Genomic DNA, 117,122 nt, shown 5'->3' with positions numbered 1-117,122 from the left:
CTCTTACCCTTACATTACTTACTCGATCAAACCACCTCACACCACAGATTGTCCTCAAACATCTCATTTCCAGCACATCCACCCTCCTGCGCACAACTCTATCCATAGCCCACGCCTCGCAACCATACAACATTGTTGGAACCACTATTCCTTCAAGCATACCCATTTTTGCTTTTCGAGATAATGTTCTTGACTTCCACACATTTTTCAAGGCTCCCAGGACTTTTGCCCCCTCCCCCACCCTATGATTCACTTCTGCTTCCATGGTTCCATCCACTGCCAGATCCACTCCCAGATATCTAAAACACTTTACTTCCTCCAGTTTTCCTCCATTCAAACTTACCTCCCAATTGACTTGACCCTCAACCCTACTGTACCTAATAACCTTGCTCTGATTCACATTTACTCTTAACTTTCTTCTTTCACACACTTTACCAAACTCAGTCACCAGCTTCTGCAGTTTCTCACATGAATCAGCCACCAGCGCTGTATCATCAGGAACCAACAACTGACTCACTTCCCAAGCTCTCTCATCCACAACAGACTTCATACTTGCCCCTCTTTCCAAAACTCTTGCATTCACCTCCCTAACAACCCCATCCATAAACAAATTAAACAACCATGAGACATCACACACCCCTGCCACAAACCTACATTCACTGAGAACCAATCACTTTCCTCTCTTCCTACATGTACACATGCCTTACATCCTCGATAAAAACTTTTCACTGCTTCTAACAACTTGCCTCCCACACCATATATTCTTAATACCTTCCACAGAGCATCTCTATCAACTCTATCATATGCCTTCTCCAGATCCATAAATGCTACATACAAATCCATTTGCTTTTCTAAGTATTTCTCACATACATTTTTCAAAGCAAACACCTGATCCACACATCCTCTACCACTTCTGAAACCACACTGCTCTTCCCCAATCTGATGCTCTGTACATGCCTTCACCCTCTCAATCAATACCCTCCCATATAATTTCCCAGGAATACTCAACAAACTTATACCTCTGTAATTTGAGCACTCACTCTTATCCCCTTTGCCTTTGTACAATGGCACTATGCAAGCATTCTGCCAATCCTCAGGCACCTCACCATGAGTCATACATACATTAAATAACCTTACCAACCAGTCAACAACAGAGTCACCCCCTTTTTTAATAGATTCCACTGCAATACCATCCGAACCTGCTGCCTTGCCGGCTTTCATCTTCCGCAAAGCTTTTACTACCTCTTCTCTGTTTACCATATATACCATATATATGGTATATATGGTAAAGTGTGTGAAAGAAGAAAGTTAAGAGTAAATGTGAATAAGAGCAAGGTTATTAGGTACACGCGCGCGTGGTAGCCCTAGGAAAAGACAACAAAGGACACATTCGTTCACACAGTCTCTAGCTGCCATGTATAATGCACGAAAACACAGCTCCCTCTCCACATCCAGGCTCCTCAAAACTTTCCATGGTTTACCCCGGACGCTTCACACACCCTGGTTCAATCCATTGATAGCACGTCGACCCCAGTGTACCACATCGTTCCAATTCACTCTATTCCTTGCATGCCTTTCACCCTCCTGTATATTGAGGCCCTGATCACTCAAAATCTTTTTCACTCCATCCTTCCACCTCCAATTTGGTTTCCCGCTTCTTGTTCCCTCTGCCTCTGACATATCCTCTTTGTCAATCTTTCCATGTGACCAAACCATTTCAACACACCCTCTTCTGCTCTCTCAACCACACTCTTTTTATTACCACACATCTCTCTTACCCTTTCATTACTTACTCGATCAAACACCTCACACCACATATTGTCCTCAAACATTTCATTTCCAACACATCCACCCTCCTCCGTATAACCCTATCTATACCCCATGCCTCACAACCATATAACAGTGTTGGAACCATTATTCCTTCAAACATACCCATTTTTGCTCTTAGAGATAATATTCTTTCCACATTCTTCAACACTCCTAGAACCCTCGCCCCCTCCCCCACCCTGTGATTCACTGCTGGTAAGTCCACTCCCAGATATCTAAAACACTTCATTTCCTCCAATTTTTCTCCGTTCAACCTTACACCCCAATTAACTTGTCCTTCAACCCTAATGAATCCTGCAGAACCTAATAACCCTGCTCTTATTCACATTTTTCTCAACTTTCTCCTTTCATACACTTCTCCAAACTCATTCACCAACTTCTGCAGTTTCTCACTTGAATCAGTCACCAGTGCTGTTTCATCAGCAAACGGCAACTGAGTCATTTCCCAGGCCCTCTTATCCTAAACAGCCTGCATACTCGCCTCTCTCCAAAACTCTTGCATTTAACTCCCTAACCAACCCACCCATTAACAAATTAAACCATGGAGACATCACACACCTCTGCCGCAGACCGACCTTCACTGAGAACCATTCACTATCCCCTCTTCCTACTCGTATACATGCCTGAGATCCTTGTTAAAAACTTTTTGCTGCTTGTAGCAGCTTACCTCCCACCCTATATATTCTTAAGACCTTCCACAAAGCACCTCTATCAACCCTATCGTATGACTTCTCCAGATCCATAAATGCCATAAACAAATCCATCTATTCTTTAAATATTTCTTGCCCACATTCTTCATAGCAAACACCTGATCCACACATCCTCTACCACTTCTGAAACCACACTGCTCCTCCCCAATCCGATGCTCTGTACATGCTAAAGGAAAAACGTTCCAGAAGGTTGTGTGGCGGTCAAGCAGATGACACCTTTAGGCCAACTTCAACCTTCAGTTCAGTTAGTTTGACCATCTGATGAAGTGTTCAGGAACCTTATTCCCATATAGCCCCATTTGGCTAAAAACCCAGCTGAGGATAATGCATCTACCGTGTAACTGTAGATTACAAAGTAAGTTTATTTTTTATTATCAATGTGTATCACTATCACGATTATGGGCTCCAGTATGTTGAGACATATTAATGGCAGTTAATTCTGTTTGTAGTGAGGAAGCATTGTCATTTACTTGACAGACTTTAGAAGGAAGAAGAGAGTAAATCGATGGGAGTAGCTGCAGAATTTCTGAAAGAAGACAGTAAAAAGATGTAGCAGCAGCAGAATTTCTTGATCCACAGAACCATCAATATAGTGAACCATAAAGTTTGTATGAGTGTTATGGTAAATGGTAGACACAGTTCATGATTTTAGATCTAAAGGATTTTAAAGAAATTCACCTGTGTGGCATGAATAATGGGTGGCAAGTCAGCAGCAGGAGAGGACAGGGTGAATCCAGGGGGTTAACCCTGGGACCAGGAGAACTGATCCTGCATCACGTAGGTCTGTGTAAATTTCCAGGGCCCTGAGACTGCTATCATCAGTTTGCCATTTGAAACTGGTCACCAAGTCTTGGGTGGCAAGTTCTTCACCACACTTTCACTTATCCCATTCCATAGCCTTTCTGTATGATGGTTGGCAAGATGGGCTGAGTTTTTCTCACATCATCATCAACTGCTATTTAAACCTTGTGTGTCCTCTACATATATTCATCTGGAATAATTTGGGTAAAGTACTTTGTCTGGAGATGTATTACATGAAAGATATTGCAAATGGTCTCTCCTTGCTCCTATGGTGTCAACCAATTTTGACACAAGCAAGACATATCCTAATCATGACCATCTTGGGAGAAGAGACTGTAGGTTGCAAAATGAATAAAGAAGTTAACAAGAGCTTCTCAGGTATTTCAATACCAGACTCTTGAAGGTACAAGATTATAAACATGGGGAAGACAATAATGTAGAGAATTCCACAGCTTTGCTGTTCAAAGATAGAAGGAGGTATTGTAACAGCCAGTCCTCGCATGAATGGTTTCCACTAAGAAACTATAGAAACAGCTGCTGCATGTGTGTCATGAGATCTGGCCTTGGTAGTAGGGGCACTTAAAGCTCACTAAAGTAATGCCCAAATTGATATCTGTAGAACATGGAGGTGGCAGCAACATTATGGCAGTTAGGGAGAGGTGAAGCATGTGGAATTAATGAGGTGGAAGGATTTTCATCCCACTCTGGTTAATAAAGAGATGAAGGCAGAGTCACTCCATATCTACAAGCAGTACTCTATTCTACGGTGAATGAAACCCTAGGTAAATAAGTGTTCTCAAGAAAAACAATTACAGCACAGATACAATACCCCCAACTCTTCATTAACAGATTTTATAATGTTTACTGTGTAAAGTTATCAGGTTAAAGTGAATTATAAACGTGGTTATGCCCTACATGTTAGTGTTATTTCAAAGATTAATTATGGTGTCCTAAATTTGAACAGGAGGATAAAATGATATGTAAAGAGAAATAGAGGTAGAAATTGCATTTCATCACTATGAAGTTTAACCAGATTACTAATTCAACATTCCAAGATACTGATAAGTTCTACTCAAGAGAAGAAATGTGTTTACCATGAGAAACAGAAGTATAGAGTGAGGAGGGGAAAAAAACAAGTTGAAGTATGCAGAATGGAAGAATCAGAATAAGAGTGATTAAGGTTAGATGTTGAAGCTAGATCATTTACTATGGAGAGAAGAAAGAGAATAGATCAGACCCTATTATTGATAGAATAAGAAGAAAAAGACTGATCAGGTCAGGAGAGAGGAGAAAAGGCTGGTTCACAAAAGTTACCAGAGATGCTTTTGGTTAAGGACCAGAACAAATTATCATGCTATCCAGCGAGCAGTATTCATCCTAGGGACACCCGATGACTCACACTTCCATGGTTCCATTCACTTACATGTTACTCCCAGATATCTAAAACACTTCACTTCCTCCATTTTTTTCTATTCAAACTCACACCCCAAATAACCTTTCTCTCAATCCTGCTAAAACTTATAAACCTTGCTTTTATTCACATTCACTCTCAACATTCTCCTTTCATGCACTCTTCTATAATCTGTGACCAACTTCAGCAGTATCTCACTTGAATCTCCTACCAGTGCTGTATCATCAGCAAACAACAACTGACTTGCTTCCCAAACCCTCTCATCCTCCAAAGCCTTCATACTCTCCCCTCTCTCCATGACTCACATTTGCCTTCCTCACCACTTCATCCATAGATAACTTAAATAATCATGGTAACATCACACACAAACCTGCCTCAGCCCAACCTTCACTTGAAACCATTTGCTCTCTTCTCTTCCTAATCATACACAAGCCTTACACTCCTAATGAAAGCTTCTCACTGCTTCAAGCAACTTTCCTCACATACCATATATTCTTAAGACCTTCCCCAAAGCACCTTTATCAACTCATCACATGCCTTCTACAGATCCATAAATGCCACATACAAATCCATCTGTTTTACTAAGTATTTCTCATACAGTCTTTAAAGAAAATGCCTGATCCACACATCCTTTACCACTTCTGAAACCACATGTGCTCCTCACAATCTAATACTCTATATATGTTGTCACCCTCTCAATCAATGCCCTCCCATACAACTTAAGATGTATACAAAAAAATTATACCTCTGTAACAGTTTGAACACTCACCTTTATCCACTTTGCCTTTATACAATAGCACTATAGTATACATGCTTACTGGCACCTCACCATGATCCATACATACACTAAAAATCCTTACCAAAAAATCAACAACACAGTCACCCCCTTTCTTAGTACATTCAACTGCAATACCATCCACAACAGCTGCCTTGCTGTGTTTCATCTTATGCAAGGCTTTCACTGCCTCTTCTCTCATCACCAAACTACTCTCTGACTCTTTCACTTTGCATATCATCCCCAACAAAACACTCTACATCCGTCACTCTATCATCAAACATTTAACAGTCCTCCAAAATACTCAATACATATCCTCCTGACTTCATCACTACCTGTTATGACTCACTTTTGCCCCTTCACCAAAGTTCCAATGTGTTCTCTTGTCTTTTGCACACTAATTATCTCCTTCCAAAACATCCTATTCTCCCTAAATTTTACTGATACTCTCACAACCCAACTCTAATTTGCCCTCTCTTTTATCCCTTGCACCTTGCTCTTAACCTCCTACTGCTTTCTCTTATAGATCTCCCTATCAACTGTAATCCTTCCTTGTAAGTAGCAACCTAACGCCTCTCTTTTCTCTCACTAGCATCCACTCACTACCCTTTCTAATCTACCCAACTTCCACCTTTTGCATGCCACATGCATCTCTTGCGCATGCCATCACTGCTTCCCTAAATATCTCCCTTTCCTCACCAACTCTCCTTGCTTCATTTACTCTCACCTTTTGCCATTCGACACAGTCTCTCTTGGTATTTCTTCACACAAGACTTTTCCTTTTCTAGCTCACTTACTCTCATCACTCTTTACTTCCTGACATTGTTTCCTCCATTTAGAAAATCCCTACAAATCTTCACCTTCACCTCCACAATACAGTGATCAGACATCCCTCTCAAGACATTTACATCCAAAAGTCTCTCTTTAACATGCTACCTATCAATTAACATTTTTTTTTTTTTTTTGCCGCTGTCTCCCGCGTTTGCGAGGTAGCGCAAGGAAACAGACAAAAGAAATGGCCCAACCCACCCCCATACACATGTATATACATACGTCCACACACGCAAATATACATACCTACACAGCTTTCCATGGTTTACCCCAGACGCTTCACATGCCTTGATTCAATCCACTGACAGCACGTCAACCCCGGTATACCACATCGCTCCAATTCACTCTATTCCTTGCCCTCCTTTCACCCTCCTGCATGTTTAGGCCCCGATCACACAAAATCTTTTTCACTCCATCTTTCCACCTCCAATTTGGTCTCCCTCTTCTCCTCGTTCCCTCCACCTCCGACACATATATCCTCTTGGTCAATCTTTCCTCACTCATTCTCTCCATGTGCCCAAACCATTTCAAAACATCCTCCTCTGCTCTCTCAACCACGCTCTTTTTATTTCCACACATCCCTCTTACCCTCACGTTACTTACTCGATCAAACCACCTCACACCACACATTGTCCTCAAACATCTCATTTCCAGCACATCCATCCTCCTGCGCACAACTCTATCCATAGCCCACGCCTCGCAACCATACAACATTGTTGGAACCACTATTCCTTCAAACATACCCATTTTTGCTTTCCGAGATAATGTTCTCGACTTCCACACATTCTTCAAGGCTCCCAGAATTTTCGCTCCCTCCCCCACCCTATGATCCACTTCCGCTTCCATGGTTCCATCCGCTGCCAGATCCACTCCCAGATATCTAAAACACTTCACTTCCTCCAGTTTTTCTCCATTCAAACTCACCTCCCAATTGACTTGACCCTCAACCCTACTGTACCTAATAACCTTGCTCTTATTCACATTTACTCTTAACTTTCTTCTCTCACACACTTTACCAAACTCAGTCACCAGCTTCTGCAGTTTCTCACATGAATCAGCCACCAGCGCTGTATCATCAGCGAACAACAACTGACTCACTTCCCAAGCTCTCTCATCCCCAACAGACTTCATACTTGCCCCTCTTTCCAAAACTCTTGCATTCACCTCCCTAACAACCCCATCCATAAACAAATTAAACAACCATGGAGACATGTAATCCAATAATGCCTGCTGGACATCTCTCCTATTCATGCAAAAATACTTGTGTATATCCCTCTTTTCAAACCAGATATTTTCAATTACGTCCTTTTTTAGTACAAAACTCCACAAGCTGTTCACCATTTCCATTCACAACACTGAATACTGGATGTGCCTCAATTATAGCCTCAGCTGCCACATTACTTACCTTTGCATTTAAATCACCCATCATTAATACCTGACCTCACATATCAAAGGTGCTGACACACTCACTCAGCTGCTTCCAAAACAATTGCCTTTCATGATCTCTCCTCTGATGACAAAGTGCATATGCACTAATAACCACCCATCTTTTGCTATCCACTTGCAGTTTTACACACATCAGTCTACAATTTACTTCCTTACACATGCCATACACCAACCTTGCTAAAAACTTCCTTGATTCTAGCAGCTTACCTCCCACACCATATATTCTTAAGACCTTCCACAAAGCATCTCTATAAATCCTAGCACATGCCTTCCCAGATCCATAAATGCTACATACAAATTCATCTGTTTTTCTATGTATTTCTCACATACATTCTTCAAAGTAAACACCTGATCCTTACATCCTCTGCCATGCTCCTACCCAATCTGATGCTCTATACATGCCTTCACCCTCTCAGTCAATACCTTCCCACACAATTTTCCAGAAATACTCAATGAACTTATGCTTCAGTAATTTGAACATTCATCTTTATCCCCTTTGTCTTTGTACAATGAAACTATACATGCAATCTGCCAATCCTCAGGCACTTCACTACGATCCATACATACACTGAATATCCTTATCAACCAATGCACAACACAGTCATCCCCTTTTGTAATAAATTCAACTGCAATACCATCCAAACCTGCCACCTTACCAGATTTGATTTTCTGCAAGGCTTTCACCACCTCTTCTCTCTTCACGAAACCAATCTCACTGCCTCACTCACTTCGCACATCACTCTGACCAAAAACCCTACATCTGCCACTCTATCATCAAACACATTCAACAAACCTTCAAAATACTCACTTCATCTCGTCCTCACTTCATCACTACCCCCCTTGCCCACTTCAATGTTCCCCTTTGTTCCCTTGTCTTACACATGTTATTTACCTCCTTACAAAGCATCTTTTTATTCTCCCTACAGTTTAAGTAAACTCTCACCACAACTCTCATTTACCCTCTTTTTCAACCTTTGCACCTTCCTCTTGATCTCCTGCTGCTTTCTCTTATACATCTCCCAGTCATTTGCACCCCTTCCTTTTATGTATCATCCAAATGTCTCTCTTTTCTCTTTCACTAACAATTCTACTCCTTCATCCCACCATTCACTATCGTTTCTAATCTGCCCACCTCCCACCTTTCTCATCATCACATGCATCTCCTGCATATGCCATCACTGTTTCCCTAAATACATCCCATTCCTCACCCACTCCCCTCACATCATTTACTCTCATCTTTTGCCATTCCATACTCAATCTCTCCTGGTATTTATAAAGTTTTCTGTGTATTTTCCCTTCTAAATGCTAATCTACCATTTCAAAGATAAACCAAGTAACAAAATAAGGAAAACAAGAGATATTTATGAGAGAATAATGGTTCCTGGTAAAGCATTTCTAATTTCATTAAACTTGTGCATATACATAATAATGATTGAACGATGCTGTCCTTAGACTGCATTTGTTTTAAAGGATGCACTTTAGGAAACTATAAACTCATGTTAGAATTGAATTTTTTTTTCCTAAAAATAATTATTTTATACATGACACATCATATAAATCATCAATCTACCCAAGTAATCAAATATATAAACGTATACCTGTACATATTAAATACATTATATCTATGTGTCACAAAGAAAGAGTATCTTTACAAAAGAAATGACAGATGTTATTCTGAAGACTGGAATGTACTGTATGTTTCTGACATTCCTCCTTCCTGCTCCAAGATGCTGGACAGAGCAACATCTCGCTTGTTTTTCACAGATTTAAATGAACGACGTGTGTAAGTAAAGTAGGCCTCTATTTCCCCTAGGGTTCTCCCTTTAGTTTCCGGCACAAGTAGATATATCAGTATCAGTCCAATAATACACACACTGCTGTAGATGGTGCAGGTTCCAGCAATACCAGTTAAAGATTCCAACCTGTTGGGAAATATAAGGTTTAAGGTAGAAGACAATGAAGTAAGAGAAACTGCCATGACACTTAAAATACTGTGCATAAGGATGTTGAGAGAGAATCTACCAATGAGTTCCAACGACAAAAGTTTGTCAAAAGCTTGTTGCTACAGAGAAAAAGGGAGAGAAAGAGAACACAGAACACTTTAGTCAAAATATCATATGTATGGGTTTAGAGAGAGTGCATGCAATGAAGAGATTTTGCCATTATGGTGGGATCAGCATGAAGCACTTACTGCTCAATGCATGCCTTAGTGTACCATGCATTACATTATCATATATACTAAGTTCATAAGGGACTCATATCAGCCACATGTCAAGTTTCCTGCTAAATATTTCTGAAGTTAATCCAAGTATGTTTCTTATTTTTCCTCTGATACTTTACTGAACAGTTGCTCTAACTTCCTGGCTAAGCTTTCATATATTTTTGTTTTCTTCACCACACATATTGTCCTCAAACATCTGATTTCCAACACATCCCCCCTCCTCCACACAACCTTATCTATAGCCCATGCCTCGCATCCATATAACACTGTTGGAACCACTAATCCTTCAAACATACACATTTTTGCTTTCTGAGATAATATTATCACCTTCCACACATTCTTCAATGCTCCCAGAACTTTCGCCCCCTCCCCCACCTTGTGACTCACTTCTGCTCCCATGGTTCCATCAGCTGCCAAATCCACTCCTAGATATCTAAAACACTTCACTTCCTCCAGTTTTCTCCATTCAAACTTACCTCCCAATTGACTTGTCCCTCAACCCTACTGTACCTAATAACCTTGCTCTTATTCACATTTACTCTCAGCTTTCTTCTTTCACACACTTTACCAAACTCAGTCACCAGCTTCTGTAGTTTCTCACTCGAATCAGCCACCAGCGCTGTATCATCAGCGAACAACAAATGACTTCCCAAGCCCTCTCATCCACAACAGACTGTATACTTGCCCCTCTCTCCAAAACTCTTGCATTCACCTCCCTAATGACCCCATCCATAAACAAATTAAACAACCATGGAGACATCACACACCCCTGCCACAAACCAACATCCACTGACAACCAATCACTTTCCTCTCTTCCTATTCGTACACATGCCTTACATCCTTGATAAAAACTTTTCACTGCTTTTAGCAACTTGCCTCCCACACCATATACTATTAATACCTTCCACAGAACATCTCTATCAACTTTATCATATGCCTTCTCCAGATCCATAAATGCTACATACAAATCCATCTATTTTTCTAAGTATTTCTCGCATACATTCTTTAAAGCAAACACCTGATCCATACATCCTCTACCCCTTCTGAAACCACACTGCTCTTCCCCAATCTGATGCTCTGTACATGTTTCACCCTCTAAATCAATACCCTCTCATATAATTTCCCAGGAATACTCAACAAACTTATACTTCTGTAATTTGAACACTCATCTTTATCCCCTTTGTCTTTGTACAATGGCACTATGCATGCATTCTGCCAATCCTCAGGCACTTTACCATGAGCCATACATACATTGAATATCCTCACCAACCAGTCAACAATACATTCACCCCCTTTTTTAATAAATTCCACTGCAATACCATCCAAACCCGCCACCTTGCCAGCTTTCATCTTCCGCAAAGCTTTCACTACCTCTTCTCTGTTTACCAAATCATTTTCCCTGACCCTCTCGCTTCACACACCACCTTGACCAAGACACCCTATAACTGCCACTCTATCATCTAACACATTAAACAAACCTTCAAAATACTTACTCCATATCCTTCTCACATCACCACTTCTTGTTATTACCTCTGCAGTAGCCCCCTTCATCGATGTTCCCATTTGTTCTCTAGTCTTACTTTATTTATCTCCTTCCAAAACATCTTTTTATTCTCCCTAAAAGGTAATAATACTCTCTCACCCCAACTCTAATTTGCCCTCTTTTTCATCTCTTTCACCTTTCTCTTGACCTCCTGACTCTTTCTTTTATACATCTCCCAGTCTTTGCACTATTTCCCTGCAAAAATCATCCAAATGCCTCTCTCTTCTCTTTCACTAAAAATCTTACTTCTTCATCCCACCACTCACTACCCTTTCTAATCTGCCCACCTCCCATGCTTCTCATGCCTCAAGCATCTTTTGCGCAAGCCATCACTGCTTCACTAAATACACTCCATTACTCCCCCACTCCCCTTACGTCCTTTGCTCTCACACTTTTCCATTCTGCACTCAGTCTCTCATGGTACTTCCTAACATAATCCTCCTTCCCAAGCTCACTTACTCTCACCACTCTCTTCACCCCAAAATTCTCTCTTCTTTCCTGAAAACCTCTACAAATCTTCAACTTTGCCTCCACAAGATAATGATCAGACATCCCTCCAGATGCCCCACTCAGCACATTAACATCCAAAAGTCTCTTTCACATGTCTATCAATTAATACATAATCCAATAATGCTCTCAAGCCATCTCTTCTGCTTACATATGTATAATTATGTATATCTCTCTTTTAAACCAGGTATTCCCAATCACCAGTCCTTTTTCAGCACACAAATCTACAAGCTCTTCAACATCTCCATTTACAACACTAAACACCTCATGTACACCAATTATTCCCTCAATTGCCACATTACTCACCTTTGCATTCAAATCACCCATCACTATAACCCAGACTCATGCATCAAAACTGCTAACACACTCACTCAGCTGCTCCCAAAACATTTGCCTCTCATGATCTTTCTTCTTACGTCCAGGTGCATAGGCACTAATAATCACCCATCTCTCTCCATCCACCTTCAGTTTTACCCATATCAATCTAGAGTTTACTTTCTTACACTCTATCACATACTCCCACCACTCCCATTTCAGGAGTAGTGCTACTCCTTCCCTTGCTCTTGTCCTCTCACCAACCACTGACTTTACTCCCCAAACATTCCCAAACCACTCTTCCCCTTTAGCCCTGAGCTTCGTTTCACTCAGAGCCAAAACATCCAGGTTCCTTTCCTCAAACATACTACCTATCTCTCCTTTTTTCTCATCTTGGTTACATCCGCACACATTTAGACACCCCAATCTGAGCCTCTGAGGAGGATAAGCACTCCCTGCATGACTCCTTCTTCTGTTTCCCCTCTTAGAAAGTTCAAATACAAGGAGGGGAGGGTTTCTAGCCCCCCTGCTCCCGTACCCTTTATTTGCCTTTTACAACACGCAGGGAATGCGTGGGAAGCATTCTTTCTCCCCATCCCCAAAGATATACATACATATACATTCACATACACAGATATATAAATATATACACATGTACATATCAATACTTGCTTGCCTTCATCCATTCCTGTGGCTACCTTGCCACACAGGAAATAGCATCACTACCCCCTGCTTCAGCGAGATAGCGCCAGGAAAACAGACAAAAAAGGCCACATTCATTCACACTCAGTTTCTAGCTGTCATGTGTAATGCACCAAAACCCCAGCTCCCTATCCACATCCAGGCACCACAGACCTTTCCATGGTTTACCCCAAACTCTATTCCTTGCATGCCTCTCACCCTCCTTTATGTTCAGGCCCCAATTACTCAAAATCTCTTTCACTCCATCCTTCCACCTCTAATTTGGTCTCCCACTTCTTGTTCCCTTCACCTCGTGACACATATATCCTCTTTGTCAATCTTTCCTCACTCATTCTCTCCACATGTTCAAACCATTCCAACACACCCTCTTCTGCTCTCTCAACCACACTCTTTTTATTTCCACACATCTCTCTTACCCTTTCATTACTTACTTGATCAAATCACCTCACACCACATACTGTCCTTCTCTGTACAACCCTATCTATAGCCCATGCCTTGCAACCATATAACACTGCTGGAACTACTATCCTTTCAAACCTATCTATTTAAGCCCTCAGAGATAATGTTCTCTCCTTCCACACATTCTTCATCGTGCCCAGAACCTTCGCCCCTACCCCACCCTGTAACTCACTTATGCTAAGTCCACTCCCAGATATCTAAAACACTTCACTCCCTCCAATTTTTCTCCATTCAAACTTACATCCCAATCAACATGTCCCTCAACCCTACTGAACCTAATAACCTTGCTCTTATTCACATTTACTCTCAACCTTCTCCTTTCACACACTTTTCCAAACTCAGTCACCAACCTCTGCAGTTTCTCACCTGAATCAGCCGCTAGAGCTGTATCATTGGTGAACAACAACTGACTCACTTCCCAGTCCCTCTCATCCACAGCAGACTGCATACTCGCCCCTCTCTCCTAAACCCTTGCACTTACCTCCCTAACCACCCCATCCATAAACAAATTAAACAACCATGGGGGCATCACACACCCCTGCCACAAACTGACATTTACTGGGAACCAACCACTCTTCCCCTTAAGAATGTACAGCTAGAACTAACTAAAATGTGAAAGTAGTACTCCAAAAATGGAGCAACAATTCTAAAGAAAAAATATAGACATGTACACAGTACTCTCAGTTTCTTAGAGGCAAACTTGGCTATGTGCATAATGTTAGGCTCCCAAGTTAGGTTTTATGTTACAGTGATGCCAAGTATGTTTATAGTGTTAAATGTAGATTTACATATCCATGATGAAAAGAGATGGGAAAGTTGTGAAGGATCCTTGGGAGAATGATGGGTAAAAAGTGGATTTTGGAAGCATTAAACTTAGCTAGGTCTCATCAACCCAATGAGATAACCTCTCAACTCTAAGTTTAGAGAGGAGATTGTGGAGACAAGATACAGATCAAATGAGATAGGATGGAGCAGACTTGAAAAAAGTGGAGTGGAGTGCTGAGTCATCCACATATGATTACATTGTGTTATTTGTCAAAGAAAACAAATCACTAATAAAAAGGAAGAAAGGAGTAAAAGACATTACTGAACCTTGAAGAGCACCACACCTGATATGGAAAGGAGGAGAGGCTGATCCATCAACAACTATGGAGATACACAGGCCAGAAAGAGGTGCAGGAACAAGGTAAGAGAGGGAAGCTAAATTAGGGAAATTTGGAAACAAGAACCTAATGCCACACTCTATCAAGGGCTTTTGATATATCAAGGGAAACTACATAAGATTCTCAAAACTCTTTCAGTGATGATGACTGAATATCAAAAACTAGGAAAGGATATCACCAAAGGATTTTCTCTTATGGAAACTACACTGATGATCAATGAGAAGACTGCAAGATTCGAGATGTCTTTGGACATGGGGTCTGAGGAGGGATTCAGACTTTGGAAATAGTAGAAGTCAAAGCAACAGGACTTAGAGGGGTTAAAACAGTCGCCCTTCTTTGGGATGAGATGTACCAGGGTATGTTTCCAAGAGGAAGGAAAAGGTTTGGTTTCTAAGCAGAAACAGAAAAGACAAGCATACAGTGGCACAAGTTTGTAAGAACACACTTTCAATACAAGGGGATGGATGCCATCAAGTTCACAAGCCTTAGTTGTCTTCAGAGAGGGAAGTGCATTTCATACAGGACAAAGAGATTACATGGAAGGGCAGGGGATTAGTAAGAGGAGCACCATGGGGTTAAGGATTGTTAAACATCCAAAGTAGAGTTAGAGGAGAAATGAGAATGAAAGAGAGAAGCTTTGTTAATGGGAGAGATAGCTGTTGTACTATCAGAATGGAAGAAAGAAGAATCAAGGTAATGCAGTAAAGTAGTTGAGATGCCTTTAGCCAAACACTAGAAAGACCTATCAGTAGATGAAGGGGAGAGATTTCTGCATTTCCTTTGGATAAAAAAATGCTTTAACTCATGGATAACATACAAGCAATGATTATGGGCAGTGATAAATGGTGAAAGGGAGTAATGGAACGGAGAGTTTCTCTAGGCCCAATATGTGAGATCCTTTGCCAGGGATGGATGCCATCAAGTTCAAAAGCCTTACTTGTCTTCAGAAAGGGAAGTGCATTTCATTCAGGAAAACGATGTCACATGGAAGGGCAGATGATTAGTACGGGGAGCATTAAGGAGTGAAGTTATGTTAGCCATCCCAAGCAGAGTTAGAGGAGAAACAAGAACTAAAAAAAGTTGCTTTGTCAATAGGACAGGTGGCTGTAGTACCATCAAAATGGAAAAGTGAAGGAAAGATAATGCAATAAAGTTGTTGAGATGCCTTTGGCTAAACACTAGAAAGACCTACCAGTAGATGAAGAGGAGGGGTTACTGCGCTGCATTTGGATAAAAGAATACTTTATTTCATGGATATAATACTTGCAATAATTACGGGCAGTGATAAATGGTGAATGGGAGTCACAAGAGGGAGAGTTTCAAGCCCAATATGTGAGATCCCTTGCCAAAATCACCTCCAAACAGGAAGAGTCCATGAGGAAGAAAGTACAGATGCTTCTATTACCATTACAATAATGTCAATGGAGAAAGAGGTATCACCAGTGGAGAAAGTAATCTACCCTTGGAAACTTGAAAAAGAATTTTCAAGTTATTCCAGTGAGCATTTCTGAGGTGCCAATATTCATATATAGAAGGAGGAACTGTTGTTAAATTAGATATATGTACAAGAGCTTGGCCAGATGAATCAAGTGGGCTAAGAGTTTGTAGCTACACTGTGAAGAATTAGAGATGAAAAACAGATCAAGTGTGTTTGGATAGTGGTCACACCAGTCAGGAATATGGGTAAGGTGTGTGATAATTTGCTCCAGCTCATTAAGAATGGATAATGTGAGGACTTCAATTCCCATACCATATGTGTGAGAGGAAATTAACCTTTCTCTGTAGAGTATGTTGAAATCTAAGAAGAGGATCTCAGCTTGCAGATGAGAGGATGTCACAGCCTAATGCGAGGAATTTAAGTAGGCAAAGAAAGTGATGCAACTTACAGAATTAGGAGAGCAGACAGTAAGATAAAGGAAGATACTGTTAGCTGGGAAAATAACCTTGAGCCAGATGACATCAAAGTTTGGGGACTTCAAAATACTCAAGGCGAGCAACAGGTGAGAGGTATTGGAATAAACACAGACGCTACCTCTGGAATGGAATTATGAATGAAGATTATAGATGTAGATGTGAAAGGGGATCATGAGAATACCAGTACACAGCTGGGTCTCAAACAGAAGTAGTGTATTAGGAGAGGTACTAGACAGATGGTGCTCATTAGATTTGGAGGTTCCTAGAAAGAACATGAATGTTGATGATGTGAAAGGGAAAAGAGCTTAGGGAGGGAAAGGTCCTCCCTCTCACTGGCTGTAAAGTCAGATGGGAACCTGGAGATTTACATATCATTTTCACATGGAACATAATACTCATTTGGCCAAACAAGATAACCTGATCCCCTACTTATGACCTAAGGGACTTACGATCATTTGTACATACAATCAGAAAAAACTATAAATTGAAAACAAAAATGATAAAATATGAACTAAAGAATCTTAAATAAAAGGTAAAAAGAAACTATAAAATCATATAATAAAGCTGGTTAATAAAAAATGAGATAATCATGATAGAAATTGAGTCGGATAAAAGAATGCTGTACCGGTATATGAATTCTACATGCCATGCTGACATGCGTCCGACTTAAGATTCAAAGGATCAGGTCACTATGCTACATTTCTCTTTTTATTGTTTGCGTAATTTCTTTTAAATGCCAATAAAATATCTTCATTATCATCATAATATCTAGATCACTGGGAAGGAACAGTAAAAATCTCACCTCTTAAATCAACTGACAACAACTAAAAAGAATACATTACCATAATACTAAGCAATCAAGACAGAGTCCTTACCTGAAATAAGTCTTTGTAATAACAAAGGCTAAAAACCAATTAAGTACAGAGATAATAGCAGCAGCCTTGTCTCTTGCTGCCTGTGGGAACATCTCTCCTACCAGCACCCAAGTGACAGGCCCCACGCCAAGTGAGTAGGCACTTACATATAGGATAGCAGCAAGTACTGCAACCCAACTGCCTCCTGTGTTGAAAGACACAGAACAAAGGTGACAAAGTTTATTCATAGTGATTACATAATTCTTTCTAAAACCTACAAATAATTTCTACTAAACTACTGCACATGAATTACAGTGGCTTAACAATAATGAAAATGGAGTTCTTCTACAATATTTATTTTCTTTTTTATTTATCATTCATTTTATTATCATTGTACTTAATCGCCATCTCCTGCATCAGCGAGGAAGTGCAAGGAAACAAATGAGGAATGGCCCAACCACCCACATACACATGTATATACATAAACGCCCATACACACACATATACATTTCAATGTATACATACACAGACAGTCTCTAGCTGTCATGTGTAATGCACCGAAACCACAGCCCCCTTTCCATATCCAGGCTCCATAGACCTTTCCATGGTTTACCCCAGACGTTTCACATGCCCTGGTTCAGTCCACTGACAGCACATCGACCCCGGTATACCACATTGTTCCAATTCACTCTATTCCTTGCACGCCTTTCACCCTCCTGTATGTTCAGACCCCGATCACTCAAAATCTTTTTCACTCCATCCTTTCACCTCTAATTTTGTCTCCTGCTTCTCCTTGTTCCCTCCACCTCTGACACATATATCCTCTTTGTCAATCTTTCCTCTCTCATTCTCTCCATGTGTCCAAACCATTTCAACACACCCTCTTCTGGTCTCTCAACCACACTCTTTTTATTACCACACATCTCTCTTACCCTTTCATTACTTACTCAATCAAACCACCTCACATCACATATTGTCCTCAAACATTTCATATTTAACACATCCATCCTCCTCCACACAAACCTGTCTATAGCCCATGCCTCACAACCATAAAACATTGTTGGAACCACTATTCCTTCAAACATACCCATTTTTGCTCTCCGAGATAACGTTCTTGCCTTCCAAACATTCTTCAACGCTCCAAGAACCTTCGTCCCCTCTCCCACCCTGTGATTCACCTCCACTTCCATGGTTCCATCTGCTGCTTCAAACATTCTTCAACGCTCCCAGAACCTTCGTCCCCTCTCCCACCCTGTGATTCACTTCCACTTCCATGGTTCCATCCGCTGCTAAGTCCACTCACAGATATCTAAAATACTTAACCTCCTCCAATTTTTCTCCATTCAAACTTACCTCCTAATTAACTTACCTTGTCCCTCAACCCTAATGAACCTAATAACCTTGCTCTTATTCACATTTACTCTCAACTTTCTTCTTTCACAAACTTTACCAAACTCAGTCACCAACTTCTGCAGCTTCTCACCAGAATCAGCCACCACTGCTGTATCATCAGCAAACAACAACTGACTTCCCAAGCCCTCTCATTCACAAGAGACTGCATACTTGCTCCTCTCTCCAAAACTCTTTTTATGTAATGTTATTTTTACAACTTAATCAGTCACTCAACCAGAGAACTTGGATTACTTTTGAAAAACCTAGGACAATCACTCACTTATACTCCTATCACCATTGGCAGAGGATATGCAAATTAGTGTTCCTAATAAACACTTGCTTTAAATATCAGGAGTTACAGTGTGGATGGAAAATTATGCATACAAATATCAATAAGAACCTTCTCTAGGAGATATTCCTTTTCAGTTCAACCAAATCTACCTTGTTAGCCTCCTTCTACCAAGACCCTCCTGAAATCCACCAGTTCTAAGGTATATCTATATGAAATACACTAGGAATTGGTGAGAGAGTTCTAAAAAATTTGTACTTAACAAATATCTCAGATATTCTACAACACAACTGCAAGCCATGTATTTCTATTGGTGCAACTTCAATAATGAAGCTTTGGAATCAGTACTCCAGCTACAAGGGAGAGGAAGGGACTTGTTCCTTATTAGGACTTCCTGAAAACTTGAGCTAGGGATGGGAGCACAAAAATGTCTCCCAAAAGAAAGGATGGAAACTAAGGAAAATTAAAATATTCTTCTAGCTGTGAAGTGGGACCCAAGCAAGATTTATAACACCTTTTAAGCTATGCTGGATCCAAGAGTAGGTTTTTAACTTTGGTGAGAGATTTAAAAGAACCTTCTTTTCCTTTACACTCAGGGGCCCCAACTAGAGGAGGACTGTTGGAAGCCTTAAATGGAATGGGTTCAGCTTATACGCAATCAGGAGCAAGCTCTAGCTACCCAGTCACTTGCAAGGTGAACAAAGATCCAGGAGAGTTCTCAACTAGTGAGATAAATGAAGAGCTAAACCTATGGTCCTGTATCAAACATCTTCAGTCCATTAAAAAGAGGAAACTTTAACTCCTCTGCTCGTGTTTCATAAAGTTGGCTCCCACAATATTTGCCCTTTCTTTAAAATGGCATACAGAGGCTGTAGAAAGAACATGCCAACAAAAGAAAGTGTTAAAACCCACTTTTGATTCACTAAGGACTTCTTAGAGTGAAGAAGCACTATGGTATACACACTTCACATGGAGTTCATCAGCTTCAACATGACCTGCACATTTGGTAATAAAACATACTTTGGCTTTGGCTAAAATTTCTTTTAACCTAGATGGATAGCAACATCATATGGTAAAGATGACAATAACCTTTGACAATGATCCAATGGTTATTTGTGAAAAAAAGAAAAAAATCAGGCCCTCTTTACTCCCTAGTGTGACACCCACTCATTTCCTAACTCCTACTGTAAGTCAGTAAGCATGTAACAGTTCTTTTTTTGTCAGAACAGAAAGTATTTCAGCTGAAGAAAGGAAATACATTGGAAAAAGAAGTATAATATTTAACTCTTTTGCTATTTCACACTTAAATAACACTTTGTAGATAAAGTATTGTTCCATGTGTTACATAATATTTTTTCGCTCCAACTATCATTTGAAATCCTAGTTGACATTTACTCTTACCAATTACCATTACAAGTCACTATCAGCCTGATGATAAAGCTGGAAAAATATATCAAGCATCCCAGTCACCAACAGATTGTCACGCCATATGTTCATGTTCATTATTGTAGAATAAAGAAACAATATTTGAGGCATTAGTGTTGACATTTTTGGTGAAAAGAAAGTTATTTGTTCATTTATTCATGCAACTACAATTCATTTTATGCAATGAACATGTAAAATAAAATGTATACTATGCAAAAATCATGTGTTTAGTAGTGTCTTAAGAACAGAATTTGTGCAATGTGATGTGGTGTATGTCGAGTGAAGTCACACCTGAAAAAAAGCCCACAATTAACTTATACATACATATTTAAGGAACACCCATGCCATCCCAGGCCCTTCAATGTCTACTCAACTTCCTCTTACACCAACAAAACAGAGAGTACAGAATACAGTACAGTATTACTATTTGGGTATTTTCTGCACTAAAGAATGATATATGCAATGCCCAATTACATCAGGCCAATACATTTAAATTTAGACAAACAACTGAAGTGTTCTGTCACTTTTATTTCTTTACGACAATTTTGGAGCCTCACTGTCTCTTGTAACACTGCTGGAGTTGCCCTCTGTCAGTGACCTGTCAAGAATGAGGCATAAAAGGCTAAGAAGCAGCACTGGAGCCTACCAGTTATGCCAAGGGTTAAAAGAGACAGTGATTGATGGTGATGGTGCTGAATGAGAATGGGATGACTAGTGAGAATAAAAGGAAGGAGATTGTGGAGAGGTTTAAAAGTTTTGGTGTGGATGTGATAAGGATAGGGGAGACCCATATCCTAGGCAAGGTGTGTGGAGTGAAAATGGAAATGATGAATGCAAGTTATGGGAGGGCATTGAAGGAGTTGTGGTATGGACAGGAATGAGTGAAAATTATTGCGGAGAGGGATGTGCAATTCTGCTATCAACAACATTATGGGAGGGTGTTACAGAGCATGGATGGAAGGGATCAAGAATAGCATGGGTGAAAGACTGGGACTGTGAAGTATGCATGGGTATGCTCATATGTGGCAGTGAATATGAAGACTGTGCATGGTAAGGATGAAATGAAGCTTTTCTGATGAAATTTGAATGACTGTACAAATGGTTTTGAGAATGTGGGAAAAGTGGTTATACCGAGTGATGTGAATGCGAAAGTGGGATGTGATGAAATTGGTGATGGTTGGTAAATGAGGAGAGCCTGGAGTAAATGAGAAGGGAAGTTATTTTGTGAATATTTGTGCTGAAAGGGGTATATTCCTTGCAAGCACCTTTCTTCAGTACAAGATGATCCACAGATATAATGGATGAGGAATGACTGAAAAGGAGTGTAAAAGGCTTTGACTAACTATGTGGCAGTCAATGAAAGATTGAGAAAGGCCATGCTAAATGCTAGAGTCATGAGAGGATTCTTTGGAGAATCTGACCATTTCGCAGTTCTTGTGGGGATGAGGATCAGGAAGATGTGGAGGTATGGTGTAAGGAAGAATGGAGAGGTAAAAGTGATGGCTAGAGAGAAGATGAATCAGAAAAAATGCAGGGAGGAGTATGAATGGAAGGTAAATGAAAGCTTAGATGGAAGTGCAGTTAATGCAGGAATGCAGGCATGTGTGAATGAGGTTTTTAAAATGTTTAAAGAAATACTCTTAAAAGTTGGTGAATCAGTAGTTGGACAAAGGCAGTGAGATACAAGAATAAAAAAGGCAATGCATAGTGGAAAGAAGAGATTAGAAAATCTTTATTTCAGTTCTGATGTCCTCAAAATAAGCCGCAGGGTAATGAGATGATCTTGATGGGCCATCAAGAAATGCAAAAATGGCCACAGAAACAACAACCAAAGGTGTCCCAGAAAAAATAATTTTTCTATAAAACCCTCATCTAAAAGAAGAACTTTGGACCCATATTAGTCCTAGTACAGAGGTTAACAAATATTATGGCCCACTTTGAATTGGAGGGTCATCTTTGTAAGTTGCAACACTCCTGATCAGTGCAGCTACAAACTTTCAATAACTTTTAAACACTTCTTTTCGCCCAAGACAATGGAAGCTATGTACCTGCTGAAATATTCCCTGAGGTCAACAGAACAGAGCTAATTAATACACTGAGGGTTTGAATGTGTTATCATCAAAAGGGATGCTATTATAGAAAATCCCCTGGCCTACAGCCTATACATTTAAGAAAAAAAAGACCTACTTACAAGTACCTAAAATGAGATTCTGCAAAGTGGCTGGGATAACATAAAGCATGAATGGGGGAGGCCAGTACAATATAGAAATATCAATGTAAATAAAAAGCATATTAGATACATATTAGAAAACATTTTGTATGTAAGTAATCCTTGAGAAATATGTGCTACATGATGGATTATTCCTTGGGAAAAAGCTGGTCAGTGGTGTCATCACAATGGCAGCCTACGAATGGCCAAAGGCAGGACCAAAAGACTGCATCTTTTGAGCACTGCTCTTCATTCTTACATAATTATAAACAGAACGAAAATTAAAAATAGGAACAGCAGTATGAGTACACTAAAAGCCATTATATTAGGAAAACAATAATGTTTTACTGGCCAGAACAGCAAACATCAGTACCTGATGATGTAAAAACCAATCGAGAAAATCCTGCATATCATCGAACACTTAAGACAATTTTGAAGAACATGATTGTGAGCTTTGCTACTAACCTGCCCCATGTTTAGTTGCTACTTCACAGACTGCAATAACAGCAAGTGCTACAGCCATAGTTGCACTGGATGCTATTAGTAACTTCCGACGCCCTAGACGATCTACAAAGACTACGGCACCAACAGTTGACACAACCTGTAAAGTAGAAACTTGATAGAAAATCATTTTAGGTTAAAAACATTTTCAAGTAAACACCAATCTTTGAAATACCCACTGATTTTTCACATACACTAGAAACAAGAGCTAAATAAGAGGTACTGTTTGAGTTACCACTGTTAGTGGGCAGCAACAGCAAAGTTTAAATTCATCAGAGATAGTTTACTACTGTTCCATGGACTGAACTAACACTAAAGAAACATAAACTTAGTAGACTTTGAGTATTTGGATGGTCAGGACATTCTATTTGTGTATACTGGTATAAAAGCAAAATCTTTGCACAGACAAAATTTTCAACTATAACAGGTACCTAAAATTCACATACATATGTTTCTCCTCAAAACAAAGTAAAAATTTTGCCTATGAACCCTTGCTAAGATGCCAAACTAGCAAAGGCCAAAATTACCAAACTTTCCATTTTCTTCATTAATTTTTCCAGCAATGTCTCAACAAAGCTTCATTCTACGAAAGCAGGTTCATACACATAGGACAGCCTATATCACAGAGATGCATGTTTTGTTATCACACTGTCACCACTCAACAGTTATGGGTGAACTGCATGATTTGCTATAACTATGGTCTGGCCTGGCTGGTAGAAAGTGCTCATGCATCCTGGGTGCTGGTATTCAGGTAAGGATGTCTATGGCTTCTGCCTGCTTCTTTGTTTATCTACTGCTTTCCACTGTTACATTATATAATGTTTACATACAGAAAAACAAAAATAAGTAATAAAAGACATTTGGCTTCTTCGTTCATTTCCTTCTTTCTCCTGTTGTGATGTATGATATGTATGTACAATGTTTACATGCATGAAAACAAATGAAACAAGTAATAAAAACATTCAGTAAATGTAAAATAATATAGTGATAGAAGTGTCAAAAACCAAGTAAACATGAACTAGGACGATGCAGCAATAGAAAGCATCCCTGCATGGCTTTTAATTGTCAAAGAAAATTGGTCTGCATGCTATGTTTTATAATGTGAACATCCCCATCCTCATCTCAGTGACAGCATCAAGTAGGGATGATCTCTTGCATGCCTTTTTGCACTTTCATGCTAAATATTGTCATTAATTTATCATAAATCTTTTTATAAAAACTGTCTATTTTAGACTTCATTTCCTGTTATCCTTTCAATACCCAAAACTAGCATGATTACAGAGATTCTGCAAAATTGACATACACTTCTGAAAAATGTGCAGATTTTAAGTTTATTTTCTTAATACATTACAGTGCTAATATGGGAATCTGTCAAGGGTAAAGTCAAAATTGACTGAAAATTACAAACAGCTTTTAAACCAAGCTGAAGCAAAAGTGCAAAAGTTATACTGAAAACAGCAATATAAATCTTTATTGTATTATACACATTCGGAAAGTCTTATATCTTCATGCCTAATTGCCTTTTCCACTTTATAGCAAGGTAATGTCAATCTTTAACTGTCTCGAATTATGTAGAGAAAATACAGCAAACCATTCACACACACACGCCCCACTCCCTAGCTCAAGATTTCCTTTGTCAATTTCTTATGACCTGGTTCAGCCCACTGACACCATGTCATCCTCTGCCCTAGTACACTACAATGAATCAATTCATTCACTCCAATTCATGCCTCTCGCCCTCCTCAATGTTCAGTCACCAGTATTCCAAGGCCTCTTTTACTCCATCCTTTCATTTCCTTCTTGGTCTTCCCCTCCCTCTTTCTATCACCACTTTTGACACAAAGATCCTCTTTGTCTTCACTCATCCTCTCCACATGCCTGAATCACTTCAGCATACCCTAGTTGACCCTGTTAAAAAAAAATCATTTGCACACATCCAATCTTTAGTTGTGTATCAAGTAAAGAAACCAAAACAAACCATTCATAAGGTACCCCCACAAATTACTCCACAGTTTACCTTGACAATTTTTTATGTCCTGGTTCAGGCCACAGAAACCATGTTGCCCTCACCCCTCACCTCCCACCATGTGTATCACACTGATCCAACCCAGTCTATCCCACACATGTCTCTTTTATTTCATCCTTTCACCTCCCTGGTCTTCTCCCCTTTCCTGCCTTGACATCTAACACAATGATCCTCTTAGGCTTTCTTCTCTCATCCTTTTCACAGGCTAAAACCATTTCAACACACTCTAGATAGCCCTCTCAATACAGACTATGCTTACTACCAAACCTCTCTCTTAGTATGGCTACCACCAAAACCCACCTTAACGATCGAAGATTATAAAAGCACAAATTGGAATGAGGTCTTCAGAAACAACAATCTGGTAGCATACACAAAAATTTACTGAGAGAGATTAGGCCAAATAATCATTGAACATATACCAAAGAAAAATAAAACAAGTAAAAAGTGGAAAATACCTAAGGGCAGAAACTGTGGATGAATTGGAGAAAGGTGAGGAATAAAGAAAAATAGCACAACAGTAAAAAAACAAGAATAAGAGAAACATGAGAAAAGATTTTATAAGTATGTAGTTGCACTTGACATATCTAAGGCTTGACATGTTGGGGCATCATTGTCTCATCTCTAAGCTCCCTTTTTTTTGGTTTCCCTCCCTCACTTTACTCCTTCATATCTAGCTTCCTCTCTGGCCAATCTACCTCCGTGGTTGTTGATGGATCAGCCTTCCCCCTTTCTCCATCAACAGTGGTGTCCCTCAAGGTTCTGTCCTGTCCCCTATACTTGTTCTCCTATTTTTCAACGATTTCCTCCCATCCACAAATAATCCAATGCACTCATACACTGATGATTCAACACAGCATTCATCCACATCCTTCAACTCTGCACCCTCTTCTCTCACTTGATCTGCATCTCGTCTTGACATAGCTTCCTCACTAAACTCAGACTTGGACAGGATATCTCAGTGGGGTAGACAAAATCTTATTTAGTCTAATGCCTCCAAGACCCAATTTCTACCTATCTCTCTATTGAAAACTACTCACAATTCTCACCTTTCCTTTGATGGTTCTGCAATTCCACCTTCTGACTCAATGAACATACTTGGTATTACTGTAACATCCACTCTTTCTTGGAAACCCCAGGGTATAGGAATAGCGAAGTCTGCCTCTAAGAAACTGGGTGTCCTATCTAGATGTTGAAAATTCTTCTATTCTGAACAGCTGCTCCATTTATACAAAGGATCAATTCGTCCTTGTATGGAGTGCTGCTCTCAAATTTGGGGTGGTTCTAGATCTGTATCCTTACTTAGAGTCGAGTTGAAAGTGATCTGCCTTCTAAACTGTCCCAGGTTAACTTCCAAACTTGACCCCCTTGCCCTATGCCACAATGTTGGTAAACTTTCCCTCTTCTATAGGCATTACTTTTGTTTTTGCTCCCAAGAGCTGGCTGCTTGTGTGCCCCCACCACTAGCTAGACTATGCAATACTTGGCATGCAGCTGCATCACATGATTATCATGCGGCCATCAGTAATTCAAGGGTGGGCTGTTTTGATGCCTGCTTCTTTCCCTACACATCAAAGATCTGGAATTCTCTACCCTCGTATATCTTTCCCAACAACTATGACCTAACACATTTCAAAAGACAGGTTTTTCACTTTCTGAAAAATTCGTAAATAATTTCCCTTGTCTTTTCTTTTTCCAATTCATAATTCTTTCTCTATTTCAATTATGGCCCAGACATGATGTGGACTTTTGTCAGTGACTGGAGAAAAAAACTTACAAAGAAATACTGGGATCCAATAGAAGAAAAACAAAAACAAAAGAATAAAAAGTTATAAAAAACGTGTAAAGGAATCCAAAGTTACTATTTACAAAAAAAAAACAAATTTGACCATTTAAGGTAGCACATAGCTACAAAAGACTCCTAAGGAAATATTCAGGATGCTGACTGAGCAAATCAATCATTGTTCAGTTGAAGACAGGAGAATTTTGTTTGTAAGATGAATTGTTTACCAATAGGATGACAATGCAGTAATATATACTGAAGTATTGGAAAATGATATAATCAAGTGACTGATCAACTCACAGAAAATTCAGCTCCAGGACCAGATGGAATCCCAGCTATGTTCCTCAAAAAGAAAAAACAGAAACAGAAACAACAATGATGTTATTACTGAAGCAAAGTATGGATGAGAGCAAAACTGCAGAAATTCATAAACTGGCACATGTAACACCGATTCATAAAGGAGGGTCTAAACTAATCCCTAAACAATACAGACCAGTTAGCTTGACTTCACATGTAATAAAAGTTTTGAGAGTGATAAAATGACATATATTGAAACATCTAATCAAAAATAGTTACATGAACAAAGGGCATCACTGATTTCTACCAGGAAAAAATATGGAAGCCCAATTATTAGCTAATTACAATGATATACATGTAATTCTTATCCAATGACAAACAATGATTTCTTGATCAATGCAATAGCATCTGACAAAGTAAACCACTGGATTTTACAGGGAAAGAGGCTAAACAAAACATTAAGATTGCAACAGAAAGATGGATCAAAGAGTTTGTAAATGACAAGTTCAAAGTGAAACAAACATCTAAGCGAATGACTTTACCAAGCGTTAAGCTGGTGGTAGAGGGGGAGTGAGAGAAAAAATAAACAGACAACCTGCAGGAACCTTGTCTTAACACAGCCAGCATGCCAGGTTCACATGTCTTTATAGTGCCATTTTCTTTTAGCACTCCCTATTACCTGATACGATAAAACTGCTTTAAATTTCTCATTAACCTTCAGTCCTGGAGACATTCCACTCCACAGATTCCCTGACCAGAAAAGGGTTATGGAACTGGATAAGGAAGAAAAAATACTAAACAAACATATCTCCCATATGTTGTAGGTAACTAAGCAGGGCAGGGGTCCAGAGGTTGGTAATCCTTCCCTCCAGTATCTTTACTTTTAGGGCTTAGGCAAAGGATCTTTCCCTAAGGGTTTAGCTGGTTGTTCCTAATGCTACCCTGATACAGCAAAAAAAAGCAGCAGACAGGTAAAGTAAACACTTAAACAAATGCAAAAGAGAGAGAGAGAGAAAAAAAAAAAAAGAGGGGAATAGAAGTACAACTACCAAAGGCTTGAATGGATATATGAGAATTTTGAAAGTGCACTGAGGAGCAAAAATGTGTACAATCTGGTACAGAAAAATTTACTGCAGAAAACTGAGCAAAATATACTAGTACATGATGTACTGCACTGCTGGTTTGTGACAGTGGTTAGCAAGCTGCAAGCAAATGTAAAGGTTTATAATGTAACGAGGATTCAAGAGAAAGAGTTGAGAGATGACAATGGATTCATTAAGAGATATGATCAGAATAAGAATACATTTTACAAAATAACAGATGAAATAAAGATGCATGAAAATGAGGAGGGAATGGTTTGGAAAGAATGACAAACAGCGTGAGAGAAGCAAGTGAGAATAAATATAAAAAAGACAGAGGGTCAGTTAGCAAAATAATACGGAAATAAGAAATTTCTTCCTAAATCATCCAACTATATATCACAAGAAAGACAGACTGCACTGTAGACAATGACAAGCACTAAAACACATTGCAAATTATTTTTTTCATGCCTGACTGCTGTTTCCTGCACAAGCAAGGCAGAGGGGACAAAATTTTATGACCACAAATAAATTATGTGTTACCTGCATTAATGTGACAGCAGCTGCAGCCCAGTATTCACTGACAGATGGTACTGCCTGGTGAAGGAAGGTGGCACAGTATGTGATGATGGCATTGTACCCTGAACAGCGATTAACCACTGTCACCAGTGCCACAGTTGCAAGCGGTAACACACATGCTCTTTGTGTTATGATGTCTTTCCATGAATATGCATTATACCTGGAAAGTTAAGAGTCTATAAAGGATCTACTGCACATGATTTTCCTAATACATTTTCATTCAATAATGTATCATATTTTTTGATAAAGAGTATTATTGTAGTACTGGAGGATTTTCTAGACAAAGGAAAGGCATGCCATTATCCTGTCTGAACCTACAACTAACTTTACAGTATATACTGAATATACAATTACAATCATTAACTTCTTTCATACATCAGTACTATACTATGTAAGATGCTCTATGTAGTCACATAAGGTTGGTTCCTGAGCACCTAAGGCAATGTACATATCAATACATTTAAGTATTGGAACTAACTGCAGTAAAACTCTCTTAAGAACATATTCATGAAGTATTCTATACTGGTTAGCAAAGTTAAATGTCTACTCACTATTTTGAAATAAGAAAACTTAAAATACAAATCACTGTGATATGTATAATAAACTGTAAAAAATTAAATGTAACAATACAAAATGAAAATGTAAATAAGTATCTTTTAATTCAATCCCCTTGCCCCCTAAAGAGTCAATTTACCAACTATTCTTGGCAATTCTCATTCACATGTGATGGATGAAGTACATACAGCCATCCTGTTCACTACACAAATCCTTAATCCACATCAATAAAACTGGATAAAACATGGGCTTTCACACAAACACAGATCAAATGGGACCATATCCCGACTGGACAAGTGAGCTAATGGTGAACTGAATATATAGATTTTTACTGTATAATATACAGTAAAATGCTTGTTAGCTCAAATCATCAAACACATTTAAGAGATAGTTTTGCTTGAATGAAGTACTTCTCCATACAATGGAAAACATATGAAACTGAAATACAGCATACTGTACTGCATTCTTTTTTTTCCCTTTCAGCAGTGCACATTACGAAATAAGAGTACTACATTCTTGTTAATCATTACTATATAACAAAAAAAATTTCTTAGTGTAAGAATATCTAAAAGTGATAACAAGGTAAGTTTTGAATAACAATTGTTTCTCTCCAGGGTCTCCCTTGAGCTATGAGGGAGACTACAGTCCCTGATGATTAGAAACTTCTAACCCCCTGCATTTTGGTAAGGTTTATATCTCATCCTCTTCACTAACCACCCTTCCATAGTTGCTGCCCTCAGCTTAGCCAATCCTTTCTAAATTCATGGGTTCTGTCACATCCTGGTGGCAGAGAGGAGCTCCAAGTGGTAATCTCTCTCATTTTTTTTAAGAATTTGGAGGATTTACAGATAATGATGCCTTTTATGTACAAGGGGTGGAGTAGAATATAAAGGGGCTCTTGAGAGGTATATGCATTAATACTTAGTTTGAATGTACTAAATTTAGTAAGTCTGGAAGCTTCCCAGGCTCAAACTGAAGGAAGGAGTGTTGCCAATTTCAGTGAATCAGTATCTTTTCTTTTCTAAATTTTCTCCATTTGAGGAGACCCAATTTGTAAGTGAGTGGTAACATAGTGAAAAGAACAAGTGAAAGAATGTTTACTTTATAAACTATCTTCCTTTGATTTCACTGCTTCTCTCTGTTCTCTCATTCATATTTCCCTCCTCTGGCTGTTTCATTGAAGTGATCGTTGATGGAGCAACTTTTCTCTCTTATCCTATCAATAGCGATGTTCCCCAGGGTTCTGTCCATCACCTGCTATCAAGAGTGGTGTTTCCCAGGGTTCTGTCCCATCACCTCCTATCTTCCTTCTCTCAATATATGATGCACTCTCTTCTACTTTTAACCTTAACACTTATGCTATGATTCTAGTTTACATACAACTCACTTTTCCTTCCCTCTCCCTCTCATATCTGTTCACTTTCTCACACTTATCATATATTTCCTCACTCAATTTGGACCTTGTGCAGCATTTCTGAGTGGGGAAAACAGTAACCATGTAAAACTTAAGTGCTAAAATGCAATTTCTTCCTATATTTCTTCCTGAGAATCATTTGTCTTTCTCTGTTCAATTTCAAAACACCAAAATTCAACCCTGTTATAATATAAACATGCTGGGCATACACATATCCTCCACCCTGTCCTAGAGACTCCATATCATCAACATCATGGAGTTTGCTTCCCAAAAGCTGGAAGTCTTGTATAGGTGCCATAATCTTTTTTCTTGTGAGCAGCTTTTTCATATCTACAAAAAATTCATTTGCACAAATATGGAATACTGCTCACACATCTGAAGTGGCTATGCATTAACTAGAGTGTAATTAAAAGCCTATCACCAGATTAATTCTCCTGGCATCAATTCTCTTCAATCTTCCCTTTTCATATACTGTGATGCTGCTGCCCTCTCTTGCTTCTTGATGTATTATTTGGCCATTGCTCTCGTGAATTGTCTACATGTGTCCCTGTCCCCATGGTTTAGACCTATGGCACACGTTTGGCTGCTGCTTCCCTAAAGCTTCTGTGTGGAGACAAGCCAATCAGGGACTGGCTGTTATGATGCTTACTTCTTCCATTGAAAAAGGAGCTGTGGAATTTTCTTTCTTGTCTTTCTCTCTTCATATAAACTTTCTTCCTTTACAAGTCAGGTTTACAAACACTTGTGGTGCCCTAATTAATTTTAATTTTCTTTTTCTTCTACTTTTATCTTTCCTACAAGTTGGCCTTGATTCTGCTTGTGCAATGCTGGTTATTTACAAGAAAAAAAGTATACAGGTGCAGCTTGCCAAAGGGAAATATTTTTTTCTTTCTAATGTAAATGAAATGCAACACTCACTGTAAGTTAAAGATTGAAATTCTCCTCATGGATAATTTGCTCTAGTAAACTTCAATGCTGCTACTAATATTACTTTGGGGTATAATTTAAGACCTCTAGCACTACCTGAGCCAGGAATGGTTGGTATGGACTTTATTTAAGGAATGTACCAAAATCAGTTAGTTGAAACCAGGTCTGCAAAGATGAGATTAGAGATGAAAGCAGAGGAAACTAGAGTTGCATCACCAGAAAACACATGTTTGGGGATGTTATGAGAACTTGTTAAGGAGCAAGACCAAAGGGTAACACAACTAGAGCTAGATTTAAAATCTGTGGAAACATTTCAAGAATCATGAGGGAAGTCATGAGGCAAAAGAGGAATTAACAACTCCAAGAAATATAGTTTATTAGTTTGAACAAAAATACAATTAAGTGAATGGGATTCAGCAGATACAAAACCTGAGGAAAGAAGGGGAAAGGCATTGAAAAGCAAATAGAGGTTCAAGGGTCTTCTGTTCAGTTAGAGGAAAGGACTAAAATACATATAAAATCTATTGATGACAATGTTGAGCAGAGAAATGCAGGAACAATATTGGTGGCCATTCTGACAGAAGAAAGGAGAAAAGTACAAACAAAATCTAATGAATCATTATTGACAACTGTTCAGTGACAGAAATGGTGTATAAGGTTCAGCGATAGAAATGGTCTAATACATAGAGAACAAATGGATATAGTTGAGGGCAGAAGCAGTTATGGTAGCAGATCTACTTATGCAGAGCATGAACAGTGATGAATAGTTACATACACCTGAGGTGACAAACAGAGATACAGTAAAAATTAAGTGAAGTGGTTGAGAGAAAAATATGTGGTTAGAGATGAAACAATCAAGGAAGTTCAATGGCTTGTTGATGGAAGGTTTAAAAAAGTACAGAGCATACAGGACCAGCGCTTACTAGCTATAACCTTACATCTGCCATCCTATCATCAAACTAATTCAACAATCCTTCAAAATACCTAAAACATCTCTGCCTCGTTCATCGATACCTGTCACCATTTACCCAATTTTCTCTTTCACTGATGTTCCCATTAGTTTTCTTGTTTTTCTCACACCTTGCAACCATATAATATCGTTGGAACTAATATTCCTTCAAACACACCCATTTTTGCTCTCCGAGATAACATTTTCTCCTTCCACACATTCTTCATCGCTCCCATAATCTTCACCCCTTCTCCCATCCTATGAATCACCACCGCTTCCATGGTTCCATTCACTGCCAAGTCCACATCCCAGATATCTAAAACACTTCACTTCCTCCAAATTCTCCCAATAACTTGCCCCTCAACACTGCTTTTATTCACGTTTACTCACCTGTTTCCTTTCACACACTTTTTCAAACTCATTCACCAACTTCTGCAGTTTCTTACTCAAATCAGCTACCAGTGCTGTATCATCAGCGAACAAATGACTCACTTTCCAGGCCCTCTAATCCCCAACAAACTGCATACTCACCCCCTCTCCAAAACTCTAGCAATTACCTCCCTAACAACCACAAACATAAACAAGTTAAACAACCATGTTGACATCATACACCTCTGCTGCAGACCAACCTTCACTGGGAACCAATCACTCTCCTCTCTTCCTACTTAAACATATACCTTACACCCTCGATAAAAACTTCTCACTGCTTCCAGCAGCTTACCTCCCATACCATATATTCTTAATACCTTCCAAAAAGCATTTCTATCAACCCTATCAAATGTATTCTCCAGATCCATAAATGCCACATACAAATCCATCTGTTTGCCTAAGTATTTTTCACATATTCTTCAAAGCAAACACCTGATCCATATGTCCTCTACCACTTCTGAAACCACACACCTCCCCAATCTGAGGCTCTGTACATGCCTTCACCCTCTCAATCAATTCCCTTCCACACAATTTTCCAGGTATACTCAAGAAACCTATGCCTCTGTAGTTTGAACACTCGCCTTTATCCCCTTTGCCTTTGTATAATGGCACTATATATGCATGCCACCAATCCCTGGGCACTTTACCATGATACATACATACACTGAATATCCTTACGAGCCAATCAACAACACATTCACCCCCTTTCTTAATAAATTCAACAGCAATACCATCTAAACCCACTACCTTACTGGATCTAATCTTCCACAAGGATTTCACCACCTCTTCTCTCTTCATCAAACCACCTTCCCTGACTCTCTCACTTTGAACACCACCCAACCAAAACATGCTATATGTGCCACTCTATCATCAAACACATTCAAAATACTCATTCCATCTCCTCCTCACTCCATCACTGCCTGTTATCACTTCCCACCTTGCCCACAGCTGGGAATATCATAAGCCAAGAGTTGCAAAGCTTCTCATGCAAGTGAAAAGACTTTAGTCAACTGGAGCTTCTACAGTTTTCCCTCCTCTGCAGCAGCTTCGATTCCATCAGCAGATCCTCATTTAACAGATCTCCTTGGGATTCTAGCAGCTCAACTGGATCATCTTGTGTCATATCTTGAAATCCTAAAATTATTTGCAAGTGTCATGATGTCTTGATGAAATTGTTTTTCCTATTTGCTTCAAAGAAATGAATGCACTCTAAACATAAATGTTTATATACTGTATGCATAGGTGATGGATTGATTTCCTTTCACAAAAAGTAATGAAGTCCATGGCCTCCATATAATCATAGCTCTAACAGATGTCTGTCTGATGGATCATTCTCCCCATCAACTGCTTCCATAAACAGGCAATCACACCATGTTCCCTTATTTTATTCTTCCTTAAGTTTAATGATACTCTCTCACCCCAACTCTCATTTGCCCTCTTTTTCAACCCTTGTACCTTCCTCTTGACCTCCTGCTGCTTTCTCTTATACATCTCCCAGTCATTTGCACTCCTTCCTTGTAAGTACCATCCAAACACCTCTCTCTTCTCTTCCACTAGAAACTTTACTTCTTCGTCACACCACTCACTACCCTTTCTAATCTGCCCACCTCCCACCTTTCTCATGTCACATGCATTTCTTGCACATGCCATCACTGCTTCCCTAAATACATCCCAATCCTCACCCACTCCCCTCACTTCATTTGCTCCCACTTTCTGTCATTCTACACTCAATCTCTCCTGGTATTTCTTCACACAAGTCTCCTTTCTAATCTCACGACTCTCTTCTCCCCAATATTCTTTCTCGTTTTGAAAACTTCTACAAATCTTCACCTTTTTCCTCACAAGATAGTGATCAGACATCCCACCAGATGCCCCTCTCAGCAAATTTTCATCCAAAAGTCCCTTTTATATGCCTATCAACTAACATGTAATCTAATAATGCCCTTTGACCATCTCTCCTACTCATAAACATATACTTGTGTATATCTCTCTTTTTAAACCAGATATTCCCAATCCCAAGTCTTTTTCCAGCAAACAAATCCACAAGCTCTTCACCATTCTTATTCTCAACACTGAATACCCAATGCACATCAATTAAACCCTCAACTGCCATATCATGCACCTTCACTTTTGAATCATCCATCACTAATACCCAGTCTCGTGCACCAAAACTGCTGACACTCACTCAGCTGCTGCCGAAACACTTGCCTCTCATGTTCTTTTCATGATCAGGTGCACAAGCACCAATAATCACCCATCTCTCACCATTCACTTTCAGCTTCACCCAGGTAAATCTACAATTTACTTTCTTACACTCTATCACATACTCCTACAACTCTTGCTTCAGTTGTGCTACTCCTTCCTTATCTTTTGTCCTCCCCTCTCACCATCCCCTGACTTTACTCCCAAGACATTTCTAAACCATTTTTCCTCTATAGCCTTGAGATTTGTTTCACTCAGATCCAGAACATCTAGGTTTCTTTCCTCAAACATAATTCCTATCTCTCCTTTCTTATCATACTGGTTACATCCACACACATTTAGACATCCCAACCTGAACTTTAAAGGAGGATGAACACCCCCTGCTTGACTCTTTCTTTTGTTTCCTCTTTTGGAAACTGAAATACAAGTAATGGAGGATGTCCACCCCCTTCAGTCACCTTCTATGACACTCAGGGAATACAGAGGCAGAATTCTTTCTGGTCTTTAGCAAAGGACATTTTTAAATACTTGTCACTCTACCTTTCCCTCACTTTTCCATTCTGACAGTACGATAGCTATCTCTCCCATTGACAAAGCAACTCTCTGGTTCCTGTTTGTCCTCTAACTCCACCCTGCATGACTCTAACATTCCTTCGTCCCCTGATGCTCCTCTTACAAATCCTTTGCTCTTCCCATCATCTCTTTTCGGATTGTCCAAAAAGCCCTTCTTTCTCAGGACACAAGCAAGGTTATGGTCCTGATGGCAACCATTCCGGTGTATAGAAAGAGTGTGCCTCTGAACTTGCTTTTCCGTTCCATTTCTGCTTAAAAACCAAAACCCCTGGAAACACACATTGGTAAATCTCATTCCTAAGAATGGTGACCGTTCTGACCCCACTATCATCTACTGCTTTGACATCTACCATTTCCAAAGCCTTTGAATCCATCCTCAACTCCCATATCCTTAAAGACCTCAAAAATTACAGTCTTCTCTCTGATCACCAGTATGGCTTCTGTAAGGATAGATCCACCAGTAACATGTTTCCTATCTTACCAATGTCTGGTCATCATCCCTGAAAGATTTTGGGGAGTCATTTGTAGTTACCCTTGACATATCTAAGGCTTTTGACATGGTGTAATATTGGGGTACCATCTCTTAGCTCAACTCTTTTGGCTTCCCTCCCTCACTTTGCTTCTTCATATTTATCTTCCTCTCCGGGTGATCTAGCTTTGTGGGTGTTGATGGATCAGCCTTCTCCCTTCTCTCCATCGACAGCAGTGTCCCCTACACTTTTACTCCTTTTTCAACAATTTCCTACCCTCCACAAATAATCCACTGCACTCATATGCTGATGACTCACCACTGCATTCATCCACATCCTTCAATTCTGCACCCTCTTCACTCACTCGATCTGCATCTTGTCCTGACACAGCTTCCTTCATAAACTCAGACTTGGACAAGATATCTCAGTGGGATATCTCCAAGACCTAATTTCTCTCCATCTCAATATTGAAAACTCCTTAAAACTCTCGCCTCTCCTCTGATTGTTCTGTAATTCCACCTCTTAACTCAATAAACATACTTGGTATTACCGTAACATCCACTCTTTCTTGGAAACCCAACATTACAGGAATAGCTAAGTCTGCCTCTAAGAAACTGGGTGTCCTGTATAGATATCAAAACTTCTCTTCTGAACTGTTGCTCCATTTATACAAGCATCCAGTATAGATATCAAAACTCCTCTTCTGAACTGTTGCTCCATTTATACAAGAGATTGATTCATCCTTGTGTGGTGTACTGCTCTCACATTTGGGGTGGTTCTAGCTCTGTATCCTTGCTTGAAAGAGTCAAGTTGAAAGCAGTCCAACTCATAAACAGTCCCAAGCTAACTTCTAAACTTTGCCCCATGCCCTATGCTGAAATGTTGGTTCACTTTCATTCTTCTATAGGTATTACTTTGGTTTTTGCTCCTGAAAGCTGCCCCAGCTTGTGTGACCCCACCACTAGCTAGACCATGCAATACTCACAAAGCTGCTGCATCACATGATTATTGTGTGGCCAATGGCAACTCAAGGGTGGGCTGTTTTGATACCTGCACCTTTTCCTACCCGTCAAAGCTCTGGAACTCTCTACCTTCTCATGTCTTTCCCAATACCCATGACCTGGCATATTTAAAAAGACAGGTCTTTCAAGTCCTCAAAAAATTCATGACTACTTTCCTTTGTCTTTTCTTTTTCCACTTTATAATTCTCTATTTCATATCCCTGGGGATAGGAGAGAAAGAATACTTCCCACGTATTCCCTGTGTGTCGTAGAAGGCGACTAAAAGGGGAGGGAGCAGGGGGCTGGAAATCCTCCCCTCTCGTTTTTAATTTTCCAAAAGAAGGAACAAAGAAGGGGGCCAAGTGAGGATATTCCCTCAAAGGCTCAATCCTCTGTTCTTAATGCTACCTTGCTAATGCGGGAAATGGTGAATAGTCTAAAAAAAAAAAAATTCTCTATTTCATTTAAGGCACACCCTTCAACATTAAAAAAAAAAAAAGTGTTCATAGTTTTCATTGTGGTAGCTATATCATGAGTGTGAAAGGTCCTGACATATGCTGAATCAGTGTTTGTAGTATTGAAAGGAAGTATGATGTCAAGAGCCAAGACAGGAAAGTGTATCTCATGTATATTTTGGGAGTGTAATTACAGATGGGTGAATGTTTGGTGGGTTAAAGTTGCAGACTGAGTTGGATGGCTGGTTGTTTAGTGCTTGTTGGATCACTTTGGTTTGTCAATGTCATGCTTGTTAATGGTGAGGGGATCTGTAAGTATAAGATGGTTAAGTGTGAGGCAGAGGTAAGCTCTTTACTTCTATCTGGGTGCTGGAAATTAGTTATGGAGTGGTTTGGACGAAAGGAATCTAGTGAACCTGCAAAAATGAGCACCACATATGTTGAAGTCAGACTGTATAATGAGGAACTTTGCTCATTGTGCAGGTGTTGATCCTTTATGGTTGCTAGGCAGGAAGTGATTCTTTTGGGTGCTCTGTCTTGAGTAGTTTGCAGCTCTGTTACATATGCCTTTAAGGGGTGGATGACGAGGCACGTGAAGTGTAGTTTTGGGTAGAAATGATGAACTGTTAGTAGAGGATACTTAAGACTTTTTTTTACTGTCCACATTTAGTACCAGTTAGCGTTCTGAGGGAATTTAGTTTGTGTGTTGTTTTTGTTTTGATATTTCTGGTGTTTGGAGTGAATATCATATGTGTATTATAAGTGATGCCCAAAAAAGTTGGTATTTTGTAGAGTGGGACTGATTGGCCATTCAAGGAAACTGGAGGGTGCAGGTTGGAATTGTGTCTCTCTGGGGATTAAAAGGGTGAGTGAAGACTTTTGTGTGGATGCAAACACTCTTCTGGTGAACCATTGCTGTGTGCATATGAGATCTTTACACTCTGGTTTGCTGGAGGTCATATAGAAAAAGAATGAGGCTGAGTGGTTAAAGGCTCCTTGGAAAATTCCATTGTAAAGTTCAAGAGTTTTAGAGGTGAACCTATGGTAAGTGACTGCCATTATGGCTGGCTATGAAGGTGGCCAATTACTGTTTGTCAAAGTTGAAGAGGGTGTGGTGTCAAGTATCTTTTGTGATTACGTGTAAGGGGACAATGTAAAATGCTTTGCTGATGTCTATTGCCACTAAAGTTTGTGGGATGGGAGTCAAGGATGGTTGAAGCCATCTATGATATACTGTATGAGGTCTGAGTGTAATGGTTGGGTCTAAAGCCATACAGTATGGTTGAGTAGGATATTTTGCTTGATTCTGCAGTGTAAAAGTTTTTTAAAGACTTTGAATATTGAAGACAGAAGGCAAGAGGATGGAGAGTTGGGTGACATGGAGGGTTTGGCAAGTTTTCTGACGTTGGGTATTTCATTGTGTAGTTACGAGTGGTTGAAGATATCTGTAAGTGCTTAGATTACAACTGGGACAAAATTTTATATGAAAAATTTTGATGTACTGTCATGACTTGGTGCATGAGAGTTCTTTAAGGTTTTATTTGCACTACTTATATCCTTGGAAGTGAAGTGTGGGTAAGCATTTGGATGTCACTGGAATGGGTTGGAAGGGTTTAATGAGTAAGGTCTGGTTTTGTGTGGTATGTGTAGATCTTTTTCTATTGTGTTGCATCCTCTTTTTTCTACCAATTGTTTTTCTGTTATCATCTTTACAGTGACAATTTGATCTTCACTGTTACCAAAAATTTTCTTTTCTGCAACACAAAGCTAATCCTGAAAACCTGTAAACAGCTACCCACACTCTTACAAAACATATAACATTCCTTTGAATTACAAAATCAATGCATTCTTAAAAACTATCTATTATAAAAGAATAAAAATTACTGGTAAGAATACCAAATACAAATGTTAAACCTACCTTAGATGTGACTGAACTTAAACCTGAAAGACTTTGGATTGCTTGGTGAGTCACTGGTGGACCAGTTAACTACCAGTTTCCTTGTACACTTCTGCATCATTTCCTTTATTCTCCATAGTGATATTTGTCTGAGTGTGCATGCACCTAGTAATAATCATCAAGAACAATTGTGCATTAAAAGATAGCTTCTAGTCATAACAAAGTAGTGTCAGCTTTGTAAGTATCTGGGGTGCAGATAAATTTCTGGAAAATACAGTACCTATGGAAGTTTCTATCATCATGTGGGGAAGTCATCACTCAACCACACAAAACTAATGAGAAATATGACTATTCTCCATACAACATACATGTGTTAAAATTTTCCTAAATGATGAATTAGAATATAATAAACCAATGGTGTGTGTCCTTGTAAAAAATATCCATTGTGGTGCATGAGATTAAGTCTGTTGTTGAAAAAAGTTTGGAAAAGATCCCGAAGGTTCTAGAGGGTTATTCATGCATGAAGCACAGTAGATAAATCATAAGAAAAATAAAACCTTTATCTTTAATACATTCTTAAACTTTTTCTTAACATTAAATGTTCCAGTCATGAACACAAGACCTCATCACATCCAAGCCATGAAAAATATCAAACAAAGAGAAAAAGCGAGGAAAAAAAGACAAAATAATCTGAAGTGTTCAGAAGAAATTGAAAATTTACCTTTTGATGATGGGCAGGTTATGATCATTATGAAAGAAAAAGGAAGCTAAAGATTTCTAAAGTTGGCAATTTAGGAAAAAAAATTTCAAAACGGCTCTCCCCTTTTCATTACTTACTGTTAACAATTTCTATCTTCAAATACATACTGACTAGCTTTTGATGATATTATTTGCTGCAAATCATATTCCACACAATACTGACGTCCACGGAGCCTGAGCAATGTTGCTCTGGCATCCTCCTCTCGACCAGTGGACACTAGCCACACAGGTGAATCCGGGATGAAAAGGGTAGCCACAAAGTACAGCACAACTGTCACAGCTCCAAACACCGCTAATCCACGCCACTCCACAAATGTTCCTGAGGTTGTAAACACACAATCAAACGTACACTGGTGATACAAAGCAGTCACAGTCATTACTGTGGTCGGTCCTCAACAATTTTACTGCCAAACATATAACCAAACCAATCTTAACAGAATCAGCTCTATTTTGTGGTTCACCTCATTTCAAGTGAATTGTTTTCCACACTCTATGTAGAATTACATGTCATGAGAATATGAAATGGCCACCAAGTACACACGCCCATTTGTTTGAACCTAAGACTATGGTTCTGTGACTTTTAAGCCAAAACACATATGAAAACACTAAAATGCTCCAAAAACAGTTATAAAGTCACATGAATTGCACCTTGAACAATATATAACTACTATATAACTAGATACATCTACTAATTTTCCACCAATGACTCTTCCTTTGAAAATTATATTCAAGTGTGTAGTAAATTTTAGCTAGTGAAACAATATAAACAGGCTTTAATTAACCTAATACTCATAATTTTTTTCATACCTGTTCACTGTTTCCTGCATTAATAAGGCAATATATTGCTATGGATTTGTTTGTACATGTGTGTGTATGGGTGTTTATGTATATGTATGTGTTTATGAGTGGTTGGGCCATTCTTTGTCTGTTTCCTGGCATTAACTCACTGACATTGGAAACAGCGATTAAGTATAATAAAACAAAAAATAAATATGTACATATTTTAGAATACCTCAAACGACATTTCAACATATCCCATGATCCTTCATGCCCATGATGCAACTACCATGAAGAGGACACTTACCACTCAACTGCCTTGCACTCTCTGTACACAAATGCATACACATCACAACAATTTGTGACATTTAGAAATGGCCAGCTTTCTAAGTGCTGTAGAAGCCTTATGAGGATAGAAGGGACTTCTCATGCAGGAAGTACTAGTGTAGTCTAATATCTCAACAGTAATAAAAACTTGTAGATGCAGAACATTACCTAGTAAAACAATGGTAAAGATGCCTAAGTTAACTCCCAATTGTACCACACAACTGAGAGCACCACGGATGGATGAATGCGCAACTTCACTAATGTACACTGGTGCTGCTGATGTTACAATACCCAGTGAGACTCCAGTAAGAAACCTGCAAGATGTGAAATTATATATATAGAAAAATGTATTTCATATGAATTCATAAAACAGAAAAATATCTATCATGAAGTTCTAAAATACATAACAGCATGGATTGAAAGAGAGAAATTATAGCTTTCAATCAATTTAGGGCTACTGCTCTGAAACTTCAAAATCTTCTACTTTTACACTTACATTATCTCCCACCTTATACTGGGTGAATAATATATTTAAAAAGTTCCCAAATTCATTCTAAAAACTTTTACTTTTTACATCCGAATAGGCTGTTCTTTCATTTATTTATCCTCAACACTCCACTATTCTTATTCATATCATCTTCCAGTCATTTCAAATCATACATGAAATTTTAGTCATCTTCTGTATCCTTTCTCTACATATTTCTAAACCACCACAATAAATTAAACTCACTAAATTAAGTCATGATATCCGTAAAATCATATAACCAATACACCTCCCATTGAACAGTACAATTCAGCACTTTATCCACACATAAACTTCATGTTTCCAGGAGGTACATCAAGACACTTCTCAAATATGTACCCCAATTTCTTCCTTTCTCACCTTTCAACTTCCATTAGATCTATTCCTATTACCTGTCTTTAAACTCCTCAGCTGTCATTTTCTTTAAACATCCATATCACCTCAGTACTCCAAATATTATTTCATGAAACACTTCCTTTAAAGTACTACACCATCCTCAGTTTCCCTATCTTCACCCATTCCAGTCTATTTGCATAAATTCCACCTCTAGTAAATCCATCTCCATTGTTTAAACTGTGTGCCATTCACCTGGCAAAGATGCTTTTGCAGCAAAAAGTAGTATGGGTTGCACCATAACATTGAAGAAATCCTCAAACAACTGCTGAGCACATCTTGCCAGGCAAAGCAGCACCAATTTCTTGCTTTCACAATTCCTCTTAAAGCTCCAGCAATTTGTGTGCCTTTGAAGACATTTTCTGATATATCAGCTTCCACTTATTTCATGTGCAGTTTTTTTTTTTTTTTTTTTTTTTTTTATACTTTGTCGCTGTCTCCCGCGTTTGCGAGGTAGCGCAAGGAAACAGACGAAAGAAATGGCTCAACCCCCCCCCCCATACACATGTACATACGTCCACACACGCAAATATACATACCTACACAGCTTTCCATGGTTTACCCCAGACGCTTCACATGCCTTGATTCAATCCACTGACAGCACGTCAACCCCTGTATACCACATCGCTCCAATTCACTCTATTCCTTGCCCTCCTTTCACCCTCCTGCATGTTCAGGCCCCGATCACACAAAATCTTTTTCACTCCATCTTTCCACCTCCAATTTGGTCTCCCTCTTCTCCTCGTTCCCTCCACCTCCGACACATATATCCTCTTGGTCAATCTTTCCTCACTCATTCTCTCCATGTGCCCAAACCATTTCAAAACACCCTCTTCTGCTCTCTCAACCACGCTCTTTTTATTTCCACACATCTCTCTTACCCTTACGTTACTTACTCGATCAAACCACCTCACACCACACATTGTCCTCAAACATCTCATTTCCAGCACATCCATCCTCCTGCGCACATCTCTATCCATAGCCCACGCCTCGCAACCATACAACATTGTTGGAACCACTATTCCTTCAAACATACCCATTTTTGCTTTTCGAGATAATGTTCTCGACTTCCACACATTTTTCAAGGCTCCCAAAATTTTCGCCCCCTCCCCCACCCTATGATCCACTTCCGCTTCCATGGTTCCATCCGCTGACAGATCCACTCCCAGATATCTAAAACACTTCACTTCCTCCAGTTTTTCTCCATTCAAACTCACCTCCCAATTGACTTGACCCTCACCCCTACTGTACCTAATAACCTTGCTCTTATTCACATTTACTCTTAACTTTCTTCTTCCACACACTTTACCAAACTCAGTCACCAGCTTCTGCAGTTTCTCACATGAATCAGCCACCAGCGCTGTATCATCAGCGAACAACAACTGACTCACTTCCCAAGCTCTCTCATCCCCAACAGACTTCATACTTGCCCCTCTTTCCAGGACTCTTGCATTTACCTCCCTAACAACCCCAACCATAAACAAATTAAACAACCATGGAGACATCACACACCCCTGCCGCAAACCTACATTCACTGAGAACCAATCACTTTCCTCTCTTCCTACACGTACACATGCCTTACATCCTCGATAAAAACTTTTCACTGCTTCTAACAACTTGCCTCCCACACCATATATTCTTAATACCTTCCACAGAGCATCTCTATCAACTCTATCATATGCCTTCTCCAGATCCATAAATGCTACATACAAATGCAGGTACTACCAAAATATTCAAGTTCTTGAAACCTTTCAATTTCCTCTCTATTTCAACATTCTGTGACTAAACTAAACCCCCTGTATCACAAATAACTATTTTAACTTTATTTGTATTCATACTTACGTTCCTTTCTTGCTTTCATACATTCTTCTTCTTTCTTTTCTTTCATACTATTCGCCATTTCCCGCGTTAGCGAGGTAGCGCTAAGAACAGAGGACTGGACCTTTGAGGGAATATCCTCACCTGGTCCCCTTCTCTGTTCCTTCTTTTGGAAAAAAAAAAAAAAAAAAAAAAAAAAAAAAAAAAGAGGGGAGGATTTCCAGCCGCTCGCTCCCTTCCCTTTTAGTCGCCTTCTACGACACGCAGGGAATGCGTGGGAAGTATTCTTTCTCCCCCATCCTAATTACTAAAGGAATGTGCACGAATTGGTTAACAAAAATCCAACCCTGTGTTCCTGCCATGATGCCTGATATAGTAAATGATAAAAGTATGAGAATGCATAACATGGCAAAATGCAATACAGAATTCATATGCAGAGAATGGCCATTCAGCTGCAAAGGCCATTTAGGAACCCCTACAAATGACAGCTAAAAAGGCTCTGATGAAAGTCTTTGATGATGGTTTAGAAGGAAGGAGGATTTAAACATTATTGGTTTCCTACATAAGGAGATATGTATTGAGCAAGAAGCTTCCTTGAACATCTGAAGTTTTACAATGTCCTTCAATGATAAGTGACAACAAGAAGGCACAAGTGATTCCAAAATTGGCAAATGTATGACAGTCATTTCACAAATGGGCCTGAGGATGAAATGCATTTTAGCAGCTGCAATGACAACTAGGAAGTCCCATTTACAATAAACTTTAACCACCCTGCAAGGGGAGGGGACTAGAAGAAATGCCCTAAAATCATTATGTTTGATTTCTCCCAACTGGAAAATCACATCAAATTCAAGACCTAGTGTCCAAATTCTAGCTGACACAAGACAAGAATTGCATTCATGGCTAAACAGCAGTCACAATATGATACTGACCTTGCAACACTCAATGACACCAGGCATAAAAGAGGTGGTCAACTTGCAGTGTATGGAGATTGTTAAATTTTCTTGTGGAAAGGTAAGTCCAAAGAACAAATAAACATCAGCTTACAAGGGGACCTAAACAGACTCAAAAGTTGGTTGGAAACATGGGTGTTGAAATTCAACCCATGCAAATGCAAAGTAATGAGGATGGGACAAAGTGAAAAATGGCCTCAATATGATTACTAACTATCAGAAAATAACTTGTATGATTCAGTGTGAAAAGGACTTGGAGGACAATATCATCCCTAACCTGTTGCTAGAGTCCCATAGTAAGACAACAGTTTAGAAGACAAAATGTCTGCTGGGAATTACCAGAATAGCCTTCAAGTATACAGAAAAGGATATATTTAGCATGCAGTTCATTCCTACATAAGGCTAAAACTAAAATATGCTTCTCAAGTTTGGTCATTGCATCTAAAGAAGTGTAGAGAGTTTGATGAAGGTCTAGAGAAGTTCAACAAAAATGGTACCAGAATCATGAGAGCTAAGTTACCCACCTTAGAAGAGTAAGGGGTGACTTGATCACAACCATTAAGTTCTTCAGAGAGGTCTAAGATGTGGAAAGTGAAAATTTCTTTGAGAGATGTATAGATAAAGCAACAAGAGTACATAACATGAAATTCAGTTAAGAAACTTGATTACAGACTGTAAAGAAATACTTTTACAGTATAGGTGGTGGATGAACAGAACAGAGAGACAGGGGAATGACAATGCAAACAGCATACATAAATTTACAAGACTGTACAATAGAAGAAAATGTTCAAGAGGTGGGGACCCCACAAGTCTAAAACTCTCCACTTACAGGAGAAGTAAGTAATTGCACAACAGTGGATCTGCCACTTGAGGTGAGCTGGTCATGAGCTAGGTAATCAACCAGTAGAGCTTCCAGCTGGCTTTAAAAGACCATCTGTTCCAAAACAAGACAAAATAATTCTTTTTGGAGACATCCTTCTCCTGATCAAAACACTGTTTCACTAAAACAACAAACAAGACTTTGTTAGTGCACTTATATCTCACATACTATTATCTCATAAACTATGTCCTTGTGTAAGCCTGCAACTGAGGAGATTTATCAATTACCATATCATGTATTACTTCGATAACCTCTGGAGGGACAAAATGCTGATTTACTGCAACCAAACAACAAAATCTTAAAAACAAGCAGGAACAGTGATCAGTTCGTCAATGTTCTCAAGAATGCTATTATGTGCCAAAAACTTACACAATCCTTTAATGTAAATCACATCAATGTCTGTATAAATGGCACAACAGAAGACCTCGACATCAGTGCCAAAAGTGCTATCAGTAAGGCAGGTGTAGACTCTTGGGTTTTCTTTACAGAATCATAAAGACTGCTTTGATGAGAATAGAAATCTAAAAGCTCTTTAGCCACACAAGAAAGCCCTTTAGAATAGCTTCACAGAGTAATATCAGTTCCAACAAGAAATGAGGCACCCAGTAATAGTTTGAAGTTAAAACTCAAAAGAGAACCCACATATTGAAGAATATACGGTGGGAGGAAGAGGCTGAGGAGTTTTGAAGCTGACAATCATGATCTGCATAGCTGCTTGTGTGTCACTAGAGCCATCTGTACTCCAAACAAGCAAAGATCTGCTCCTATAAATCCTCTTTCTGAAAGACAACACATTAATGATATTATCTATTTTTATTATCATACTTTGTCGCTGTCTCCCGCATTAGCGAGATAGTGCAAGGAAACAGACAAAAGAATGGCCTAACCCACCCACATACACATGTATATACATACACGTCCACACACACACACACATATACATACCTATGCATTTCAATGTATATATACATACATACATAGACATATACATGTATACACATGTACATAATTCATACTTGCTGCCTTTATTCATTCCCGTTGCCACCCCACCACACATAAAATGACAACCCCCTCCCTCCCGCACGCACGTGAGGTAGTGCTAGGAAAAGACAACAAAGGCCACATTCGTTCACATGTATAATGCACCGAAACCACAGCTCCCTTTCCACATCCAGGCCCCACAAAACTTTCCATGGTTTACTCCAAATGCTTCATATGCCCTGGTTCAATCCATTGACAGCACGTCGACCCCAGTATACCACATCGTTCCAATTCACTCTATTCCTTGCACACCTTTCACCCTCCTGCATGTTCAGGCCCCTATCACTCAAAATCTTTTTCACTCCATCCTTCCACCTCCACTTTAGTCTTCCACTTCTCCTTGTTCCCTCCACCTTTGACACATATATCCTCTTTGTCAATCTTTCCTTACTCATTCTCTCCATGTGACCAAACCATTTCAATACACCCTCTTCTGCTCTCTCAACCACACTCTTTTCATTACCACACATCTCTCTTGCCCTTTCATTACTTACTCGATCAAATCACCTCACACCACATAATGTCCTCAAACACATCAATGAACATCAACTAAAAAGAATTCTGAATCACCATGAACACCAACCATCAGCAGGCTATATATAACCTCATAGGCATATACATCATTGTGGAAATAAAAGCCTTTTCCCACCCTTCACTATCCACTTAAACATGAAAGAGGAAGCTTGCTCATTTCAGTGATGCCTAATGCCAATCAGAAACCACCACAGCGATAATGTTATTGACCTACTCACTAACTCATGACTGCACAGAAGTGCAGAATTCGCACATTGAGGGCATCACCACAAAAGCAGTCTCCGTACAAAGTTTTGAAAAAAAAAAAGAGATAAGTGGGGCAAGGCACGAAAACCAGAATAAAATGTTCATGGGGCACAGCTTTGAGAGAAAAGGATTTTCAATTTTCAAAACCTACATTCTTCTCCTCTGTGGTTTGATCCATGAGAATGACAGCAAGAGACTATACACAAAAATTAAAAAAGTAATATCCTAAATGATGATTCAGTTTCATATCAGAATCTATCTCTCTTGAGGGAGGTATCCCTAGGGATACACGTGGTAGATCCACAACATCTTAGCTAAGGTATTGTCTGATGAAATGGGTAATTAATCATTACCTATTCTACAATACAGGGAGGGAGTTCTACACTCATGAGGACCCATCAACTGAAACTTTCTATGCCATCAAGTAGAGTTTTAAAGCTCTGTAAACTGCCACCATTCGCTGCCTCATTGGTTAGTTTATTCCATCCCCAACTTCTACTTGTTCAAAAATCTTTAAATAACTTTCTTACTTCCCTTTCCTTAAGCATCTTCTCTCTAATCATGTATCATTTTTGCAAGACATGATCCTAAGGATATATACTTTCCTATTGTAATAATGTCAAATTGACTTCCCTGACAGACTTTAAGGGACACTGTAGAAGTGCTTGATATATAAAAAACTTTTCACACAGTATGAAACTAGGGTCTGATCTCCAAGCTCCCCCTCTTATGGTTTTCCTTTCTCACTCAGATACTCTCAAATACTGCTTCCTTTCTGTCCAGTCTGTATATCTGTATCTTTAGTGGATAAACCTTTCACTTTTCCAATCAGTGACAACATACCTTAGGGTTCTGTACTGGCTCCTACTCTCTTCATGTATTTTTTAAACAATTTCCATTCTCCAACAAATAACCAAATGCACTTTTATAATGATGATTTAAACTGCACTCCTGTCCTCCCTTCGAATCTACTCTTTCTTCTCTTGTTTATTTCACATCTCATAACAATTACCTCTGTAAATTCAAATCTCGACAGGATCTCCAAGTTAGACAGATGCCATCTAACTAGGCTTAATTTAATTTCTCTTCCCATTTCTCTTTGAAGAACTCACAACTTTCTCAACTCATCTGACCATTCAATACATCCACCATTCAAAACAATAATTCATTTGGTATCATCATAATATCTAATCTGACTTGAACACCACACATTAAATAAACAGCTAATTCTGTCAGATACCCCCCCCTAAAAATAATCTTCTAAAATAGCTACTATGATTTTAAAAAGACTGATTTGTCTTTACACGGAGTACTGCTCTCACATCAGGGGAGATTCTAACTCTCCAAACTCAATTCCTATCATCAAGTCCAAAGAATTCAGACTTTTCAACCTTCCTAACGACCTAATTCTCCTCCACAACACAGATAGCCCTCTTTCCCTCTTTTATTGCTGACTTCAGTTTCTGATTCAAAGAACTGGCTGCTTATGTTCCCCTGCCAATAGCTAGACCATACAATACTAAGTAAGTCCCTGGATCATGCTTACTAAGCTGAATGGTCACTAGCAACTCAAAAGTTGGCTACTGTGATGTCTTCTTTTATCCTGCACCACTGAGCTTTGAAACTCTTTACCTTTTCATGTCTTTCCTGTCAAATGTGATCTTTCTCTTTTTAATATGAAAGTCTTTCCACTTCCCCAACAACTCTTACAGTATTTCCCCTCTTTGTTCCTTATTCTCTCTTCCTTCGGCCTTTGTTATGTTTCAACAAAGACTTTTGTCTAACTGGAGCCATTAACATGAAAAAGGATACTTACCTATACTTTTTTGGTATATGAATTACCAAACCTTCTCACTTAAATTTTAGCATACTCCTGAAGCCTGCGACCAGATGACACAAGACTATGTTAAAGAATATGTTAGATAATGCTAGTTCAGTGTACCTGTGCCATTCTGTGATTTCAAGTTTTTTGTTTCTTGATCAAGGTTGACAACTTGATCAAGCAGCAAATAAATGCTCTTAAAAACTTCGTGATTCAGCCTGATCCTACTCGATATAGCCTGAGTGATGCATAGTATTAACGGAACAGAGAATCATGCTTAAAAATAAACATTGTATTAAAATACAAAGAAAAAACTAATTCATCAAACAATGAGCAATGTTTTAAAAATAATCAGAATTTAGTGATTTATACAAAACAAATATATCAATGGTACCCCTATAAGCACTGAGAATAGCGAGTATTGTTAAAGGTCATCAAATTTCATGAAGAGTAAAATACATACAATATTCTTCATCAAATGTTTATTCACTGTTGCTAAAGTACTTCTTTACTAGGCAAAATACATCTATTTCTTTTCTAGTTTCATTACAATCCATGTACATGTAATAACCATTAAAAAAGAAAACGTACACATACATACCTGCCACCATACATCATATAAACGTCAGAAGCAGCAGCAATCATTATCCAACCCACAAGGCGTGGAAATGCAGATGCTAGGACAGCACGTCTCCTACCAAGGCTGATTACCCATGAAGACACAAGGGCACCAATACATGCTCCAAGTAATAGCAGTGATCCCAGCCATGATGCCTCCTGTAGATTGGTAATAAAAACACAATGAACAAATATAATCATAAATAAACATTACAAAAAACACTGTGTTTTGAGGAATGAAAAACTTTCTCTCTGGTGTAGTGTCCCAAAAACTTTGAAAGTATCTCCCAGATCTCTAATCCCCTATATTTTGAAGATGTTATTATCTCTCTCCCCTTGCTAACCAGGTAAACAGTACTAGAAGCAATAGCAAAGAGGTATAAAGTTAAAGAAAAACTTGTTAACCAAAAGAAAAGGTGACCACAAACACACCAACAGGTTATTTTACGGCACATCATTGATCATCCATCTTGCAGGAGATAAGCCTAATGCCTGCAAGGTTGATACTCTGAGTCTAGAACAAGGTATCAATGACAAAGTGCTTAGAATGTCAAACACCTGAGTAAAACTTCTCCAGGAAAAGCCTCTTTAGAAAGACTAACACAAAAGTACCCCTCTGATATGACTCAGACATATTAGGTCACACTGAACAAACAAAAATCAGTCTTTTAATACAAAATAATTTGTTCCCTCAAAGCAAGGTTTCAAACTGCCCAGGCAAACCAAAACATGGGTTGCCCTTGCTAATCCCTAGAGATCTCAAAGTACTAAATGAAGTTCTTCAAAAGTACAGTAATTTTCAAAGCAGAATAAGGTCATCTGAAGCTAATATTTTAAACCATCAAATCTTTGGTTGGAAAGATCTTAACCCAAGACATGATATTACCAAAAATCATAACATTCTTATGGCTGGATAGAAAAAAACAAGATCCTTGACAGTAAAAACATGAAAGACAACTTGAAAAGTTATCTCAAGCAGGTCCATAAAAAGGTTAATCTCAAAGATCTTTTCATTTTCAAGGGAGTAGAATCATAATACTGAACTTCAGAAATCCCACAAGAATTTGAAACTTTTGGGTGCATCATAAGATTTCAAGGTTTTTCTCTAGAAGCATGATTTTACCTTTAGAAAATGAAAATGCTATTTTTAGCTTTCTTAAATACAAGATTTGCTTTCTTTAAACAGATTAAGTTTAAGTGAATTAGAACTTAAATGCTTTGTTTAATAAAAAAAAAAAGAAATTGAATACAAATGGTGTAGTTCACAATTAGACAATTTTGTGAGAACAATGAGCCCCTCATTTCAAAATCTGTGCCACATACCTCCCACACTGCCTTGCATCATCAGATATCCTGTCTAGACACCAAGAGATACATCTACAGAGTAAGCTGATGTGCTATTTGCCATGGCAAGTTGTTGATCCTTCATTCCATACCTGACATTTTTGAGGATCAAGGTACCTCCAAGTGTCCTTAAATTGGTTCACCTTCTTAAGAGACTCCAATGGAGAAGCAAAAGTAGAGATAGCACTGGAAACCAAAGTGGGGGTGCTTCAGTGACCCGAGAATGGAGATGGCCCAACATGACTGGCCACGTGATAAAACTGTGTGAGACAAGTGTACAGTCCTTTCATAGGAAGGCAGCAAAGATACAGAAAAATTCTGGGTCCAATCAATTTCTCAACAGGCAAAAATAATATCTGAAATAGGATAGAGTGATAGAGTGTAAGGAAGTAAATTCTGGAGTGATGTGGGTAGAACTGAAAGTGGATGGAGAGAGATGGATGAGTACTGGTGCTCATGCACCTGGTCATAAGAAGGAAGATCATGAGAGGCAAGTGTTTTGGGAGCAGATGAGTGAGTGTCAGCAGCTTTGATGCACAAGACCAGGTTAACGTGATGGGTGATTTAAATGTGAAGGTGAGTAATGTAGTACTTGAGGGTATAATTGGTGTACATTGGGTATTCAGTGTTGTGAATGGAAATGGTGAAGAGCTTGTGGATTTGGGTGCTGAAAAAAGACTGGTGATTGGGAATACCTGGTCTAAAAAGAGAGATATACATAAGTATACGTATGTGGGTAGGAGAGATGGTCAAAGAGCATTATTGGATTACGTGTTTATTGATAGGCATGTAAAAGAGATACTTTTGGATGTTAATGTGCTGAGAGAGGCAGCTGGAGGGATGTCTGATCACTATCTTGTGGAGGCGAAGGTCAAGATATGTAAAAGTTTACAAAAAAGAAGAGAGAATGTTGGGGAGAAGGTGGTGGTGAAAGTCAGTGAGCCTGGAAAGGAGTCTTGTGTGAGGGAGTACAAGGACAGATTGAGTATAGAATGGCAAAAGGTGAGAGCAAACGATATGACGGGAGTGAGTGAGGAATGGGATGTATTTAGGGAAGCAGTGATGGCTTGCGCAAAAGAAGCATGTAGCATGAGAAAGGTGTGAAGTGGACAGATTAGAAAGGGTAGTAAGTGGTGGGATGAAGTAAAGTTGTTAGAGAAAGAGAAAAGAGAGTCGTTTGGATGATACTTGCAAGGAAGAAGTGCAAATGACTGGGAGGTGCATAAAAGAAAGCGCCAGGTCAAGAGAAAGCTGCAAGGGTTGAAAAAGAGGGCAAGTGAGAGTTGGCATGAGAGAGTATCATCAAACTTTAGGGAGAATCAAAAAATGTTTTGGAGGGAGGTTAAATAATGAGAGTAACACAAGAGAACAAATGGGAACATTGGTAAAGGGGCAAGTGAAGTAATAACAGGTAGTGATGAAGTGAGGAGATGGGGTGAGTACTTTGAGGGTTTGAATGTGTTTGATGATAAAGTGGCAGATATGAGGTGTTTTAGTTGGGGTGATATGCAAAGTGAAAGGGTCAGAAAGAATGGTTTGGTTAAGAGAGATGAGGCAGTGAAAGCTTTGCGGAAGATGAAAGCCGGCAAGGCAGCAGGATTGGATGGTATTGCAGTAGAATTTACTAAAAATGGGGGTGACTGTACTGTTAATTGGTTGGTCAGGATACTCAATGTGTGTATGGATTGCCTGAGGATTGGCAGAATGCATGCACAGTGCCATTGTACAAAGGCAAAGGGGATAAAGGTGAGTGTTCAAACTACACAGGAATAAGTTTGTTGAGTATTCCTGGGAAATCATATGGGAGGGTATTGAGAGAGAGGATGAAGGCATGTACAGAGCATCAGATTAGGGAAGAGCAGTGTGGTTTCAGAAGTGGTAGAGGATGTGTGGATCAGGTGTTTGCTTTGAAGAATGTGTGAGAAATACTTAGAAAAACATATGGATTAGTATGCAGCATTTATGGATGGGAGGGGTGTGTGTGTGTGTGTGTGTGTGTGTGTGTGTGTGTGTGTGTGTGTGTGTGTGTGTGTGTGTGTGTGTGTGTGTGTGTTGGTTGGTTGGTTGGTCTGGGAGCGATGAAGAATGTGTGGAAGGAGAGAACATTATCTTGGAGAGCAAAAATGGGTATGTTTGAAGGAATAGTAGTTCCAACAATGTTACAAGGTTGCAAGGCAGGGGCTATAGATAGGGTTGTATGGAGGAAAGTGGTTGTTGGAAATGAAATGTTCAAAGACAATATGGGGTGTGAGGTGGTTTGATCGAGTAAGTAATGAAAGGGTAAGACAGATGTGTGGAAATGAAATAGAGTGTGGTTGAGAGAGCAGAAGAGGGCGTATTGAAATGGTTTGGAAACATGGAGAGATTGAGTGAGGAAAGATTGACAAAGAAGATATATGCATAAGAGATGGAGGGAACAAGGAGAAGTGGGAGACCAAATTGGAGGTGGAAGGATGAAGTGAAAATGATTTTGAATGATTGGGTCTGAACATACAGAAGGATGAGAGGCTTGCAAGGAACAGAGTGAACTGGAACAAATGTGGTACACTGAGGTCGATGTGCTGTCAATGGACTGAATCAGGGCATGTGAAACATCTGGGGTAAACCATGGACAGGTTTGTGGGGCCTAGTTAGGAGCTGTGGTTTCAGTGCATTACACATGACAGCTAGAGACTGCGTATGAATGAATGTGTCCTTTTTGTCTGTTTTCCTGGTGCTACCTCACTGGAGTAGGGGATAGCGATGCTGTTTCCTGCGGGGCGAGGTGGTGTCAAGAATGGATGAAGGCAAACAAGTATGAATATGTGCATGTGTATATATGTATATGTCTGCGTATGTGTATGTATATATTGATACTTCTATGTGTGTGTATGGGTGTTTATGTATATAAATATGTGTGTATAAGAGTAGATGAGCCATTCTTCATCTGTTTCCTGGCACTACCTAACTGACAAGGGAAACAGCAATTAAGTGTGATAATAAAAATATATTAGTTATATCATAGTGCTGGATCTTGAAATATCATTAGTGATTCTTTTTGAGACAGCAGTGTATCCTACTGGGTCTCGGACAGGGTCTGAAACATACTTCCCCTTTTTCTATGTTACCTTTCTTCAATGAGCAATTTCATTTAAAATGCTAATTTTCTTAATGTAACCTTGTTTACTCCTGTAGTCTAATTCATGATCTCTCAGTGTATAGTGAAGTATATACTTAGCTTTCTGCCACATGATTATCCCTCTATGGGGGTTTCTGTAGCATTTTAAACTGGCCACATCCACCATGTGGGACCACAAGTCAAAAACTGTGGTGGTGATGTGTGCAAGTCTGTGTGAGTATAGTGCAGGACAATTGAATAGTAAGTAATAAGTGTTTTCAGTATGGAAGTTCATCTTGGGTAAGAAGGGTACTGTGATATGATGAATTAACATTTGTAATGTTGGAGAGATGGGAAGCATTAAAAAATAAGCCACAAAATTAAAATTTACACATTCCTGGGACTGCAGTTTCATTTGGGTGTGTCTAATGGAGTGAAGGATAAGAATGGGTTGGGAGGGTAGTAGTTTAGCACTTGAGTTTTGTCAATGCTGTGTTTATTGAAGGAAGAAGGATCGAGAAGTATAGGCTGCTAAAGAGAGATGCAGGGTTGTTTTTATTCTACTAAAAGAAATGGTTGTTGTTTGTTGGAAGATTTGGGATGCAGGGGTGTTCCAAAGAGCTGAGAGTCAAGCATACTGAAGTGAGATTGTATGAGGATATTTAATTTTTTTGTGCAAATGATGGATGCTTGTTGTTGATAAACAGCCAGCGATTGTCCTGACTGCAGTTTTGAGTGGTCTGCAGCTTTGTTATCTTTGCTTTTGACAGGGTGAATGATCAAACAGGCAAGGGATGGTATAAGAAAGAAAGGATAAACATGCTTATAAAAGATACAAAGAGATTCTTTTTCTTGCCCAAAACTGGTGTTGCTAAAAGTTTTGAGGGCATTTAGTTGTTTATGGAGGCTCCAGTCATGAACTTACGTCCATATCAAGGCTGGTCCTTAATTGAAATATAGAGAGGATTAAGATAGGCCAAAAGAAGAGACAAGGAAAGACATGAGAGGGGTGAAAGTTACAAAGCTTTGAGGTATAGGGAAAGAAATAGTTATCAAAATGGCATACCCTTTAGTTGCCAATGGCCACACAGCAACCATGTAATGCAGCAGCTTGCCAAGTATTGCATGGTCTAGTTAGTGGTGGTGGCACACAAGCAGCCACCTCTCAGGAGCAAAAACCAAAGTAATACTTATAGAAGAGGGAAAGTGAACCAACATTATGGCACTGGGCAAAATGGATCAAGTTTTGAAGTTAGCCTGGGAGAGCTTGTAAGATGGATCGCTTTTAACTCATCTCTGTTAAGGAACTAAGCTGAGCTAGAAGTACCCCAGATGTGAGAGCAGTACTTCATACAAGGAAGACTCAATCCTTTGTATAAACAGAGCAACTGTTCAAAAGAAATTTCAACATCTACACAGGACTCCCAGTTTCTTAAATACAGACTTAGCTTCGAGGCTGACTTGAGTTAGTGAAAGTACTATGGGGACTAAACACCACGTGTATACCTTATGTGATACCCACTATGACTGTAATGCTTCTAAGTGGAACTGGTTGACCATTCAAGGTAATAGCAGGGTGAGGGCTGGATTTATGTTTGTCTAAGGTTGAGAGGGAAGGTTGGATTCATGTTTGTCTTAGGTTAAGGGGGGTGATGGAAGATTTCTGTACGGATCCAAGGGGTGATGGAAGATTTCTGTACGGATCGAAACATTCTGTTTCGTAAGAGCCAGTGTATAAATTGTGTGATGTAATGTTGCATGTCTGTTGCTGCTTGAGTGGTGTCATTGTGTTGTGATGTGACTGAGTTTATCAGCACAAGAAGACTTTCACATTGTGGTTTGCAAAGTGATGGAAGGTCATGCAAGAAAGGAATGAAGAGTACTGGAGAAAAAATGCTCCCTGAAGAACTAATGGCAAAGTTTGAGACTTTTCAGGTGAAGTGTTTGTGAATGACTCAATCTTGGTAGCCAGATATGAAGGAGGTTAACCACTTTTGTCATCTTTGTGAAAGTGGTTTCAAGTATTTGTTGTTAAGGCAAAACAAATTCATAAAAATGTTTAATAACTTGTGCAAACAGAGATGGTGAGACTTCAGCATAATGATATCAGAGTGTGATCTAGATATGAAAAAATGCTTGAATTGTTTTTCATTCTTAGTTAGATAGAAATATATGGATTAGAGACTCAAAGTTTTGTTTTAAGACATTCTACTCATGTTAAAAATCTTAGTCTATTTTATGCATTACATTACAGCAAGACTCCATTAAACATACAAACATGTACATTTCTTTTTCTTTTTGATGGACTAAAAAAGTTTGAATAATTGTAAAAAATATATGAATAATTTTTGTTTAGTTTCCTATACATTTCATAACTCAAAGGGGAGGGCAATTCCTCCTTGGAAATGCCCTTGGTTTTGGAACAGTATCCATGACAACTAGAGTGGATTTATGCAAATGAAGCCATTGTTGTTATGTTCCTGACACTACCTTGCTAAAATGAAGCCATTGCTGTTATGTTCCTGACACTACCTTGCTAAAATGAAGCCATTGTTGTTATGTTCCAGACACTACCTTGCTAAGATGAAGCCATTGTTGTTATGTTCCTGACACTACCTTGCTAAAGTGAGAGAAGCAATAAGGCATAAAAAAATAATAGTATTCAACAAAAACAATATTGAATTTACATCAATTATGTATTCAAAACAGTTTTCTGCATTCTTCAGTTTGTTTTTATGTTTTGATATCAATCTTTTTTTTTCTATAGGAATGCATCTCCAATCACATAATGGAAGTCTCTGGGAAAACAGTTTTCATTAAAGAATTCCCCTTAACTCTCAACTTTCCAGAAATGTGTCTCCTCTGTTATGAAGTTAATGTGCACTGCACCCTAACCACTCCTATCTGGCATTATGAACTCTACATTGCACCCTAACTACTCAGCTATCTGGCAATATATACTCTACATCGACCCTAACTACTCAGCCATAAGGCATTATAAACTCATGTTCATAAATCACTATTACCAGAATATCAATAATCCAGACCTTTTACTCCTAGTAATCACTGCACAATGTCTTCTTTGCTCACCTCCTTAGTAAGGTATAAATCTGTGGGTAGTTTCTTGATCTCAGGCCCTTCACTCATAACCACTCTCAAGTCACTGACAGAACCATTTTGATTCAAAAGAAAACTGTTATTAAATGTATCTACTTCTATGTTGCTATTGAAACTGGGATCAACTGTGTTGTTGATCATGCTGATATTAGTGCTGAGGGATACGTCAGTTAAGTTAAAGGAATTTTCCTGAAGGAGGGTGGGTATGGCAGGAGAGGTGTATCCTTCCAATACACCTCCAGAAATAGTACTCAATCCCATCACACATGCAGCAATTATCTGAAATAATGCAAAACAAATACATTATCTAAAAAGGCACTTCACTTAGAACCAATCTGTACATGTCTAACAATTCTGCATGGTCTCAAGACATTTACAAATTATATTCCATTACATAATACAATAAATAACCCAATAAAGGTCTAAATAGTTTAACAAACCTCAAACCTATATGTCAAGGTGTCAGACCCATCCATAGACTTGGCACCAGGGTAGAGTTCATCAATATGTACAGCTCTCTCTGGGACAACAACCACCACCTCTCCATCATCTCCGCCATCCTCCTCTCTCATCATGATGCTTTGTGAATACACTCAAGTTCAAAAGGAGAAATAACTTATCTGCTGGAAGTGTATTCAGTCAACAGAACTCATGAACTGAGCAGACTCTGCAATGCACAACAATTTACTAAGGATAGAACTATAATACTGCTCTTGTCTTAACTGAATTCTGCAAACACAACAGTATTCTTTTTTCATACTTGATTGCTGTTTCCTGCATCAATGAGGTAGCACCAAGAACAAACAAAGAAAGGCCACATCCACTCATATCCATTCTCTAGCTCTCATGTGTAATGCACCAAAACCACAGCTCCTTTTCCACAAACAGGCCCTACAGACTTCCCATAGTTTATCCTTGATGCTTCACATGACCTGGTTCAATTCATTGATAGCAGATTGACCCCAATATAACACATTGTTCCAATTCACTCTATCCTGTGCATGCCTTTCACCTTCCTGCTTGTTCAGGCCCTGATCGCTCAAAATCTTCATTCTATCCTTCCATCTCCAATATGGTCTCTCAGGTCTCTTTGTTCCCACCACTTCTGACAAACATATCCTCTTCGTCAACTTTTCCTCACACATTCTCTCCATGTGTCTAAACCACTTCAGGACAACTTCTGCTCTCTCAATCACGTTCTTTTTATTACCACACATCTCTTACCCTTTCATTACTTACTCAATTAAACCACCTTACACTACTTATTGTCCTCAAATATTTCATTTCCAACACATCCGCCCTCCTCTGCACAGCCTTATCTATAACCTATGCCTTGCATCCACATAGTATTGTTGGAACTACCATTCCTTCAAACATACCCAATATTGCCCTTCCACAAAACATTCTCCCTTTCCATACAATCTTCAGTGTTCCCAGAAACTTCACCCCTTCCCTGACCTTATGACTCACTTCGACTTCCATATGCAAAGCTTTCAATACTTCCCTCTTCACCAAACCACTCTCCATGACTCTTACTTTGCATATCACCCTGACTAAAACACTTCAAATATGCTACTCTATCATTAAACATATTTAACAATCCTTCAAAATACTCACTCCATCTCACTTTTCATCACTACCTGTTATCACTTTCCCTTTTGCCCCTTTCACCAATGTTCCCATTTGTTCTCTTCTCTTCTGCACATTATTAACCTATCTATCTCTTTCCAAAACATATTCTCCCTAAATTCTACTGGTGCTTGCTCACACCAAGTCTCCTTTGCCCTTTTTTTTTTGACCCTCTGCACCTTCCTCATGACCTGCCGCTTTCTCTTATACATCTCCCAATCATTTGCACTCCTTCCCTGCAAGTTCTCCCCAAATGCCTCTCTTTTCTCTTCCATGAGCAACTTTACTTCTTCATCTCACCACTCATTACCTTTTCTAAGCTGACCACCTCCCACCTTTTGCATACCACCTGTCTCTCCTCCACTTGCCATCACTGCTTCACTAAATATCTCCCATTCCTCACCCACTTCCCACACTTCACTTGCTCTCACCTTTTGCTATCCTACACTCAATCTCCGCTGGCATTTCCTCACACAAGTCTCTTTTCCAAACTCACTCACGCTTGCCAAATTGTTCTCCCTGACAATGTTTCCTCGTTTTTGAAAATCTTTACAAATCTTCACCCTCACCTCTATAAGAAAGTGATCAGACATTGCACCAGCTGCCCCTCTAAGAGCTTTTACATCTAAAAATCTTTTTTACATGCCATTCAACTGATATGTAATCCAATAAGGCCTCCTGATCATATCTCCTATTCACTTACGTATATTTGTGTATATCCCTCTTTATAAACCAGGCATTCCAATCAGAAGTCCTTTTTCAACACAAAACTCCACAAGCTCTTCACAATTTTCATTCATAACAATGAATACTCTATGCACCCCAATTATACCTTCAACTGCCACATTACTTATCTTTGAATCTAAATAACCCATCGCTAATACCCGGTCTCTTATATCAAAACTGCTGACACACTCATTCAGCTGCTCCCAAAACACTTGCTTCTCACAATCTTTCTTCTCATGGCCTGGTGCATAAGCATTAATAATCACCAATCTCTTGCCATTCACTCTCAAATTTACCCACATCAATACAGAATATACTTCCTTACAGTCTCTCATACCCACATCAAGGAATAGTGGTTCCAACAATGATATATGGTTGCGAGGTGTGGGCTCTAGATAGAGTTGAGCGGAGGAGGGTGGATGTGCTGGAAATGAGATGTTTGAGGACAATATGTGGTGTGAGGTGGTTTGATCGAGTAAGTAATGAAAGGGTAAGAGAGATGTGTGGTAATAAAAAGAGTGTGGTTGAGAGAGCAGAAGAGGTTTGGTCACATGGAGAGAATGAGTGAGGAAAGATTGACAAAGAGGATATATGTGTCACAGGTGGAGGGAATGAGGAGAAGTGGGAGACCAAACTGGAGGTGGAAAGATGGAGTGAAAAAGATTTTGAGTGATAGGGGCCTAAACATGCAGGAGGGTGAAAGGTGTGCAAGGAATAGAGTGAATTGGAAAGATGTGGTACACAGGGTCGACATGCTGTCAATGGATTGAACCAGGGCATGTGAAGTGTCTGGGGTAAACCATGGAAAGTTCTGTGGGGCCTGGATGTGGAAAGGGAGCTGTGGTTTCGGTGCATTATACATGACAGATAGAGACTGACTGTGAATGACTGTGGCCTTTGTTGTCTTTTCCTAGTGCTACCTCGCGCACATGCGGGGGGAGGGGGTTGGTATTTCATGTGTGGCGGGGTGGCGACAGGAATGAATAAGGGCAGACTATGAATTATGTACATGTGTATATATGTATATGTCTGTGTGTGTATACATATGTATATGTTGAGATGTATAGGTATGTATATGTTCGTGTGTGGACGTGTATGTATATACAAGTGTATGTAAGTGGGTTGGGTCATTCTTTCGTCTGTTTCCTTGCGCTACCTCGCTAACGCGGGAGACAGCGACAAAGTATAATAAAAAAAAGTATAATAACAGTCTATCATACATTCCCACAACTGCTTCAAGTTTACTGATAATCCTTCCTTAGATCTTGTTCTTTCACCAACCCCTGTTTTTACTCCTGGGACATTTCAAAACCATTTTTTCCCTTTATCCTCTAGCTTTGTTCACTCAAGAGCCAGAACATCCATTAATGTATGACTTAGAATTCATTCTGAGAGCGCATCAAGGATCTCCTTATAAACGACAATCCTGGTTTATTTAGTTTCCATATAAACAAGTCAACTGCTTATCAAACTCCTTTCCTGCAAACTCAGACTAGAATAAGAGTGTCTAATGTTCATGCTGCTTTGTTTCTTAATTCTGCATTCAAGCCTTCTCAAGTCATTCCTCGATTCTAAGAAAAATTGTGATTGGTCTATCTTTCCTATTCCTTACATGATTTTGAAGTTCTGAAAGATAACCCCTCCTTCATTTTCCTCAAGTGCAGTTAATCCAAGTTTATTTTTTCTCACTTCATGCAAAATAGTTCTCAGTTCAGGGACTATTTTTGTATTTCTTCTATTGCATCAAAGTCTCCTCTCAGATCGGTAGACCAAGCTTCAACAGAGGGCTCAATGCGGGGCTTCCGCTTCACATAGTTTCTACGTAATGGTATGAAGGTCTTCAGGCACATGCAGTCATAGGAGCTTCTGTCAAATCTGCCATTTGTTCTGCTTTCTTCACTGTGTGATGCATTCTGTGAAGTGTAAATAATCTGACAAAAATAAAGAAAGACTTTTTCTTTGTTGGATTACTATTTGCATGTTCTTTCCAAACATTTTGTACCTGACAATTTCACTTTTTTGCACACAACAAACAATAACTGTAATTTCATATACAGACCTCCATTTTCCATTTTGGATAATGGCCTAAGAATTTTTTTTTTTTCCTTTTTGTGTCTAGCTGTTACTAATGCTTTTGCTCACAGCTAGTTTCACTTCTGTGAGAGATTTATGGAACAATTTCATGAGTTGCTTTGTTAGTTCATTTGCTGCCTTGCAGAGAATCCTTAACTGTATGCCATCTAGTTTAGTTCATTTGCTGCCTTGCAGAGAATCCTTAAATGTATGCCATCTGGTTCAACTGTTTGGTATACACTGACTTCCATTAAAAGCCTCTTCACTATATCCTCTCTAATAATGTCAATGTTTCTTTCACTATTCACTCCCTCAAGTCTAGGTTGAAGGAATCTGGTACTCCCTTCCCCACAGAAGTGAGCTGCTGCTTAGATGAGCATTAAAAGGTCACCCTCATCCTTTCTGGAAACAGCTGCAAAATAATATTTTAGTTCCTTGGCTGTTAATCACCCATCAGCTTTCTGCAGATTATTTCTTTCTATGTTAAAAGCTCAAGTCATGGACAAAAGTCCACATCATGGCCAGGCCTTAATTGAAATATAGAGATGATGTAGGGAAAAAAGAAGAAAGGGATAGTATTTACAAATTTTGGGTGAAGGGAAAACCTGCCTTTCAAAATGTGATATGTCATAGCCACTGGGAAAGACATGAAAGGGTAGAGAGTTCCAAAGCTTCAAGGTGTTGGGAAAGAAATGATTATCAAAATGACCCACCCTTCAGTTGCCAACAACCATACAGTAATCATGTGATGCAGCAGCTTGCCAAGTATTGTGTGGTCTAACTAGCATAATGCTCTGGTGTTTTTTTCAATCTGATAATCTCTTTATATTTACACTACACTTCTTTCAGTCTTTTTTGTCTTGGCTTTTACTTTGGTGTACTGTCAATATCTCAAACAGGTCTGTTCCGGATACATTTCTTCTTTTTATGGCTTTGATTGCTATCTTGTTTAGCCACAGTGGTTTTGTTATGTTCTTCTCAGGTTTACTTTTTGATATGCAAGGTAACAATTATCATATATCCTTGAAAGTCCCATACAACTTGAATGGTTTGCTTTTCTAATATGAAGGCCCATTCTCTCTTTATTGAAGTTTCATCTAATACATAAGTGCATTCAAACTTTTTTTTATACTGATCTGGCACAGTGCTTTATAGACTCGAAATTTTGAGGGTACCTGAATGTCAGTACAGTATGAGGCCTACTTCTTATGGGGGTTCCATATGGCTAATCATCTGTCACATTACTTCTAGTTAAAATCAGATCTCTAATACAGGGATAGTAGTACCCCCTTACTGTTTCAATTTAATCTAATTTATTCATAATACCCTATATCTGTAAAGAAGCATTACAGCCTGATTTAAAAAATGGCTGCATAATACTGACTCAGGTTTTCATACCTGGGAGTCTCCTGGTTGGTGTCAGTTCCTTACTTTCACAATATGAAATTTCCAATAATTATTTCTTGTTTTCCTTCTTCCTTTTAATTCCTCATATGCTACTTCTACATAATTCTGTTTTATCATATAGTCTGGTACAATGCATATCTTTTTCTTTAATTCAAAACTATTCTGGACTTCAAATTCTTGGATGCACTGAATTCATACTTTTTCTCTATAGCTTTAAACTAATTAAATATGGGCCTGGGTCTAAAATTAGGTCCCAATTCTCTTCTTATTAACCTAACTGTTTTTTTACTATCTTTTTGGGTTCTTTTACAGGCAACTATCTACTTAACAAATATTTCCCTTACTTTGTTTTGGTCAAACTCCATCCTGTCCTGAGGGGGTAATGTGTGCTATCCTGCCTCTTGGATCCTAAAGAAAGTGCTGGTCTTGTACCTCCAGCCTTTCATTCATATATTCATCAATTCTATTTTCTTCCAGTGAATCTACTTCCATTAATCTTGGCCACTGTTATCACTACTTTGTTGTTGCAATCATTAAAAAACCATCTAACTAGATTTTTATCTTCTACAAAGTCGTATTTGCTTGAAGTAATTGTTACGCATACAATGCATAAAATCATAATGCATTTCCATTTCCAGTCACTTTTTGGTTACATTCACAACAAACATCTTTTTCCTACTTAAATGTCGTCATTTAAGCTGTAATTACAATCTTGTTTAGGTTTACTGTAGGAATCCTCAATTTTTCTTATCTCTGCCTGTGTTTATTCCCTTGTGCAATGGCTTGTTTCTCTTATACTCAACATAAAGATAATATAAGGTGAGGATTACATAAGTTTCCCTGATCTAATGTTTCACCAAATTCTACACTAATTAACCACATTTTTTTCTGATATACGTAACCCTCACTGCTTATCATAACAATCCTCCAATTCATGTCCCACAACTGCAATCATATTCAATGTACACTATACTAGCACTGCAAAATAAATCATTCAAAATCTAATGCTAATAGCAATGAGTAACCTAGAATCATATCTTTTATTTTCTGAAGTGTTTCTCATACTTTCAAATTAGCTAACTTAACATTTTCCCTTAATTCAAAATCTGCAGCATGACTGCCTTATCATCTACGATTCAATGAATTATAATGATCTGAATCACACTCGCCAAAACTCACAGTGCATTCTCTGAACACTACACTAGCAATGCAGAATAAAATCACACAGTATCCAAGGCTAGTTCCTATATGAAGGTTATCTCATAAATCATCAAATAAACTTTATAAAACATGGTGCAAGGAAAGTAAACAACTACCCAAAAAAATGTGATTTCCCTAAACAATCAAGTTTCTGCATTACTGACAAATGTGACTTGTCATTTGCAAGTTTTGCTCAGTCTCCTGCACTTCATATGAACTGGTTGCTTCTTTAATGATTTACCAGTCTGGCCCTGCATCACCAATACCTCTAAATACTGAACGATTTTGTTCTAAAATACATATGTAGTATTTTGAGAACAGTAATTTAGTTTCAGAGCATTATTTCAAGCATTATATTTTGCTAATCAATATTACATAACACAATATTGATTATAAATATCAGGGAAAATGTGAGATTATGAAATGTAAAGAGTATGTAATACACATGTACATCAGAAAATTAAAAACATCAAAACCTCATCTTGTAAAAAAAAAAAAAAAATATCGTAGAAATACGATATATCAACATCTAATTCATCTGCTGCCAGGGATCACATGGCTACTCAGTGTCGTCTCTTTGTTAACATCTGGCATCATTCTGATAGTGGACAATTAAGGGTATACCATACATTGACAAATATGTTCAGAATATAATAAATCTTGACAACCAGAGCCCTTAGACAAGGCTTTCATAGCTTTTGTTGAGATTTTAGTAGTGTATCTCCTATTTTAACTCTTACCACATATTTTTCAACATATATCTATCACTTAACATTATAAATTAATAAAATACAATGTTCAACATCATTCTCCGCGACTGATTGTATTCTCCACATAATACACTTAAATTGCAGTAAAAAAATCATTCAATATTCCAAGCTAATAATGATGCGGGCCTTAACTGGAAAATGACAGGTTCTTTTGAAAACGTACACATAACTACTGAAGTGTGTACACAAATCCAAAATTGACTGGTTATAACTCAACCCATTCGACCTCTACAAAGTCAGAAACCTGTTCAAAATCCTGAGCAATCTCACGTTTATCAACTTATCAAAGTCATTCCACTTCTTGACACTGCAAATGAACGTAAGAACACAGATTTTAGGCACTGTCACCATGAAAAACCTGTCAAGACACGGGAAAAAAACATTGTTGCAGGCTCAAAGCACACAACATACAATTACATCAAATCACATACCACACAGCTGTTGTTTACGTCACATTCACAACTTGTTTGTCCGTTACCTGAAACTGGCACAGGCTTTGGATTATTGAATCCATCACTGCAATCGATATATATATATATATATATATATATATATATATATATATATATATATATATATATATATATATATATACATATATATATATACATATATATATATAATATATATATATATATATATATATATATATATATATATATATATATATATATATATATATATATATATATATATATATATATATATTTTTCTTTTCTTTTAAACTGTTCGCCATTTCCCGCGTTAGCGAGGTAGCGTTAAGAACAGAGGACCGGGTCTTTTTTGGAATATCCTCACCTGGCCCCACTCTGTTCCTTGTTTTGGAAAATTAAAAAAAAAAAACGAGAGGGGAGGATTTTCAGCCCCCCGCTCCCTCCGCTTTTAGTCGCCTTCTACGACACGCAGGGATACGTGAGAAGTATATATATATATATATTTATTTTTTTTTTTTGCTTTGTCGCTGTCTCCCGCGTTTGCGAGGTAGCGCAAGGAAACAGACGAAAGAAATGGCCCAACCCACCCCCATACACATGTATATACATACGTCCACACACGCAAATATACATACCTACACAGCTTTCCATGGTTTACCCCAGACGCTTCACATGCCCTGATTCAATCCACTGACAGCACGTCAACCCCGGTATACCACATCGATCCAATTCACTCTATTCCTTGCCCTCCTTTCACCCTCCTGCACCGATCACACAAAATCTTTTTCACTCCATCTTTCCACCTCCAATTTGGTCTCCCACTTCTCCTCGTTCCCTCCACCTCCGACACATGTATCCTCTTGGTCAATCTTTCCTCACTCATTCTCTCCATGTGCCCAAACCATTTCAAAACACCCTCTTCTGCTCTCTCAACCACGCTCTTTTTATTTCCACACATCTCTCATACCCTTACGTTACTTACTCGATCAAACCACCTCACACCACACATTGTCCTCAAACATCTCATTTCCAGCACATCCATCTTCCTGCGCACAACTCTATCCATAGACCACGCCTCGCAACCATACAACATTGCTGGAACCACTATTCCTTCAAATATACCCATTTTTGCTTCCCGAGATAATGTTCTCGACTTCCACACTTCCACACACACACGCACACACACATATATATATATATATATATATATATATATATTTTCTTTCATACTATTCGCCATTTCCTGCGTTAGCAAGGTAGCGTTAAGAACAGAGGACTGGGCCTCTGAGGGAATATATTAATACATTTTTTTTTTGCTTTGTCGCTGTCTCCCGCATTAGCGAGGTAGCGCTAGGAAACAGATGAAAGAATGACCCAACCCACCCAAATACACGTGTATATACATACACGTCCACACACGCAAATGTACATACCTATACATCTTAACGTATAATTATATATACATACAGACATATACATATATACACATGTACATAATTCATACTGTCTGCCTTTATTCATTCCCATCGCCACCCAGCCACACATGAATATAACAACCCCCTCCCCCCCTCATGTGCGCGAGGTAGAGCTAGGAAAAGACAACAAAGGCCCCATTCGTTCACACTCAGTCTCTAGCTGTCATGTAATAATGCACCGAAACCACAGCTCCCTTTCCACATCCAGGCCCCACAGAACTTTCCATGGTTTACCCCAGATGCTTCACATGCCCTGGTTCAATCCATTGACAGCACGTCGACCCAGGTACACCACATCGTTCCAATTCACTGTATTCCTTGCACGCCTTTCACAATCCTGCATATTCAGGCCCCAATCACTCAAAATCTTTTTCACTCCATCTTTCCACCTCCAATTTGGTCTCCCACTTCTCCTCGTTCCCTCCACCTCTGACACATATATCCTCTTGGTCAATCTTTCCTCACTCATTCTCTCCATGTGACAAAACCATTTTAAAACACCCTCTTCTGCTCTCTCAGCCACACTATTACTACACACCTTTCTTACCATATTATTGATTACTTGATCAAACCACCTCACACTACATATTGTCCTCAAACATCTCATTTCCAGCACATCCATCCTCCTCCGCACAACTCTATCTATAGCCCATGCCTCACAACCATATAACATTATTGGAACCACTATTCCTTCAGACATACCCATTTTTGCTTTCCGAGATAATGTTCTCGACTTCCAAACATTCTTCAACACTCCAAAAACTTTCGTCCCCTCCCCCACCCTATGATTCACTTCCTCTTCCATGGTTCCATCCGCTGCCAAATCCACTCCCAGATATCTAAAACACTTCACTTCCTCCAGTTTTTCTCCATTCAAACTTACCTCCCAATTGACTTGTCTCTCAACCCTACTGTACCTAATAACCTTGCTCTTATTCACATTTACTCTCAGCTTTCTCCTTTCACACACTTTACCAAACTCAGTCACCAGTTTCTGCAGTTTCTCACATGAATCAACCACCAGCGCTGTATCATCAGCAAACAACAACTGACTCACTTCCTAAGCTCTCTCATCCACAACAGCCTGCATACTTGCCCCTTTCCAAAACTCTTGCATTCACCTCCCTACATCCCCATCCATGAACAAATTAAACAATGATGGAGACATCACGCACCCCTGCTGCAAAACGATATTCACTGACAACCAATCACTTTCCTCTCTTCCTACTCGTACACATGCCTGACATCCTCGATAAAAACTTTTCACTGCTTCCAGCAACTTGCCTCTCACACCATATACTCTTAATACCTTCCACAGAGCATCTCTATCACATGCCTTCTTCAGATCCATAAATGCTACATACAAATCCATTTGTTTTTCTAAGTATTTCTCACATATATTCTTCAAAGCAAACACCTGATCCACACATCCTCTACCACTTCTGAAACCACACTGCTCTTCCCCAATCTGATGTACTGTACATGCCTTCACCCTATCAATCAATACCCTCTCATATAATTTCCTAAGAATACTCAACAAGCTCATACCTCTGTAATTTGAGCACTCATCTTTATCCCCTTTGCCTTTGTACAATGGCATTATGCATGCATTCTGCCAATCCTCAGGCACTTCACCATGAGCCATACATACACTGAATATCCTCACCATCCAGTTAACAACACAGTCACCTCCTTTTTTAATAAATTCCACTGCAATACCATCCAAACCCATTGCCTTGCCGGCTTTCATTTTCTGCAGAGCTTTCACTACCTCATCTCTGTTTATCAAATCATTCTCCCTGACCCTCTCACTTCGCACAACACCTCGATCAAAACACCCTATATCTGCCACTCTATCATCTAACAAATTCAAATACCATAAAAGTAATTTCCAGTAACACAAATAATAACATGCCCAATTTATATAAAGCTTAAACAGTATTCTCTAAATATTGTTACATCTCCCTTTCCTTAAAGTTTACAAACTTTTGCCCCACAAAATAACAAAGTGTACCTTCTTTAGAACATGCAAATAAAAAAGAACTCAGAAAAAAATTAAATCCCAACTGATAAATCTGAATGAAAACATCTTTTCCTAACTTAAGCTATCCAATTTGGTTTTTAAAAACATTGTCATCCAGGTATCTTGGCTTCTTTAACGTAAGGCCACTGGATGTTTGTTGCAAAACTCTAGGTTCCAATGGCTGTGGTCCTATATCTTCCTCCTCTGCACTACTCAGTTCACTCATATTGCCATCTTCAATGGAGGCAGCATTTTCATTTGTTCTTCTTAGATGTATTTGGTTTCTTGTGTGTACTCTGTTCCATTTATTGCTTTGTTACACCTTGGTGACACCTCCCTTACAATTTTTCCTTTCTTCCATAATGCCCTCCCTGGGACTGACTGCACTCTGACATTGTTACCTGGCCCTGGCTGCAGCAGCTGCAAAGCTCTGCTTGATGGGATGTAATAATTGGCTTGTTTTTGTACCTCCGGAACTCCTCCACAAAGTTGTGGTTGTAGTAGCTGGTCCGTCACTGGAAGTTGTGTTCTAGTGTGTCTTCCCATGAGGCATTGTGCAGAAGAGTCAAATCCTTCTTTGGGTGTGTTCCTCCACTCTAACAAGGCCAACAGTGCATCCTTTCCATCCTCTTTGGCTTTGACTAACAACTGCTTTGCAATTTTCACAGAATATTCAGCTTGACCATTTGACTGATGATAATATGGGGAAGACATTACATGTCTGAATGACAAGTTCCTAGTAAATATCTGAAAATCATTGGATGAGACATGACTCTGAAATAGACATTACAACATCTGGGATACCATACCTACAAAAATGACTCTTGAGCATATACACAACACTTGAATCCTGAAGGTTCTCCAATGAATTAATATCAAAGAATGATGAGTAGTAGTGAACAGTAATCCAATAATTATGTTGCTAATGCTAAGAATATCAAGTTCTACTTTAGACTAGGGCTTAGAATGAAATTAATGGGACTTCAAGATTTCTTTTGTTTGCTGAAAGCCAATTTTGTGACAGACCATGCATGAAGATACCTGGCTAGTAATACAGGTCTCTACCTCTTCTTATTGTAGAACCTATTCCAGTGCGAACAAAGTGAACCTGATTCAGCACATATCTCAAGACATGTGGGAACAACTACATATGACCCTCTTAATATGACAGCCTCATGCACTGTCAGCTCATCTTTGACCTTAAAGAAATTCCTAGCATTTTTTGAACCTTTTTTACAATGTGTTGGCCAATCATTAAAAATGATGTTTTTTAGTGTCTGCAAATCATGATTTAACTGGGTCTTCCTTTCAATGTCTTTCAGCATTTCATCTTCAATGCCTGAATTTTCCCTGTCACTTATGTTAGTAATTTCATCTAGAATTACAGTAAAAAGTCTCTACTCAAAGTTTTTGCAATGTAAGTCTTACTTCCTGGTTTATATTGCATATTCAAAGAGTACTACTGTAACCTTAGTAATTTTTTTTTTTTTTTTGCTTTGTCGCTGTCTCCCGCGTTTGCGAGGTAGCGCAAGGAAATAGACGAAAGAAATGGCCCAACCCACCCCCATACACATGTATATACATACGTCCACACACGCAAATATACATACCTACACAGCTTTCCATGGTTTACCCCAGACGCTTCACATGCCTTGATTCAATCCACTGATAGCACGTCAACCCCGGTATACCACATCGCTCCAATTCACTCTATTCCTTGCCCTCCTTTCACCCTCCTGCATGTTCAGGCCCCGATCACACAAAATCTTTTTCACTCCATCTTTCCACCTCCAATTTGGTCTCCCTCTTCTCCTCGTTCCCTCCACCTCCGACACATATATCCTCTTGGTCAATCTTTCCTCACTCATTCTCTCCATGTGCCCAAACCATTTCAAAACACCCTCTTCTGCTCTCTCAACCACGCTCTTTTTATTTCCACACATCTCTCTTACCCTTACGTTACTTACTCGATCAAACCACCTCACACCACACATTGTCCTCAAACATCTCATTTCCAGCACATCCATCCTCCTGCGCACAACTCTATCCATAGCCCACGCCTCGCAACCATACAACATTGTTGGAACCACTATTCCTTCAAACATACCCATTTTTGCTTTCTGAGATAATGTTCTCGACTTCCACACATTCTTCAAGGCTCCCAGAATTTTCGCCCCCTCCCCCACCCTATGATCCACTTCCGCTTCTATGGTTCCATCCGCTGCCAGATCCACTCCCAGATATCTAAAACACTTCACTTCCTCCAGTTTTTCTCCATTCAAACTCACCTCCCAATTGACTTGACCCTCAACCCTACTGTACCTAATAACCTTGCTCTTATTCACATTTACTCTTAACTTTCTTCTTTCACACACTTTACCAAACTCAGTCACCAGCTTCTGCAGTTTCTCACATGAATCAGCCACCAGCGCTGTATCATCAGCGAACAACAACTGACTCACTTCCCAAGCTCTCTCATCCCCAACAGACTGCATACTTGCCCCTCTTTCCAAAACTCTTGCATTCACCTCCCTAACAACCCCATCCATAAACAAATTAAACAACCATGGAGACATCACACACCCCTCCCACAAACCTACATTCACTGAGAACCAATCACTTTCCTCTCTTCCTACACGTACACATGCCTTACATCCTCGATAAAAACTTTTCACTGCTTCTAACAACTTGCCTCCCACACCATATATTCTTAATACCTTCCACAGAGCATCTCTATCAACTCTATCATATGCCTTCTCCAGATCCATAAATGCTACATACAAATCCATTTGCTTTTCTAAGTATTTCTCACATATGCTTTGCAACGTTTTGGGACATTGCAAAAAAAGCTTTTTGAATACACTTTTTAAAGGCTTGTGATGTCTCAGTTGTTACTAATTTGCCATAAACATACTGTTAAAAGTGCACTACTGCAAAGATAATAACAAGCATTTCCTTTTCAATTTGGGCATATCTCTGTTCAGTGTCAGATAAGACCCCAGATGCATAGGCCAGTGGTTGTCTATCTTGTAATAAGGCAGCACCCAGTCCATACATTCAAGCATCACATTGCAGTGTGACATCACTCTTTCCATCAATCTCAATAGGGCATTTACTATTAGTCTCTTAATTTTCTCAAATGCCTCATCATGACATGCATCCAATTACCAAACTACATTTTTCTTTTCAAGCTGTCTCAGAGGTGTGTTTACCTCTGACAAACCTGATAGAAATTTGGATAGGTAATTGACCATTCCAGGGAGCCTTCCAAGAGATTTAACATCAGTGGGAGTTTTCAAATTCTGAATGGCTTCTATTTTCTTGGGGTCTACTCAAATATCATCTTTTGTCAACAAGTGTCCTATGTATGTTATTTCTGGATAGTGCAAGATCATTTGGTCTTTGTTTAACTTTATGCCTTTTTCATGACATTTTTCTAGTAATTTCAATAGGCAGTCATCATGATCCTTCTGAGCACTCTCTGTTGTCAAGCTTTCTCAGTACACTTCAACACCCTTTAAGCCCTGTAGTGCATCATGTTTATGTCTCTGGTACTCCTCAGGTGTTGAGCTGAAACCAAATGTCATTCTTATCCACCTGAATCTTCCTTATGGAGTGTTGTACCCAGTACAGAGTATATCTTTGCCTTTCCAAGTCTTGGCATTATTTCTTCTATAGTTGGTAAAGGGTAGTGAGGTCTCTTGATTGCCCCATTTAAATCTGTTGGATCAAAACATATACTCAATTCTTTGGTCTTGGTTACCAACACCATACCTTGATACCAAGTCTGTTGCCTATGTGACTTTCTCTATGGCAGTACCCTCCATACTTCTAAACCCTTCTTTCAATTTTTCCTGTAGAGCAAATAGCAATCTACTTGGGGCATGAATCATTGCTGCACTGTTGGGTCCAAATCAATCCTGCAAGGACCCTCTAAATCACCTAACCCTTGAAAAAGATTTGGGAAATCACTCAATATTTTCTCTTTATTTAAGCTACCACTATCAGTTGTCACTTCACTTCAAAATCTCCTCTTATATGTGGATTATCATTAACCAGAATCTTAATAAACTTAGCTTCTGCCCATCACCAATACTTATGAGTGAAGAAACATTTCTTTGACAACATGAAACCTAATCCTATGATGTACTCCACCTCTTTCACAAAAAGAAGTGTTGTATTCACAGCATAAATGAAACTGTTATCAAACATCTGCAATTTTACAGCATCTGTTGATTTAGTAACTCCTGCTGCACCACCAACATGTGTCAGGTCCTTCATTGAGATTACATAGCAAGTTGTACCAGAATCAACTTGAAAATTTGCAGGGTTTTTGTTTACCATCATTTTCACATATTTCTTTTTATATTTTGGCTCACTAATACTTCCTACCAGTTCCTTTGGTATACTGACACTAAATTTCATCTAATCTCTCTGAATCATAACTACACTTTTAACCTTATTTTGGAGTTTACATGATTTACACTGCTTGGCAAAATAATGAGTTTACCACACTTGGTACAAGTCTTTCCAAATGCTGGATACATCCTCAACTGAGATGAAACCCACAAAATCTACAATCCTTTACCTCAGTCTGGTGTGTGTTTCCTGTGTATCTGCTGCTTGAAGTTCTCTTGTCATTTCTTATACTCTCAATTTCATTGTCAGGCGCTGTGGTCATCTGCTTCCTCTGGTTTACTCTTATTTCAAAATTTTTCACAATTCAATGCTTTATCCAAAGTCATGGATCTATTCTCCATTTGTGCATAATCCAATAATTTTTCTCTTGCCTTGTCACCATAGAGATTAAGGATGAACTGATCCCTCATCATTTCTTCTGTATCATGATATTTGCAGGATTTTGCCAGGATCTTCAGCTGTGTGATGAACTGGTCACATCTCACTGCAGTCTTCTTTCTTGTTCAAGAATTTGTATCTTTCAATTATTGGGTTGGTCCTTGGCTTGCAATCCTCCTCAAATTTTTCAAGCCCTTTGTCAGTTTTATGCTTGTCTTCAGGATCACTCCAAATGAATGAGTTATACTTCACTGTAGCTTCCTCAACTACACGTAAGAATGCAGCTACTCCTCTTTGCTGTCTTTCTCATTTTCAAGGGTCACTGCTAATTCATAATTCTCCCAAGACTCCTTAAATCCTTTCCAGTTGGCTGCAATATCTACCTGTTCTCAAATCTAGGGATGGTGGGGGCTGCAGATTCAGAGCCAATATAACTCAACATAACTGTATGCTAGACACAGCTTTCAGAACATCCAGTACTGTACTTTTGATCAGCTGCTTGTGATCTGTAGACTCGTCTTATTGACTACTAACCCAATGCTTAACATTACTCTCAGTTTGCACCAGCTACTATGTGCTATGCTTTAGAAGTACAATGTATTTGGTGTTGGTCAAAACTCTTACACCAACAGTGATATGAAAGTACTGCTGTGATCTTTTGAAATGATTCAAATATCAATTGATTTACTTGGCCTTTTGTGCATACTTCTCAGCACTTATTTCAAAATGATTATTTCATAATATCATTATACTTGATTGCTGTCTCCCGTATCAGCAAGGTAGCGCCAGGAAACAGATTAAGAAAGACCCATCCACTTGTATATACATACATGCACAAACATGTACATATACATACATTTATACATATCAACATACACATACACATACATAGCCATTTATACACATGTATATATTCATACTTACTTCCCTTTATCCATTCTCGGCACCACCCTGCCCCAAAGGAAACAGCATCGCCTTCCCGTGTCAGCAAGGTAGAGCCACGAAAACAGACAAAAAAGCCACATTCGTTCACACTCAGTCTCCAGCTGTCATATGTAATGCACCAAAACCACAGCTCCCTATTAACATCCAGGCCCCACATACCTTTCCATGGTTTACTCCAGACATTTCACATGCCCTGGTTCAGTCCATTGACAGCACATCAACCACAGTATACCACATTGTTCCAATTCACTCTATTCCTTGCATGCCTCTCACCCTCCTGTCTATTCAGGCCCCAATCGCTCTAAATCTTTTTCACCCCATCCTTCTTCCTCCAATTTGGTCTCCTGCTTCTTGTTCTCTCCACCTTTGACACATATGTCCTCTTTGTCAGTCTTTCTTCACTCATTCTCTCCATATGTCCAAACCATTTCAACACACCCTCTTCTGCTTTTTCACCCACACGCTTTTTATTACCCCACATCTCTTTTACCCTTTCATTACTTACTTGATCAGACCACCTCACACCACACATTGTCCTCAAACATTTCCTTTCCAACACAACCAACCTCCTCCATACAACCCTATCTGTAGCCCATGCCTTGCAACCTTATAATATTGTTGGAACTACTATTCCTTCAAACATACCCATTTTTGTTCTCTTAGACAACGTTTTCTCTTTCCACATTTTTCATTGCTCCCACAACTTTGCCCCCTTCCCCACCCTATGACTCACTTCCACTCCCAAGGTTCCATTTGCTGCTAGGTCCTCTCCCAGATATCTGAAACTCTTTCACTTCCTCCAATTTTTCTCCATTCAAACTTACACCCAAACTACCTTGTCCCTCAAACTTGCTGAACCTAATAACCTTGCTCTTATTCACATTTACTCTCCTTTCACACACTTTTCCAAACTCAGTCACTAACTTCTGCAGTTTCTCGCACAAATCAGGCACCAGTGCTGTATCATTGGCAAACAACAACTGACTCACTTCCCAGGCCCTCTCATCCCCAATAGACTGCATACTCACCTCACTCTCCAAAACTCATGCATTTACCTCCCTAACTTCCCTATCCATAAATGAATTAAAAAAAAAACAATGTAACATCACACACTCCTGCCACAGACAGACCTTCACTGGGAACCAATAACTCTCCTCTCTTCCTACTCTTACACATACCTTTCACCCTTGATAAAAACTTCTCTGCTTCTAGCAGCTTTCCTCCCATACCATATACTTTTAAGACCTTCCACAAAGCATCTCTGTAAACCCTATCTTATGCCTTCTCCAGATCCATAAATACTACATACAAATCCAACTGATTTTCTAAGTATTTCTCACACATACTCTTCAAAGCAAACACCTGATTCACACATTCTCTGCCATTTCTGAAATCACACTGTTCCCTTCATTATCTGATGCTCTGTGCATGCCTTCACCCTCTCAAACAATACCCTCCCATATGATTTTCCAGGAATACTCAACAAACCTATGCCTCTGTCGTTTGAACACTCAACTTTATCCCTTTTTCCTCTGTACAGTGGCACTATACATGCATTCCACCAATCCTCAGGCACTTCATCATGATCTATACAATAATTGAATATCCTTACCAACCAATCAACAATACATTCACGCCCTTTCTTAATAAATTCTACTGCAATACCATCCGAACCTGGATTTCATCTTCCGCAAGTCTTTCACCACCTCTTCTCTTCATCAAACCACTCTCCCTAACTCTCTCACTTTGCACATCACCTCTACCAAAACACCCTTCAGCTGCCACTCTATCATGAAACACATTCAATAAACCTTCAAAATACTCGCTCCATCTCCTCCTCACTTCATTACTACCTGCTATCATTTCCCCCTTGCCCCTTTTAATGAAGTTCCCATTTTTTTCCCTTGTCTTACACATGTTACTTACCTCCTTCCAAAATATCTTTTAATCCTCCCTAAAGTTTAACGATACTCTTTCATCCAAACTCTCATTTGCCCTCTTTTCAACTCTTGCACTCTCCTCTTGACTTCCTGCCACTTTCTCTTATACATCTCCCAGTCATCTGCACTCCTTCCTTAGAAGTATCATCCAAATGCCTGTCTTTTCTCTTTCACTAACAACCTTATTCTTTCATCCCTTCACTCACTACCCTTTCTAATCTGCCCACATCCCACCTTTCTCATGCCACATGCATCTTTTGCATATGCATCTCTGCTTCCCTAAATACATCCCATTCCTCACCCACTCCCCTCACATCATTTGCTCTCACCTTTTTCCTTTCTACATTCAATCTCTCCTGGTACTTCCTTACACAGGTCTCCTTTCCAAGCTCACTAACTCTCACTACTCTCTACTTAAATGACCACAACATAATTCATTGCATTACTTACTTTCTTCCTACCCTAGGAATCCTTTCTATCCATATTAGGCTCCTGCAGTACCCAGGAAGTGGTCCATATTCACTGGTTTGGAACACAATTATAAAGTTTTATGTGTGTGTGTGTGTGTGTGTGTGTGTGTGTGTGTGTGTGTGTGTGCAGAGAGTGCCAGACAGTTGAGTAGTCAATACTGTCTTCTTCACGGTAATTGCATTGAGAGCATGAAGGGTCTTGGGATATGCTGAAACATTGTTTGTAGTGTTACAGTGATGGGTGCTGTCCAGAGTATAAGCTGGAGTGTGTGATTAATGTTTGTCTGGCAAATGTGGTTTCGGTTGGTTTAAAACTGAGCTGGAAGGTCGGGTTTGTCACATTAAAACAGTGTATAGGTGTTTTGTCAGTGTTATATTTGTTTGGAGTAGGTGGATCTGTAAGTAGAGATTACTGAAGGGTGAGGCAGAGTAAGCATTTTATTTCTACTTAGGGTTATTGGTTAGTTATAGAGTGGTTTGGATGGGAGGGATCTGATGCTGTTGCACAGAATTAGGTGTTAAGCATGTTGAGGTGGGTCTCAATTGAAAGAATCTTCATTTCCTTGCAAAAGTGTTGATTGCTTTGGTTCCTAAGTGGCCACTGATTATTCCAAGTGCACAATTTTGTGTGGTTCATAGCTTTGTTACCTTTGCTTTCAAGAGGGTGGAAGACCAGGCTGGTGAGGCATGGTTTAAAGTGGAGCAGATGAATATTAAGTGTAAGATGTTGAGGGATTCTTTTTCTTATTACTATTACTTCTGATATTCTCATTATTTTTTTTTCACACTTGATTACCAATTCCCTTGTAAGTGAGGTAGCACCAAGAACAAAGAAAGGCTGCAGCCACATACATCCAGTCTGTAGCTTTCATGTGTAAAAAACACTGAAACCACAGGTGTAGAAAGAAAGGCCATTATCTGGAAAGGCAAAAGTGGATATATTTGAAGCACTAAAGGCCAAGAAGCAGCACTGGAGATCAATAGTTATGGAGAATTTTTTGCCATGGCTACCCACTTGAGGTAGTTCCCATTGAGAATGGGTACCAAAGATATAGATATATAGATAGGGTTATGTTTGAATGTATAGTAGTATCAACAGCGTTGTAAGATGTGAGGGATAGCCATAGATGTATTTAATCATCCTCCTCCAACTTCACATATCAAAGTGACTGGTATTCTATCCAATTCTATCCCTAAATCAGAAAAAAAGTATCAGTGGCATATGACAACATACTGACTTCTATTTTGTTCCACCATGGCCTAGCAGATCACCCCTAACACCCCATCTCACTCTTATTTCATGTAATGCCTCATCTACATAATCATTAAATAGCCATAGTGAAATTACATACATATGAAACTTATTTAATATTTTCAAACCACTTACACCACTGTTCACTCTCACAACAGCACCGCATGAATTAAAAAGGTCTCAATAGTGTTAAAAAGTCTTCTATAATACCATGTATGGTAAATTCTTCCCAAAGAGTTTCTTATTAACTTTATGATCTGGATTTTTTAAATCAGAAAATGCTACATGTACTTTCTACAAATGAATATATTAAGAGTTATGAGCTATTTCACAAGCTAATTTATCTACACCTCAGTATCAAATGAGACCCAAAGAGAAATGAAACTTATAAGTTCAATCTATTCAAGGAACAAGACTATTCTAGAGCTACTGTCACAAACAAAGAGGGTGTCAATAATCAAGAAAAAATACTCGTGCAATCATGTTTCTTTATTAGCACAACACTCAATTTGCGTTCTGTTATTTTTGTATTTTTGTCAATGCTTTTATTTCTATATAACAATTTCTAAGAAAGCTATTTACAGGGTGAGCAATAGTCAATTAGATCACTCATCACAATAAATTTATGAAGCCAAACATAGTTCCCTCACCATTGCAAGAAACTTATAGCTCATCTTTCTGAAGGAATAAAGTTTAACAATGAATCATTGTGATCAATCTGCTGATGCTGCTGAAGATTTTAAATAATGTGCAGGGAACTGATGAATCTCTTCACTAAACATGTGTCATCAACAGGTCATAACAATCCTGAATATCACTTACATCTATGCTATTACTGAACATGGTATGTTGTAATGAACATAAGTGATGGTGATGGATTTGGTATTTTTGATATTTTCACAATATTGTTTTATGAACTTTACTTCTGGACAAAACTGTCATACTCATTAACGAATGGCTTTAGGCCTTTGTAATTTGAGTAGTCATCACCACACTTAAGGCATTCACACTCTACAATGTTGTCATAGGTAGGACTAGCAGTACTGCCTGAATCACACTGTAACTGGACTTGTATCTTCTCAAACCTGGAAGGTTTACAACAGAAGCATGTCGAGACATGTGATGCTTGTTTACCTGAAAAATACAAGCAAAGAAACATATAACAGAAGCACTGAAGTTTCAGTATTTATGGACTCTGGATGACTCAGATCCCTAATGAGAAACAAAGTAATTTTTGATGAAACTGACAGTCTTAAAAGTAACTTACAATAATCGTCCTTACTTTTACTGGTTTATATCATATAGCAGCAGGTTTGGATGGTATTGCAGTGGAATTTATTAAAAAAGGGGGTGACTGTATTGTTGACTGGTTGGTAAGGTTATTTAATGTATGTATGACTCACGGTGAGGTGCCTGAGGATTGGCGGAATGCGTGCATAGTGCCATTGTACAAAGGCAAAGGGGATAAGAGTGAGTGCTCAAATTACAGAGGTATAAGTTAAAGTTAAGAAAGTTGAGTAAATGTGAATAAGAGCAAGGTTATTAGGTACAGTAGGGTTGAGGGTCAAGTCAATTGGGAGGTGAGTTTGAATGGAGAAAAACTGGAGGAAGTGAAGTGTTTTAGATATCTGGGAGTGGATCTGGCAGCGGATGGAACCATGGAAGCGGAAGTGGATCATAGGCTGGGGGAGGGGGCGAAAATTCTGGGAGCCTTGAAGAATGTGTGGAAGTCGAGAACATTATCTCGGAAAGCAAAAATGAGTATGTTTGAAGGAATAGTGGTTCCAACAATGTTGTATGGTTGCGAGGCGTGGGCTATGGACAGAGTTGTGCGCAGGAGGATGGATATGCTGGAAATGAGATGTTTGAGGACAATGTGTGGTGTGAGGTGGTTTGATCGAGTAAGTAACGTAAGGGTAAGAGAGATGTGTGGAAATAAAAAGAGCGTGGTTGAGAGAGCAGAAGAGGGTGTTTTGAAATGGTTTGGGCACATGGAGAGAATGAGTGAGGAAAGATTGACCAAGAGGATATATGTGTCGGAGGTGGAGGCAACAAGGAGAAGTGGGAGACCAAATTGGAGGTGGAAAGATGGAGTGAAAAAGATTTTGAGTGATAGGGGCCTGAACATGCAGGAGGGTGAAAGGCGTGCAAGGAATACAGTGAATTGGAACAATGTGGTATACCGGGGTCAATGTGCTGTCAATGTATTGAACCAGGGCATGTGAAGCATCTGGGGTAAACCATGCAAAGTGTGTGGGGCCTGGATGTGGAAAGGGAGCTGTGGTTTTGGTGCATTATTACATGACAGCTAGAGACTGAGTGTGAATGAATGGGGCCTTTGTTGTCTTTTCCTAGCGCTACCTCGCACACATGAGGGGGGAGGGGGCTGTTATTCCATGTGTGGCCAGGTGGCGATGGGAATAAATAAAGGCAGATAGTATGAATTATGTACATGTGTATATATGTATATGTCTGTGTGTGTATATATATGTGTACACTGAGATGTATAGGTATGTATATTTGCGTGTGTGGACGTGAATGTATATACATGTGTATGCGGGTGGGTTGGGCCATTCTTTCATATGTTTTCTTGCGCTACCTTGCTAACGCGGGAGACAGCGACAAAGCAAAATAAATAAATAAAAAAAACACATGTATATACATCTATATACATGTTATATTTGTACTAATCTTTTTCAATAACATAAAAATGTAAAACTGTAGGGTATTAAAACTGAAAAACCTTTTCACTTCAAGAGAGTATCTGGCAAGCATGAAACATTCCTGGGACTATACAGATTGCCTCCACAAGATATTGATCAGACATCCAATCAGCTGCCCCTCTCAGCACATTAGCATCCAAAAGTCTCTCTTTTACATGCCTATCAATTAACACATAATCTAATAATGTCCTTTGACCATCTATCCTACACACATATGTATACTTGTGTATATTTCTCTTTTCAAACCAGATATTCCCAATCACCAGTCTTTTTTCAGCATACAAATCCACAGTGAATACCCCATGTACACCAATCATATCATCAACTGCCGCATTACTCATCTTTGCATTCAAAACACCCATTACTACTACCCAGTCTTGTGCATCAAAACTGCTGACACACTCTCTCAGCTGCTCACAAAACACTTGCCTCTCAAGATCTTTCTTTGCATGACCAGATGCATAAGCACCAATGATCACTTATCTCTCTCCATCCATTTTCAATTTTACTCATCAATCTAGAATTTACTTGCATTCTATCAAACACTCCCACAACTGCTTTAAGAGTAGTGCTTCTTCTTCCTTATCTCTTGTCCCCTCACCAACCCTTGGCTTTACTCTCTTTTCCAAACCATTCTTCCCCTTTACCCTTGAGCTTCATTTCACTCAGATCCAGAACATCCAGGTTCCTTTCCTCAAACATACTACCTATCTCTCCTTTCTTCTCATCTTGGTTACATCCACATGCAATCAGACACCCTAATCTGAGACTTTGGGGGGATGAGTCCAAAGGTTTTCTATGAAATCTGTTGGGCATATGGCATGAAACTGTCTCCTTTATTTCATTTTTAGCCAAAACTGTTTCATCAACCTCAAACCCTATCAAGAGATATTTGTAGACAATATCTATGGTCTGGACATGGCATAACATTCACCAATGGTATAAAAACAAGAGTTCATGTAAGATGTTGATGAGCTACTGCCAGAAAAAAACATAAAAAATAGATGTTAAAGGTCAAACGCTGAAAGCTCCCAATTTGGTGGCTGTGGAGAGGCAGTCAGTCTCCTCCAGAGGATTGAGAAAGTAAATTTGAAGTCTGGCATGTTACAAATGAAATCTAAATCCAGATATTGGGTCTTCAAAAGGATTCTCAAGAGGCTATAGCAATACCAGCTTTGTTCCGTGGCAATAAGGGCTAGACCAGAACTCTAAACAGAAAATGCAAATCACTTCCAAAGCATTAAGTTTTTCCAAGATGGCAAATGTATTTCACATCAATTGGTACTGACTAAAAACCAGGGCTGAGGCAGAGGTCCTGCAAAACTAAGGTTGCCTAGACACCCCCCCCCCCCCCCTAAAGTATAAACCCTACGTGTATGACAGCTGAAGGGGCCTCTGGCACCCAGCTGTTTTCTCGCTTGGGGCTAATCATTACTAAACCCCAAAATGCAGTATTTGTGAGGAACCTTTCCAAGACAAATGACTCTTGGAAAAGATAATTCTGGCTCTAATAATTTCAAGCCAAGGGCAGGGGATCTGTTTCACAACCCTTACTTTTAAAACTGAAGAAAACACAAAATAGAAATAATACACTAGTTATGGTGGTAAAACAACAATAATAACATAGGCACCACTACAAAAGCCTCTTCTATACTGAAAACTCTACAGAATGTGTCTAATCTGGATAAAGCATTTGCCTTCACATACCATACTCCATGGAAATAGGAAGCTTGAAGAAAGGGCCTCTGAACATAGGCAGAGATTCATATATTACTACTAACTTTATAAGAAACAAGAATACATTAGAGCAAAATTTTGCCAGAAGGCAGGGCTAGCACATAGAACTTAAGGCAGGAAAATCTAGAGTTATGAGGAATGAGTGCTGTGAGTTAAGTGTTGCCAAGCATTATGTGTGACAAAGAGGGATTGTATATTTTTGGACAAAATGCCAGTAGTCCACTTGTGGGTGAGACAAAGAAAAGATAGCTACCTGGCTTAAGGGAGTGCAACTTGGCAACGAATGAAGAGCTGGCTCACTATGCATCCATCACTAACCCTCCTGATACCTAGTCGGTGGTACTAGTAATATATTTATTTGGTTGGTGACTATTACCAATTACTACCTACCAAAATATGATTTACAGAATGGAAATATTATTCTGATTCAAAGAACCTGTCTAAATCAATAGATAATTCACTGGAAGGCCTACTAGGCAAGGTTCTTGTTTTCTACATTGTTTCATCTAAGACATTTCTCACTGCTCATTGGACAAACTGTCAGAGCAGAGAAACTTTAAAAACATAAAAATCCCATTATCTCACCATTTCAGTGGATTGCTTCATAATTACCATATATACTTGCCTTGGAATAGAGCACCAAGATTTTCTGTTACTTAAAAGCAATGAAGTTCTGCTAGGACCCCTCATGATTATGTAATTATTGTTGCACTGCCTAAGATAAATGAATTGCATATCTGAGAATAATCCAACTGAATATTTTTGACATGGGTGAAGGTTGGCTTACTTGCCAGTGCTGGCTACATTATGGTGAAACTGCTGGTTTATGGTAAAACCTATATGCAGCAGACTTTCATTCACAGAAGTTTTATAAAAACCAGCTAGTCAAGTGTAAGACATCACACTCATAAGAGATCTACTTATACAACATAAATAAGCAGCACTGAAAGCAATATAAAAATGATGCACAGGATAAGATTAATGACCATCCTGAGGTGCATTCTATAAAAACTGGAAGCAAGAAGGTATCAACCTCCTCTCACTGTGTACATAAGTGTTCTCCTTTTCACTGTTAGTACAGCACAGTGGTAGACACGAACACAGTGACTGTTGATAGGCAAAGCAACCTGAAATTGAGGAGTTGCCATCTAGTTTTGGGATCAAGCAATAGGGTAAATCTTTATTCACATAGCCTGGAGAGGTGTAAACTACTGCTCACTGGTATTTTGCAGTTATCTTTAGGGCCACTACATCACTGTATTTTGGTTTAAAACATAATCAAGGATCCAACATGATGTCAGGCAGAATATTTCAGCTTCAATCTACCTGCTTACCATAAGGTCACAAAAATACTGTATACTTTATGGGCATGTTTATGAGTAGGAAGAGAGGAAAGTGATTGGTTCTCAATGAATGTTGGTTTGCGGCAAGGGTGTGTGATGTCTCCATGCTTGTTTAATTGTTTATGGATGGGGTCGTTAGGGAGGTGAATGCAAGAGTTTTGGAGAGAGGGCAAGTTTGAAGTCTGTTGTGGATGAGAGGGCTTGGGAAGTGAGTCAGTTGTCGTTCGGTGACGATACAGCACTAGTGGCTGATTCAGGTGAGAAACTGCAGAAGCTGGTGACTGAGTTTGGTAAAGTGTGTGAAAGAAGAAAGCTGAGAGTAAATGTGAATAAGAGCAAGGTTATTAGGTACACTAGGGTTGAGGGACAAGTCAATTGGGAGGTAAGTTTGAATGGAGAAAAACATGAGGAAGTGAAAAGATTTAGATATCTGGGAGTGGATTTGGCAGCGGATGGAACCATGGAAGCAGAAGTGAGTCACAGGGTGGGGAGGGGGCGAAAGTTCTGGGAGCGTTGAAGAATGTGTGGAAGGCGAGAACATTATCTTGGAAAGCAAAAATGGGCATGTTTGAAGGAATAGTGGTTCCAACAATGGTGTATGGTTGCGAGGCATGGGCTATAGATAGGGTTGTGCGGAGGAGGGTGGATATGTTGGAAATGAGATGTTTGAGGGCAATATGTGGTGTGAGGTGGTTTGATTGAGTAAGTAATGAAAGGGTAAGAGTAATAAAAAGTAATAAATAAATAAATAAAAAGAGTGTGGTTGAGAGAGCAGAAGAGGGTGTATTGAAATGGTTTGGTCATATGGAGAGAATGAGTGAGGAAAGAATTGACAAAGAAGATATATGTGTCAGAGGTGGATGGAATGAGGAGAAAAGGGAGACCAAATTGGAGGTGGAAGGATGGGAGGGTGAAAGGCATGCAAGGAATAAAGTGAAATGGAGTGATGTGGTATACCAGGGTCGACGTACTGTCAATGGATTGAATCAGGGCATGTGAAGCATCTGGGATAAACCATGGAAAGTTTTGTGGGGCCTGGATGTGGAAAGGAAGCTGTGGTTTTGGTGCATTATACATGACAGCTAGAGACTGAGTGTCAATGAATGTGGCCTTTGTTGTCTTTTCCTAGCACTACCTCACACATGTGTGGGAGGAGGGGGGTAACATTTCATGTGTGGCAGGGTGGCGACAGGAATGAATAAAGGCAGCAAGTGTGAATTGTGTACATGTGTAAATGTGTATATGTCTGTGTATGTATATATATGTATATATATGTATATGTTGTAATGTATAGGTATGTATATGTGCATGTGTGGATGTGTATGTATATACATGTGTATGTGTTAGGCCATTCTTTTGTCTGTTTCCTTGTGCTACCTCGCTAATGTGGGAGACAGATATATATAATATATATATATATAATATATATATATATATTATATATATATATATAATATATATATATATAATATATATATATATTATATATATATGTAAAAAAAAAGCATTTCTCTTGACCATCTCTCCACATCCCATCACTTATCCTGCTTGTTGTATGATGCTATTTTTGCAGCAGCTACTCCATTAGTGTAACAATCTGTTCCTGATATCTCAAAGCCTCTTTAACTCCATACACAGACATGGTCATGATGATAAAGGACCATCTTCTGATCCTCTTTATCAATTTTCTGAAAACTGAATAAGTTGTTTCTCAAGATTTTTTAATTTTCAAAGAAAACCAATTGTCGTTTATGGCCTTAATCATTTTTTAAAATGAATACAATAAATGACCACCTAATAACTCATTTTAATAATTTTCTGAGCAAATGAAACCAGCTATATCTGACAAGATTTTCAAAATTTCAATGAACACCACTACAGGTTCAGAAGGTCTTATTAATTTTTGATCTCTTTCTCTTTATATCTCTGAAGACAGTTCCCTCTACAAACCCCCACATGGGGGTGGAAATGGGAAAGTTCTTCACATATCCTGTTCTTGCAAGCCTCCTCGCATACACTGTTCCATGCATTCTTCCACATTTCTCTCCCTCCAGTACTCTTCCATTCTATCTCCCCATGTCACCAACCCCTTTAATTATACTACCATACATTCTACTTTTAAACTCCCTCTACTGCATTCTTTCCACTGGCCCAAACCACCCCAAAATGTTATGTTTCATGCCTCAACCACTCTACAATTAATTCCCTTTGCATTCCCTGCCAAACCAAATCTCTCATACCACCCCCCCTCATTTCTTTCTTTATTCCATCTAGTCATACCATATTGCTCCTCTCAAATAACTTGACCTCTGTGATTCATCCCATGGCCTTGTTTCAGCTGCGTTGCTCAGGAATTGGGAGGACAATGTTGTCCCTTAATCCTCTCTTCATTTCCATACAACTCTATCCTTCATTATTCTATAAAGGGACCTTATGATTTCCTACTATGTACTGTTCTCTCCCTGATCTCCAAACTTACTCAAAATCATTCCCACATACCTAAATTCTGTTTACATCTTCCAGTCTTTGTCCTCCCCAGATCTATAAAAGTTTATCAGACATTCTTTTTTCACTACATAGGGCTTTGCAAACTCTATACTTACACTCTGTTTCCTTTCAAACATCATTTCTTTATTTTTAAACTTGCATTCAGTTGTTTATGCTACATACATCACAAAACACAATTACAACTTCTGTTACTTCTCTTCACTCTCAGCAAACACAGAATGATCTGCAAACATGTTCATCACTAGCCACCATAACTTACCACCACACATTCTCTTCACCCTTTTCCTTAGTTTTGCTTTTCCATCTCTCTTATCACTCCATGCTAAAAAGCTATGGTGACATCGTACAACCCTGCCTTGCACCCACATTTATATAAAATATTTCACTCACTCTCCATCCCTTCTACATATTCATTTGTTACTCTACAGAAGGCATTTGCTTCATCCAACAATTACCCCACTACCCTACATATCCTTGTCACATCCCAAAGGAACATTCTAGTTGACTATCATATGCTTTCTCCAATCCATAAAGCTGCATACATCTTCTTACCCTTTATCAGATACTTTTCCACAATCATTCTCACAGCAAAAATATGATCCAAACATACCTACCTTTCGTAAAACCCCCTTGTTCCTCACTTGGTATGTACTCAGTCACTTCCATCACTCTATCAGACTTGTTCCCCTACAACTGCTACATACATCCTTAGCACCTTTTTCTCTGAATTAAGGAACAGTAATGGGGGTCTATTTCATGTGTGGCAGGGTGGCGACAGAATGAATAAAGGCAGCAAGTGTGAATTGTGTACATGTGTAAATGTGTATATGTCTGTGTATGTATATATATGTATATGTTGTAATGTATAGGTATGTATATGTGCATGTGTGGATGTGTATGTATATACATGTGTATGGGGGTGGGTTGAGCCATTTCTTTCGTCTGTTTCCTTGCGCTACCTCGTAAATGCGGGAGACAGCGGCAAAAAAAATATATATATATATATGTGTATACTCATGGTGAGGTGCCTGAGGATTGGCGGAATGCGTGCATAGTGCCATTGTACAAAGGCAAGGGGGATAAGAGTGAGTGCTCAAATTACAGAGGTATAAGTTTGTTGAGTATTCCTGGTAAATTATATGGGAGGGTATTGATTGAGAGGGTGAAGGCATGTACAGAGCATCAGATTGGGGAAGAGCAGTGTGGTTTCAGAAGTGGTAGAGGATGTGTGGATCAGGTGTTTTGCTTTGAAGAATGTATGTGAGAAATACTTAGAAAAGCAAATGGATTTGTATGTAGCATTTATGGATCTGGAGAAGGCATATGATAGAGTTGATAGAGATGCTCTGTGGAAGGTATTAAGAATATATGGTGTGGGAGCAAGTTGTTAGAAGCAGTGAAAAGTTTTTATCGAGGATGTAAGGCATGTGTACGTGTAGGAAGAGAGGAAAGTGATTGGTTCTCAGTGAATGTAGGTTTGTGGCAGGGGTGTGTGATGTCTCCATGGTTGTTTAATTTGTTTATGGATGGGGTTGTTAGGGAGGTGAATGCAAGAGTTTTGGAAAGAGGGGCAAGTATGCAGTCTGTTGTGGATGAGAGGGCTTGGAAGTGAGTCAGTTGTTGTTCGCTGATGATACAGCGCTGGTGGCTGATTCATGTGAGAAACTGCAGAAGCTGGTGACTGAGTTTGGTAAAGTGTGTGAAAGAAGAAAGTTAAGAGTAAATGTGAATAAGAGCAAGGTTATTAGGTACAGTGGGGTTGAGGGTCAAGTCAATTGGGAGGTAAGTTTGAATGGAGAAAAACTGGAGGAAGTAAAGTGTTTTAGATATCTGGGAGTGGATTTGGCAGCGGATGGAACCATGGAAGCGGAAGTGGATCATAGGGTGGGGGAGGGGGCGAAAATTCTGGGAGCCTTGAAGAATGTGTGGAAGTCGAGAACATTATCTCGGAAAGCAAAAATGGATATGTTTGAAGGAATAGTGGTTCCAACAATGGTGTATGGTTGCGAGGCGTGGACTATTGATAGAGTTGTGCGCAGGAGGATGGATGTGCTGGAAATGAGATGTTTGAGGACAATGTGTGGTGTGAGGTGGTTTGATTGAGTAAGTAACGTAAGGGTAAGAGAGATGTGTGGAAATAAAAAGAGCGTGGTTGAGAGAGCAGAAGAGGGTGTTTTTGAAATGGTTTGGGCACATGGAGAGAATGAGTGAGGAAAGATTGACCAAGAGGATATATGTGTCGGAGGTGGAGGAACGAGGAGAAGTGGGAGACCAAATTGGAGTGGAAAGATGGAGTGAAAAAGATTTTGTGTGATCGGGGCCTGAACATGCAGGAGGGCAAAGGAGGGCAAAGAATAGAGTGAATTGGAGCGATGTGGTATACCGGGGTTGACGTGCTGTCAGTGAATTGAATCAGGGCATGTGAAGCGTCTGGGGTAAACCATGGAAAGCTGTGTAGGTATGTATATTTGCGTGTGTGGACGTATGTATATACATGTGTATGGGGGTGGGTTGGGCCATTTCTTTCGTCTGTTTCCTTGCGCTACCTCGTAAATGCGGGAGAACAGCGGCAAAAAAAATATATATATATAATATATATATATATAATATATATATATATATGGAGAGAGATGGGTGATTATTGGTGCATATGCACCTGGGCATGAGAAGAAAGATCATGAGAGGCAAGTATTTTGGGAGCAGCTGAATGAGTGTGTTAGTGGTTTTGATGCACGAGACCAGGTTATAGTGATGGGTGATTTGAATGCAAAGGTGAGTAATGTGGCAGTTGAGGGAATAATTGGTATACATGGGGGTGTTCAGTGTTGTGAAATGGAAAAAGGTGAGAACAATGGAAGTGAGGGGAGTGGGGGAGGAATGGGATGTATTTAGGGAATCAGTGATGGATTGCGCAAAAGATGCTTGTGGCATGGGAAGTGTGGGAGGTGGGTTGATTAGAAAGGGTAGTGAGTGGTGGGATGAAGAAGTAAGATTATTAGTGAAAGAGAAGACAGAGGCATTTGGACGATTTTTGCAGGGAAAAAATGCAATTGAGTGGGAGATGTATAAAAGAAAGAGGCTGGAGGTCAAGAGAAAGGTGAAATAGGTGAAAAAGAGGGCAAAGAATAGAGTGAATTGGAGCGATGTGGTATACCGGGGTTGACGTGCTGTCAGTGAATTGAATCAGGGCATGTGAAGCGTCTGGGGTAAACCATGGAAAGCTGTGTAGGTATGTATATTTGCGTGTGTGGACGTGTATGTATATACATGTGTATGGGGGTGGGTTGGGCCATTTCTTTCGTCTGTTTCCTTGCGCTACCTCGTAAATGCGGGAGACAGCGGCAAAAAAAATATATATATATATAATATATATATATTCCCTCAAAGGCCCAGTCCTCATCCTCTGTTCTTAACGCTTACCTCGCAAATGCGGGAAATGGCGATTAGTATAAAAAAAAAAAAAATATATATATATATTCCCTCAAAGGCCCAGTCCTCATCCTCTGTTCTTAACGCTACTCGCAAATGCGGGAAATGGCGAATCGTATGAAAAAAAAAAAAAAATATATATTATATATATATGTAAAAAAAAAGCATTTCTCTTGACCATCTCTCCACATCCCATCACTTATCCTGCTTGTTGTATGATGCTATTTTTGCAGCAGCTACTCCATTAGTGTAACAATCTGTTCCTGATATCTCAAAGCCTCTTTAACTCCATACACAGACATGGTCATGATGATAAAGGACCATCTTCTGATCCTCTTTATCAATTTTCTGAAAACTGAATAAGTTGTTTCTCAAGATTTTTTAATTTTCAAAGAAAACCAATTGTCGTTTATGGCCTTAATCATTTTTTAATGGTACAATATTGACCACCCCTAATAATCATTGATAATCATTTTCTGAGCAAATGAAACCAGCTATATCTGACAAGATTTTCAAAATTTCAATGAACACCACTACAGGTTCAGAAGGTCTTATTAATTTTTGATCTCTTTCTCTTTATATCTCTGAAGACAGTTCCCTCTACAAACCCCCTCTCATGGGGTGGAAATGGGAAAGTTCTTCACATATCCTGTTCTTGCAAGCCTCCTCGCATACACTGTTCCATGCATTCTTCCACATTTCTCTCCCTCCAGTACTCTTCCATTCTATCTCCCCATGTCACCAACCCCTTTAATTATACTACCATACATTCTACTTTTAAACTCCCTCTACTGCATTCTTTCCACTGGCCCAAACCACCCCAAAATGTTATGTTTCATGCCTCAACCACTCTACAATTAATTCCCTTTGCATTCCCTGCCAAACCAAATCTCTCATACCACCCCCCCTCATTTCTTTCTTTATTCCATCTAGTCATACCATATTGCTCCTCTCAAATAACTTGACCTCTGTGATTCATCCCATGGCCTTGTTTCAGCTGCGTTGCTCAGGAATTGGGAGGACAATGTTGTCCCTTAATCCTCTCTTCATTTCCATACAACTCTATCCTTCATTATTCTATAAAGGGACCTTATGATTTCCTACTATGTACTGTTCTCTCCCTGATCTCCAAACTTACTCAAAATCATTCCCACATACCTAAATTCTGTTTACATCTTCCAGTCTTTGTCCTCCCCAGATCTATAAAAGTTTATCAGACATTCTTTTTTCACTACATAGGGCTTTGCAAACTCTATACTTACACTCTGTTTCCTTTCAAACATCATTTCTTTATTTTTAAACTTGCATTCAGTTGTTTATGCTACATACATCACAAAACACAATTGACAACCTACTGTAACTTCTCTTCACTCTCAGCAAACACAGAATGATCTGCAAACATGTTCATCACTAGCCACCATAACTTACCACCACACTATATCTCTCACGCCCTTCCTTAGTTTTGCTTTTCCATCTCTCTTATCACTCCATGCTAAAAAGCTATGGTGACATCGTACAACCCTGCCTTGCACCCACATTTATATAAAATATTTCACTCACTCTCCATCCCTTCTACATATTCATTTGTTACTCTACAGAAGGCATTTGCTTCATCCAACAATTACCCCACTACCCTACATATCCTTGTCACATCCCAAAGGAACATTCTAGTTGACTATCATATGCTTTCTCCAATCCATAAAGCTGCATACATCTTCTTACCCTTTATCAGATACTTTTCCACAATCATTCTCACAGCAAAAATATGATCCAAACATACCTACCTTTCGTAAAACCCCCTTGTTCCTCACTTGGTATGTACTCAGTCACTTCCATCACTCTATCAGACTTGTTCCCCTACAACTGCTACATACATCCTTAGCACCTTTTTCTCTGAATTAAGGAACAGTAATGGGGGTCTATTTCATGTGTGGCAGGGTGGCGACAGAATGAATAAAGGCAGCAAGTGTGAATTGTGTACATGTGTAAATGTGTATATGTCTGTGTATGTATATATATGTATATATATGTATATATATGTATATATATGTATATATATGTATATATATGTATATATATGTATATATATGTATATATATGTATATATATGTATATATATGTATATATATGTATATATATGTATATATATGTATATATATGTATATATATGTATATATATGTATATATATGTATATATATGTATATATATGTATATGTTGTAATGTATAGGTATGTATATGTGCATGTGTGGATGTGTATGTATATACATGTGTATGGGGGTGGGTTGGGCCATTTCTTTCGTCTGTTTCCTTGCGCTACCTCGTAAATGCGGGAGACAGCGGCAAAAAAAATATATATATATATATTATATATATATATATAATATATATATATAATATATATATATATATGTGTATACTCATGGTGAGGTGCCTGAGGATTGGCGGAATGCGTGCATAGTGCCATTGTACAAAGGCAAAGGGGATAAGAATGAGTGCTCAAATTATAAAGGTATAAGTTTGTTGAGTATTCCTGGGAAATTATATGGGAGGGTATTGATTGAGAGGGTGAAGGCATGTACAGAGCATCAGATGGGGAAGAGCAGTGTGTTTGTTTCAGAAGTGGTAGAGGATGTGTGGATCAGGTGTTTTGCTTTGAAGAATGTATGTGAGAAATACTTAGAAAAGCAAATGGATTTGTATGTAGCATTTATGGATCTGGAGAAGGCATATGATAGAGTTGATAGAGATGCTCTGTGGAAGGTATTAAGAATATATATATAATATATATATATATATATATATAATATAATATATATATATATATATATATATATATATATATATGTGTATGACTCATGGTGAGGTGCCTGAGGATTGGCGGAATGCGTGCATAGTGCCATTGTACAAAGGCAAAGGGGATAAGAGTGAGTGCTCAAATTACAGAGGTATAAGTTTGTTGAGTATTCCTGGTAAATTATATGAGAGGATATTGATTGAGAGGGTGAAGGCATGTACAGAGCATCAGATGGGGGAAGAGCAGTGTGGTTTCAGAAGTGGTAGAGGATGTGTGGATCAGGTTTTGCTTGAAGAATGTATGTGAGAAATACTTAGAAAAGCAAATGGATTTGTATGTAGCATTTATGGATCTGGAGAAGGCATATGATAGAGTTGATAGAGATGCTCTGTGGAAGGTATTAAGAATATATGGTGTGGGAGCAAGTTGTTAGAAGCAGTGAAAAGTTTTTATCGAGGATGTAAGGCATGTGTACGTGTAGGAAGAGAGGAAAGTGATTGGTTCTCAGTGAATGTAGGTTTGCGGTTGGGGTGTGTGATGTCTCCATGGTTGTTTAATTTGTTTATGGATGGGGTTGTTAGGGAGGTGAATGCAAGAGTTTTGGAAAGAGGGTAAGTATGAAGTCTGTTGGGGATGAGATGGCTTGGGAAGTGAGTCAGTTGTTGTTCGCTGATGATACAGCGCTGGTGGCTGATTCAGGTGAGAAACTGCAGAAGCTGGTGACTGAGTTTGGTAAAGTGTGTGAAAGAAGAAAGTTAAGAGTAAATGTGAATAAGAGCAAGGTTATTAGGTACAGTGGGGTTGAGGGTCAATTCAATTGGGAGGTGAGTTTGAATGGAGAAAAACTGGAGGAAGTAAAGTGTTTTAGATATCTGGGAGTGGATCTGGCAGCGGATGGAACCATGGAAGCGGAAGTGGATCATAGGGTGGGGGAGGGGGCGAAAAATTTCTGGGAGCCTTGAAGAATGTGTGGAAGTCGAGAACATTATCTCGGAAAGCAAAAATGGATATGTTTGAAGGAATAGTGGTTCCAACAATGTTGTATGGTTGCGAGGCGTGGACTATTGATAGAGTTGTGCGCAGGAGGATGGATGTGCTGGAAATGAGATGTTTGAGGACAATGTGTGGTGTGAGGTGGTTTGATTGAGTAAGTAACGTAAGGGTAAGAGAGATGTGTGGAAATGAAAAGAGCGTGGTTGAGAGAGCAGAAGAGGGTGTTTTGAAATGGTTTGGTCACATGGAGAGAATGAGTGAGGAAAGATTGACCAAGAGGATATATGTGTCGGAGGTGGAGGAACGAGGAGAAGTGGGAGACCAAATTGGAGGTGGAAAGATGGAGTGAAAAAGATTTTGTGTGATCGGGGCCTGAACATGCAGGAGGGCAAAGGAGGGCAAAGAATAGAGTGAATTGGAGCGATGTGGTATACCGGGGTTGACGTGCTGTCAGTGGATTGAATCAAGCATGTGTATGGGGGTGGGTTGGGCCATTTCTTTCGTCTGTTTCCTTGCGCTACCTCGTAAATGCGGGAGACAGCGGCAAAAAAAAAAAATATATATATATATATATATATAAATATGTAAAAAAAAAGCATTTCTCTTGACCATCTCTCCACATCCCATCACTTATCCTGCTTGTTGTATGATGCTATTTTTGCAGCAGCTACTCCATTAGTGTAACAATCTGTTCCTGATATCTCAAAGCCTCTTTAACCCATACACAGACAGGGTCATGAGGGATAAAGGACCATCTTTTAAACCTTTTTAAATTCAATTTTTCGGAAAACTAAAAAAGTTTTTCTCAAGTTTTTAATTTTTTTAAAAGAAAACCCTTGCCCGTTTTTTGGCCCTTTAATAAATTTTTTAAATTTAATAAAAATAAATGACCACCTAAAACTTTTTTAAAAAATTTTTTTCTGGGGGCAAAAGGGGGAAACCAGCTAATCTACAAGATTTTAAAAAATTTCAATGAAAAACCCACTACGGGTTCAAAAAGGGGTCTTTTTAAATTTTTGATCTCTTTCCCCCCTTAAAATCTCTGATACAGTTCCCTCTCCAAACCCCCACGGGGGGGAAATGGGAAAGTTCTTCACATATCCTGTTCTTGCAACCCTCCCCAAAATAAAACTTTTCCCATGCATTTTTCCCACTTTTCTCTCCCCCCCATACTTTTTTTCCATTCTATCTCCCCCATGCCCACCAACCCCTTTTAAAAATTATACTACCCAAAACATTCTACTTTTAAACTCCCCTACTGCATTCTTTCCACGGGCCCCAAACCACCCCAAAATTTTAAATGTTTCATGCCTCAACCACCCCTACAATTAATTCCCTTTGCTTTCCCCCTCCCCAAACCAAATCCTCATACCACCCCCCCCCCTTTCTTTTTTTTATTCATCTAGCCCAAAACCACATGCCCTCCCCCTTGACCCTCTGTATTCTTTTCCTATGTCCATGCCCTTTCTAGTAAACCCCAAAATTTTGCTCCTCTCAAATAACTTGACCTCGGGTGATTCATCCCAGGGCCCTTTGGGGTTTCAGCTGCGTTCCTCGGGAATTTGGGGGAGGAAAATTTTTTGTCCCCTTAATCCTCTCTTCATTTCCATAAAAACTCTATCCTTCTTACCCCTATAAAGGGACCTTATGTTTTTCCTACTAGTACGTTCTCCCCCTGATTTTCCCAAACTTACTCAAAATCTTTCCCCCACAAAACCAAAATTTCTTTTTCCCCTCTTCCAGTCTTTGCCCCTCCCCAGTTTCAATAAAAGTTTTTTCAGACTTTCTTTTTTCACTCCCATAGGGCTTTGCAAACTCTTTTCTTACACCTGTTTCCTTTAAAACATCATTTTTTATTTTTAAACTTGAAATTCAGTTGTTTATGTTTACATACTCACAAAACAAATTCCCAACCCTTAACTTCCTTTCAACTTTTACCCAAACCACAAAAAGATCGGGCAAACATTTCATCACTAGCCACCATAACTTACCACCACACTTTTAATCTTTTCACCCCTTTTCCTTTAGTTTTGTTTTTCCATCTCCCCTTATCATTTCCAAAATGCTAAAAAACTATGGTGACATCGTACAACCCGCCTTTCACCCCCCAAATTTTTATAAAATAATTTTCACTCAAATCTCCATCCATTCTTACAAATTTATTTTTTTACTCCCACAGAAGGAAATTTTCTTCATCCAACAATTACCCCACTAAACCCCACATAACCCTTTTCACATCCCAAAAGGGAAAATTTTAGTTGACAAACATAGGGGTTTCCCCCAGAACCAAGGGAAAAACTGGGAAAAACATCTTCTTACCCTTTATCAATACTTTTCCACAATCATTCTCACAGCAAAAATATGATCCAAACAACCCCACCTTTCGTAAAACCCCCTTGTTTTCCCCACTTGGTATGTACTCAGTCACTTCCCATCACTCTATCAGACTTTTTCCCCCACAACTGCTACATACATCCTTAGCACCTTTTTCTCTGAATTAAGGAACAGTAATGGGGGTCTATTTCATGTGTGGGGAGGGGAGCGACGGGGAAGGGGTGAAGGCAAAAATGAAAATATACATTGGAAATAAAGGGATGGCCGTGAAGTAAATGTATGTATTCCCCTGGTAGAATGTGGGAAAGGGATGGGGGTTTATGAAAAATATATATGCATAAAGTGGTTGGTCCATTTTTTGGGCTGTTTCCATGTGCTACCTTTTCCCGAGCGGGGAAAAAGCGGTTAAGTACAATAATCATAATTATTTTTTATTCATTTATCTATCAATTCATTTATTATACTTTAAACGCTGGTTTTCCCCGCTTTAGCGAGGAAGCAAACAAGAACAGAGAACGGGGCCCTTTTTAGGGGACAACCTCCTTACCCCCTTCCTGTTTCCCTTTTTTCTAAAAAAATAAAAACTGGAGGAGAGGGTTTCCCCCACCCACCCCACCCCTTTTTGTCGCCTTCAAGACATGCAGGGGTATGTAGGAGATATTCTTTTTTCCCTTTTCCCAAAAGAAATGTTGGGGGGAAGAAGTCGTGAGAGTAAGTGAGCTTTAAAAGGGGAAATTGTGTGAGGAATACCAAAAGAGATTGACGGGAAAATGGCAAAAGGTGAGAAACAAGTGACTTGAAGGGAGGTCGGGGAGGGAAAGGGGAAAAAATTTAAGGGGAAGGGGAGTGATGGCTTGTCCAAAAAATCATGTTGGCATGACGAAGGTGGGAGATGGGGAGATAAGAAAGGGTTTTTGAAATGGTGGGGTGAAGAAGTAAGGGGAAATTTGCAAAAAAAAGCAAAGAGATGCAAAAATTGGAAATTTCTTTTTAAGGGAAATGCCCAAAGACTGAAAGATGTTTTTAAAAAAAAACAGCAGAGGCCCAAAAGGGAAAGTGCAAAAGTTGAAAAAAAAAGGGGGAAATAAAAGTTGGGAGTGAGAGAATATCATTGAATTTTTTAATAAAAAGAATTTTGGGAAGGAAAGGGAAATAAAAGGCGTAACACAATAAAAAACAAATCGAAAACCGGGAAAGGGGGTGAAATTGGGGAAGTATAACAGGTTTGATAAGTGGGGAAAAGGGGATGGAGTAAGTATTTTTGAAGGGTTGTTTTAATGGGGTTTGATGATCAGAGTAGCAGATATAGGGTGTTTTGGGTGTTTTTTGGTGTGCAAAGTGAGAGGGGGTTTTGGGGAAAATGTTGGTAAAAGGGAGGTATAAAGTTTTGCGAAGAGAAACCGGAAAGGCAGGGGTTTGGATGGTTTTGCAGTGGAATTTATAAAAAAGGGGTGACTGTTTTTTGATGGTTGGTGGGGTTATTAATGTATGATGGGCCATGGTGAGGTGCCTGAGGATTGGCGGAATGCGTGCATAGTCCCTTGTACAAAGGCAAAGGGGGGATAAGGTGAGTGCTCAAATTATAAAGGTATAAGTTTGTTGAGTATTCCTGGGAAATTATATGGGAGGGTATTGATTGAGAGGGTGAAGGCATGTACAGAGCATCAGATTGGGGAAGAGCAGTGTGGTTTCAGAAGTGGTAGAGGATGTGTGGATCAGGTGTTTGCTTTGAAGAATGTATGTGAGAAATACTTAGAAAAGCAAATGGATTTGTATGTAGCATTTATGGATCTGGAGAAGGCATATGATAGAGTTGATAGAGATGCTCTGTGGAAGGTATTAAGAATATGTATATATATATATATATATATATATATATATATATATATATATATATATATATATTTTTTTTTTTTTTTTTTTTTTTTTTTTATACTTTGTCGCTGTCTCCCGCGTTTGCGAGGTAGCGCAAGGAAACAGACGAAAGAAATGGCCCAACCCCCCCCCCCCATACACATGTACATACACACGTCCACACACGCAAATATACATACCTACACAGCTTTCCATGGTTTACCCCAGACGCTTCACATGCCTTGCTTCAATCCACTGACAGCACGTCAACCCCTGTATACCACATGACTCCACTTCACTCTATTTCTTGCCCTCCTTTCACCCTCCTGCATGTTCAGGCCCCGATCACACAAAATCTTTTTCACTCCATCTTTCCACCTCCAATTTGGTCTCCCTCTTCTCCTCGTTCCCTCCACCTCCGACACATATATCCTCTTGGTCAATCTCTCCTCACTCATTCTCTCCATGTGCCCAAACCATTTCAAAACACCCTCTTCTGCTCTCTCAACCACGCTCTTTTTATTTCCACACATCTCTCTTACCCTTACGTTACTTACTCGATCAAACCACCTCACACCACACATTGTCCTCAAACATCTCATTTCCAGCACATCCATCCTCCTGCGCACATCTCTATCCATAGCCCACGCCTCGCAACCATACAACATTGTTGGAACCACTATTCCCTCAAACATACCCATATATATATATATATATATGTGTATGACTCATGGTGAGGTGCCTGAGGATTGGTGGAATGCGTGCATAGTGCCATTGTACAAAGGCAAAGGGGATAAGAATGAGTGCTCAAATTACAGAGGTATAAGTTTGTTGAGTATTCCTGGCAAATTATATGGGAGGGTATTGATTGAGAGGGTGAAGGCATGTACAGAGCATCAGATTGGGGAAGAGCAGTGTGGTTTCAGAAGTGGTAGAGGATGTGTGGATCAGGTGTTTGCTTTGAAGAATGTATGTGAGAAATACTTAGAAAAGCAAATGGATTTGTATGTAGCATTATGGATCTGGAGAAGGCATATGATAGAGTTGATAGAGATGCTCTGTGGAAGGTATTAAGAATATATGGTGTGGGAGGCAAGTTGTTAGAAGCAGTGAAAAGTTTTTATCGAGGATGTAAGGCATGTGTACGTGTAGGAAGAGAGGAAAGTGATTGGTTCTCAGTGAATGTAGGTTTGTGGCAGGGGTGTGTGATGTCTCCATGGTTGTTTAATTTGTTTATGGATGGGGTTGTTAGGGAGGTGAATGCAAGAGTTTTGGAAAGAGGGGCAAGTATGAAGTCTGTTGGGGATGAGAGAGCTTGGGAAGTGAGTCAGTTGTTGTTCGCTGATGATACAGCGCTGGTGGCTGATTCATGTGAGAAACTGCAGAAGCTGGTGACTGAGTTTGGTAAAGTGTGTGAAAGAAGAAAGTTAAGAGTAAATGTGAATAAGAGCAAGGTTATTAGGTACAGTAGGGTTGAGGGTCAATTCAATTGGGAGGTGAGTTTGAATGGAGAAAAACTGGAGGAAGTGAAGTGTTTTAGATATCTGGGAGTGGATCTGGCAGCGGATGGAACCATGGAAGCGGAAGTGGATCATAGGGTGGGGGAGGGGGCGAAAATTCTGGGAGCCTTGAAGAATGTGTGGAAGTCGAGAACATTATCTCGGAAAGCAAAAATGGATATGTTTGAAGGAATAGTGGTTCCAACAATGTTGTATGGTTGCGAGGCGTGGACTATGGATAGAGTTGTGCGCAGGAGGATGGATGTGCTGGAAATGAGATGTTTGAGGACAATGTGTGGTGTGAGGTGGTTTGATCGAGTAAGTAACGTAAGGGTAAGAGAGATGTGTGGAAATGAAAAGAGCGTGGTTGAGAGAGCAGAAGAGGGTGTTTTGAAATGGTTTGGTCACATGGAGAGAATGAGTGAGGAAAGATTGACCAAGAGGATATATGTGTCGGAGGTGGAGGGAACGAGGAGAAGAGGGAGACCAAACTGGAGGTGGAAAGATGGAGTGAAAAAGATTTTGTGTGATCGGGGCCTGAACATGCAGGAGGGCAAAGGAGGGCAAAGAATAGAGTGAATTGGAGCGATGTGGTATACCGGGGTTGACGTGCTGTCAGTGGATTGAATCAAGGCATGTGTATGGGGGTGGGTTGGGCCATTTCTTTCGTCTGTTTCCTTGCGCTACCTCGCAAACGTGGGAGACAGCGGCAAAAAAAAAATATATATATATATATATATATATATATATGTAAAAAAAAAGCATTTCTCTTGACCATCTCTCCACATCCCATCACTTATCCTGCTTGTTGTATGATGCTATTTTTGCAGCAGCTACTCCATTAGTGTAACAATCTGTTCCTGATATCTCAAAGCCTCTTTAACTCCATACACAGACATGGTCATGATGATAAAGGACCATCTTCTGATCCTCTTTATCAATTTTCTGAAAACTGAATAAGTTGTTTCTCAAGATTTTTTAATTTTCAAAGAAAACCAATTGTCGTTTATGGCCTTAATCATTTTTTAATGAATACAATAAATGACCACCTAATACTCATTTTAATCATTTTCTGAGCAAATGAACCAGCTATATCTGACAAGATTTTCAAAATTTCAATGAACACCACTACAGGTTCAGAAGGTCTTATTAATTTTTGATCTCTTTCTCTTTATATCTCTGATGACAGTTCCCTCTACAAACCCCCATCATGGGGGTGGAAATGGGAAACTTCTTCACATATCCTGTTCTTGCAAGCCTCCCTCGCATACACTGTTCCATGCATTCTTCCACATTTCTCTCCCTCCAGTACTCTTCCATTCTATCTCCCCATGTCACCAACCCCTTTAATTATACTACCATACATTCTACTTTTAAACTCCCTCTACTGCATTCTTTCCACTGGCCCAAACCACCCCAAAATGTTATGTTTCATGCACTCAACCACTCTACAATTAATTCCCTTTGCATTCCCTGCCAAACCAAATCTCTCATACACACCCCCCTCATTTCTTTCTTTATTCCATCTAGTCATACCACATGCTCCTCTCCTTGACCTCTGTGATTCATCCTATGTCCATGCCCATCTAGTCATACCATATGCTCCTCTCAAATAACTTGACCTCTGTGATTCATCCCATGGCCTTGTTTCAGCTGCGTTGCTCAGGATTGGGAGGACAATGTTGTCCCTTAATCCTCTCTTCATTTCCATACAACTCTATCCTTCATTATTCTATAAAGGGACCTTATGATTTTCCTACTATGTACTGTTCTCTCCCTGATCTCCAAACTTACTCAAAATCATTCCCACATACCTAAATTCTGTTACCTCTTCCAGTCTTTGTCCTCCCCAGATCTATAAAAGTTTATCAGACTTTCTTTTTTCACTACATAGGGCTTTGCAAACTCTATACTTACACTCTGTTTCCTTTCAAACATCATTTCTTTATTTTTAAACTTGCATTCAGTTGTTTATGCTTACATACATCACAAAACACAATTACAACCTTCTGTAACTTCTCTTCACTCTCAGCAAACACAGAATGATCTGCAAACATGTTCATCACTAGCCACCATAACTTACCACCACACTATATCTCTTCACCCCTTTCCTTAGTTTTGCTTTTCATCTCTCTTATCACTCCATGCTAAAAAGCTATGGTGACATCGTACAACCCTGCCTTGCACCCACATTTATATAAAATATTTCACTCAACTCTCCATCCATTCTTACATATTCATTTGTTACTCTACAGAAGGCATTTGCTTCATCCAACAATTACCCCACTACCCTACATATCCTTGTCACATCCCAAAGGAACATTCTAGTTGACTATCATATGCTTTCTCCAGATCCATGAAAGCTGCATACATCTTCTTACCCTTTATCAGATACTTTTCCACAATCATTCTCACAGCAAAAATATGATCCAAACATACCTACCTTTCGTAAAACCCCCTTGTTCCTCACTTGGTATGTACTCAGTCACTTCCATCACTCTATCAGACTTGTTCCCCTACAACTGCTACATACATCCTTAGCACCTTTTTCTCTGAATTAAGGAACAGTAATGGGGGTCTATTTCATGTGTGGCAGGGTAGCGACGGGAATGGATGAAGGCAGTATGAATATATACATGTGTATATATGTATGTGTCCGTGTATGTATATGTATGTATACACTGGTATGTATATGTGCATGTATGGGTGTTTATGAATATAGATATCTGGGAGTGGATCTGTCAGCGGATGGAACCATGGAAGCGGAAGTGGATCATAGGGTGGGGGAGGGGGCGAAAATTTTGGGAGCCTTGAAAAATGTGTGGAAGTCGAGAACATTATCTCGGAAAGCAAAAATGGGTATGTTTGAGGGAATAGTGGTTCCAACAATGTTGTATGGTTGCGAGGCGTGGGCTATGGATAGAGATGTGCGCAGGAGGATGGATGTGCTGGAAATGAGATGTTTGAGGACAATGTGTGGTGTGAGGTGGTTTGATCGAGTAAGTAACGTAAGGGTAAGAGAGATGTGTGGAAATAAAAAGAGCGTGGTTGAGAGAGCAGAAGAGGGTGTTTTGAAATGGTTTGGGCACATGGAGAGAATGAGTGAGGAGAGATTGACCAAGAGGATATATGTGTCGGAGGTGGAGGGAACGAGGAGAAGAGGGAGACCAAATTGGAGGTGGAAAGATGGAGTGAAAAAGATTTTGTGTGATCGGGGCCTGAACATGCAGGAGGGTGAAAGGAGGGCAAAAAATAGAGTGAATTGGAGTCATGTGGTATACAGGGGTTGACGTGCTGTCAGTGGATTGAAGCAAGGCATGTGAAGCGTCTGGGGTAAACCATGGAAAGCTGTGTAGGTATGTATATTTGCGTGTGTGGACGTGTGTATGTACATGTGTATGGGGGGGGGGGTTGGGCCATTTCTTTCGTCTGTTTCCTTGCGCTACCTCGCAAACGCGGGAGACAGCGACAAAGTATAAAAAAAAAAAAAAAAAAAAAAAAAAATATATGCATATAAGTGGTTGGTCCATTTTTGGTCTGTTTCCATGTGCTACCTCGCTGATGCGGGAAACAGCGGTTAAGTACAATAATCATAATTATTTTTTATTCATTTATCTATCTATTCATTTATTATACTTAATCGCTGTTTCCCGCTTTAGCGAGGAAGCATCAAGAACAGAGAACGGAGCCTTTGAGGGGACATCCTCACTTAGCCCCCTTCTCTGTTCCTTCTTTCTAAAAAGTAAAAACTGGAGGAGAGGATTTCCAGCCACCCACTCCCACCCCTTTTAGTCGCCTTCTATGACATGCAGGGAATATGTAGGAGATATTCTTTCTCCTCTATCCCAGAGAGAATGTTGGGGAGAAGATAGTCGTGAGAGTAAGTGAGCTTGAAAAGGAGACTTGTGTGAGGAAGTACCAGAAGAGATTGACTGTAGAATGGCAAAAGGTGAGAGCAAGTGACTTGAAGGGAGTCGGGGAGGAATGGAATATATTTAGGGAAGCAGTGATGGCTTGTGCAAAAGATGCATGTGGCATGACGAAGGTGGGAGATGGGCAGATAAGAAAGGGTTGTGAGTGGTGGGATGAAGAAGTAAGGTTATTAGCAAAAGAGCAAAGAGATGCATTTGGAAGATACTTGTAGGGTAGTGCAAATGACTGAGAGATGTATGAAAAAAAGCAGCAGGAGGCCAAGAGGAAAGTGCAAGAGTTGAAAAAAAGAGGGCAAATGAGAGTTGGAGTGAGAGAATATCATTGAATTTTTGAATAAAAAGAAGTTTTGGAAGGAGGTAAATAATGTGCGTAACACAATAGAACAAATCGAAACCGGTGAAGGGGGTGAAATGGGTAAGTAGTAACAGGTTGTGATGAAGTGAGAAGGAGATGGAGTAAGTATTTTGAAGGATTGTTGAATGTGTTTGATGATCAGAGTAGCAGATATAGGGTGTTTTGGATGTTTTTGGTGTGCAAAGTGAGAGGGTCAGGGAGAATGGCTTGGTAAAGAGGGTGGAGGTAGTGAAAGCTTTGCAGATGATGAAATCTGGAAAGGCAGTGGGTTTGGATGGTATTGCAGTGGAATTTATCAAAAAAGGAGGTGACTGTGCTGTTGATTGGTTGGTAGGGATATTCAATGTATGCATGGGCCATGGTGAAGTGCCTGAGGATTGGCAGAATGCATGTATAGTGCTATTGTACAAAGGCAAAGGGGATAAAGGTGAATGTTCAAACTGCAGAGGCATAAGTTTGTTAAGTATTCCTGGGAAATTATATGGGAGGGTATTGATTGAGAGGGTGAAGGCATGTACAGAGCATCAGATGGGGAAAACAGTGTGGTTTCAGAAGAGGTAGATGATGTGTGAATCAGGTGTTGGTATGAGAAAAACAGATGGATTTGTATGTAGCATTTATGGATCTGGAGAATGAATATGATAAGCTTGATAGAGATGCTTTGTGGAAGGTTGTAAGAGTATATGTGTGGGAGGTAAGTAGCTAGAAGCAGTGAAAAGTTTTTTACCAAGGATGTAAGGCATGTGTACGAGTAGGAAAAGAGGAGAGTGATTGGTTCCCACATCCACCCTCTTTTGCACAACCCTATCTATATCCCATGCCTCGCAACCATATAACATTGTTGAAACCACTATTCCTTCAAATATACCCATTTTTGCTTTCTGAGATAATGTTCTCACCTTCCACACATTCTTCAATGCTCCCAGAACTTCTGCCCCCTCCCCCACCCTATGACTCACTTCTGCTTCCATGGCTCCATCCGCTGCCAAATCCACTCCCAGATATCTAAAACACTTCACTGAAGATGTTTCTAAAAGTTCTTGCACCTCAAGGGTGTACAGCTTCCAGTACCAGGGAAATGGAGATTTCTTTATAATGAGAAGTTTTTCAATGAGACTCTACTCCTACAGATTTAGTCTTGCCAAAGATAGCTTTTCAAATGCTTTATAACCTCTTGAGGTTTAACCAACACTTGGTTGCATTGCTCACAACAGTTGGAGAGAAGATTTGGGCAGATGCGGCCTTTCTTTGTCTGTTCCTAGCACTGTCTTGCAATGTTATTAGCACTAACTTGTTGATGCAGGTAACGACAAAAAAGTATGAAAGACAAAAAAAAAGATTTAGAGAAGACTTGATCACAATCTTTAATTTTCAAACAATCTTTGCTACATGCATAAATAAAGCAATCAGAAACCATGACATGAAAGAAGGCAAAAAAAACTTGTCAGAGAAGTATCATAGTATAAGAGTATTATAGTATCAAAGTATTTATAAAGGATCAGATAATGAATGGAAAAGGCTAAGTAGTGAAGCTGCAAATAATGACAGTACGGGGAATATTATGTGCTTTTATGACAATAAGGAGAATATTATGTGCTTTTATGACAGTAGAAGAGTTTCAAGAGATAGAACCCCATGACATAGAAATCCCTCTCTATATTGTACAGGTACTGGTAGTTACATATTAATAAAATCAAAGACTTTGTTGCCTCCAAGATCTTAGCAATTCTTTATAAAGGACATGTCACTTACCTTTTTCTGGCTGTGTGATGTTACACAGCTTGCAGCAACCTAACTCATCCATGTAAGTCTCTTCTTCTGGACACTCAAGATCAAAATATGGACACTCCTTCTTGGAAACAACAGTAGTAAGAATACCATTACGTGTTTCACAACTATATTCATAGCAAACATCTTCATTTTCCCAGCGTTCACCAACAGCATACGTTTTCCCATCTTCGGCACAGTTCGTCTTGAGGCACTTCCCACAGCATCCTTGGCTGATAGAAATTATTAATTTATTTATTTACCATATTCTGTTGCTGTCTCCTGTGTTAGCGAGGTAGCGCAAGGAAAGAGAAAAAAGAATGGCCCAACCCATTCACATACATATGTATATACATACACGTCCACACACGCACATATACATACCTATACATTTCAACATATATATACATACACACACACATACATACATTCACAAGTACATAATTCATACTGTCTGCCTTTATTCATTCCCGTCGCCACCCCACTTCACTTGAAATGACACACCCCTCCCCCTGCATGCGCGTGAGGTAGTGCAATGAAAAGACAACAAAGGCTACATTCATTCACACTTAGTCTCTCGCTGTCATGTATAATGCACTGAAAAAACAGCTCCCTTTCCATATCCAGGCCCCACAAAACTTTCCATGGTTTACACCAGATGCTTCACGTGCCCTGGTTCAATCCATTGACAGCACGTTGACCCCGGTATACCAAATTGTTCCAATTCACTCTTTCCTTGCACGCCTTTCACCTTCCTGCATGTTCAGGGCCCGATCGCTCAAAATCTTTTTCATCCACCTCCAATTTGGTCTTCCACTTCTCCTTGCTCCCTCCACCTCTGACACACATATCCTCTTTGTCAATCTTTCCTCACACATTCTCTTAAAGTGACCAAACCATTTCAATACACCCTCTTCTGCTCTCTCAACCACACTTTTTATTACCACACATCCCTCTTACCCTTTCATTACTTACCTGATCAAACCACCTCACACCACATATTGTCCTCAAACATCTCATTTCCAACACAATCCGCCCTCCTCCGCACAACCCTATCTATAGCCCACTCCTCGCAACCATATAACATTGTTGGAATCACTATTCCTTTAAACATACGCATTTTTGCTTTCCAAGATAATGTTCTTGCCTTCCACACATTCTTCAACGCTCCCAGAACCTTTGACCCCTCCCCTACCCTGTGACCCACTTCTGCTTCCATGGTTCCATCTGCTGCTAAATCCACTCCTAGATATCTAAAACACTTCACTTCCTCATGCTTTTTCTCCATTCAAACTTACCTCCCAATTGACTTGTCCCTCAACCCTACTGTACCTAATAACCTTGCTCTTATTCACATTTACTCTTAGCTTTCTTCTCTCACACACTTTACCAAACTCAGTCACCAGCTTCTGCAGTTTCTCACCTGAATCAGCCACCAGCACTGTATTATCAGCAAACAACAACTGACTCACTTCCCAGGCCCTCTCATCCACAACAGACTGCATACTTGTCCCTCTCTCCAAAACTCTTATATTTACCTCCCTAACAACCCTCATCCATAAACAAATTAAACAACCATGGAGACATCACATACCCTTGCCACAAACCGACATTCACTGGGAACCAATCACTTTCCTCTCTTCCTACTCGTAAACATGCCTTACATCCTCGATAAAAACTTTTCACTGCTTCTAGCAACTTGCCTCCCACACCATATACTCTTAATACCTTCCACAGAGCATCTCTATCAACTCTATCATATGCCTTCTCCAGACCCATAAATGCTACATACAAATCCATTTGTTTTTCTAAGTATTTCTCATGTACATTCTTCAAAGCAAACACGTGATCCACACATCCTCTACCACTTCTGAAACCATACTGCTCTTCCCCAATCTGATGCTCTGTATATGCCTTCACCCTTTCAATCAATACCCTCCCATATAATTTCCCAGGAATACTCAACAAACTTATACCTCTGTAATTAGAACACACCTTTATCCCCTTTGCCTTTGTGCAATGGCACTATGCATGCATTCCGCCAATCATCAGGCGCTTCACCATGAGCCATACATACAATGAATATCCTCACCAACCAGTCAACAACACAGTCACCCTCTTTTCTAATAAATTCCACTGCAATACCATCCAAACCTGCCACCTTGTCAGCTTTCATCTTTCGCAAAGATTTCAATACCTCTTTTCTCTTTACCAAACCATTCTCCCTGACCCTCTAACTTCGCACACCACCTCGACCAAAACATCCTATATCTGCCACTCTGTCATCAAACACATTCAACAAACCTTCAAAATACTCACTCCATCTTCTCACTTCACCACTACTTGATATTACCTCCCCATTAGCCCCCTTCACCAATGTTCCCATTTGTTCTCTTGTCTTACACACTTTATTTACCTCCTTCCAAAACATTTTTTTGTCCTCCCTAAAATTTAATGATACTCTCTCAACCCAACTCTCATTTGCCCTCTTTTTCACCACCTGCACCTTTCTCTTGACCTCCTGCCTCTTTCTTTTATACATCTCCCAGTCATCTGCACTACTTCCCTGCAAAAATTGTCCAAATGCCTCTCTCTTCTCTTTCACTAACAAACTTACTTTTTCATCCCACCACTCACTACCTTTTCCAATCTGCCTACCTCCCACCTTTCTCATGCCATAGGCATCTTTTGCACAAACCATCACTGCTTCCTTAAATAAATTCCATTCCTCCTCCACTCCCCTTACATCATTTGCTCTCACCTTTTTCCATTCTGCACTCAGTCTCTCTTGGTACTTCCTCACATCAGTCTCCTTTCCAAGCTCACTTACTTTCACCACTCTCTTCACCTCAACATTCTCTCTTCTTTTCTGAAAACCTCTACAAATCTTCACCTTTGCCTCCACAAGATAATGATCACACATCCCTCCTGCTGCCCCTCTCAGCACATTAACATCCAAAAGTCTCTCTTTCACAAGCCTATCAATCAACATGTAATCCAATAATGCTTTCTGGCCATCACTCCTACTTACATATGCATACTTATGTATATCTCTCTTTTTAAACCAGGTATTCCCAATCACCAGTCCTTTTTCAGCACACAAATCTACAAGCTCTTCACCTCTTTCCATTTACATAATATTTATCATTTTTAAATGATGTTTTACTATACTGGAATTATGAAGAAACCAATGGTTTGTCATGACACTCTCCTGTCTTCCTCACCTCCACCCCAGTAGTTCTGGGTGTATACATTTTCCCGTGTTTCTGATATTTTCTGAATATTTTTTGATCTTCTCAAGTGTATGGACCCAAACAAAGGGAGTTACACTAGAGGTAGGTACTAGAATGGTACTGCTGTATCACAGTACAGAGGTCAGACAGAGGGATAGTCAGATAGGCATGCAGACAACAAACATATATATACAAACACTAACAAATACTGTAATAGCCTGAAAATGAGCCAGCAATAAGAACTATGCTAAGATGAAAATCCTAAAAGTGAATGTATTCATGAGCTAAATATGAAAGCTTTTTAAGTTGAACATACCTTGTTGGTGGTGGCTCAATGTAAGTTGAACCTAATTCACACTCTGTGTCACAGAATATCTCCCTCTCACGGTGTACGATATTACCATCAGCATCTGCTAAACAACTGATGGTTGTGCAGCTATCATGTGGATCTTGAATATTTTTCCCAACCTAAACGAAAAGGTATGATTATTTATATATAGAACTGAGGGGTATTACATATTTGGTTTAATCTTTATTTAGTCTTTATTACGGAAATGTTATACCGCAAAAAATGTAGTCTTTAAACTGTAATAAAATAAAGTCTGTCTATACATAAAACATACATTCTATAGTTACAATTCAAGGAAGTACAATAACTTACTGGAACAGAAGTACCATTTACAACGCAAGCTACACGGACGTAGGCTAAGCAGCACTGGTCAGGCACAGTGACCTCCTCAAAGATATACAGTTTAAGTTCCTCCTCACTTGGCTTTGAACACTCTGTCCTTACAGCTTGAATCTGGACTTGTCTCTGAGGACATAATAGCAGGTAAACATACTTTGTTCATAGGATTGTGTAAAAGTTTTCATGTATGGTCCTTAAGATGGAAGAGTAGATATGCAATAAAGTACTTCTGGTTCATATGAATGAATTTATGTAAAAATTTCTCTTTATCATAAGTCTGATAGAAAAAAAAAATCTATAACATCATTTTGTGAAAAGAAGTGAACTTGAATGGAAACAATGATCTCAAATTATGAATTGACTTAGTTTGCAAAGTGAAAAAAAAAACAAAAAAATCAACATATCAAGTATGGGATGAGAATGCGTATGAACAATTCAAAAGTTGTATGTATCTGATTCATCACATGGAATTGGAGCATATTCACTGATAGTTACACAAAAATCATCATTTCAGTTAAAGCAAATCCTCACAAAACCAAATGTAACTGCCTATTTATGAGTTAATTGGAAATGTCTCCAAAGAAAATCCTTAAAGTAGTAAAGCAGGATGAATATACAGCCTTGAATCTCATTTTATATCACTCTCACAATTAAGTTATCATTTTTTCCCATTTGCATATCCAGTCAGTTTCCTACAAAGAGCTGAAAAAACTTTAGATAGATCAAATATCTTTGCCACTCATAATTCAGTCAAGTAAAGAAACAGAGGTATATGAATGCCACATATGACAAACATGGTACAATGCAACAGATAACTTAGAAACTAAAATAATCAATTAAAGAAAAAAATAATTATAAGGATACAATATTCATTTAAAATGTCTGATCTGTACTTATCCACACAGAAATCTTTCATCTCAGTAAAATGGGAATTTGAGTAATTATGTAAAACTTCAGTTGCAGAACGTGGCTAGTTTTTCGGGCTGACTAAACACCAGCATGTCAGTTTGCCTGTTGATATGTACTAACCCAAAAGTAAACAAAAGAAAAGGATCACAACTGGAATATATATATATTCACATTTACTCTTAACTTTCTTCTTTCACACACTTTACCAAACTCAGTCACCAGCTTCTGCAGTTTCTCACATGAATCAGCCACCAGTGCTGTATCATCAGCAAACAACAACTGACTCACTTTCCAAGCTCTCTCATCCACAACAGACTTCATACTTGCCCCTCTTTCCAAAACTCTTGCATTTACCTCCCTAACAACCCCATCCATAAACAAATTAAACAACCATGGAGACATCACACACCCCTGCTGCAAACCTACATTCACTGTAGGAAGTAAAGTGTTTTAGATATCTGGGAGTGCATCTGGCAGCGGATGGAACCATGGAAGCGGAAGTGGATCATAGGGTGGGGGAGGGGACGAAAATCCTGGGAGCCTTGAAGAATGTGTGGAAGTCGAGAACATTATCTCGGAAAGCAAAAATGGGTATGTTTGAAGGAATAGTGGTTCCAACAATGTTGTATGGTTGCGAGGCGTGGGCTATGGATAGAGTTGTGCGCAGGAGGGTGGATGTGCTGGAAATGAGATGTTTGAGGACAATGTGTGGTGTGAGGTGGTTTGATCGAGTAAGTAACGTAAGGGTAAGAGAGATGTGTGGAAATAAAAAGAGCATGGTTGAGAGAGCAGAAGAGGGTGTTTTGAAATGGTTTAGGCACATGGAGAGAATGAGTGAGGAAAGATTGACCAAGAGGATATATGTGTCGGAGGTGGAGGGAACGAGGAGAAGTGGGAGACCAAATTGGAGGTGGAAAGATGGAGTGAAAAAGATTTTGAGTGATCGGGGCCTGAACATGCAGGAGGGTGAAAGGCGGGCAAGGAATAGAGTGAATTGGATCGATGTGGTATACCGGGGTTGATGTGCTGTCAGTGGATTGAATCAGGACATGTGAAGCGTCTGGGGTAAACCATGGAAAGTTGTGTGGGGCCTGGATGTGGAAGGGGAGCTGTGGTTTCGGGCATTATTGTGTGACAGCTGGAGACTGAGTGTGAACAAATGGGGCCTTTGTTGTCTCGCACACATGAGGGGGGAGGGGGATGGTATTCCATGTGTGGCGAGGTGGCGATGGGAATGAATAAAGGCAGACAGTGTGAATTGTGTGCATGGGTATATATGTGTGTCTGTGTGTGTATATATATATATGTGTACATTGAGATGTATAGGTATGTATATTTGCGTGTGTGGATGTGTATGTATATACATGTGTATAGGGGTGGGTTGGGCCATTTCTTTCGTCTGTTTCCTTGAGCTACCTCGCAAACACGGGAGACAGCGACAAAGCAAAATAAATAAAATAAATAAATATTCATTCATTTATTTAATTTATTTATTATACTTTGTCGCTTTCTCCCTCGTTAGCGTGGTAGCGCAAGGAACAGATGAAAGAATGGCCTAACCCACCCACATACACATGTATATACATATACGTCCACACATGCACATAAACATACCTATACATCTCAACATATACATATATATACATACACAGATATATACATATATACACACGTACATAATTCATAGTCTGCCCTTATTCATTCCCATTGCCACCCCACCACACATGAAGTGAAAACCCCCTCCCCCGCAAGTGCGTGAGGTAGTGCTAGGAAAGACAACAAAGGCCACATTCGTTCACACTCAGTCTCTAGCTGTCATGTATAATGCACCGAAACCACAAGCTCCCTTTCCACATCCAGGCCCCACAGAACTTTCCATGGTTTACCCCAGATGCTTCACATGCCCTGGTTCAATCCATTGACAGCATGTCGACCCTGGTATACCACATCGTTCCTATTCACTCTATTCCCTGCATTCCTTTTATCCTCCTGCATGTTCAGGCCCCGATCACTCAAAATCTTTTTCACTCCATCTTTCCACCTCCAATTTGGTCTCCCACTTCTTGTTCCCTCCACCTCTGACATATATATCCTCTTGGTCAATCTTTCCTCACTCATTCTCTCCATGTGACCAATCAATTTCAATACACCTTCTTCACTTCCCTCAACCACACTCTTTTTATTACCACACATCTCTCTTACCCTTTCATTACTTACTCGATTAAACCATCTCACACCACATATTGTCCTCAAACATCTCATTTCCAGCACATCCATCCTCCTGTGCACAACTCTATCTATAGCCCATGCCTCGCAACCATATAATATTGTTGGAACCACTATTCCTTTAAACATACCCATTTTTGCTTTCCAAGATAATGTTCTCAACTTCCACACATTTTTCAATGCTCCCAGAACTTTTGCCCCCTCCCCCACCCTATGATTCACTTCTGCTTCCATGGTTCTATCCACAGCCAAGTCCACTCCCAGATATCTAAAACATTTTACTTCCTCCGGTTTTTCTCCATTCAAACTTACCTCCCAATTGACTTGTCCCTCAACCCTAGTGTACCTAATAACCTTGCTCTTATTCACATTTACTCTTCTTTCACACACTTTACCAAACTCATTCACCATCTTCTGCAGTTTCTCACATGAATCAGCCACCAGCGCTGTATCATCAGCGAACAACAACTGACTCACTTCCCAAGCTCTCTCATCCACAACAGACTGCACTACTTGCCTCTCTTTCCAAAACTCTTGCATTCACCTCCCTAACAACCCCATCCATAAACAAATTAAACAACCATGGAGACATCACGCAACCCTGCCGCAAACCAACATTCACTGAGAATCAATCACTTTCCTCTCTTCCTACACGTACACATGCCTTACATCCCCGATAAAAACTTTTCACTGCTTCTAACAACTTGTCTCCCACACCATATATTCTTCATACCTTCCACAGAGCATCTCTATCAACGCTATCATAAGTCTTCTCCAGATCCATAAATGCTACATACAAATCCATTTGCTTTTCTAAGTATTTCTCACATACATTCTTCAAAGCAAACACCTGATCTCCACACATCCTCTACTACTTCTGAAACCACACTGCTCTTCCCCAACCTGATGCTCTGTACATGCCTTCACCCTCTCAATCAATACCCTCCCATATAATTTACCAGGAATACTCAACAAACTTATACCTCTGTAATTTGAGCACTCACTCTTATCCCCTTTGCCTTTGTACAATGGCACTATGCAAGCATTCCGCCAGTCCTCAGGTACCTCACAATGAGTCATACATACATTAAATATCCTTACCAACCAGTCAACAATACAGTCACCCCCTTTTTTAATAAATTCCACAGCAATACCATCTAAACCTGCTGTCTTGCCGGCTTTCATCTTCCGCAAAGCTTTTACTACCTCTTCTCTGTTTACCAAATCATTTTCCATAACCCACTCACTTTGCACACCACCTCGACCAAAACACCCTATATCTGCCACTCTATCATCAAACACATTCAACTAACCTTCGAAATACTCACTCCATCTCCTTCTCACTTCACCACTACTTGTTATCACCTCCCCATTTGCCCCCTTCATTGATGTTCCCATTTGTTCCCTTGTCTTATGCACTTTATTTACCTCCTTCCAAAACATCTTTTTATTCTCCCTAAAATATAATGATTCTCACCCCAACTCTCATTTGCCCTCTTTTTCGCCTCTTGCACCTTTCTCTTGACCTCCTGCCTCTTTCTTTTATACATGTTCCACTCATTTGCATTATTTCCCTGCAAAAATCGTCTAAATGCCTCTCTCTTCTCTTTCACTAATAATCTTACTTCTTCATCCCACCACTCACTCCCCTTTCTAATCTGCCCACCTCCCATGCTTATCATGCCACAAGCATCTTTTGCTTAAGCCATCACTGCTTCCCTAAATACATCCCATTCCTCCCCCACTCCCCTTACATCCTTTGTTCTCACCTTTTTCCATTCTGTACTCAGTCTCTCCTGGTACTTTCTCACACAAGTCTCCTTCCCAAGCCCACTTACTCTCACCACTCTCTTCACCCCAATATTCTCTCTTCTGAAAACCCCTACAAATCTTCACCTTCGCCTCTACAAGATAATGACCAGATATACGTATATATATATATATATATATATATATATATATATATATATATTTATATATATATATATTTCATCTTCCGCAAAGCTTTTACTACCTCTTCTCTGTTTACCAAATCATTTTCCCTAACCCTCTCACTTTGCACACCACCTCGACCAAAACACCCTATATCTGCCACTCTATCATCAAACACATTCAACAAACCTTCAAAATACTCACTCCATCTCCTTCTCACATCACCACTACTTGTTATCGCCTCCCCATTTGTGCCCTTCACTGAAGTTCCCATTTGCTCCCTTGTCTTACGCACTTTATTTACCTCCTTCCAGAACATCTTTTTATTCTCCCTAAAATTTAATGATACTCTCTCACCCCAACTCTCATTTGCCCTCTTTTTCACCTCTTGCACCTTTCTCTTGACCTCCTGTCTCTTTCTTTTATACATCTCCCACTCAATTGCATTTTTTCCCTGCAAAAATCGTCCAAATGCCTCTCTCTTCTCTTTCACTAATAACCTTACTTCTTCATCCCACCACTCACTACCCTTTCTAATCAACCCACCTCCCACTCTTTTCATGCCACAAGCATCTTTTGCGCAATCCATCACTGATTCCCTAAATACATCCCATTCCTCCCCCACTCCCCTTACTTCCATTGTTCTCACCTTTTTCCATTCAGTACTCAGTCTCTCCTGGTACTTCCTCACACAAGTCTCCTTCCCAAGCTCACTTACTCTCACCACCCTCTTCACCCCAACATTCACTCTTCTTTTCTGAAAACCCATACAAATCTTCACCTTAGCCTCCACAAGATAATGATCAGACATCCCTCCATATATATATATATATATATGTATATGTATATGTATATATATATATATATATATATATATATATATATTTATATATTATCCCTGGGGATAGGGGAGAAAGAATACTTCCCACATATTCCCTGCGTGTCGTAGAAGGCGACTAAAAGGGAAGGGAGCGGGGGGCTGGAAATCCTCCCCTCTCATTTTTTTATTTTAATTTTCCAAAAGAAGGAACAGAGAAGGGGGCCAGGTGAGGGTATTCCCTCAAAGGCCCAGTCCTCTGTTCTTAACGCTACCTCGCTATCGCGGGAAATGGCGAATAGTATGAAAAAAAAAAAAAAAAAAAAAAAAAAAAAAAATATATATATATATATATATATATATATATATATATATATATATATATATATATATATATATATATATATTTATATTGAAGAATGTGTGTGAGAAATACTTAGAAAAACAGATGGATTTGTATGTAGCATTTATGGATCTGGAGAAGGCATATGATAGGGTTGATAGAGATGATTTATGGAAGGTCTTAAGAGTATATGGTGTGGGAAGTAAGCTGCTAGAAGCAGTGAAAAGTTTTTATAATGGATGTAAGGCATGTGTATGAGAAGGAAGAGAGGAGAGTGACTGGTTCCCAGTGAAGGTCGGCCTGCAACAGGGGTGTGTGATGTCCCCGTGGTTGTTTAATTTATTTATGAATTAGGTGGCTAGGGAGGTAAAAGCAAGAGTTTTGGA

General features: G+C 39.3%; 2 protein-coding genes across 6 annotated transcripts in view; both read right to left on the bottom strand.

The window, feature by feature from the left end:
* Positions 1 to 9,303: 9,303 nt before the first annotated feature.
* LOC139755524 (facilitated trehalose transporter Tret1-like) lies at positions 9,304 to 66,446 on the bottom strand. Of its 5 annotated transcripts, none has more exons than XM_071673915.1 (10): positions 66,414 to 66,446; positions 58,618 to 58,844; positions 58,151 to 58,456; positions 50,603 to 50,778; positions 41,960 to 42,105; positions 40,796 to 41,006; positions 29,021 to 29,216; positions 23,260 to 23,395; positions 17,501 to 17,684; positions 9,304 to 9,723 (listed from the first exon to the last, which is right to left on the bottom strand). In XM_071673915.1, the coding sequence occupies exons 2-10, from the start codon at positions 58,750 to 58,752 to the stop codon at positions 9,471 to 9,473; spliced, it is 1,743 nt and encodes a 580-aa protein (XP_071530016.1). In that variant the 5' UTR covers positions 58,753 to 58,844; positions 66,414 to 66,446; the 3' UTR covers positions 9,304 to 9,470. The 5 variants fall into 5 exon arrangements, with proteins under 5 accessions (XP_071530016.1, XP_071530017.1, XP_071530015.1 ...); XM_071673916.1 differs by having other exon boundaries at positions 66,394 to 66,422; XM_071673914.1 differs by lacking the exon at positions 66,414 to 66,446 and adding an exon at positions 66,253 to 66,373.
* A 13,346-nt stretch (positions 66,447 to 79,792) lies between these two features.
* LOC139755523 (hemocytin-like) overlaps positions 79,793 to 117,122 on the bottom strand; it is a 55,849-nt gene continuing 18,519 nt past the window's right edge. The window contains exons 3-6 of the mRNA XM_071673911.1: positions 110,483 to 110,635; positions 110,138 to 110,289; positions 106,523 to 106,821; positions 79,793 to 80,513 (exon numbers count right to left, since the gene is read on the bottom strand). Of these exons, the coding sequence (XP_071530012.1) occupies positions 106,566 to 106,821; positions 110,138 to 110,289; positions 110,483 to 110,635 (561 nt within the window). The 3' untranslated portion in view covers positions 79,793 to 80,513; positions 106,523 to 106,565. The remainder of the gene's footprint in view (positions 80,514 to 106,522; positions 106,822 to 110,137; positions 110,290 to 110,482; positions 110,636 to 117,122) is intronic.

Source organism: Panulirus ornatus, chromosome 19 (genome assembly GCF_036320965.1).
Source record: "Panulirus ornatus isolate Po-2019 chromosome 19, ASM3632096v1, whole genome shotgun sequence".
Taxonomy (NCBI): domain Eukaryota; kingdom Metazoa; phylum Arthropoda; class Malacostraca; order Decapoda; family Palinuridae; genus Panulirus; species Panulirus ornatus.
Note: the sequence above shows the minus strand (reverse complement) of the source record. Positions and strands in the feature narration are given on the sequence as shown.

Bases quoted from the DNA above. Each gene is read 5' to 3' on its own strand.
- LOC139755524 (XM_071673915.1), bottom strand. From the start codon at position 58,752: ATGATGAGAGAGGAGGATGGCGGAGATGATGGAGAGGTGGTGGTTGTT. The intron at 23,396-29,020 runs GTAACACATAAT...TCTACTTTACAG, and splicing joins CTGCTGTCACATTAATGCAG to GTTGTGTCAACTGTTGGTGC. The intron at 9,724-17,500 runs GTAAGGACTCTG...ATTTCCCAACAG, and splicing joins ATTACAAAGACTTATTTCAG to GTTGGAATCTTTAACTGGTA.